General features: G+C 37.7%; 2 protein-coding genes across 6 annotated transcripts; one reads left to right on the top strand and one right to left on the bottom strand.

The window, feature by feature from the left end:
- The first annotated feature begins 1,316 nt into the window (after positions 1–1,316).
- Positions 1,317–62,069, top strand: LOC148644417 (serine/threonine-protein kinase Nek11-like). Of its 5 annotated transcripts, XM_088613752.1 has the most exons (18): positions 1,317–1,518; positions 1,752–1,806; positions 3,964–4,139; positions 13,565–13,730; positions 16,792–16,910; positions 17,722–17,786; positions 18,661–18,787; positions 27,160–27,309; positions 31,396–31,474; positions 34,937–35,025; positions 38,271–38,384; positions 41,768–41,840; positions 41,934–42,000; positions 44,120–44,220; positions 47,964–48,024; positions 50,905–50,989; positions 56,707–56,741; positions 61,034–62,069. In XM_088613752.1, exons 3-16 carry the CDS (start codon positions 3,994–3,996, stop codon positions 50,985–50,987), a joined length of 1,440 nt encoding a protein of 479 aa, XP_088469878.1. In that variant the 5' UTR covers positions 1,317–1,518; positions 1,752–1,806; positions 3,964–3,993; the 3' UTR covers positions 50,988–50,989; positions 56,707–56,741; positions 61,034–62,069. The 5 variants fall into 5 exon arrangements, with proteins under 5 accessions (XP_088469878.1, XP_088469875.1, XP_088469874.1 ...); XM_088613749.1 differs by lacking the exons at positions 50,905–50,989; positions 56,707–56,741; positions 61,034–62,069 and having other exon boundaries at positions 1,765–1,806; positions 47,964–48,081; XM_088613748.1 differs by lacking the exons at positions 1,752–1,806; positions 50,905–50,989; positions 56,707–56,741; positions 61,034–62,069 and having other exon boundaries at positions 47,964–48,081.
- Positions 62,070–65,255: 3,186 nt separating this feature from the next.
- On the bottom strand, positions 65,256–115,473 carry cpne7 (copine VII). Its single transcript, XM_088613680.1, has 16 exons — positions 115,271–115,473; positions 111,395–112,238; positions 101,022–101,204; positions 97,451–97,525; positions 93,247–93,321; positions 86,710–86,793; positions 85,723–85,812; positions 82,934–83,032; positions 82,697–82,783; positions 81,464–81,523; positions 79,576–79,709; positions 72,940–72,994; positions 71,921–71,972; positions 71,546–71,679; positions 70,613–70,849; positions 65,256–68,412 (listed from the first exon to the last, which is right to left on the bottom strand). Exons 2-16 carry the CDS (start codon positions 111,575–111,577, stop codon positions 68,275–68,277), a joined length of 1,686 nt encoding a protein of 561 aa, XP_088469806.1. The 5' UTR covers positions 111,578–112,238; positions 115,271–115,473; the 3' UTR covers positions 65,256–68,274.
- Between the last annotated feature and the right edge of the window lie 2,827 nt (positions 115,474–118,300).

The raw sequence follows: 118,300 nt of genomic DNA, 5'->3' as shown, positions 1-118,300 counted from the left end.
TAGCAGTCCTATGACATGCTGCCCAGTTTAACTGGCATGTCTAATTTGACACCCAAATGTGTGTGTGTCGTAGCCTCACCCAGCTGAGGCCCTGGGTTCAATTCTGGACCAGGGGTGCTGTCTGTGTGGAGTTTGTGTGTTCTGCCTGCATTCACGTGAGGTTCCTCTGAGTGCTCCGATTTCCTCCCGCAGTCCAAAAGACATACAGATAGGTTAACTGGTCCTGTTGGGAGTGTGTGTGTGTCTATGTCTGTCTGCCCTGTGATGGACTGATTTATTTAGTTATAATAATAACTATAACTATATAGTTATATTATTATATAATAACTATATAATAATCACATACATCCAGGCTGTGTCCTGCCATCCAGCTGTTGGGTCCTGAGATAGGCTCCAGTTCTTGTAACGCAACCTTGTATTGGATAAAACATTTCGATGAGTCCTTAGAATAAAGCTACAAGCAAGTGAAAAAAAAACTAAGTCAGAAACATTTTGTAACTCAGCATTAGTTTTAACCATTTAGATCATAAAATTGCTTTTAGTCTCCCACCCTATATTATCTCTTATTAACTGCAGAAAGTAAATAAGGCATTGTAGACCACTGTTTAGTACGTTACAGCTCCAGGGAAAACATAAGCACGTCATTACGAAGGTTTTACTGTTGATGATGTTCAACATGGTTAAGGTATTAAATAGCACAGACGTCCCAATCATTCTTCTAAATGAATATTGTGCACTATACTGTAGGTTTCTTCACTCAACCAGTTACTTTATTTTTGTGGTGTGCATGACTGGATTCTAAAAGTAAGGTAATTACCAAAAACATTTTAATAATGGGAATTATTATTGCAGGTCATTTATTTTGTTCAATTACAAGCACAGTATTCATTTTCCAGTCTGTGCCGGTAGCATAATTGAACATGTTCATGAATACAAACTATTTAAAACACTGTAGCCTCTTTTTTTCCAACAGGAATATTGTTAAACGAAGAGTATTTTTTCTGATTCTGAAAGCTACTATATTTACTGATATAGTTACTATTTACAGTAACTATATTTTCCTGATGTGTATTATCGCTTGGCTTAAGAGACACGTGGGATAATGATGGTGTGATTTCGCGCGGCCAGAGAGAACGTGAAACGCAAAAAGTACGAAAATGCCGAACAATTAATTCTGAAATGCACACAGCATGAACGTTTAGTGTGACAAAGGTGATCTGTATTGCGGCATAAATTATTCATGATATGCAAGGTGTAGTATATGGCACCTACGTTACCAAGGCAACCTCAACAAAACATTCTCTGGGATGCGAATAGAGAGCCTTCAGGGTTCTAGGTTCACATAGAGCATCACCTTAATCATATGCATAGGTCTGCGAAACTACCGGTACTCTAAAATAAAACAGCATTAATGATTAACCGTAAACTATCTACAAAGAACCATCCACGAAGAATATTGAAAATTAACGCTCCGGCAAGATTTTTATTTTTATTGTACTGACTACGCCGGTAGTCCAGGTAAAACATACGGGTTAATCTCTGCTCTTTTACCCTGCTGAAATACGATATTTTAATTATTTTGTCTCATATTCCAATTATATTTTATAATTGGAATCAGATTTAAACACATTCTAAATTATTGAACGTGTTTTGTTAGTTTAACTTTGTTTTGAAGATTTTTTTACATTTAAAATACTATATAGTGTTTTATATCTAATTTATATATTATATGGTCGCCAATTTATATTCAGAAGTGCACAACAGAGCTCAAAAGTATTTTTGCAAACTCCAGGAGTCTCGTTTTCGGTAAGTACAGTAATTTAAACTAAACCATTCAGTACAGGGTATGTGAACCTCCAGCGTCTCCGCCTTTTATTTAAACGGGTCATCATCAAGCCTCGAATATGACCGTTCCGCAATAAATAGTAACAGGTAGCCTACATGTACTGCGCACTTCATAATAAAAATAATAAACAAAACGTTAACGTGACGTGTAACTAACTACACCTCCTCTTTCGCTGACTCGCCCTTACTAGATGTGTACTTAGAGAAGCTACAGTACGTGTAGTACTGCACCTGAGTCGCAACACCTTTAGGCCAACACACTGTAACGGAAGAGCAAGCGAACTGAAGAGTGGATCTGAGCCAGACATTGAGGGTCAGCTGTCTTACTAAGGAAACATTCAAGTAATTATCACGTTTTACCCCAGATCATTTTGAGCTAATGGAATTCAGTAGCAGTCGTAGCATTGTCAGTAGCAGTGATAATACTTCCTTAAAAAAGTCATTTCACTTACAGTACATAGCTGTTTTAGACATTCCTCTCAAAGCACGTTTGTGGAAGAGAACACAATAATAATAATAATAATAATAATAATAATAATAATAATAATAATAATAATAATAATAATAATGCCCTTCACACACTGTATGGTATGTTGGAATTTGTGTTTGTGTAAAGAATAAGAAAGTTTCTGACCAAATAATTTTCTTCCGCCACCTCATTTTCTGCAGTAATTTTCTTCTTGTGCTCCCATTCTTTATCCGCCCCCTAAAACCATGTAGAGTTCTGATTTAAAAATAAAATGTCGTTTTATTTCACATTAAATGAAGTCAAGTTGTATATTGAGTTAACAGGTTTGTCTCTGGTCGTATTCTACATGAAGATAAAGCACGTTTCGTACAGCCTGTAATGCAGTCTAAGAAAATCCTAATTGAAAAATATTAATAAAACCACAGATGACATAAAAAAATACTGACTCGTTGTAATTTAATACAGAATCTGGGGATTTAGCAATATCGTCATGTAACGGATACTGGGCTCTGTAGATATACTGGCGGATTTTGTATGTAAATCATCTATGTTATATTGATTTTGTTACTGTTCTGTGCATGATCATCTGGCCCCATTGCAGTACGAGTCCTTTTGCCCCTGGGAAGTCTTGTATCCCCCAGAGTGCGCCTGTGAGTTTTCTGTTACGTTCTCTGTAAATAAAATTGTCTCACACTTCGTGAGCTTCCTGATTCAGGTCTGTGTCCCCAAAGCAATTTATCCTTAAAAAACCTAAACATCAGGCTTTGTTGCAATTCTATTATTGCACGAAGATTTCAGTTCAATAATTAAAACGTGCAGTTCATACGCAGCACATGTTAAATGAATATATTGTAACGCACTCGGCCGACATTACAGGTTGTGCGACGGCCGTATGCGTTACAATATTAATATGGTGACCAGACGTCGTCTTTTTCCCGGACTTGTCCTCTTATTGAGACCTAAAATATCGGTCCGGCCGGGATTTATAAAGTTCCAAAAACTGTCCGGGGTTTTGTTTTGCTCGTTTGCTCAGACTGTGAACAAACACAGGCTCGTTCCATGCATTACCGGTAGATGTTTTGAACTTGCGCGCAGCGTAGCTTGAAAGGGTTTTGTGTGTGTGTGTGGGTGTGTGTGTGTGTGTGGGGGGGGGCTGTTTTTATGGCCATGAGAAATAATGTTTAACTTGTTTCATTATATTTCAAAATGTTTCGTTAAAATCGATCATTTTTGCAACCAATGGGGACTTCTCCTAAGTTGCATGTCTTCATTTTTTCCTCAGATGTTGAGACTTTTGTTGTGTTAAAATGAAAAACAAAAGCTTTGTTTAAAATAGGGCTATATTTTTGCTTTTTCCTTGTTTGCCATTATGGAAGAGAAACAGCAAACCCTGCAACAGTTTAAAAGTTTACTAAGAAGTTTAATAAAAAACAAGAGAGTTTAAATTGATTTTTTAATTAGAAAAGGTAATGAAGATTCATTACTTTGGAGGCATGTGTTGAGTGTCGATTATCCACCCCAGTAGTCTTGTTTTGAAAACCAAAATATGGTCACCCTAATATATGACGAGTGTTTACGTTCTGTCAACATGATCAAAATGTTCGAATGGCTGTGTGTGACGTCCTTTGGTCTTGTTTTTTTGTGTGCAGCAACAGAGGCGAAACAGCTGCTTGTGAGACATGGAAGCAGACCTGCACACCTCAGACTTTTTCAGTCTAGGGATGATTGTGGCAGGGAGGTACACTCTTCAGAGGAAGCTGGGAAGTGGGAGCTTTGCCACGGTCTACCTGGTACTGGACTCCAAATCCAAGACTGAAGAGCAAAAGTAAGAATTGTTCTTCAGCTTTGTTTGAACCACACAATGCATTGGCAGACAGCTGCGGAGTGCTTTTCCCTTAAAAGTAATATTGGCTCAACGGTCAAAATGTTTAAAACCTGCCACTATCGATCATCAACACAAGTGAGATATGGAAACAGCCTTGCTAAAGCAAGTACAAGTTAAAAACGGTCACCTTCAACTGTGTCTGAAGCAAAGACCGTAACTTGACAGTGAATTAATTTGTTTTAGTACTCTTAACTGCTTTGCCATAAACAGAGTTGCTTTGTTTAATGTTTACAAATGTTAATGTTATTAATTGAAAATGTGATCAAATATGTGCAGATATCAGGGTGTGTATAGAGCATCTCCGTGTGTATGCACGTTTCTCTACTGAGTATAACATTTATTGTTAATAAGTGTTTATTGTTCTTCCTTTCTTCGGTGCTTCCTGCTAGTAAGACATGAAAAACAATGTATGGAAATGTTTACATATCTTTCAAAGCATTCTGCCTTTTACATGAAAGAAAAATCCAAATCAAAATTTACTATTGAAAAATAATGAGCATTGTCAAGCTTGTGGGTTTTTTGATCTGACTAAAAATACTCTTAAAATTTTAAGTGTCTGTCTCTTAGTTACTAATAGGTACTGTATCATTAAGCACAGAAACAGCACACTGTAGCTAGGCAGAGATTCCAGTAGGCTTTGTCTAGTGATTGTGAAATCTCTCCTACTGTGTGATTCACAAGCCCCTTCTGAACTGTTGGCATTTGTTCTGTCATGTTCTCCAAGCTTGTCATCAGGTAATTTGAGATTTGGAGGACGCTGAAGGATTTTTTCTAAGGCTAAGTGTCACTCTCAGAAAGCACCATAATGACAGGTAACAACTGTGAGAATGATGAATATATTGTCTATACCCAGAGGGTTGCTAGAAGGTTGTTTAGTTTAAATAGTGTAAATTAAAATTATTTCAATTGGGCTGGTGATGACTAAGAATTAAAAAAAATAACTTTAACTTGCAGCTCACAGAGTATTGCCACATACTGTATCACTCACTGGCACAACAGATTAATGATTCCAGATTTACCTTTGAACTTCAGTGCTAAACAAGTGCACATAACAAAGTCAGTATGATAATGGGTAGAAACAAGAACCCTTCTAATTTGTTGCAGAGGCCTGGCAGTGAGTGCTCCTTTAGTTTTTTATTGCTAGCTATGGTGTTCTCATTCACCAACAATATAAAATGGCATTTTCTCCTATTCTGAGATTTATTTGAAGCAGCAGAGTAGTAAAGCAGCATTAGATTCTTGTGGAAAAAAAGCAAATACTTAGTTTTCTGGGGCTGAGGGCCAGAGGTTTTCTGTCCTTATATAGCTTATAGAAAGCTTTTACTCTGTTATGTATCTGTGATTTTAGAAAAAGAAAGTATTTTGATATTATTTATTGATAAAATTGTCACCGTTTTGCTTAATCTGCTATTCATAACTGACCGTGATACAGTTGAGTACGCCCTTTGCGTAAGCAAGACTAAATCACCTCATTTGTAGGAGAGCTGATTTTCACAGGTGAATTGTGCATTGTGCAATGTTTAAGATGACTTAACCTGTTGAATGTTAAGACCAGTGAAAAACCAGGAAAGAAAAACATCGAATTTATTTCACACAATATTCCTTATCATTTAGCCTTTGCAAAAAACAACCAATGTGAAATTGAAATGTTGGAAACTGGAGTAAGTCAGTGCAGTCTCTTACAGTCTGGGGTGTTTGCAGTCAGCAGTTTTTAATCCCGTAAAACAGTGCACTTTCTATGAAAAGATTGCTGTTTTCCTGATAACAGCTGTGAATTTGTTGCAGTTCTAATTGATTCATTTCTTTTGATGCTCACTATATCATTGACAACTTAATGCCTGAGGAAAGGTAGCTAAACTGTGTCAAATAAGATATCTTAAGATGATGACAATTTAATGACCTTATAGATCATGACTGTTGAGGGCCAGAATTCGACGATCTTGATTTCAACCACTGCTACCTGGAAGTCTTTCAAATTTCTTCAGCCAGATATGTTACAACCTCATTTAACTGCAGTAGTATCCACTTAAAGTGGGGATTGGTACAGAATACGAGACTGTCTAGTAGTACCTGCCTTGAATGCTGATTTCTTTTAATCATGACAAAAACATGGTGAAATACAACTAAACAGTGATAACATTTTTGAAGGTGGAATCAAGAAAGACAACTGATTTTTCAGTGTTAAGGACATCCCCATTAATGCATGACAGATTATCCAATAGTGTCTCTATAATTCCAGTCCTGACATTGTGTTCTGGTTATTCATTAGAATTGTGAGAACTGCATGCATCAAACACGACATTCCAGCATGAACCTCATATTGAGCTACAGTGATTCCTCATTTTGACTGGCTGAGCCGTGCTGTGAGGTGTCTGAACAAATCGTTATAAACATACCCCTTCCTGCTGGGAAAATGACTTTAAGATAGAGCTTCACAGAAGGCTTAGTCTTGTTGATGCAGTGTTGACCACTGCACTGTCCATTTCTGAGTTCAGGAAATAGTGATTATAAACATTAAAAAACTATTTTAGGGACACAGACCAGGCAGGAATCAGCAGTTTCTTTATGGGAAGGGATAAATAATTGGAGTTTCTTAGATGATCTCTTCTTGTTTTCTTTTTTTTATTAATATCCATTATTATCTTTTTCATTTATCATTGCACTGCATTAGAAGGTTAATGAACAGTGAAAACCAGTTTAATGAATTATTGGAAAATTATTGAAGAAGCAAAACATACCATCTAAACACTAATAAAACTTTAAGACTGTAAATAGTGTAAAAGTAAGCAATCTATATTCTGTAATGACCAAGATTATTATGACCTATGACCAGCACAACAAGGGAGTTAAAAATTATATTAGGGCCTACTGACAGAATTAAATTACTCTCTTTTATATTTACATTATGAACTCATCATTTACTTTGTATGTATATATATCTACACTTCTACTAAGAAAACAGACAGTTCTGCCAATATTTAGAATTGGTAAACTAAAAGTAATGTGTTAATTTTTACCTTAGAACTGACAAATAGCTTTCTAATGTGTTAATGGAAGGGGTTGTTCTCTGCTGGGAAAGAGAGATTTATCATGTTGCTTGTTACACATATTAGGGCACAATCACACCCTAATCTATATATGAATACATATGTTATCTTTTTAACAGATTTACTAAGCTATTGTTTTCAGAGGGAAACACCTCCATACCTAATAATATCAACTGGCTGTATTTTATCAGCACAAAATAAGATTCACGATATATAAATATGAGATGATTTCATCTTTATTTTACAATTCCGGTGAAGCTGTATGTTTTAATCCATATGGAAAATGACTAACCTAAAATTGGTGATATCAACTAGAACTTAAAAGGCAGTTAAACACATATCAGGATAAGATAAAAAATGCAGCACATTTTAATGTGTTTTTTTAAAGATGAAATATCACCTTGAGTTTGTCTGATTTTTTATCTTATTTTATGATACATTACATTTATCTTTAAAATGAGAAAAAATTAAGAGCACATCTGAGTTGCCTCAGATTAATATTTCTTGGACAAAAAAAGGATACATCATTTGTGCCTGACGTGAGAATAAAGGAGATTATATTTGCTGGTGTTCTGTAATTATCACAAAACATACATTTTTTATTTTATGAGCCACATGAAAAAAAAAGCCCTGGCTTATCTCTTGTCCCCGCATGGTGATTTGCTGTGCTGTTGAACATGACCTCATTAATCCTAGAAACATTTTTTTAGACTCCATCTTGATCTCGACACCAAGGTACACAAATTACCTGAAGATTAGACTGTTCCTCTTTCTAATAATGTCAAAGACTCCAATCCTTGGCACAATGCAAGCAAGCAGCAGTACCCTGACCCTGGCAGTTGCCCATGCCAGTTCTTAGCGCAAGAGAGACGATGTTAACAACTCTTTGTAATGTTGTCGTACAACCTGCATTAGTTATTCATTTTAAAACACCCTGTGCTTCAAGGTGGTTACATTCTTATTGAAAATATTGTTGCCTTTCAGGATCCCATTCCTTTGTTTGGATTCTCTCGCACACACTTCTGATCCATAAATATGACTGTGGTTTTTAGGATCTTGGTCTGCTCATTGATTTTGAAGAGACAAAATCAACAAGCTTTTTTTCCTCACAATTAAAAACTATTAAATCCATTAGGTTGTTCATTTTTGATTTTCGTAATATCAGCAGTTTACTTTTTTTTCAGTTTACTTTTTTAGTGAACGTGAGTTGTAGAATGATAGAATGATAGAATCATGGCTGTGTTAATATGTGTTTTATTATCGATGATAAAGGTTGCCTGGGCCTGTTGATTGTAAAAGCTCAGTAGCTATTGATGTTCATAGAAAGGTTTCTCATTTCCTGGTCATTTATTTTCTGCGTTTCTTGTTTACCTCTTTCTTTCATGAGTGGATAGTGACTCACGCCTGATGTTAAGAACTGATGGTAGGCAGATGAAATTTCTGAAACTTGTGTGACTCATTGACACTTTTTTTTATCATGACGGTTTGTGTCATAACAATCAGCTATGTGTATTCAAACTGACAGGCACTCCACCTAATAACAAGAACCTGTCAGAATGGACAACACACAGATGACAGGTGCTTATATTATTGTGACCTGTGTATTTATAGTGGAGTACCCTCTTCATAGGAGAGGTGAGAAGAGGTGCCTTATTGTTCCACCTTTTTGTGCAATTACACAAATTGCTGTGTTTGTTTGTTAGATTTAGTGTGCTAGAGCAGAGTTGAAGTTTTAAGAGCCTTGCCCATATTACCACTTCCACTCTACAATACTTTGTCAGAAACAATGAAACTTTTCCACAGAGTTGGAACCCATGCAGAACTGTTGTTTATAATTGCCAGCTATGTATTTTCTGTTAACACCCTAACATCTTTGGTACCCATGGACTATGGGTGTGGGTGCATTTGAACAATACATTTAATGAGGAATTTTATTTGCATGCATTTTCACATATAAGAACAATTATATACGAGAGAAGGCCAGTTCATCCATCTATCCTGTTTGGTATTTAATTACTAATTGATGAAAGGATCTCATCCAGTCTTTTCTTGAAAGACAACATTCCTGAGTTGCTTGTTCCCTATTCCACTGCCACAATACCTTGGCAAAAGCGTCCCCTCTTCTCAGTTATAAACACAATTCTTTATAGTTCCCACTTGTCTCCTTTGGTTTGTTTTTCACTGTTCATCCTGGTTTCACTCTGTTGGTATCCTTGAGGATTTTGAATATCATGTTGCCTCGCACTTTTCTCTCTTCAAGACTAAAACTGTTCTTTTCCTCCAGACTGTCAGTGTGACATACCCTTTAGCCCTGGAAGGACCTTCACTCAAGCCCAAAAATACAGTATTTCAGGGATTTTGTTTTATTAACATCACACACCAACTGTCTTTTTTACTAGACAACCCTTGCATTCTGAAGTAAATTGCAAAAAGAAAGTTGTTTTTCTCCAAGACTATTGTCATGCTAAATGCAAAAGAGTATATGCCTAACAAAAAGTGTAAATTAATCCTTGGATCATTTCTTTCTCAAAGCCTTGATAAGAAAACCACAAAGCATTTATTTTCAGATATGATACGAGGGAATTTAGCAGTGACTTGACAACATGGGAGGGCTAAGACATTTTGTTTCCTTAAAAAGTAGTTTGTAATTCTATTTGCCATGTCTCCGGCATCAGTGAAGCATGTTGGAATTAATCTAACTTATGTCTATCAAAACTTCACCCCAAAATATATTAAACAGGATGATAACATGATACATCTTGACATCATTCTCGTTCAGTGGGCTGCTCATTCGGGAGAAATTGTTCGTGTGCTTATCCTGCATATTTTATATGAGTTCTGTAGATCTGCAAACATTTGCCATTAATATTGTTAAAAATACAATAACAGCACTGAATAGCCTGCAACAGCACAGTTCTTGGCCATGTAATTAAGAGACAAAGTACGATTAGATTCTGTGAACCTGTTCTGTTCTGCTAATGACCTGAACTAAAATAGCTTTTCAAAGACAGTGTTGATTTTTTCTAAACACCAGAACAGCATATTGTGCAGTGAATGTGAAGTATGGAAAAAAAACATTGAGCGCGCTATCTGCTTTGTCATGCAAATGAGATTTTAGAACATAAAATTGTGCAGAAAGCTGCAAATAACAAAAAGGAAAAAAGACAACTCGGGGACTTGAAACTATCATTCAATTATTCTGGTAAATGTCCTTCATTTTAATTGTCTGCATTAAAAAAGTTATTGAGCGATAGTGAGAGGAACTGGCCAGTCACAGAGATATTATTTTGAAATGGTGATATTGGGTTTTATTTAAAGTGGTGGTTCTTGCAGCAGTGCAGACTAATGGTTAGGGCTCTGGACTGCAGATGATGGGGTAACTGGCTCAGTTCCCAGCGAGAGACACTGCTGTGCTACAAGGTATTTCACTCAGATGTATTCTATAAACTCCACACTGAATTTATACCCACTCTTGTCCTTTTTGTACCTTATTACTGCCTTTGACAGTGCTCAATAAATTAAGAAGGTTATTGTTACTGAAAATGCTTTGTTGTGATTGAAACCTTGTTCAGAAAGGTCACTGTTCTCCTCTACAAAGCTGGATACATCTGGTGTCCCCAAGACTCTCACCTATTCTTTTCAGTATCTCTGTGTTACCATTGGGTCAGATTCTTCTCAGGTATGACATCAGCTTTCACTGCTATGCTGATGACACCCGAATGTATGCTTGCATAAAATCTGACTTTAATCAAGCACTTACAAGTCCTGTGATGTTAATTGGATCTCTTTATCAGTGCTGCCTATGTGTCAATCTTATAGTAGCTTGACTATTGCTGGTCCTGCAATCACTCTAAGTACTCAGGTGAGGAATATTGCAGTCAGTTTGGACTTGTTCTATTTCTGGCCTGATTGTTTTAATGCACTGATTACTGGTGTATCCCAACATGTTGTTAGTTTCTTAATTTGCTGCATATTCATAATTCAACTGTTCAATTTTTGACCAAAACAAAAAAACGCATGAGCATATATCACCTATTTTCTATTGTGTGCATTGCCTCCCTGTGGATTTCAGAATAAAATTGTAAGTGTTTGAATGGTTTGGCATGTGACTTCATCAGTGAACTGTTATTCTCTTGACTATAAAGGATTCTTTAAGAGTTTTTCTTTTCTGACTTGGACCGTACTTGATATTCATCATGTTACATCACCTGTGCCCAATCAGCTCTAAACTAAAGAGCTGATTTAGGTATGATGGAAAAGTTACAGTTTCTTGAGTGTGTCTTGAGTTATGAATGATCAGTTAACAAACATTGTTCTAAAAATATACAAGCGTGGACAATGGGATTCCCTTTCACTGCCACCAATGTGTAGCCCACACCTGGATGATGCGATGGCAGCCATAGTGCACCAGTTCTCTCCCCACACACCAGCTCTTAGTGGGGAGGAGAACAGAGTGATGAAGCCAGTTTAGAGATGAGAAATATGAGGAGGCCATGATTTGTAAAGGCCAGAGGAAAATGTGTTACAGTGTGTCATTGTTACTGTAGTAGTTCAAGTGCTCAAGAACATTAGCTACTGTATACATTGGGACTGAAATGGTGTAAAACGTTGATTCTTGATCAATGTGAATTTGTTTTCAGATTGCTAAGTAATTATAGAAATTCAGATCTTTTTGGAAGGAAAACACATCTTACAGAGATAGCACCAGATGTTTTTGCTATTAACACCTGCACAAATAATATTGTAACGCTTACGGCCGACAGGTACTGTGTAAGAGCCGGCGTACCAGAGCAGGTGACGTCACCACCCTTCCCAGTAATAGCAGGACCACAGCCCCTGGGCTGTGGAGAGATCTCTCTTTGGCTCACCGGGCTGGGTCCCTGCTGAGTGACGTGGGAGTCCCGGGTTCGAGCCCCCGACGGTGCGGGGCCGACCTAATGTGGCAAGGGCGCCCGCCTGAACCCCTGTTGCGTTACAATATATACTGTATTTTACTAAAATTTATATGATTAAATTACAAGAAAAATGTAATTAGATACAATATCTCTTGTTCTTGTAAGAATTTATTGTCTCCATTTTATCAGATAATCTTATAAATACAGGTACCTTGACCACAATATATTAACAATGTAATTACCTTTGAAATGTGTGGTATTTACACTTTGAAATAATGTATTTACACATAAACCACTTGACTTAAATTGCAATTATTACTTTAGCAGTGGGTAATACTTGAAATTTAGAGGTGTACTTACATTTTAAGTTAATTAGACTTTTAATGTTCTTTTCCATAGCCTGCCATGCTATTGTTGTAAGGTGTGAATCTTGTACTTATCTTATATTTGTATATCAGTATTTACATAATGCAGTTACAGTATTGGTCAAATTATTTAAAAGTAAATACAAGTGTGAATGTCACATAATAACAAAATAACTAATGTAATAATTAATATACCTGTGTATTATTTTGAAGTGTATTTGTTTTATCTTTTAATCAAAAAAGTAAAGAGGTTACAAAGTTGCTTTTTATAATGCATTTTAATTTTTGCATTGATTACTTAATTTGGGCATTAAGAGCTGCTAATGCGATTATTGTGTCCCCACAGAAAGTGGTTTGACAGGAGCAAAAGATCTTAATTTGCCAAAGCACTCGAGGTTGGTTTTTAGTCTGGTACACAACATTAATTTTCAAAGCACCACTCTGTGTGAAAGCCAGTAATGTAATGAGAGCCTTTCCATTGGAAAATCCATGCAGTTAATGAGAGGTTGTTGGTTTAATAACCTGTTTAAAGTAATCTGAATGCGGAAATAGGATAAACAAGTGCTTTTCAGTTCTGATTCATGAATGCTGAATGTTATTTGTACTTGTTGAGTCAATAAGACTTCTTGTGGATTTTTCTCTTAGGAAGATCAAATGTCAGAAAACCAGTGTGGTTCTATAGCCACCAAATAGCTGGAGACTGAATGATCACAGGAGTCTTTTTACTTTTATGTACGTTTACAATAGAAAATGTTTTGTCTATTATTACTTATATTATTTGTCATTTGGAAGGCTACCTTGAAAGCTGAAAGCACATTTCCTTTCTTTTTGCCCATCCTTAACCTCTGAGGTCCTAACCTTTGCCTGGTTCTCCTCTCTCTGCTTCTTGCTGATGCTTTTAAAAAAAATCCATTACAATTGACTAATTCAATCAGTAACTACGATTAAGGGAATCGGAGAATCTTTTGGAGAAGGAGAATCCTTTGCCTGGGTCCTCCAATGCAAACAGCTAATTTCAGTAAGCCTGTGCTCTCTTTCCCTTCTACGCCATCATCCAGGAAAGTCTTGAAGCAGATCTCAGTGGGGAACTTGAAGGGAGATGACACGGTATGGTCTGCTAAAGAAGCCCAGCTGCTGTCTTGTCTGGACCATCCAGCCATAGTCCATTTCTACTGCAGCTTTGTGGAGCTCCAGTCTTTCTGCATCATCACAGAGTACTGCGAGGTACAGTGAGCCTGCTTCCCTCCTACAACCAAAACTGCAAGCAAAGGTGTTTCAGATATGCCCACACATGCAAAGACACAGTCTCAGGTTTATCTTGCACAGAAATGCTCCAGGTATGGAACACCTACTGTACACTCTGGAAGCTTAACCCTGACCATAGTGTTGGCCCAAATGGCAAACCTATACTAATGCTTGCCCTGAAAGAGATTTAAGTTTCCACAGGCTTCAGAGGTTATATTCTGTTATTGCTGGAGAGCTGTGAAATGGATAGACTGGCTATCTGATGTCTCATGCACTGTAGGTTTGTTCATTGCTTAACTAATTGTGGGAGAGGGGTGTCTATGGGGAGGCCATCACTAGCTGCCTCATTCATACATCAATGACCCCTGTACAGCCTCAAAAACCTAATTTAAAAGGTCTGACATATTCTTTAGAGTGGCCTGACATTTCCTGGATTTAGTCTGAAGGATGATTGACTGACTCCTCTAGGGGTTCTAGTTCTACAAAGGTTAGAGGTAACTTTTATTTAGCAACAGATTAAAATGTACTTTACAGTATGTACTTTAGAATTGTCACATTTGTTAGAATGAAATGCAGTAGTTATCGTGTCTCTTGGCCTCTACTGTTCAGGCCTGGCTTATATGCTAAATATGTTGGGAAGATGTACAAACTCATGATGCATTTGAGCTATTGGTTGGTTTGGGTACACAGTAAAGTGTCCAGCTGAGTTTGTATATTAATTCCTCTAGTCATCCCTGTGAAAGGATTACAACACATTCAGGTTTCTTATACTATTTTGAAATCCTTTGCTTCACCCAGTGGTGAAAATTCACAAATAAAACCCAAGCGGATGACAGAGAACCTGCCCTGTTTTTCATCATCTGAAAGAATGACTGCTTTTTCTACCAGAATCAATACGCAACAACCCATTGGCACGTCACCTGTAGGCTAAACATTTTTATGATGGAGTTTGTAATGAAAGCTTGTCAGGTGAACCAATCCAAACTCCTGCCAGTCACTGGTTCTAGGATATAAATGCAGGCCTGTAGACCAAAATGTCTACCATTCCCAGTGCTACCATCAATGTAGAAACCACTTGCATTATTGTCTAACACTTCTTCATCTGTACAGGTGGTCATCCCTCAAGCCAATAGAGTTAAAGCCAAAATATCTATAAACTCTTTCCACGTCTGCAATATTGAGTTTTTCTGTGTCTCCCACAATGCTAGACATGATCTGAATTGATTCTCATCATTCATTTTGAACAGGCTGAAGAAAATGTTATTGCCTCAATCTTTCTGAGACGCTTGATCTTGTCAGAAACAGTGCATCACATACAGTATATGCATGCACTTACCCACACATGAAGACTTGCAGACTCATGACAGCTCATAAGACAATAAAAAACAGCCACTGATGCTAGCGTACAAGACATATTATTTCTTTTTTTAAAATATTAAGTGTGATTTAGTATATTTGCCTTCTTATTCTTATTGTTATTAAAGCCATAACCTTGCGGGCCTTTTTTATTCTTTTTTTTGGAGCCCACAAACTTGAGAATTCAAAGCCTGTGCTGTAAGGTAGTCAGCATGCTACAATCCAACACTTTCAGGGTGATTTATTTCTGGCTTTATTCATGTGTGGAAAAGACACATGGTGGGGTCAAGCTCACTGTCTAAACAGTCTCTGTACGGAGGAGGATGCCCCTGTGTAAATGCTTGTTGTTTTCTGTGCTGGTGTTTCAACTCTGTGTGCATGATCCTGCCTAATAAGAGGTGTTTTACCGTGCCTGTGAGACCTGTACAGTGATATTACTGCTACTTCATAACCATTCATTAAAAGAATTATATAGACTATAAACATTTTTAAGAGATAAATACTAAAAACAAGACACACTAGTAGGTTTTTTTTACCTCCTCATGCTATTAAACATGAATAATGCATTAACCTCTGCTTACTTGATAATATGGTGAAAGAAAATAAAACTCAGCTGAAGCCTCTAGCAAATGATCTTTGGTGGGCTGTGGAAATGGGAAGAGGTGATGGCCTTTGCACAGCGGCAATCACGAATAAACCGTAGTGACTCTGATCGTAATGCTAAGCTGATGCTGCAGGCAGTCAAGAGCTATAAATACAGTACGTGGAGCGATGAACATGTGCAAGGACACACACACACCCTCACTGTGCTTCACCAACGTGCTACATATACTTAAAATGAGGATACATTTGTGGAGCACAGCTAACCCTTGGTCTTTTCCTGTCAGATTCTCTCCATTATCACTGTACATCTTCATTATGGCTGTGCTCATGACATTGTCGGGTGATCAAAACCCAACCACCAGCTCCCCACCCCTAACCCCAAGCCAGGAATAAAGGTCTGCTGAAAAAAATCTCTCCCGCACCGGAGGATCAGAGCATGACTGTGATAAAGGGCACTGATAAAAACGTATCCTAATCCTTTAAAACAAGCAATGGGTGGAACTAATATGAACCATTTTTTTCCTGGTAGTACCTTAAATGAATTAGGCAATCAATATCCCTATACTGGGGAAACAAGTAAAGGTTGATTTCACACTAGAGTCCAAGGATAATCACATACTTTTTTTTACTATGTCCCATGTTGTAATTTTGAATGCTTTGCTTAAGCCCCCCTACTCCTTAACACTCCACTGATGACACATTTCTCAAAGACATATACAGTATAAGCAGGTTTTTTCAACATCTCAGAAATCCTGTAATCCATGAGGTCTTGTGACCATATTCAGCATCCAGATGTGTGAGAAGCAGAGAAAGGAAATAGGATATGTTCAGTATCAGGCAGCAAAAACCTAGCTTCTGCACAACCAAATGTTTATTCAAGGATCATCAGTCGTTTCTTTAGCAAATGTGAAAATGTGAAAGCTTGTGTTCAGTGAGAAATTCAGCTCATTTTATGAAACACCTACCAAACAGATAACAGTGCATTGACTCATAAAAGCCTGATCTTAAGTTCAGCTCGAACACATTTTTATCATTATTAGGTTGTAGAACTTCCCATCATGTCGTTTTTGCCTTTTATCAGTGTGGAGATCTGGACAGCAGAATTAAGAGCCGCTGGGAGACAGGGAGACTTTTTCCAGAGGGGCAGGTGCTGGAGTGGTTGATACAGACACTGATGGGAGTACAGTACCTACATGAAAGGTAATAGCAATCCTTCTGTTTCACTGGTCAACAGCACAGCCCAGTAACTACATACCATATAGCAGGTTTTATCTTTTTCATCTCAGGATCTTTATTTGTAATCCAGAGGAATTTTTCTGCATCTGAATTTTGGACTATCATTGTAATGGACCATTGTACACACGTGGGGGAGTGGGGGCAGCAGTCCTGGTTGAATGAGGGATCTTCAAGGAAGAGAAGAATAGAGAAAGCTAAAGAACGCAAACTGTCAGGCTGTAGTGGCGTGTGCTGAATAGAGCAGGTGGGCAGCGCAGGTGATCCAGGGGAGGCAGATGAAGCAGGGGAAGCCTGTAGCAGCACAGCTAAGCCAAGACTCATAATAAGAATAATTTCAAAATAAGCGCTGCAATGTTAGAGGAGAGTGAACACGTACCCTGGTGTTAATGAGGTGAGTGCTGTTTAGTTATGACTCGGTGGAATTGACAATCTGCCATACCGTGCTGAAATGCGGGCAGGCAGATTGGATGATTGATCTGCTGATTGACCACTGGCTGCAGCCGGATTGACCCGGGTACGAGCAATACAGTACCCCCCTCCTCAGAGGGCGAGCTCCAGGCACTGGATGGGGCTTGTCTGGGTAGTGGGCATGGAAGGATCGCAGAGGTTAGGGGCCCTGAGCATTCAGGCAGGCTCTGTCCCAAGCTCTGTCTCCCCACCATGGCCCCACCAGTGAATCAGATACTGCATAATACGGTATGAATCCATCATTACTGGCTCCTGATAAATGCATTTTCATTATTAATATTCCACATTTTTATTTCAAACCTTTCAGGCTCATCCTCCACAGAGATCTGAAAACTAAGAATATATTTTTAAAGAATTTTATGATCAAGATTGGTAAGTGGTGAAATACATGGGAGAATATGAATGCATGCACAGGTGTCTTTCGTAACGTTTACATAAAAGTTTAGCTGTCAAGTGCGATCATAAGCATTACAAGTAAGAATAGATTTTTTTGTATCCTTGCAAATGCTACTGAATATATACAGCATACTTTTCCCTCTGACAGCTTTATGTGTCCTGACACTTTAGTAAGACTACCTAGTACTGTATTAAGAACAATTTAAAGAAAAGTGTTGAAGCAATGTTGCAGCTAAAAGGAAGTACTCTGTGTGTGACACACTGAAATGAATGTTTTTAAGTTTAAGAAACAGCTGGATGAGATGCTCTAGTCAATGAAAATTGTAGAAACTAGTCAGCAGCCAAACAACCAACAGACTGAATTGACTCCTCTTGTTTGTAACTTTCACTAAATATTTGGCATTTTGTTTTGCATTCAAAGCCCTTATATACAATATATACTGTACAGTATGTACTCCAGACAAATCTGAGAATAGGGGTCAGTTAGAGAGCTGAATTCTGTACTGTTTCCTGCTCCACAAGCAAGTCGGGTCTGCAGTGGCCATTGTCAGACTTGAGGCCTGACTGAGAGTCACACCATTAATGCTTCTGAACAGCCTTGGAATTCATACTGTATGTGTGTTGAACTGTAGTGTCTACCATGCTTGTGTGATCTACAAATAACAGTGAGTTTTTAACTGAAGCCATGTTGACTTGCAATCATTTGTTACAGAGCTGGAAATGTGATAAAGATCTTTAAATTATGGGGTTTCTGTTATGATGAATGAATTACTAAAGTTGTTGTTATCACCTAGTTGCTAATGTAGATTCTGCAGTTCGCGTGTAAGTATATCCATTCCGCCTCCCCCAGGTGATTTCGGTGTGTCCCGTATTCTGTCTGGTTCACTGGACTGCGCCACCACCTTCACTGGCACGCCCCATTATATGAGTCCAGAGATCTTCACCTCCTCTGGCTATGATGCCAAGTCCGATATGTGGTGAGACACATTCTTTGTTTTTGTTCCTGCATTATTAAAAGAGTCCATGTGTATCATTTTTTAGAAGTGATCAGTCTAAGTCCTACGTAGTTTTATGCACACACCTGAAGAAGGCTCCACAGCTGAAACATTGTGTCTCTTTTCTTTTCAGCCTGGAATTAACTTACCTGTTCCATTGCAGCCTATGAATGCTGATGCAACTACCAACTGTAACTTCTTTATAGTTATATCTTAAGCAGGTTTTAGAGGTAGTCCTTAATTAGCATTATATACAAAGAGTTAGAACACATGTACTTCTTTTTACCAACTTAACTTGGATGACTTAACTTTTTCAGGACCAAAACTGACCACCTACAGTACACATTACTAAGTTTCTATGAACTTGTGCAGAAACAGAGAAGGAAACCCTGCCCATAAATTCAACAACACTGTGAAAAATCTGAAGTCTGAGTGAAAAAATAGTCCCAGACTAATGATACAACTTAAACGGGCCTCTTCTGTCAAACTCAAGAGTTTTTGTGTAACTTAATATGTTTTCTATTTTTTATTGGAAAGGTGTCTGCATAAATCCGGGTGTATTAAGTTATCTTGGTGTTAGCGTACAGTAGGTAAAAATAAAGTATAGAAAGATAATAAAATTAAGTGGAAATAAAAATATCTAAAAGCAGATTTTTTTCTGAGACATGATATACGAACACAGTCTCAGAAAGTCCTCTTTAGAAATGAAAATGATAATTAGATGGAAAAAATATTTACAAAAGTAAGCCTCAAGCCCCATCCTTGTATTAGAAACATGGTGCCAGAATGTAATTTCCTATGTGCGTGATAGTTGTATGAGGAGACATGAGATTAGAAAGTCATAAATTCAAATGAGGCTTAATTTCATTTATATTATGATTGTAATTTATTCAAGTCCAGCTCAGCTCATTAAAGTGACAAGGCAAGACGGAATGCCAGTGCTCTCTTGTTCTGGGTGAGAATACCGTGACTTGTGGTTCTAACACCATATCAATGCTACTAGAGGCAGAAGGGAAAATGGGCTCCGATGCATCAAGTCACATCATCAGTTTGTCTGCTAACACTACTGCTGCTTTATATGATAAAATTAAAATTCCATCTACACAAGCATATCTTTACAATACGTCTTTTTTTCCCATTGCAGTACAGCCTGGCTTTTACAAGATATTGAACCAATTTAATATGCATGAATGCACTACTTGATCAGCCATCTTTACAAGGCCACCTGTTCCCCTATCTGTGTTTCAGCTGTCAAGATATGCTTAAATGTAGCCATTTTAGACAGAAATATCTATGATCAGAAACCAGTGCAAACCAATATGTCATTTTCTTTCCAAGAAGGTAAGAAAGTAACCAATTTATGACATTTGATGGGTTTTTTAAGGTGAATATCTCCGCAGCCTCTCTCAGCTCTGATAGACAATTGATGGTAATTCTTTAATTCATGGTCATCTCAGGGAGTTAAAACTATGGGTGCAAAAAAAAAACATTTAGAAAGACATTTGAAGGAACTGGATGGGATTAATTAGGAAAACAATAAATATAAATTGTCAAGTTTTTTTTAATTTGGGAAATAAAGGGAATTCCCTGGGTCAAAAGTAAAAGGGGATATCATAAAGGAATTGGAACAAGTATTCAAATTGAAAGAATGCTTCTCACACAATCGTTTTTAATTCTAAACTTGAGCCTAAGATTGACTGATTAAATAATGTGTACTGTGTATGTAAAAGCGTTGTTTCTGTTTTTATTTGGGCTGCAGTGGGGTGAATTCCAATCACTTTGGTGACTTGGCAACAAAGTATTGAATCTGAAACATTCAACTCTCTGAAGTTTATTTAATCTAATGCGCAGGCACCCCATGTTGGTTTTCATTGTTCCATTGTATCATTTGAAACCTAATTTATTTGTGTCAGCTGTGTGAAATTTAACTAGACAGCAAATCTACAATGATAGGGTTGACCATTATTTTATTTTTTTAACAGATGCATGTTTAACATGAGAATTTAGGTATGGATAATTGAGTCCTGTATTGATACAAATTATTAGACACTCCCAAAATGTTCAATGCAGTTTAAAGCTTCATCAACTGAGATAAGCTAAATACTATTTTTTCCTTGTATTCCATAAGCAGTTCTTGCTTGTGGTCTCCCAAAACATGTAAAAACAAGACAATGTTATTGTGAATAACTGTTATAGAACATGTTTGTAAAGTCTTGAGGAAAGAGCCTGCAGATGGAAAGATTCTGCGTTTGAAGTATCAATTAGTTTTTTGTTACTGTACTACATTATAGGCTCTCTTTAAATTGCGAACAGACTTAATTGCTTAATTAAATGCTTATACACTGAATATAATTAGTTTTCACCGTATTGTTTCATGTCTTTGAGCAACAGAAAACCAAAAGGCTGAGGTTTGTGAACTGACACTTTTTAAAACATTAAACACAATGGTGTTGGACATACTATACCACTGTTGACTAACTCCCCATTCCCCGGTGAACTGCATAGATTATTAAATATCACAGATGGACGCCTCCTTAGTTCACTAAACTTTGTGATAGAAGAGAAACAGTTCTATTCTTTCTCGTGTCTTATCTGATGTTCAAGCAAAAGGCCGTGAAGCAAGATCAAAGCAGACAAGCATCAGCTTTCCAGCTTCTAGTTTTGATCAGCTGGACCGAGATTGCTGTGAGGGTGATAATGAGATATTAAATGTCGCCTATACCTATGGAGAATTGTGGAAATAAATGTTTCAGTGGCTTCACGAGCAACAGGAAATTATAGCTCAAAGGCAGTGGATGCAATCTTTGTGAAAGCTGTTATGTGTAATCCAGTGTTACAGCAAGCCTGTTTAATAATACACACTGAAAATAAACAATTTCACTTACACTTAAAAGTGTAAATAATAGGATTTTCTGCCTCTTTTAACTATTTGCTTTTGGACCCATTTTTTTTTTAATTGAGGTGCTTTGAATTGGTTATTTCAGTTTTGTAATAATTAGTGATAAATGGCTACATAATTAAAACTACATAACACAGAGAATTATGACATTTTAAAGCTTTTGTGTACTCACGTTATCTTTTGTCTGAGGCAGAAATAGATTGGAAGTAATTTGCAATGTTCCATACCCTAGGCATAATAACAAAATAACTCAATTATTACCACTGGCACAAATACCTTTGTGGCAAGGGATAGAAAGTAACAATAATCTCAAAGTAAACAGATCCACTAACATTTAAAGATAAAAAAGTGTTTTAGTGAAAAACATAAAAGTAACATTAAATATTTTATGAAAAGTAATTAAAGGCTACTCAAAATAAATGTTTAGTCAAGTTACAGAATGGCTGTCTTGGTAGGTTTAGCAGGTTTGGCTATTTTAGAATAAAAAAGGTATTCCCAGTTGCTTTTTTTTCCAACCTACAGTACTTCCAGTTACCCTCTCCATTTCCCTGTTGTGCCCAGTGTTGTCATGTGAATAATGGACGAGTCTGTGACTATGCTGATACTTTGCAGTGATAATTTGTAATACTACCTTATTAGAGGGGATTTTCATCAGCGGCTATAGATGTGTGGTCACAAATGGGCTGTTCTCAGAGGCAACCACATTTTAAGTACAGTAGCTATGCAGTCACCAGATCAGTTATTGTTACATCTCCTTGTTTTATTTCCTTAAAAGGCAAATGTGTTCTGCTGTTAGACGAACAGAGAATTGAGGAATGAAGTAGCCCAGTACTTGGAAAATTAAAAAAGAAACAGATTGAGGTGGCTACGGAGGTCAGGGAGAGAGTTATTCTTTTCAGAATAAATTCTAATTATATAACAAGTGGATTAAAAAAGCATGTACTGTATAAAGCGTGTCCTTCAATGTATGGTCTTTGTGTGTCTGTTTACTCAAGCCCACACTAAGTTCTTGTGATTGAATGTAGAGAAGTCGTTTTTTTTTATAAATAGTGTCAATAAAACAGAAATCTTATACCAGTATCTGTGGGTTTTCAATTAAATCTTTGTTTGATTCTAATCTGAAATATCTACAGCTGTTAACCTTTAGACTCAATGTTGCATTTGCAAAGCAATATACTTTTTTGCATGACATTATTGAATTTCAGTCTAATTTATTTTTATTTAGTGTCGTTCACAACAAATTATCACGGAGCACTGTTGCAATTACTTAGACTATACAAACGGTGATCAAAAGGGAAATCAAAAAGAAGTACCTTATCTTTGGAAACTACGTTTGTTCTGTAAAATACATATAAAAATGTGTTATTATATGCAGATATCATTGTCAGAGTGTTTCCATGCAGAATTACTATTTTCTTTCAAATGCCTTTTCAATTGTATTTATGTTTGTGAACTAGACTGTATCAATGTGCGTTTATGCATAGAGATAATACTTGAGAAACACGTACTGTATGTATAAATCATAAACAGTCCAAATCTCTCCTATGGATGGGAATGCATGCAATAAGACTGAGACACAGCTGTGTTGGAGTATGTTAGTACATGGACAATGGCAATAGGATCATTGTGCTGTATTTTTGTTAATTTGCTTTTCAGCACTCCATGTGGGTGTAGGAACTATTGAAATGCAGAGAGCTTTTCAAGTGGTGGCTCACGGTCTGTTTCATAATATCCTTTGATGTATTTGGACAGCAAACTTTTTCTGTACAAGGAGTAGAACACAATAATTAAACGCGCATTCTTTTGATGCATTTGCTGCATGCCAGAACACAGGCCACTTCCCGTTGAGTTGCAGAAACACCATGTGCTGATAGGAATAGCCCACATCCTTTCATTCTGATGATTCACTTTCTATGATTCCATGCCATCCACCAGAAAACTGATGTGTACTGGATCTTTAATGCACATCATTAATATGGGAGGCCTCACATGTTGCATATACAGTATTTCTCAGATTACAGTTGGAATCAACTGACAAAATGAAAAAAAAAAATTCAGCATATATTGCAATTGCATATAGTAATAATAATAATAATAATAATAATAATAATACAAATAATAATAATAATAATTGCTTACACTTATATAGTGCTTTTCTGGACACTCTGCTCAAAGCGCTTTACAGGTAATGGGGACTCCCCTCAACCACCACCACCAATGTGCACCAGAACGCTCCCCACACACCAGCTCTCAGTGGGGAGGAGAGCAGAGTAATGAAGCCAATTCATAGAGGGGGATTATTAGGAGGCCATGATTGGTAAGGGCCAATTGGAAATTTTGGCCAGGACGCCGGGGTTACACCCCTACTCTTTTCAAGAAACGCCCTGGGATTTTTAATGACCACAGAGAGTCAGGACCTCGGTTTTACATCCCATCCGAAGGACGGCGCCTGTTTACAGTATAGTGTCCCCGTCACTATACTGGGGCATTAGGACCCACATGGTCCGCAGGGTGAGCACCCCCTGCTGGCCCCACTAACACCTCTTCCAGCAGCAACCTTAGTTTTTCCCAGGAGGTCTCACATCCAGGTACTGACCAGGCTCACACCTGCTGAGCTTCAGTGGGTTGCCAGTTGTGAGTTGCAAGGTGATATGGCTGCTGGTAAGTGTTCTATTCTGTTCTATAGTGTTCTATTCTGAAAAATAGAACGTTAACTATTAATAACCGAGGCATGTCATTTTGTATAATTAGTTTTATTCCTCTAAACATTCAATATTTGTTTCTGATCAGGAGAATGAATACCTTACTTTTTGAGAATTAGTGGTAATCTGTATAATATATTCAATTTCATTTGATACTAACACAGTCTGGAGGTTTAATTTAGAAGTTCTGTAGAAGACTATAAATATCTATTCACACAGTTTCCCATTCTGTTACCTGAACTATAGCATATCAGCTTACTGCACTCATTATGGGATTTTCAAAGTCTGTTCAAAGGAATTTGGTGGTTCTTCTGCTTTTTATATAAACACAGATATTATTGTTATTATCTTGAAAAAATGTTTCTGCCAAAGCTTTTTTCTGTTGGATCCTTATACTGTTATTGTACATAATATTACCCCATAATCCACTTCTGTCTTGCGGCTTTGCTTTTTGTTTTGCTGGCAGTCTTTACAAGTGTGTGTATGTTCTACTATAGCAGTATCTCAAATTTAAGATGAATGGTGCAGTTAAACAGAATGTATATCTGTGTTTGTGTACATCAAATTATTGCTAAAGATGATGTCACAAAGAGGAACTTGGAGTCCTGAGAAGTTATTATTTTACAAATATTCATAGATAATTCAAGGAAGAGCCCAATCCAGGATGTAAGAACAAAGTCAGCTCTGGTTAAAACCAAAAATCTGCATAGATAAATCTAAGGAAAGTATATTATCTAGGCCAGGAATCAAGAAATTGTAACCATCCTCCTAGGAGGGGCTCACAACCGTACAAGGGAGACATGCCAAAGTGCCTTGTTAGCATGTGAAATTCACTGCAGTTCTGAGCACACATAACGGAGTGTGCATAAAAGATCTGCCACACGCAGAGCTGCATAGAATTAACTCAGCATTAAAGCAAAAGAGACAGCTAATTCTGTACTGTACCTGAAACAGTTCTAGGGATGTGACAACCAGAGAATTCAAAACTATGGTACAAACAGCAGCACTTCAAAATACATTTTCAACTCTTGGATGCCGCTGACTTTCAGAGACAGGGGCATCTCTGTTGCAGACACAGCAGGGAGAGCAGAAAGAAAGCACACTACAAACTACATGTTTTGGAATATATACATGCAATGCCAAGAAAGGCATCTTCACTTTTGAGTTAGTTTTGCAAAATCCTTCAAGATATGTAATACAACATTTTTTGTTGTTGTGTGAAGATGTGTGGTTGAGACTGTTGTTACAGAGATAGGGCTCTTATTCTCTTACCAGTCTGCAGAGTTTTCAAACATGTTATTTAATTTGTGTGCAGCATATGCATCTTGTGTTGTTTCTTGCAAACACTGGATTTCTAATCACATTTCGTACACTCTGGATGAACCTGCAAGAGAAAGGATATTCAGATTCTTTTTATGTTTTTCACTGAATTACATCACAGTGGAGATACTGTTTGGGCTTTGAATATCATGATGTGCCAGATGGAATATCTAGGACATCCTTTTGAAAAACAAAACTGCTGCATCAACAATTTGCATCTAAAGCTGCAGAAGAAGCAGCTTTAAAGCTGATAACTGGACTGAAATGCAGGTGAAATATCGAAGCCCAAGAAATGCAGTACTGTATGTGAATCATTAAAAATGTCTTCAAGTGTTCTTCTATGTGAATGATATATTGTAGTGAAAAATAATCAGAGCAAATGGGACAGAAAGGATAAGGGGAAAAGGTACAAGAGGGGTGTAATATTGTAAGACACAAGGTTTTCTTTCCCAAATGCGCAGCTGACAAGTTCAACACGTCATAACATCTCCAGGCTCAGGGGACAAGCGCTTCCTAAAAATACTGTTTTTAGGGGCTCTGGGAGTTGCGGGAGAGGAGCATTACTTATCAGCATGTCTCCTGTGAATAAGGTAATCTGGCTCTCGTATAACTGCAGTGTGAGAGTCACCTGTGTGGTACAGTTCCTGTGAAGGAGGAAACATGCTCTTGCCTTCAGCGTCTGCCTTTTGTTCATTGGATGGGAAGCAAAACGGATGTCACCTTCTTAATGTCCTTCCAGTCTGCAGGCTTCTTTAGACATTACTCAGGTTTCTCATGGTTACAAGAAGGTTGCATCCAAACCCAGAATCACCCTAGGGATTTGTAAAAACCACCCAAATCAAAACATCAGCTATACCTGTTTTTCCCACTAAGGAAATCAGAATTAAAGCAATTTACAATTAGGATTTCAACAAGTAATCAAGAAGAGTTAATACAATAAATCATCATGATTGTGAAATCTATCGTTGCTGTGATAAATGGCTTTGTGAATTTTCCTATTATGCATTCAACTCACTTTCTTACTCTTAGGGAAGATCACTTCCTAAGCCCCAACGCCTTACACTATATTCCATCATAATATATATGATTTAACACATTTAGCGGTAATACATACATAATAAATTATGGAAGAATCTTGTAGCCTCATTAATCATGAAGAGCGGCAGATAACTGATTAATATGAAGGAAAGTGTAACTGGATCAGACATTTAGCATGCCCATTGGCCTGGTGTGTGTATAGGTCCTAAAGTACAGTATGTGCTGTTTATTTTCACATTAACAAACTGCTTTTCAAGGTTATCGTTGACTGGGTTCATGGAGGACAATATCATCTTACTGTGCAATATGGGTGGATGTCAATATGCATTAACATAAGGACTTAAGGTTGCAAAAGCCAAAAGCTATTAAATAATGAGGCTGCTTCCCTGTTGCAGGTCTGTGGGCTGTGTGCTATATGAGATAGCCACTCTTACCAGAGCCTTTGAGGCCAACAACTGGATGAAGCTAGTTTACAAGATCTGTCAGGGTCCCTCTCCTGCGCTGCCTGACTGCTTTTCCACTGAACTGAATGATGTCCTGCAAAGGTAGGATGTGTAACATGTCATGCCCTTATGAAGTTAGAAGAATTAGTTGAGCTTTTGAATGTGTCAGATTTACAGATGAATGCTTATTGGGTGGCCTGTCAAAGTGCTGAAACTGAGGTTTGGTCAGATTTATTTTACAGACGTTTATAAACAGTTTCACTTTGTTACTTTCTTTTACAAATACATCCAATGGCTTCTGTGCTACATGTTGTATAACAAAGAAGAAAATGCAATAACATGAAGTGCTTTTAATCCCTTGCCTCTTTTATTTATGCAAATTCTTAAATCTTTACATGTTTCTAAACACTGGGTGAATATTTTGTGAAAGACTCAGAATTTATTTGTCTAGGTATAAGAATGTGACAAGACTTCAATTCTTTACACTGGCACCTGTTACTGTACAATATGGCTCACATATGATGCATTTAGCCAATGTGTGTTCATTGAATGAGTGCTTTAAATAAGATGCTGAGCAATACAAAATGATGTTGTATTGTACTGTATTAGACTAAACTATTCTAACAGCACAATTCTGTTAGAGAAATATAATTTAAGGGACCTCCATGTAATCCTTTTAGGCTTCAAAGTAAAAGGACTTCTCTGACATACTGTATGCTAGCTCTAACCCACCCTGTAGGTTAAACAGTTATAAAACAAGTATTATACACCTTACACAAGCACCTTTTTGTGTTGTTAAGAGAAGCCATTTTGCTATGACTGATGAAATTTAATCTACTGTATAAAATCATTCCCCCCTCTCCTGTGAGAGAGCAGTGTTACATTGATCAGTTGGGGCAGCCCTTGGCAGCCCTGTTTTCTTGAATTGGAGTCAATTCTAATCACGTTCTAGAAGGATGTCCCATTGTTAGCCCACAATTGCACTGAGGGAAAATATTGACCCACAGCGCACTTATCAGAAATAATGTTATAGACGGTGTAGACAGACAAATATAACCTCTTTGCAATAGCAGTTATTGTATAAAAGTGCAGTACATTGTACAATGCTGTAAAGAAATCATTTTAATCACCCCCAAAATTTGCAAAAGCTAAGAGTCCTAAGACATCTGAACGCTGTCTTGTCCATTTTCTTCAAGCTTGGTGTTTCCACCAGGTGATTTTTTAAATGGAAATTAATCTACTTGTTTTCAACTACTCTTGGTTTGGTGAACTGACAAGTTAGAGGAAAAGTCCATTAAGGGGAAATGAGTGGCATTCGTCCGCTTGCTGCTGTATTGCCACAGTATAATCTGTGTTGTTTTTTTTTCTGCCACAGGACAGATGGGTCAGGATGACCTCTCTAATTTGTTGAAAACCTGTTTCCCTTTCAGGATAGCAAGAGACATGTTAATGTAACCTTTTAGTGCCCCTGCATTTTGAAAAAGGTAGAATGCATTTGGATGCTGTCTCACAGTCACTTTCCTTGCTGCTGTGTTCTCTGCAGTTTGCAGTCTAAGGATCTGATTAAATGGACATTTTAACCAAAGGTTTTTGATTTTAAAGCAGACTGTTTCACACAGCAATAACTCAGCAAATGAAAATATGAACCAAATATAATTACTAGGACAATGAACATACATACGTTTGTAAGCATAACCTTCATAGCCATTGCTCTTAAATCCAAAAGTGTTTGGATGATAATCCTATCAACATGGCTCCCTGTTAGTAATATCATTCACACAGGAAAAGTGGACAGGTATTTTATTTTTAAACTTTCCTCTCCACTTTTTATATTAAACCACTGTAACATAACTGCACACACAACATATTAAAAAAGTGCACTGTCATGTTATTTGAACTTTCCACATTTCAAGTAATCTGTCATTTATTTATTTAATTGGTCTCCTTTTGGGACATCTGCACAGTCATCTTTGAATGTTTGGGTTTCACCCACTCAGATGTTTCCTTCCCTCCTTATCTTCGCTAATTATCATTCACCCATCTAATTTGACACTGGAGTATTGTTCCCCAATTTGCTCCATACCTCCTAATCACAATGCTCACTTTTTTTATTCCTTTGTTCTTACATCTTTTTATGCGCTTTTGAATATTAAAGTGGTAACTTCTTGATCCGTGTTGTTTAACTAGAAAGATGTTAATTTGTGAAAAGAGAAATTTAAATTAAGCTTAATTGTTATAAATGTAAAAAAAAGTCTGAACTCACTATTCATTAAATTCTTTGCTTTGTTGTTTTTGTTGTATTTTGTGTTTGTTTTTGCTTAATACTGTGCTTTTTTATACCTTAATTGTTAACTGATGTGTAACCTCATGTGCAAACCCTAATAAGGCAAGGGCTTTTGTTAGAGGGACCCAGCAGTTCTCAATGCTGTGAGTGTCTTTTGCAAACAAACCCAATTTTTCCAGACACTGTTCTTCCACTCCTGTGACACCATTATCTAACAGCGAACATCAGTCAGATAATCACTAATGATTTATAGGCCCCTAACAGACCCAGAATTTGAAGAAAGGAAAGGGTTTCTTCTGGTGCAATAATGACTGCTGTTTGTGGTAAAAGAAAATCATTACTGTGGATGGTGTTATCCTGGGGTCAGCTACAGACAAGCAACTGTGATGCCTAATTATGTTTCCCTGACTGAAGGCACTCATTCACCATGTCCTCACAACTATAATGATGGCTGTAACTGGCAATGATATATAATTCAGGTTCCACCTTAAACTTTGGGAGGACCTGCAGGACAGCCAGTGCTGCTTTATGATTGAGTTACTGTAGAATGGTGCTCAGTGTGGCATTGGATGTCCTTTTAGGCAGTAACCTTGTTCTCTGAGATATTGCTTCTATTTTAGTCTGCCAGGAACTAACCCCTAGGGAACTGACCATATTTTTCATGTTGGGACAAAATATTAGAAAAATAGTTTGTAGTTACAGCAGGTGTTGTAGAGGGATGGGACAGATATAGCCTGGACACTATGTATCCATTTTAAGATGTTCTTTTCTGTCAAACCGATGTACAAAACCTTCCGCTTTTGACTTGGAGAAATACAACCTATATATTTTGTGAATACATTCATTTTTATGTATTTCGACAAAGGCTCCTCTGCTTGCCCTTAAAAGTTTTTAAGGCAAAAGTGAAACAGCAGTTCTGTAAGCGGAACTGATGTTAATATACTGTAGTGCATCTTATGAACCATCAAAGAAACATACAGTACCTATGACCATATTATCTCATAAATGTCTCTTATAAGTACTACAAAACAGGCTCTGTCAAACTAATGATTGTGTCACTTGCCTTCTGATTAAACAGATGAATACATTCGGTATGGCTGAGAGAGACCAAATAAATGTCCCATTAACTTGGGACTATCTAAGGCTATCTCCTTTTCCTGGTTTGAGGAAAACCCATGTGGTTCCCCATTATCATTGCTTACAAGTGATACAAGTCAAACGAGCTGCACTGTCTTTGCAGTCATTCAGGATGCCTCTGTATTTTAGCATGGTTTTCTTTTTTGATTTTTCAATAAATGCAAACTTCTAAATCTAAATTCCATTTGCCAAACACTGGCCATTAAGCTTGGTAAACATAATTTTCATATTTCTGCCACATGATCTCTTGCGTTAAAAAAACACAATACATTTGAAATAATTTCCTTATATTTCCAAAAGGCAACAATAACAGAACATGTCTTTCTCAAAAGGCTTCCTTATACTTTAATTTACTATATTGCTCACATTTGTATTTGGCACTTCATTGTACGACAGAAACTGCTAGATCCTGAAGATCAGTGTCACTATATGTAACATGCGTCTTCAGTCTGGGATATTATTAAATAGCTAGCTTAATAAAATATGACTTTTTTGGATTACTGGGGGTTGTTGTTACATATTATGTGTTGGGGAGGGTGACAGGAGGGTGGGACTTTGATGAGTTGATTAGCTCTATGTAATTATTGAATTGAATGGGAATAAAGGCTGTTTTTTAAAATCTAAAAAATAAAGTAAGACTAAGCAGGTAACGTCCAGCAAGTGAACTATAGAGAACTGCTTTCAGCTCATCCAGATTTCCTCTGGCTTGAATGGACACCTCCTGCAGAGCAGCGAATAAGCAGGTTGTGCTCTTCCTTTATTTGCAGCTTGCTGGAGAAGAACCCCAAGAAGAGACCCAGTGCCACTGAAATACTCAGAATCCCATTTCTTGAGCAGCACGTGAAAGTAAGTGAGATAAGCATGCGGTACTGTACAGGCAGGCCGCAGATGGGCAAGAAGTACATTGAACAACAACCTGCACCTTTCCTAAATCCATGTTTTCTATCCCCTGCTATTTTATTGCCATACAGATGATCCCCAGTTTTGTTCTAATTGTTGTTTCCTTTACATCATGTGTAACAGGCATGCATTTTCCACCTGAACTACTACAGCATTTTCCACTAGTTATTTTTCTCGGCTTCTCGGTTCATGAATGACTACTGGTGATTTTTTTTTAAATTTGTTTCCTTAAGTTGTGTTTTTTTTTAAATCCTTCTGCATCTCTTTAGAAAAGCATCTCAGGGTATTTGGCATTTGGCCTCCACCGAATTGGCAATAACGAGAAATATTGCAGCTAATCTCAATTGTGAGAAATTCATTAAAAACATATTAATAATGCAGAAGCTTCCCATGCTAAATTATGTTTCTGAAAGAAAATGATTTACTGTTGTGTTCAGGCAGCACATCCCCCTCCATGCAGGATAACTCATTTCACATTGCCTTTTTGAACACATCTATTATTACAGTACAATACTTGTACAGTATGCTTGTAGGACTTTCCTGATTATGCTTGTACTGGGGGAACTAAAAACACAACAAATGAGTATTGGAACCAATAGTGTGGCTTTTTCAATAAGTCTAGAAACAAAGTTACAGGCTCTTCCTACAGTACTTTTCACCATTTGGTGATTTTGAAAGCAACATATACACTTACACTGCCAGTCTTCCTCAAAGCAATTAACATGATTTCTAACTGATTAGCTCTGTGACAACAGAATATTATTCGACTGGTACAGTATATACATCCCAAGCGACACCAACTAGCAGTTTACACTTTGAAATCCTTTCTTCTTCTACTCCCCTTTACTAAATTCGTTTTGAACCATTATTTGTTTTGTTTTTTTTCTGATGGAGATTCTGCTAGGACACATCCAAAGAAAACAGGAAAGTTACCAGCCCGTCTGCACTGGTTGTGACAGGCAGGTCTGCCTGTAGGCACTGTAGCAGACATGTTTCAGACTCTCAGTGGCACAAATGAGGGCTTCAGTGGTAGTGCCATTTTACGTTGTGCCTGAGGGAGAGATGAAGACTTTCCCAACTTGAATATAAAGAGCAAAATGTCATTGGAGATCTCAGTGAATTGAAATTAGCAGTCAGAACCTGCTCAAAACAATTATATCATGAGGCAGGGTAACAGAATCTCATTATAAGGGTGACCTTTATAAAAAAAAAAACACATTCATTTAGGTTTGCACTAGTTGTTTTTTATGGCAATTGATTAACCTTTATGCTGCAGTCAGTGTGTCTATACAGTGAAATAGTCATGGTGTTAACATCTTGAGCAGCCTGTTCTGCATTACCAAGAAGGCTGCTAGACAGTTCAAGGTTTTAGAGCAGAAATCTAATTGAGAACTTTTAAGTCATGTATTTTTCTTACTGATGGAATTTTCAAGGTTTTTCCATGTCACAAAATTAAAATGCCTGCAAAATATTCACAATGTGCCCTAAAATTATGATGAATAAAGTTAAATACATTTTCCACCCTCTTTAAAAATTTCTCTCTCTATATAAATATACTATTGTATTACAGAAAAATATTTCTTTCAGAAAATAAAATATCCACTAAAGCAAAAATCAGACCGTTTGTAAAGGATATATTTTAGATGAAGGCTCTCATTTTTATTTTGTTCATTGTCTATCTTTTATTTCTGAAAATAAAGTTTTGAAAAAGATAAATAGTATTATCTTAACAATTAGTGGAACGAGTAATTACAGTAAATTGGACAGTGACTCATTTCATTTCTACAGATTTGCGGTTTCCATTTCTTTGAAGGTAACCTCAACAAACCCGTGGTTTATCATTTGCCATTCATTAGTGGCTTTTTGCTATTGCAACAGCTGTTTTACAACAGTGTCATTATTCAGTTGGAAAGCAGGGTAGTTAGACTGTAACAGTTTTTTTCAGTATGAACTAATGAAATTAGGTATAATGATTTAGGATTACTATTCAGGTACATTGCTTATCTATAGTTTCAGTAATCATAGTCTGTGGAGAAACGAGGATAAACACCATTTTGAATTTTACAGTAACATATAACATACTGTATAGCAGTCCTGTAAGTTAATGAATCCATTCTAGAATGATACATGTAAAAAAAAATCCTAAATAATAATTTCACATTAGTATTCAATAAATATTTCCCATTCACAGACAACTGCGTGGAAGAGGTCTCATATACAGTATACAAGATTTAATATAGCACCATGTATTCTGGATTTTCTAGACTTTAAAATAAATAATACATCAATTTTTAAACTCTTATACCGCTAGAAATACAAAGAATAAACTGCGACATTATAGGAATACAGCACCTTACAAAAGTATCCAGAAACTTGTGCAGTCTTCACATTTAGTTGTGTTAAAGGTTACAGCCATGACAAACCACACCAAAGTACCTTAATGAGGTACTGTAGGCAATAATTTGAGGGACCTTTATGTGCAATAATGGTAATTCTCATTATTTCAAAAATAAAATTCACCCACTTCTGTGCAAGGAGCTTTCAAAACTACACAGGGAATAAGCTGTATTCTGTAAAGACAAAGATTTATAGTGTGCAGTGCAGTGGGTTCAATTCACTCTATCTGCACAGAATGTTCTCCTTGTGTTCGTGTGGGTGTCCTCTGGGTGCTCCTCTGGGTGCTCTCACGGTCCAAAGACATACTGGTAGGTAATTTTTTTTCTGTAAAAAAGCATCCCTGTGGGCATGTCTGTGACTGCCCTATGATGGACTATGATGGTGTGCTGTCCAGGGTGTATCCTGTCTCGTGTCTCTTGCTTTCACAGGTTAGGCTCTGGTCCCCTGTGACCTTGTGCTGGATAAGAGGATAAGAAAATGGATAGATGTGCAAAGTGATCCACACTGGTTGAAGGAACATACAACATACAGTACAATATCACAGGGGTGCTTCTGAGCTGCAAGACTCTTTATGCAAAAGTGTTCTGGATGTCTTCTGTGTTCTCATCAGGACTCTATGGGGCAGCGATATAAACAGAATGCTTAAGTATGTAGCAAAACGTTTGGACTTTAAAATGAGGGGTTGTAACAGTGATCTCTGATTGAGACAATTGTGTTCAGTTATGGCCATCATACCACATAAAAGGATATTAAAGCCTCAGAAAGAGTTAAAAGAGGAGCAACAAAATTATTCCTAGTCTGTTCTTTTACAGATAGTTTAAAGGAGCAAAACAAGTTCAATGTGTCAACCCAAGGGACAATTTCCTGAAAGAAGGACAGAGTGCCAGATTAATTCCCTGTGATCCTCCAAGAAATGGTTGCATGACCATACCAGCAAGGTGAACCAAATGACTTCATCTTACTTGCAACCTGACATTCACATGATTGTACTCTCTCTGCTTTGTTTCCCAGAGTCTGGCGGACATGCTGGGAGATGTTCTCCACAGGGAGACAGAGGAGTCCAGTGTTTCTTCGGAATCTGCCCGTATTGCAGCCGCACTGTGAGTGGGCAAAGGAGAAATAAGATAGACATGAGGAAACAAAAAGCTGCATCACAATTACTTAAAAAGCTTGTATTGGACCCTGCACATCCCCTGTGCTGAGTTCCTATTACACATGACTGTTCTAGCCTGGTTAGACCTCGATTAATGACTCCTGTGAGTTAGCTGTACTGTCTGTAAAAAGCCAAATCACACCTTGATGCTAATTCTCCTAAAGGCATTTTTATACTCCTCACAAGATTAAAATTGCCAAATTGCTGTGAAAAGTGCGTGTTTCAGAGAACTGTTCAATATCTCCTCTACTGCATGCTGATGCAAAGCAGTTACAATAAAATCAATTTGATTTAACAATGAAAGTGGAGGTGTATAGAAAATGGCGCCCAACAGATGTAAAAAATACAGAACTTCTCTTTATCAACTGCAGAGGTGATCTAACTTTGTCACTGACTTCGTTTTTATACTATAATTCTGTGCAAAAGTGATCAAAACGAGGAGATGTGGAGCATCCTTATTTAATTTTAATTTTCAAGTAAGCAGATCCCCACAGTACATGAATTCATATGTCATTCCTTTTGTGTGTGCACTGCTTAGGAGAAAACAATTATTATAACTGAGTAGATAGAAAATAAACGTGGTTGGTTAATGAGAACTTCCTAATGAGATGAACTGTATTTACACTGTGTGCACACATTACAAAACGGCTGATTTCCATATCTAATGTACCTAATTACCTACAAGAAGTGTAGGTGTACATGAATTACTATCAATGTACCATTGGTGGATTATTTGAGAAAATGAGCCCACAAACTCCTTACAGACATTGTGGCAACGTACCCATGATGTACTGTAAATGACTCTTTCTATGAACCCAGCACCTTTTTCTTTTAAATCTGAAAGTATCAAAAGATGTTTCAGATTCATTTTCACCTGTTTGTTTCCAGTGGAATAAAGAATACTTAATATAAATAGACTGAGAATTAATGGGCAGCATAGGAACTCGAGGATGAAGTGCTTGGCATTCCTAACATCTATTCAATAGAAATAGCTGTCACCCGTCTTAAATCAAAAGCAATTCAAGATCATTATGATTTTCTTTCTGAATTGCTATTACCATGCTAATAAGACTTTGGAAATTGCAGACTTGCACATTACATTATTTCAGTCATATTCCAAATGACTACAAATAAGCTAGTGATTTGGAGACCCCCTTGTCTAGCAAGAGCTATATCACCCTGCAACTCACAAGCAGGTGTGAGCCTGGCCAGTACCTGGATGGGAGACTCCTGGGAAAGCTAAAGTTGCTGCTGGAAGAGGTGTTAGTGGGGCCAGTAGGGGGCGCTCACCCTGGGGTCTGTGTGGGTCCTAATGCCCCAGCATAGTGATGGGGACACTATACTGTATAAAAGCATCAACCATCCTTTGGATGAGTAAAACCGAGGTCCTGACTCTCTGTGGTCATTAAAAATCCCAGGGCATTTCTCGAAAAGAGTAGGGGTGTTACCCTGGCATCTTGGCCAAATTTCTCATTGACCTTTAGCAATCATGGCTGCCTAATAACCCCATCTATGAACTGGCATCATCCCTCTGTTCTCCTCCCCAGTGATAGCACATTCGTGGTGGTTGAAGGGATTCCCATTACCTGTACAGCGCTTTGAGTGGAGTGTACAGAAAAGTGCTATATAAGTGTAAGCAATTATTATTATTAAGAGGTGATGGAGCCACATTGCACTCATGTTTTAAACTACTCTACAGTATGTACGTGTGTACAACAGATGGTTTATTAGGAAATTACCCAGGTCTTAGGCTGATTCCTTGATGACTCTTTATCCAAATACGTCTACCAAATGGACTGCCTTCCACAATCATTTGTGTTCTTGCTGGGCGTTTATGAGCTCATATATTGAGTATTATTTTTATTTTTTAGATGCAGCTTCAATAGATCAGTAATTTCAGCGTATGAAAAAAGGGACTGATGCTTATTGACGAGAACAAGATTTCCCATTTTTACAGGCTAAAGAGGATCTGCTAGGCATTGATTTTCCACTTAATGAAATCGCACTGACTCACATGGCCCATTTAACTGGCGACACAGATCCTCCCTCAAACACCTCCACTGGGAGACAACTGGGGAAAAACAGTTTAAAAAAAGAAAACACGAGGAAAGGGAGTGAGAGAGAGAAGCATAGTGATAGCCAATGCATATGCTTGATGAAACATGCTGAAAAAGGGCCAGTAATTCCACTTTGTACACTTGAGAAATGTGGAAGATAAAGTTCTAATTTTAGAAGTTTTCTGTTTATTCGTAAAATGAATTTTACATGTTCTATAGTAGCAGCACTGGCCATTATTTGTCCAGTAAATTATTCTAATTAATTCCTTAGCATTTTAATTTCCTAATAATTAACCAGACACACAAGCACCCCTTCTTACAGTCAGCCATGTCAAATTAGAAGGATGACTTTATGATAAGACTATTCCACTGCCATTGCAGAAATAACTCAAAAATCTTCCTTTGATCTTTAATTCATCTGTATTTGCTATTCATCCCTGACAGAACATGGGAGCATTTGTGCTTATCGAACATTTCTTATCATAATTGCAATGCCATGACTAGAAATGTTGTTTTGCCAATTATTTATTTGGAAAAAAAAGTGCTAGAAAAGCTTGACTTTTTCAAAGACAAATATTAAGCATATAGTTTGAGACTCTAATCCGTATTAAAACAATAAGTACCAGAAGCATAATCACTACATCACATTAGTATTTTTGATCTAATGAAAAGTGTGTACAAAAAGGATTGACCTCATTTGAAGTCAATGATTTAATTTTCTTTGGACTTGTTGTTTAACGTTAGATTCCTGCCAGATGTCCCAATTAAAGCAGAATATAGAAAGGTTACAGAAAATAATCTGCTACCTGTTGGATCCAAAATTTGATTGGAGTGGACCTACACTGCAGTGAGCCCAGTGGAGTCTCCACACCACCCTGTATCACGGTCGAGTTACAGTGCTGTGAGCCCAGTGGAGTCTCCACACCACCCTGTATCACGGTCGAGTTACAGTGCTGTGAGCCCAGCGGAGTCTCCACACCACCCTGTATCACGGTCTAGGTACAGTGCTGTGAGCCCAGTGGAGTCTCCACACCACCCTGTATCACGGTCTAGGTACAGTGCTGAAAAAAAACGGGCTGCTCTGAAGATAATATCACACTGTAGGTCCGGCAAACTGCGCTTGTGTGTGTTGTAGGGAGAAGAAGGTGCATTTGGACAGCCTGCAAGCTGTGGCCCAGGCACAGGGGCTGGATCCTCGCGAGAGGCGCAGGCTGCGGCAAGGAGGAGACCCTCACTTCAGCAAAGTGCAGTGAGTAGGCCTCCACAGCAGGTCGAGACCCTCTTCTCTCGTATCCCTTTCACAGCTGTTCCTTTTTCTTATTTCACCCATCCATCTTCTCACCGCTTCCTCCAATTCAGGGCTGCAGGGGAGCCAGAGCCTATCCTGGCAAGTAACGGGCACAGGGCAGGGTACACCCTGGGCAGGACGCCAGTCCATCACAGGGCAGACACACGCACACACACCCTCGCACCAGGGCCGATTTTCCCAGTAGCCACTTCACCTACCAGTATGTCTTTGGACTGTGGGAGGAAACCCCGGGTCTGGAATTGAACCCAGGCTGCATTTGGCATTTAAGGCAGCAAGTATGATTAAAAAGCAATTGCAATAAGTTACACAAAATGTATGTAAAAATTCAACAAGACTGATACAACTCAACTCTTTTGCATCACACTTTTGCATGGATGCTAGAACTGAAGTGTTTTTATAGTGCCTTTTAAAGCAATCTGTAAAGTCCATTTTTATATCTGTTTTATATCATGTCGAAGGCACCCAGATGTACAGGCATTTCCTCTAACGAGACCTGACTCTGCTGCTTGTTACAATGACTGACAGACTCAGTCCTAAATTGGAGTATTGGAGTACTGTCAGACTTCCTGTGTGTTAGAACTAAAATCCACTACCCTGGGTGTGAAGGACAGATTTTAGTGTATAATGACAGTTTTCTTATAGAAAGCTCTAGAGCTGAAGCAAAAACATTTTTAATGAAAAAATAAAAGAAATTAATCACCCTCCCTCGTCTATAAAAACTTGTGCATGGGAAATGATAAACTCCCCTGTATTAGCCCTAGAGATTATGAGATCACCATAATCAACAGTTCTTGATTGCCTGCAACTGGATCTGTACCATTATTACAGGCTTTAAACAAAAAACTTATTTTCTTATGTCAGATTATTTATTATTTATTTCAGTATTGTGCACACATTCATGCATTAGTTTCACATTCTTACATACTGTATATTGTAACATACTTTATTCAACCCGATATGCTTTCTATATCATTTAAGACTACTATGTGCGTTCTCCATTTTGTGTCCTATAATGCTTTAAGTTGTTAAAAGTTTTTTTTTTTCACTTAAAAAGTGAACATTTAAGGTGACATCCTGGCAGTGCCAGAATTAGGGTGTGTTTTTGTGGCAACAGGTGTCTAAGAAATTTCTTAGAAACTGTTTGTAAAGCACAATAAAGGCTTACTAAAATGATAGGAAACCACAACTCAGCTAATGTTGTCAATTGTTTTATAACAGCTAACATAATGTTTTAAAAGTTTATATCCCATTAAATACATTTCATATACTGTATCTCCATGTTCACATGGCCAAAAGCCTGCACTTAATCTTCCATTCATCTGAATCCCAGCTGACAGCAACAGTGCCAGCATCTGGTGGACAGAGCTGCCCCTGAGGTGCAGAAAACAAATTCCTTTTAAAATACTTTTAAAGCATAAAAGTATGTACTTCCACACAGAGTTTACAAGATTAGAAAAAAAGGCTATAGGCCATTTTCTTAAACAAAATATTGTATACATGTATGTTCCAGTTTGTTTGGTGTTGCTATTCCATCTGCTTACTGAATAACACATTCATAAATCTAAAAGATGGTTTCCATGTATAAAGGATTAATGCTGTCATTTTCTCTTACAAATACATCACATACAGTATGGTGCATGCATATGAATGAAGCAGATATAAAAGGATTTCTGCTTATAATGTTCTAAGCACTCCCATTTTGAATGATTGTACTTTCTGTGGACCATAGAGGTTCAGCCTACAGGTCAAGTCACAATAGGATATTTTACTGCATACAGTATATGTATGTACATCTTTGCTCCCTTCTATAATTTTGAGAAATAGGTTTGAGATACACAAGACATCTAATAACTAATTTAATCCATTACCTAGCCAGCAAACTCAACCGTAGCAGCAAGCATAGCCAGTTTTAAGATAGACAATTGTTTTTAAGCTGATTATCATCACAGCTTTCTACATTACTGGTTTTGCAACTGTACAAAATAGGCTTCTAATTGCTTTTATGCAAAGCACTCCTGCTGTAAACAATTAATGCAAACAATCTTTATTACATTAAAGGATAAAATGGTTTTGGGTTCCAGGAGAACAGCCATTGCAAGTGAAGTTCAATTAACCAGCGATCAGTAAGCCCACCTGGGTTGTGATGATAGCAAATACAAATCCTTCAGCACTGATAGCACTGTAATGTATAGAAGATTAATCTAGTTTCATTGGTATCACATGAATTCTGGACCAGAATTGTTCTGAAAGTACAGAAACTTCAGGCAAAGTCTTTTAGCTGGCTTGTTTTCCTTCTATAGCTGTCCTGTACAACTGCATTCCTTCTTACATCTGCCATTCCTTTATACTATTAGCAAACTAATCAAGATCAAAAAGCCTTGCTCTGTAATAATTAGACCTGTTGTTTGAATTGGTGTTTGTATTGAGTCTGCTTTTTAATTAAAAATCGAATTAAAAGATGAATATTTGATCATATAATTAATATACATTAACATTTTTTCATAGGAAAAAAATTACAAGAAAACAGTTTCAAATTTATTTCTAGTGCCCCATGAGATTTCCTCCCAGGTTTAGTTAATATGCTGCCAGTGATGGCATTAAATGGCAGTTCTTGTATAAGGGTTGAAACAGTAATTGAGCTGAGATGTGTATATGTACAGTACTTTGTACTGCAGTGCCATTGGGTGATTACACATGTGTTTTTCCTTTCCTTTGGCACGGCACTAAAGTAGGACCTGTTTCTTAGTTTCTTAGGTTATCTTGGTATTGTTGTCTGAGGCACAACCTCCTGCTTCTAAGGATTGTTCTTGACCCTGCAGCCACTCCAGTGGAAAAGGGCCAGGCACTTCAGGAGGAATTAAACACACTTATCCCTCTTTAATGACCGTTAAAGTCATTTTGATTTACAGTGGCATGGCTCACGTTAGACAGCACATCCTGCTGATCAGATCCCATTTCAGCAGCATTCCTAGGAAGTATTAAGCAGTGCCAGAATATTATTTTATTATTATAATCTTTCTGAATACTGAATCTGATACACACTCATAGCCTTGCACTATAATGCCTAGCGAAGAAAATGAAAGAAAGAGAGCTGTGCTCTAAAGCGAAAGTCGAATTGAGAACAAATGGATATTGGAGAGAGTTTAGAGAGGGTTGTGGCCCCTCAGAAACCTAAAACATCATGTGACAAGACTGACATGAGTAACATGAGATGAGGTTGCAGTCTTCATAGGGCTGCCATTGTCAGCAGAAGAGAAGGTTTTTAGGGAGAACTAAAGTCTTCACTCATGCTGTATGTACATTAACCCCTATATGCTTTGTAGGAAAGCCGTGAATCAGCTTTATAAACAGAACCAGAAGAGAGCTTTAAAATCAGGACCTGAACAGGACTCAGAAGTAAGAGACTTTTTAAATAAGTTTCAACAACTGTTCTGCATGTTCTGGACTCCCACATCTTAATTTTCTTACTACATTTTTTTCATGTGACAGGTCAGCCATAGAGAGACAGAAGATGGAACACGGGATGAAATAGATCAAGGAGGCCCAGAAAATTCAGGTAATTGTCATTTTTTCTCCTCTTTTACCAATAATATTGCAGCTCTGACAGAATCTCATTGTTAGGAACAGAGCTCTTTCAGACAGTCTCAGAAAACACTCAGTTTGCTCTCACATTGTCTAAAGACATGGCAAATCGTCAGACAAAAATAGCTGAGTTTTAGATTTGAATCTGAAATAAAAGCATCAAAATCACTCATTTTAACAAACAATTTCCTTTCACATAATCCCCGTCTCTAACCAGAAAACAAAGTTTAAAAGATTTAATGTTTTGAAATATCTTTTAAGCACCACATATAAGAGAGGGTTTTTGTATTGTGAAAGATCTCCACTTCAATGACCATTGCCTTTTTCTCCCCAAAAAACTTCATTGCAGACACAAACATTACTTTATCTAAAGGTCCAAACAAAACAAGGGAAAATATAACCTATACAGGACGGCAACATTTCTCACTTCAATACAAACAATTACAAACAGAGAGCGAGTGGAATCACAGGGTTAGTACAGGCAGGCTGCATAGTAGCTAATTCACAAGGCAGAACGGGATTGAAATGACCTTTATCCCATCCTAGAAAAAAGGTCAATGATCTGCTTCATAGCCTGAGATAATTACAATTAACACTTAATTGTCTGGCAAAGCTGGGCAGTGGCCGAAAGGACAAGATCACAGGTGCAATTGGCAGGAATGAGGATTCTTCACCAGGTTGTAGGCATCTAGTAGGAATGCCCCCCTAGGGCTCACACTGGAGCCATACAGGGCATGCCCTGGCAGACTTTTGGAAACCTAGGTTTACACAGGTCACATTGGAAGGACTATATCCTTTATTTGTGAAATGTTCCTGCTTCCCCTTAAAAGACAGTCAGGAGTCCGTCTCAGAAGTTAAAATAAGTTTTTATTTCATGCGTATGGGAGTAAAACACACAGAGATGCTCACTGTATTTTTCTCAAACTTATTAAATTAGAACAGTCCTTAAATATTTTTCTGTTATCTATCATGCTTCCCTGTGCTGACCAGATTGGCTTCCTCTTCCCTATTTGCCAAACATAATATCTTTTAACACAATTGGTGACTTAGTTTCGGAGCACGCGTTCCTATATGACATAGCATAGAATTAAATAGTAGTCCTTGTGTCCAGCATTCTTCCATTCCAGTTCACACCAGTTGAGGACTTGTCTTGCAGATACCTTTGTAGCTTTCCTAATATCTTGACAGAACAAAAATAAGTTATTCTCCCAAGTGTTCAGTGGAGAAGGTGGAGGAACTAAGGTGGGCAGATGTCAAAACTGACTGCCTAGGCCCAAGAGCTCTTACTCCTGCTCTGTACACTGCAGCTCACCTAATGGAAGAAATACAGTAAATTAAGGTTAAATGGGCCTTGAAAGCTACAGCTTGCCTTTCACAGGATGCATTGGCAGGTCACTTTGATTGCCAGAGCCTAGCTGTGTCAGGCATCCCTGTGGTGTATACATTAGTAACAAGCTGCTACTGCAAATAATCCCTTTCACATTTCATTTGTCTAATTCCAGCTGTTCAGGCAGTTCTTGATATTTCAGGACCAAAAATAAAAATCCTGATTGCACTGCCTTGTCTTGAATTTTCCATTACATGGTGCTGTGAACTGGATTCTGTTTAGTACTGGAAAATGCAAAAAGCAAGCAATTGTGAGAAGCAATTATTTTTGAAAGATTGCTTTGCTTTGCTTTTCCTCATGCCTTCGTGTTTTTGCACTGCTTTCTTTGAAACAATGAGCACAAGCCCTGATGACAGAGACTGCAACAGTATTCATCACAAACTCTTGTGTGATCAAATATAATGAAACAACTATATTCATCATAGGTGCATGTTTGTAGATGTGCACATACAATTGAATTAAAAGCAATATGAATATAATAAACCAGAGTTCCAGTTTACACTGCCAACAAAGTTTACTACAGAAGATTGTTGAATTAAAAGTAAACCTTACACTTACAAGCATTTGGTTTGGTCTAAACTCACTTGTGTAAGGTTTTTCATTCCTCTTGGAATACCAAAGCTACAGCTAAGGTAGGCATGCAGATTGCTATATACAACTGGGCTTGTTCTTATCAATGCTTTATACTGTTGTGTGTGAACTACAGCTGACAGAGGGGATTTGGAAGGAGGTGAGGAGGAGTTTATCATGGATGATGAGCTGGAGAAGACCCTGGTTGGTTCGCTCTCTGCACTCTCAGAGGAGCAGGTCAGAAAAGTCACATACATTAATACTGTGCAAGAGTTACAGTACCATTAAGATATATAATGTGCATTGTGCACCACATTCAGAAAAGGGCTTTTTTGTGTTTTGTAAAAGATCTCTTCTGCTGCTTCATCAATGAAAATGGTAAGACTTTCTTACTAAAATCAGAGAGCTAAAGAAGAAAGAAAGTGAATGAAAACAAAGGAAATTAAATCAAAATGTAATACTATGGAAGAGCATTAATGTAATGGAGAACAAAATAATAATTGTTTTTAAATCCAATGTTTCTTTTTTAAATGCAGTATTATCTTGTCTAAATTCAATCATCGTTTTCTCCTTTGCGCTAATGGGCTTTCTTTTGTATAATTCCACAGGTAACATGTCTTTTTTGCTTAATATCTCCAGCTCCCAACTCTATTACCCCTCTTTCTTTCTCCCTATTATCTTTGCAGTTCCTTACAGTCCCTGACTGTTGTTCTGGGAGTAGGAAATGATCCCTTTATTACACAGTACTTAGTTTTGCTGAAGGTTCCATGCTAATGGTTTGACTGTTTCTTTGTTTTTTTAGTTTGGTCTCAGGAGAGCAGCAGAATGCATTGTCAGTACAGCTGGGAAATAATTAGAATAAATACAATACTTCTACAACTATGGATGCATCACAGAAATAAAATATTAAAGATGTGATGGACAATTTACCTCCATGGATCTATTTGGTAGGAGGGGGAATCTAGTCTTGAAAATATAAAGAACATTAATCACTTGTAGTTAGAGCAAACTGGGAGAAAAACATACCCCGATTAGATTACAGAACTGATTTATACTCAATCCTCAGAGATCAAAAGGTTGATACCTAAAACATTGCAGTTTGCAGTTCATACAGTTCATTGCCTTTATTTATTTAAGTAAATGTATTGGCGCTTACTATGATGTAACACCGATTATTCATTTGTTGTCAGGAAGTAAAGATTTGTCTTTTCATCGAGATCTGTGCCATTAGTACCTTTCATATAGTTTTGTGCTCAAAGGAGCTGACAGGGGATTTCAATATCCTTATACCAAAAAGGTATGAATTTTAAAAGTTTGGAAAAAAGTGAAAATATCAGTCATAGCATTCCCTGGGCCATAAATGACAGCTTTCTGCTTGGACAGAAACACTAACCTCTCAATCACAATATCTGTGGAGTCATTACCATGCACGTAAAACTATAAAGACATGAATCAAACATGCCATTTCTCTAGATTCTTTAGGTAAAAAAAAATTCTGCTTATCCAGACAATGGTATTCATGGCTGAACTTAATCACTCTCTAAAGCCTTCCTATCTGTCATTTCTTTAATAACCCTCTTCCAAAGATGAGAGACTGAATAATTTTGGGGCCAGGGTTTGTCTGCTATATAGATATGACTAATTGCATTTCCTGGGAGTATCTTCAATTAAAACTAAAAACCTTGGACGTCAAAATTCAGAAAAAACTTATCCGCAATGACCCCTTCTGAAGTTGTTTAAATAATGTGCTATTAAATAATCAGCATTTATAGAGCTGAATTGCCTCTAACTACAGTGTAATTTCCTTTTTTAAATTGAATACATGCTGCTTTCTGGTTAAATTGGGAATGGAAGATTTGAATAGCTATTCACTTTTTTAAGGATGGAGTTTAAAACAGAAAGGATGCATGTGAGATAGGGGCCTGCAGAAAAATAATTGAGGAACAAAAGATAATAAGTGGATCCTATCTTTTTATGAGTTTTTTTTCCATGGGTTTTCAACTAAAATCTTGGGAAAAATCTAAGTCACCAGTAATAACCCAATCTACAGCATTTATGCCAACCCTATCAATTGAGACTGAAGGCTACCTTTAACCACATACTGATTTTTTCATATACAGTACATCCAAACTTTATCACCATTTATAAACAGCGGTATTAATTCTTGTATGACATTTTAGCTTTTACAATTATGTTATAAATGGGAGTTTCATGGCATAGCGGGTAAGCCTCTGGGCTCCAATGGGTGGGTCATGGGTTGAAGTCCCTACTGCTGCTGTCACGCCCTCTGCAGCCAGAGGGCGCTCCTTCTCAATCCTGTCTTTCATTTCCGGTTCTTTGCTGTCCTTCCGGTGTTGCTCTCTCCCTCTGGGACTATATATTTCCGGGTCTTGCACTCTGCCCTCGCTCAGCATTGACGTTCGGATGTCCTGAGACCCGCCTAGCACCAGGGCGCCCCACATCCGCTCCCTGAGGGCATAGGTTTCTATACGGCACTCCTGAACTCTTTGCACTAATGAGCCCGGGCCTTTTTCCCATTCCGCCGCTACGCATATGGGTCTTTTTCCGCTCTCCTGCCTCTCCATGGTTCGTCCCGTTTTTCAGACATCCGTGACAGCTGCACCTTTGAGCACAATACTTTACCCCACTTGCTCCAGTCCACCCAGCTGTATAAGTGGGCATCAGCATGGTTGGGGTTAAGCTCGGAGATGGACTGGCATGTGGAGTCACATGCTTACTAGTGCACTTAATGCTACTGAAATCAGAGTGAGCTGTATGGCTTTATGGGTAAGGGCCTTGCCCTTATCTCACACTGTTATAGCAGGGTCATTCTCCATGCCAGGACCCCTGGGATACAGAGGCTGGATCCAGGGAACAGTATGGGTTGAGATTTACACCAGATGGTGTGTCTCTGGTGGCTAGGAATCCTGATATCCATCTCCACCAGGAGACATCTTCCACATCATCTTTTGCCAACACCCACAGGATGGTTTTTAAATTGATGCTCTCCTTATGTGGGCTTCTCTTGCTGTAGTATTCATATCAGGGATATTCGTTATCATTGCACATCTGTTAGTGCTCAGTTTTCTCTCTCATTCAACACTGTGTCTCAAAATAGGGAAATGATGCCAGTTCTTTTGTGTTCTAAAACATCTTGAAAACCCACTGGAACAGACTTGTGTCTCATTATTATTTTTGTATAACTTTACATTGTATAAGTACATGGAGCAATCACACTGTTACAATTCATGATAGGGCAAACAGAACTTAAATCTATAAGACAACAATAAGGCTAGCAAAAACTGGAAAAGCTATACAAATGCTGTGTAAACATAATGAAATAATAAGTATCCAGATAGCAGAGAAACAGAGCAATAATGTAATGTAATGGATTCCACGTTTCTATAATTATATACTACAGTGCTTGGAAAATCAGAATGTATAAAAGCTCTAGGAGGTGAGAGCCCCAGAGCACACCAGGAAAGACTCATTTTCAAAAGCCACCCTCCCACACAGCTGCTCCACATTTCCTTTGTCCTACCTCTTATTCTTTTGCAACCACTGGCTTTTATGCTGCAGGTGCAATCACTCAGGGTTAGCTTAGGCTAATGTAATAGTTTGCATTTGTCCCTGAAATTTCATGCTTTTCCTAACTTGAAGAGAAGTCCATTAATGGGACAGTACAGTAGGTGGACATTATTAAGCGTGTGTGGTTATGCTTCAGATACTGTGCACCACACCAGGCCTGTAAAAAATCTGAACACATTTTTTCATTAATTTCATAAAATATTTTTACAGTATTTATGGGAGAGATCCCCAAATGGCTAAATTTGACATACTGCACACTAACAAAATGAATAGATTTAAAGAAGCACTGAGCAACAGGAAATCTTCTACCAGCAGCTAATGTTCCTGTGCAGGGATGCCCATCTCCTCTACAGCTGATAGCAGGTGAATGTTGTTTTTTTCTCTGATTGCAGAGCAGCACTCTCCGTGCCTATCAGAGCTGTTTAATAAAATTCCTGGAATGCAGCACCACAGGTCAGTCCTCAGGAGTCCACTGAGTTACACTTTAAGACTCTTATAAGGTAGGTACAGTGAAATGGGAAAATCTGCAAGAGTACAGCAAGCCATGGTCTTATTTATAACATCAGACATAGATGAAAATCTACAGGTCAGTTGACCTTCGGGCACAGTATTGCTTGGGTGGCCTGTATTTTTATTTATCTTCCCCAAACTGTTTCATCCAATATTTAATAAAAATCATACTGAAAATGCATCAGTACAGTACCTGTCACATAAGGGTCTAGAGTTCACTTAAATTCCATATATTACTTGGACCCTTTATTATTAAATGATCACCCATCTAGGTGATGTCTATTCACAGCAGAAGGGGATATTAAACTTCCATTTACTTGGAAGAAAAATATGAGAAATTGCATTAATTGTTGGTAATGATTAATGTTTGGAAATACTGGAAAACCTGCAAACCTTTTTCTTCCCTAGGCAAGTCCATGTTGATTTCTTCTGATAAATTCTTCATTATTGTGCTTCTCTCTGCTATAGTGCATAATGGTTTGATATAATTCATCATGCCAGATTATGTATGAATATACTGTTAACATGCTCCCCTTTGTTCTACTGTAGGATTCCTTCAACATGTCCCAGTTATGTTTTGTCATGGTTTGAAACTATGCTCTGTGAGGTTGCTAAATGTAAGGCTACCTATAAACTGATTGTTTATAACTGAGGTACATGAAAATAAAAGAAAAAAGGATCCAAACTAAGTTTATTTTCTACAGTGTCCAAGTAAGCATGTTTTTTTTTATGTCTGGCCTTTGTCTTCTCAAGAAAAAAAACAATTTCCATGGTTCAATCTACAGAAGCAAGCAGCAAGGAAAATATATGCAAATTCCAGGGTGATAAAAACACTTTCAACATACAAGTGGAAGTGGTTATCATGAAGTAAGAGGTGCTTTATGGGATCAGACCCAAAACGCTTGTGTTTTGAGATGAGAACACGAAACCTGCTGTGTGAAATACCATTATATAGGGCTTTATCCATGTTTCAATGTTATATTGGGCCACTTTGCAGTTTAAATGTAGGGCTGCAAAGGTAAAATGAGACATACTGTAGAGCAATTGGTACAGTAGCTCCGCTTTTCCAGCTTTTACCATAATATAAACTATGTTCACATATAAAGCCATTTACTAAAGCAGAAATCTATTATGGTGAAAGGAAGCAATGCAGACAGTGTGGCTTTTTGTTTCTCAGCACTTGCAATGCAGGCTCTATAGTTCAATCACTGAGATATGAGATTAGTTTTAGCAGCCCTTGGATGAGGGGGATGTCTGAGTAATAATACTGAGAAACATCTGGCTGTGTCTGTGTTTAAAAGCAAATCTTAATGTAATGTTCTCTTCTTTGAAAAAGAAATAACAGAGTACCTTTGAATTAGAAACGTATTAGAAGCAAATTGCTTGAGCCAGCCTAAATACAGTAATATGCTAGTCAGTTTGAGAACAAAAGAACAGGAGCTGAACTTGACAAAGCGATTTCAGCAGGGCAAAATTCTAGTAGGGCTAAGCAGGTGCAAATTTTTTATTTATTCCATTACAGCTGACCAAATCTCAAAAATGCATACTTAATATGCACTTCATTCACTGGGATGCTGCTCGAAGGAACTGCAATAATGTCTTCTACACTTTAGATAGCAATAGCTATGTACCAAACAGATATTACTTTTGACACGAGCATTACTCAGGGTTCACTGATTATTGCCCCAATGAAACACAATAGATAGCATTGCAGGCTCAGACCTTTACTCGTGAAAGGAATTACTCTAAAGAACCCACAGTTGGCTCTTTCTGAGTAGGATTCATTTATCTCACCTAATAGCCAATGTGCCACAATTCCCTGAAGAACACTACAGAAAGGATGCAATTAGTGCCCTCCTTTCCTCCCTCCTTTCACTCCCTGTGCCTGAATCAAGGGTGTACAGCTTGTTTCCTTTAAAACACTGAGGATTTGAGTCAAATGAAACACAAGATTGCTGATCCAAATACAATATAATTTTGTCCATCCATTGAGATTTCCTTTACAAAAGTCATAGAGTCTATCCCTTTGATACACAGGTGTCTCAGAAACGTACTACGCCCCGCTGTAATGCTGACACTAGAAAAGAACTGAGCCTCACATTCTCCCTCCTCAGTGTGTAAACTGGCCAAGAAGACTAATTCCAGTTTTTACCACTGCAGAACTCTTCCTTGTCAAGATCTGCCAGAAAAAAATCACATTCCCTCAGCTGTGTGTTCACATAATGTTAGCTGATATGTGCTTTGCAGCTAATTTCTCCCAAGACAGAAAATTAGCTCTGAGTAAATTCAAATGCAAAATAGATCTTTATTCTCAGAAGAAGGGAGAATTCCTCCTGGAAATGATGACGCTTATGATTCACCTCATTGCAGAGTTTAGGCAACACTTTTCTCATTTACTTCATTTCTTTTTCCTTCAGATTCAAAATAAAATGATCAGTGACTATGCAGATAAAAACAAAATCACCTCATCTGTGCTGCAATAAAAACAAAATAATTTAATATAATTTTTGTAATATTTTCTCCAGTCTAACACATCTACCACACTGGATAAAACTTGTAAACATTTACTGGTAATAAATATTTAAAAACTACCAAGCAGCAGTTTTAGTCCAATCTAATGTACTGTAATTGTTTTAATAAATCACAGAACAATGCCTTTGGGTGACAATAATTAGTGCATATTCTGCACTGTATTTGAATTAGATCTGTTCTTGCTATGTGACATTCATCCTTATGGAACCTGACCAAAATGCATAATACTGTGTTTATCCCTGCACAGCTCATTGAGTTCTCTCTCGAATCTGTCTGTATGTTTGAATGCAGATGATCAAGAAAATAGCCTCACAGAGACAAACTTGGACGAGACTATAAGCTCACTCATTGAATCCACAATCAAAGGCCCTTAACGGTGAGTACAAAGAATAATGGCACATTTAAGTGTTTTTTCCATTTGTTTTGGTGAGGATTTAGCCATGATTAGATTACATTTGTAGATAATAATGCTGAGAATTAAGTTTTAGTATGTAATACAATAATACAAAAGCTCTCCTGGAGATGTCACGTGCGTGTAGTAGAACTGTATGTTTCAGATATTGCAAGGGGTCTTCAATTATTCACTAGGTCCCTTTAGTGAAAACCCTTACAATATTTTTTGTGCTTCCCCATGCTCATTCATATCTCTTATTTTATACCACCATGTCATTTCATTTTGAGCCATCGCACCAGTTCAATTCAGGCATGTAGCGGAAGTGAGACTGAAATTAAAAATGAAATAAAAGACTGCATTCTTCTGGACCTGTTGTGCGAGCCAGAGAAGTAATCAATGCTTTTTTTCCCACAAGTAAAACTCCAGAAGTTCATTCCATTCAGGTGGTCTTCTGTATTTTTCCAACAAACCACTTTTCCTAGAGCTGCCAGTGTTGCTATAGGAACAGGAAAATCGTGCAATGTGCTTCCAGTCCTGATCATGTTATCTCTATGAACTCATTGGGGCGCCAAGAGCTAACACATACGTGAAAAATCTGAATACCACTTCCAACCAGCAAATGTTGCCAGATACTATGAGGAAACGTCAACACCAATCAAATGGAATTACACAAAGAATGGAAAGCATTCCACTTGACACTTTTCTTTTCTCCTTAACTCACATAGAACAGCTAGAGTCTAAAAGCTGTTCTAAGTAAAGCTTCTCAGTCATTGAAATGATTGTGTGGTAGTTTCCACCCTTCTGAAGGCAGCAGGATTTTGACAGCTAGTCAGTCAAACATCATCACTATGTAATACTCACAAAGATGTGCAAAGAGAATCAGCGAGTTCAGATTTTTTACACCTTTATTTTAAATTTGTCTCAAGCAGTAAGAATAAACCAATGTTGCTTTATGTTAAAAATCAAATGGCCATGGTACTTGCTGAATAACAGAAAATTCTAAAAGACCTCCTTTGTCAGGTGACCTCCAGAGAGATTTGCTCACTTTGCTGACCACGAAAAAGACATTGTGCAATGCACTTACTGTACAGTACTGTATGTATCGTTTCCCTTTATCAGCTATGGACCCATAACCATAAAAGGGTGTCAATTTTATTGTCTTTTAGGCACAGAGTCAAAAATGAGTCTCAGTGCAGTTTTGAGCCCGAGATTCACCAATTAACTATACCCTTAGCACTAAAAGGAGAAGTTAGGAAGTACTCAGCAAAAGGAAGATCTAAATGGAGTTTACAATAAAAAGTGTGGGAGGGATGACAACAGCCAAGTTCAATCTGACTCAGCTCTCAGCAATTCACAATCACTCCTGTCATTTCCTCACCTAAAACATTTACATTAATACATGTAATGCATTTCTTCATGTCACATATGTTTTTTTGCATCCCACCTCCACCCCATCTGCACCTCTGCAGCTGCCCTTTGGTCACTCCTCACTCATGGGGGTCCCAGCCTCTTCATCCTGTGTCCAGGGGGTCAGTCCTCAGCCAAGTGTGTTAAACCAGATTTTGACTAAAACCCTCCATAATTCTTTCAGTACACTTAACCCTTGGTTTCTGTTATTCGTAGTGAAACAATTACTATAATCATGGAAGCATATAATGAAAATCAGTCTACTTTAACAGTCATGATAAAACTGTAGAATAAATCTTTACCTGTCTGTGTGTCCCATTTTCTCCTCCTTATCACTAATTTTGAGACCACTCAGCATCCTGTATCATTTTCCTGAAGCACTGATCAATATTCAGAACAAACTGAAGAAAGAATTCTTTAGCCTCCTCTAAAACCATAACAGTTATTTTCACTCATGTATGCCCCTGATTTGATTCTGAAAATAATTTATGTAACTAATGTTGCACACCTGAGAAGATCCAGTTGGTTTGAAAAGTAGTGAAGCAGTAATTTTTGGGCTTTAGCCTAATGTGGAGACTGAATCAAGATTTTATTCATTTATAGGTAAGTTGGAGCATTTTTTTTGCAAAGGAAAAGAGTTTCAAACACTGTCCTGCAAATTGTGTTCCTAATGTACAAAAGACCAACAGGGTGGGAGTTTTGTATGTGCTATGTTTGTGTGATGTGGCTGTTTGCAGCACATCTTTACAAATTCTAAATCATTGAAAATAGATCAATACATTTAAGTATTCTATACAGTAGCTTGCAGAGCAGCTACCCAAGTAATTAGGGTCTAATTCTTTACTTCATGTCATACGCCATTGAAAAGTTAATATACTAGAGGTATGTACACCAGGACCATTTGTTTCAAACACTTTTTTAAATAAAAAAGTTTTTAAAAATGAAATATGTATAAATATATACAAATAAAATTATTTAATAGCTAAAAGTCTATTTTTAGATTTTCAGCCATTTTATCTGAATGTTGTCAAGTTATATCTTAATATCACTGTATAATCCTGAAGGGTTTACCCATTGGCCTAATTAGAGTACTGGAAAACCATTTTGATCTTTGAAATGGTTAAAAATTCATCTCAGACTTATTTTTGTATATTTTTGCTAGCTATATTCCTGTAGGGGGGTGGCACAGTGGTGCAGTGGTTTGCATTACTGCTTTGCAGCACTGAACCCCAGGGCTCAATTCTCCACGTGGGGTTTTATCTGTGTGGACTTTGTATGTTCTCCTGTGTTCGCATGAGTTTCCCCCAGATGCTCCGGTTTTCAAAAACACACTTGTAGGTTAAGTGGCTTCTGGAAAAATTGGCCCTGGATGTGAGTGTGCATTTCTGTGTTTGTCTGCCCGATAATGGACTGACGTCCCATCCATGGTGTACCCTGCCTCACACCCATTGCTTGCTGGGATGGGCTCCAGCTCCCCCATGACCCTAAATTGGAAGGTTAAAAAGTGGATGGATGTTTTCCGCATCATGTTGGCGCAGTGGTTAGCATGGCTGTTTCACAACGCTGGGGTCCCGAGTTCAATTCCTGGTGTGATTTCTGCATGGAAATTGTCTGTTTCCATCTTGTTTTTGTGGGTTTCCTCCAGGTGCTCTGGTTTCCTGCCAGAGTCCACAGACATAGCAGTAGGATAATTGGTTTCTGGGAAAATTGGTCCTATTGTGAGTGTATGCGTGTTTCTCTTTGTGTCTTGTGAATGACTCATAACCCATCTAGAGTATATCCTGCCTTCTGCCAATTGCTTGCTGGGATATGCTGTGGCTCCCCTGTGACCCTTTATTGGATAAAATGATCAGAAAATGGATGGATGTTCCTGTATCTGTTGTGTGCTGTAACTTGTCTCCTGAAATCTGTGTAGAATCTGTAATTTTGAAGGGCTGTGCTATTCGATTTCATTGCACCTTTGTCTGCCACCAGATAATCAGAGATCATCACTGAGCACATACCAAAAACAGTGATATGGTTTAAATAATAACAGTTTTCAGGCAATTTTAACTTCATCCATATTACTTTAGGAGATGTTTTATTAATTTACCCATCCCTAATGAATTCATTGGAAGATAGCAATTAGCAAGAAAAACCTAAAACTAGGATTCTGGTGTATACAAATCCACATTGAATTTTTCTGCCCTCTGGGGCTTGAAGGATCAACTGTTCTGACCTTATTACTTCTCCTCCGTAGTGTATTGTAAAAACAAGCTTAAAATTATTGACACTTCAGTGCGTCATAATACAATTTTTCCCTGAAGAACAAAGAGACATACATGAAGTATTGACTTCAGCTTTCATACACAGGAGAAACAAGTTATGCAAAGCTAAAGTCAAAATGCAAAACTGTTTTCTGTTGCCTAATATATTTATGTGGTTACAGAAGATACCCTTAGGAGATGTTTCTTAGCTGAGGTGATATTCAACCATATTTGTAGGAAGCTAAAAGGATCCAAACTCTTGTATATTTTTATTATTTATGCCAAAAACAATATCTAGATCTGGCTGTCTGGATCTTTGCCTAACAATAACAAAACAAATATAAAAATTCATTTTTTATAGTAGAAAGAGTTCCATGAATAATGAACTATATACAGTACATAGGTTTTAGGCAAGAGAAAGTACATATGAGCACATGCATAGTTGTGACAGAGTGCTTGTTATTTTTCTTTCTCTTACAATGTGAAATGCTCCAATATTTCCCTCTACCCTTCTGGTATGTTTGAGAGTGTGTATGTGATACGAATGAAGTGTGAATGATACTTACCCTTTTTGTTGTTCTCCATTGGAGTATTGTGTTGTGTTGGACAACATGGCCACCAGCCACAAGTCTTCTGTTTGTAGTTTGTAGTTTCCCACACTGCCACATCAGCAGTACTAAAAACACTGCTGATCTTAAAGGTTACTAGTAGGCCATCTATAAATAACTAATGTATGTTTATTTGTTTGGTTTAAATGTATAAAAGCTGTTGCATGACTTTGTTAAACTTTACAGGTTACTCTGGATTTGTATTAAGTACTTTATTTGTTTAAAAATTGTCCACCAGATATGAGCAAGTCCCTTTAAGAGAGAAGGGCCCTGGGATAGGAGGGGCTATAAAAGGGACTGGGAGGGCTCAGTAGGGAGGAGGGTGCCTTGGAGGAAAGGTGTGGAGAGTTCTCCTGTGAGGGGTTTTTTTTTTGTTATCCCTATTTTAATGGCAATAAATCCAGTTTTGTTTGCATTTGAAGACTGCTGCGTGGGAGTTTCTTTTCTTTTGAGCCAAACCTGGTCACTCGGCCAGTGACAATACCGTTATTTATATTTTAAATTCATTTATATTTATTTAAAAATAAATTATTTCTTTTTTAGTAATTCTATTTTAGTTATTTATATTTTAAATAATGACAACGTAGGTCTGTTAATTGTTTTAGTAGTATTGTCCCCTTGGATAACAAAATTCAGAGGTCATTTCATATAAACACTAGGTGCAAACTGGTATTTGTGTTGCCTTAAAACTACAAAAATGGTTTGATTAAGAAATTGTGTTGGAACGAATACGGCCAACACACAGGTTGTACGAGCCGGTTGCAGTGCAGTGACGACGAAGCCCTCCACTCCCCTGCGAGCTTGGCCACCCGGACTGAGGAAGGTCTTCTTAAGCTCAGCTGGCAATACCCCTTTTGAGCAACACCATTGACTGAGGCAGGAGCGGCAAGGGCACAAGCCCGAGAACCCGAATTCTCTATGGTATAAATACCCATTGAGAAATCGTCATTTTAATTAGTGCAAGAAGAGTAGAAGACATAACTGTGTCCCAAATAATAAAGACTACCTCTATCTATCCGCGTAATTGAAGGAGGCCTGCCTGTCGGAGACGTTGCAGAGAGAAGATACTCTGCGTCAGCAGTCAGCAGACTAATCCAGAGAGACTCTCTCTGTGAGGGACAAGCCTGTTCTGGGAGGTTGGAAGAAGGATGCCACACTGGCCCAACTGTTCATCAAATTGATCTGTCAGCAAAATTGTTTTCAGGCAGTAACGGTGAAATAACCTATACATTAACAGAATTCCTGTAGCTTTTTTGGGTGTAGGAAAATAATCTTGTCTGATGTTCATTGTCTGACCCAGGATAACATATTGTCAGCTATATACTGGCAAACATGTAATTGCCATCTTCTGTAAAGAAGATAAAGGACACTGCTGAGGTGGCAGCAGAAAGGGGTCAAATATTTAATTTACTGATAAATGCCGTTTCTTTCTTGACAGATCTGATGGAAGACAAAGAGTGTGGAGACGTCATGGTGAGCAAAATACTGGCTGTTGTGTTTTTCCAAGACAAACCAAGGTTTGTGGAAGGGTGACAATGTAGGAAGGAATCTCTAACATGTCCTTGGTGAAGATTAGTGGCGGCCATTGACATTTTCATTTTTAAAACTTCTTTTCAATTTGTTGCATTTATGAGTGATAGTTTCCTTTGATGCTTAGTATATATTTAAACTTTCATTTAATCAACCAGGCCTCAGTATTTGTTTTTTGTGATTTGTTTTTACTAATTGGCTCAGTTAACTACTGGCTCTTAGATGAGTTAAAATGAGAATACCCATATGCAGGGGAAAAGTAAAACGTACTAAATAACTTGAACGGTTCTCACATTCACCTACAGGATAGAACTCTTTGTGAAGTTCCTTACCTTCTATTTTGAACCCCATGTCTGTGGATTGATAAGGTAATACATGGCAGGATAGAAATTAGGGGAAATTATTTCAGTTTATTGACTTACTGTACATGGTAGACACAGTGACTATAAAGTGCCATAAACTGAGCAGTCTTTCAGTCTTATTGAAATGCGTAATTACTAAACAGACTTTGACATTTCATGCTGTATCAGGCAAGTTAGGTTAATTTAAAATCCTGGCTTTGGGGAAAGTGTAATTCATTCTTACTGAAATCTACAAACATGCACTCGGTGAGCCTCACATACACTGCTTGTAGAGATAGCTACGTGACGCAAATCATTGTATCAGCTCAAATTGAGTTTAAATTAAAACATCAAAGGGCATAGGTGAAACATACGTGACTAATGGTGTTTAATTTTATCTTAAAGTTTGCAGTCATCTTTAAGGCCTTTGAAATATTAATTCACAGTATTTGACCCCTAACTGCTTCACATTATCTCTAAGTTGCTTGTCATTAATATCCTGTAGATGCCGAGTGTTTTGATTTTACAGATGTGGATGTGTGACGTGCCTCTGCAAGTGATCTTTTCTGTGTTAGGTAGTCTTGTGGCCTATTGAATTATTCATGGAAAATCAAAGACCGTTAAAACTTATTTTTTACAGGTGCACATCTTGAGATTTTTCAAGGCCATTCTAAATTCTCAAAATGTTTTCAATTCCTTGTTTAATTGGAGTTACATAAACAACTCGGGTTTCTATGGATTTTTTTAGCACAAATTTGAACCATTATTTAATACAGCTCAACTCATCTTCATATAGTTTTGTGCTTGTTTTGTATTATCAATAATGAAAACTAATGTATATTTACAGCTTTCCAATTTTTATCTCAATTTGGTTGTTTGGTGCCAGTTCCCCATTATAATGAAACTAACAATATTATTGGGAAATTCTTCAATTTATAAAAATGATCCTGTCATAGTTATTTATACTAAGATCAATCCCAGACTACTAAAATTACATTATGCTTTAGGATATTTCCTTTGTCAAAGATGATACACACCAGAATACAGAAAATAATCATATGAACAGATTTTATTTGCTTTGTTAGTCTCAAATACATTCTTCCTCTCTTAACAAGCTCTAAATGAGGAGCGAAATAATCAAATATCTCCTCAAAGCTAAATAAAATTGAATTTAATGCCAAATACACAAGTGCTGTAAGTGCTCAACATATAGTGATCAACATATAATGTCTTTTTGAAATAATGTTTATATTTTTATAGTGTCTTCCAAACTAGTGTCTTCCAAAAGCATCAGAACTGCAAAATCAATAGAATATTCATTGTAATGTTGAGTTCCAATCGCATGCATGGATTTGATCATTTGATTACAACAAAATCATACACTAGAGTATAAGTTTAGTACATATTATATTGTAACTCTCATGGTTACACACAAATTTCTTGACCGTAAAACACTTTGCTGTCACAATACGTTTGGAGGACAATGTATTGCTTTTTAAATTCAGACCCTCCTCTTAGTTCTAACAGCTTATAGCAGATTTGTTTTATCTGTTCAGCCAGGAAGGTTGAAACAGTAGCCTGGTAATGTGGAGCACTCCTCTCTCCCAGTAACTATTGCACCTGACTCCTCTTCCACTGCTTTCACAAAAAAGTACCTTTTGTTCAAAAACAGGTTTTTGATCCCTACAACACAAAAGGTATCACAAAACCGAGTATGTGTTACTACAGTATATATAGATAAATAATGATACACTTTGTATTAAATCTAATGTAGCACAGTCTGGGAAATTTAACTTTTTTATAGACTATATACTATCTATATACAGGTAACTGTATATAGTTACAGATATTTTTCTATCTATATCCTTATTGAAAAAATCATGAATGAAAGAAATAAACTGGAGACAGGCATCTCTAATATATCACATCTAATGGATGTGTGATACTGTATATTGTAACTTCTACTAGAAAATTAGCACAGCTGAGCTGCATTCAGCTGCATTCATCTGCATAGTCCATAATGTTGAGAGGAGACCGTCGTGTTAAGCTAATTATGTTGACATCATATTTAAGTTACATTAAATAATTATATTAGATCTCACTTTTTCACAAGAGTCTGTGCATGTAGGGAGCATAAATAGGGATACTGCAGTCTGTGGTGAATAGAAGTCCAGGTTAAAATGGGAACAATATTCCAATAAAATGGTATCCCTCATTTGCCCAAAGTTGTCCACTCCCTCCCTTCAAAAACTATAAAAAATAATGTACATTTGGAAAATTACAACATAAAATGTAGGCCAAAAGAATTGCATTAAAGTTTAAAATATGAATGTTCAAAGAAATTAAGTTAAAGGTTTGCACCCCTCCTGCCTGAAAAATATTTACAAAACACAAATTTACTTTTTTTTTACTATTCCTATTTTCATGTATTGCCACCTAAACCATGCATGTCGAGTGGTATACATTTGTGCTATTGATTAAGAAAAGAAAAAAATGGTAGCAAGGGGCTTTGGTAAGCATGATACAGAAACAAAATGAGTTTTTGTTCTTTGATCACCTCATATATTTTGGAAAAATTCAATTCCACCTTCTTTATTTGCTGAAATATCAAATCAATGCTTCTGGGTTCCCTTACAAGACCCCATAAACTATAAATTGTCTTCCCAGATTCCATTGCTAATCATCTCCTCCTACTTAATCAACCCCCAGACTCTGGGCTCTAACTCCCTGTATAATATTATAATTATATATACTGTGTCCAATGTTGCAGTGTTATCCTGTTTCCCATTCAAATGAAAAATCCAACTCTTGTTAATTCATTCCCAAGCTCAGCTATTAACTTTGAGCATGTTGTTGAGTACAGCACCGACATGATGGAGTCACAGTCTGATACCAAAGTTCTTGGCCATCTGAGGTACAGTGACAAAGCAAGTGGCTGTTGGGGTTACTGTAAAAAAAAAACACCTAATGGTCAGGAGGTCACTAGTTCAAGTTAGAGTGGATAGGGCAAGGATATAGAAATCTCACAGTCAGTTAATATATGACTTGCACGTCACCTGCTTCTAAAGATTGGCAGCATCTGCAAGTTATTAGGCATGTAATATGACTTAATTAAGAGAGCCCTTTTAACAGTAACCAGAGACTGATCCTGCATAATCTCTAAATTATTTAATGTAACTAATAAATAAATAATAAATTAGATTCAAATTATTAGAAGGCTTTAGAAATTTGTAACGTGATAGTGTTGTAAAAAAGCCTGTTGGATTGGGGCTCTTTGGAAACAAGGCTGGAGACCCCTGTACTAGCGAAAGGGTGCATTATTGGAAACAGGCATTGTAAATGAAACCTTATTGGGCAATACTGAAGTGGTATACATAACATCATAACTAACATTTGATATATAATTGTAATATTATAATTTGGTCATGGTGCATGGAGCTATTTAAATTATGAAATAGTTTGTGTACTCATCCTCAAACAGAACTCATCAACAGCTGAATTACAAAGTGATAAAGAAAATCTGTTACAAAATCAAAATCCTTCATAGCTGTTGCATTGAGATTTTATGTAACAGACATACTGAAGCATGGGAAATTTTTTAGGCAAGTTAACTTGAGTGATCAACGTGGAGGGTTCCAATTTCTGAGGCATACTGATGGCACAAAGGTTCATTAATTTAACCATTTAACAGTTAATCACATTATCTGCACCTGACCGTCTCACTAATAAGGTAAACTAGTATGAATGCAACAGCCAAGTTCACTTGAGTGTCTTAATTAAGAATAAAAAATACACCTAAGACTTTCAATGACAGTGTCATCACAACCAACCAGCACTGCCAGTATCACTTTTGGGTTTGAGTCTGTGTTTGAGCGGTCTGTCCTTGTCTTGCAGGATCCTAGATCTAAAGGTGCTCATTTCTCAGGGAAGACTGCACAAGAATCCTCAAGTCAATGGCGCTTCAATAGGTGGTATTCACTCAAGTCACTGTAGTTTCTCTTCAGTAATGTCACAATCTTAAGTCAACAGGGCCAGGAGAATCCCACTCAGTTACTTCAGGTCTCCCATTTGCTTCATTCTCTTACCTGAGACTTTCACACAAGTTGTAGTGGGTGGGACATTCGCATTAAAAGCCCTACTCTGTCACTTCATTCTCACTAAGGACTACTAGCATCCAGTGCATTATCTCAACTTTAGCTCAACTGGCTGACCCTGTTTGGCCAGAGACAATACTCTTAAAAAGCTGAACCCCTGACAGCAGCAGCCAGTTTGCATTTTTCCCATTAATTACATAATCCATGACCACTAGCATGGCTGCTGATGTTAAAGCCAAGAAGTACTCAAGATTCAGCTAGCATTATCTGGACAAGGGGAGAGCACACTACTGCACTGCCCACTAGTGATACTCAACTCCAACAACTCCGGCTCAGGAAGCCACCCAATATTCTGCAGTACACCAAAATCCATTGAACCTGGCATACAAACTAACCAACCTCCTCCTGTCCAGCAGCTGAGAAGCACCTCAGGATTTAAGGTGTATTAGTACTCTGTACTCACCAAGTCTCACAGATCTGCAGCTCAGCTTAGTGTAGCCAATCAGTGCAGCTGTGACTCATTCCACAGCTTCTTTCAATGAGCAGTTAGCTTTCCTGACAAGCATCCTTTATTTTTTTTTAAAAACAAAGTGGTTTATTGTGATACTCATTCTATATAGTAGTTTTAATTGTTGAGCAGGTTTTCTATAATGTGAGTATGAATTATTTTCTTCTAGTTTAGTCATCAATGTCTGTCTGTGAATATGTTACAGAGGCTATCCTTTGACTAAATTGTTTTCTTACAATGAATCTATGTAGTCTTTCACTATATTAATGTTATGTCTGCAAGAAATTACATTATAGAAATAAAAAATAACTTCTGTGTACCAGAATGACACCTTCTCGTCTATCATTAAAGAAAATTACATTTTAATCAGTTCTGTCTTATCAAGGCAGCTTCACCACACAGTCATGAAAAAAGGGTGTTTTTTCATAATTGATTTTCATTCATTGAGATAGTGAATGGGTGTATCAGGTTATACATGCGAACTCATGTGTTATGTAGGAAGCACTGATGCAAAAATCAAAATCAAATGGCAATAAATACTAAATCTTTATTTAGTTTTTTTCTGTTAAAAACACAGAAAATATACAGAATTGTTTTTTTTTCTTTTTCACAGACAAATACAACAATGCAAACACTGTCATGCACTTGGTTTGTATAAACATTTTACCTAAATGCCAAGAAAGGAATGCATTAAAAGAGCAGGGCTTGTGCACAGCGGGCTCGTATCCTCAGCATATTATACTGAAAAAGAATGGACAACACATTTAAATCACAGATAAGTAAGCATGCAATAAAATTGTTTTCCATCTTCATTCCATTTAATTTTCATTTCAGAATTTCACTGCAAATACCCACGGCTAGACCTTTACCCTGAACATGGGAACACGTGACCCCAGCATTCATTTCTGTATCATTCAATTGCTAATGTGCCAAAACAGAGTTGATGAATACAAATAAGGGGACTGGAGGTATGCATTTAGTGATATTCATATCCTAACTACATTTGCATTCTTATACATTTTCAAATAAACCATCCATTTCAATGAGCAAGTAAGTCTTCACCTCAATTTTATCAGAAGGAGCGGGTTCTTCAGTTCTACAGTGCTCTCTGACTTATCTTAGCCGCACTGTACGTTAAAGCTTAGAATGTAAAGTATAAGAGCTTTCTACCACTATAGTTTCATCTATAAGAACTTCACTTTCCCTGAGGGGTGACCTGAATTCAACAAAGCACTAGTAAGGCAGTGCTGCTAAAAAAAAAAAACAAAGCACTATGAATCCCTAGTATTAACTTTCATGTTTAACCACAAATCTATCAGCTACGAATGATGTTACATACATGTACATGTACTTGCTAGTAAGGTTCTTTTTCATGCCTTTTCAATGCAATCAGAGAGAGCGATCCTTCATTCACTGCATGAAGCAGAGACATGTGATTTTGCACATAAAACGTACACACACCTTTACAGGTACGTTTTATTATTGGTAGTGGAGTAGAATGGGAACTGAGGTTCCCAAAAATGCTCATGCTAAAGATAACATTTCTGTGACCTGAATGGGTTTCATTTTTGTGTCGCAATACTACTTTGTGATATAAGCCTTGCAGCTCACTGGGGTGTTCTTGAACAGCGCCTTGCAAAAGTATTCAGACCCTTGCAAAGTTTTCACTTTTTTTTTTGCTTTAAAGCTTTTAGTCATGACACTTTGAAGTAGCAGTTAATATTTGTTAAATATACATACTAGTCCAGACATTCAAAGCAAAAAGCAGAAAGATGCAAATACATCATTTGAAATAAACATGGAAAAGTCATGATTGCATAAATTAAATGAATTGCTTAAATAAAATTAGGTGCAGAAAATTACATTAATAAACCTATGTCTGTGTACAGTACTAGTGGTTCACGTGATTTCAGAATGAATACAACCTGTCTCTTGTAATGCAGGTCATGCATTTCAAGCAAAACTCAACCATAAACACCAAGGAGCTTTCAAATCAACTTGGTGATATATTACATAAAGGCACAAATTGGGAGTAGAATATAAAAACATTTTGAAGTTTAATGCAGTATCTCATTAAGAAGTATAAGACACACAGAACCTGCCTAGAACCAGATGTCCCTCCAAACAGAAGGCAAGGAGGAAACTGTGAGAAGAGGGAAGTCACTGTGAGGCCTATGGAAATTTTGAAAGAGTTACAGAGTTCAGTGGCTAAGATGGGAGAAAATGTAAATGGGTCAACAAAACACTGGTATCTCTTCAAAGAAGTCTTGTGTGGAACTGAACAAGATCAATCTCAAATCCTGCAAAGCTCCTAAGTGATATTGTAAACACATGGTAAAAGGTTTTGTAGTCATACAAGATAAAACTGGAAATATTTTGGCCTAAATGCAAAACTGATGCAAATCCAACACAGTCCATCACTTAGTCATGATCATCCATACTGTCAACTATGACCGTGGCAGCATTATGGAATATTAATGTTTCTTATTACCATTGACAAAGCTTGTCAAGACTGACAGGAACATACAGTAGATAGGGCAAAGTACAGGCACATCTTAGAGGAAAACGGCAAAAAAAACATGATACCAAGTCGGTGTGAAAAGTTGGTAGAGCCTTACCCAAAAAGACATGCAGATGTAACTGCTGCCAAAGGAGATGCCACTAAATATTGAGATCACTCATATGAATGCTTATGCAACATGCACAATTTCAGTTTTTCTTTTCTGTTTTTGCTGACATTTATTGTAACTTATGTTGGCCTTAGATGTCTTCAGTTGGAGAACTCGGGTTTTAAATAAAATAGGTGTATGCATCATTTTGTAATTTCATAATTACAATGGGCCAACTTGGGAATGGCCTGAATAATTTTGCAAGATACTGTATATTCAACACTACGGATGCTACCAGCTCATTTAATTGCACAGTAGTGAGAATTATATTAAACTTCACCCATGTTGAATCAACTCTTACTTATATAAACAGTATAGATCGTATAGCTGAGAAAGACCACAGAAACCAGCAGCTGAGTGTATAGACATGTACCTTCGGTACAGAAGATACTGAGCACATTATCTTCTGAAACCCACCTTGCTGTCTACTTCATGTCTTTATATTATATATATATATTTCTAAAAATTAGAAAAAATTTATCCCTGAAGTTGTAAACTACTAACTACAGGGTATCCAGTTTAATCAGCAATTGTATATCCATCCATTTTTTTTCTAATTGCTTTATCCAATATAGGGCTGTGGGGGAACTGGAGCCTATCCTGCCAACTAAAAGGTGTAATGCATGACACATCCTAGATGGGATGCCAGGGTACAAACAGACAGAGACAGGCATGCACCCACATCAGGGCCCAATCATCTCCTGTCTGTGGACTATGGGAGTAAACCAGAGCACCCGGCAGAAATCAATGTGAAAACTCCAACATTATGAGAAGTAGCATCTTGAGATATCATAACATTCATGCCACAGACCTCACTCCTAACTTTCAAAATTCTTTGAAAGAGGCTTACTTGCAAGAGACGCTTGCAAGACACTACTTTCCTCATTTTATACATTTTAAATTGTAGTTTTTTATACATTTTGCACTGTATTTAGATTTTTATCATACCATGAAGAACAGCTTTTTGTTCTTCATGAACATTTACTTCCTGAAAATTCTTTCAACAGCAGACTTGCTGATACAAATTGTGCTATACATCATGTTGTCAAGCCATTCTACAGTGAAAAGAGCAAAGACAACAGAGCATAATCTGTGCTCTCCCTGGGCACCAGAAGAGATCATGAAAAGATAAGGCTTCAAATGATGAAAAACCACCCAAAGCTAAGTGGATCAGAAAATCTCTCTTGGGAAATGTAGCACTTTTGTATTAAAAATTGGAGGTCCCAACAGTCACAGATGCACAGAGTGAAGTCCAACTGTGGCAGCACTCACTGCCAGGGTCAAGGAGAGAGCCCACTGCTGAGGGTGCAGGGACAGGAGAGACTGAGTGACTCACAGCTGACTACTGCACTGGCTTCTTCAGGGTTCAGCTGGAAAGCTCCCACAAGCGCCCTACTTTGAAAGCATTGACGTCAACTAGCAGGAACTCATACGGCAATTACAGCTACCTCCTCTTACAAATGCAAAGAGAACAACACCAACAAAAAACCTGTCCACAGGCTTGTAAATCTTAATCTGTTTTTTTTTTTTCCCCCACTTTGTGCTAAAACAGGAATATAACACCAGCCTGCAGACTGCTGCTGAAGTGTTAATTACAAGTTTGGAGAAAAAATGTTAGCAACCTTCACATTCATGCGGACAGTGTTCTGTGCTCATGTTACATCTTACTACTGTCAAGGCTGATTATTTAAACACCTGGCTTTCACTGCAATGCTCTCCTCTAGTGCACAGACATTTCTGCAGTACTATTGTACATTGCTCCATATCATAGGAAATTCTGCACATTTTCTGTGTAAATCTGAGGAATGTAGACATAATAGACACTGAAATATACATGTCACAAATAATTATGGATAAATGCTACCTAAATGGTGTTTTTAACAAAGGTTCTTGAAGGGTAGTGGCAACTACGGTCTCCCTCTTCACTATGTCTTCAATAATCCTCCATGATATCACTTCCCGTAAAAGTAGAAACATGACAAGTAGGCCTCTTGCTCTTGTTGACATGCGTCTTTCTCTCCTACACCCCATCACCACCTTTGCAGCTACCCCTTGGTTAACGCCTCTCTCTGTAAGGGGGTCCTGACAGCTACCTCTTGGTTAATACCTGTCTATACTTAATTCAGTCTGTAAGGGGGTCCTGACTTCAGCCTGGTGTTTGGCCCTCGGACAAACTTTACCTCACACCTCAACAAACATTCCTAACTGCATTTTCTTACTAGGTGATGTCACTGTTATGTTAAATTTTAACAACATTGAAGAAATGATTTTTTTTGGAATTTACTGTATCCTAAATTAACACAAACCTTAATTTAAATTGTAGCAAATAACTCTATAAATCAGTCTACCTTTCTTTTTTTTCCCCCAAAACAACAGCAGCTTTTTCAGAAGCTTAACTGAGGTACTGTACAGGAAGAAAAAAGGGATTCTCTCCAGATTCTTTAAATTGTTTGCAAGGGAACCACTGACATGGATTTGTCTGCTTGGAAGCAAACAATAAATAATTAAATAATATATGATATCAACTTACTCTACTAAATGGCCATAAAGATGTGGTTTATCTTTTGAAAAGCAATCTAATATTTAATCAGAAGACTGAAAATGCAGTACCTATCTTTAAGAAATGTGAAAGAACTTATTTTCCCTACAGAGGGCAATGAAAACCTGCAATGTATTTAAAAAACCTGCAGCTACTGTATTAACCTCACTAGGATGCGGTCTAACAGTAATAATGCTGTCTTTACAATTATACCCTCCAACCACCGCTCAACTCTAAAGAAAGACCATAATTTCTATAATTACTTCTGTTCTGCTGCTGTTAATGACTCGTTGACTAAAAAGAACCAAGTACACAAAGTTCTGGGCTATGCAAGTGTATTCACACTGTATTCGCTTAAACCACTGTACAATGTACACTGTACTGTTTAAAGTACCAGACATATACTATAATAACAGTCAGCTATAATACACTCCTAAAAATAAAATAAAAATTTGATCCTGTACTTGCTTTAGCATGGCTATATAGATCACTCAAGAGTATTATGAATACCTGCTTAAAATTCACCACTATGTTTTCTTTTTTGGACATAAAAATATAATACTCATCTGCAAACAGTCTTGAAGGTTCACTGTTCTGTGTTCAAGCAATCTAATATACAGTGGTATATGGTTCTAAAGAGTACTGGAAACAAATGGTTCCTGGTGTGTCAGAAAACAATTTTAGTTAATGACAACTTTCAAAGTTCTATTTTATGCCGGAGATCTAGTTTTTAGGAGCTTTAATATATTTCATAAACACATTCAATTTATGAAGCCGACCCTTGCAGGAACATTTTAAGACTTTTACTTTGAAATGATATAGGGCAGAAGAATCAGTTTCCGTACAAGCTCAGTTCTGTCCTAGAGACTAAGTGCCATTACCTCCTTTAATGGGTTCTTCCAACTGGGCCAGTGATAAACCACAGAACTGAAAAGAAGCAGAGAAAGGCAGGGCAAGTGCAGCCTGTAGTCAGGAGCACTGCTGTGCAACAGATAAGAAGCACAACTGTAGCAATGCAGTTGTATGAAACCCCGGGCCTGGAACCACATCGTTCTGAATGTTTTCATTGTGCTTTCCCCAGCCAACATGAAGACAGCAGCAAAGAATCACAGTTTTTTCACACTGTACAGGGAGGCCAAGTCGTAGGAGATGATCTGACTCTAAATCCTAGTTTTAAAGCAGCAGACTTGAAGTATAATTTTTTTTTCCCCCATGATGTAAACAGTTCAAAACAGGTTTTTTTTTCCCCCTTTCTCATTCTTGTGCAATTCCCAGCCCAAACCTCAGCCATCCAAACAGAAGTTTCTTTTTACATCTTTGCTCTCCTATTCGGGGGTGTTGGCAATGGAGTTGGGTGAATCCACTATCGGGATCTTCGGCGCAAAGGCCTTGTAGCTGTAATACTCCACCACTTGCTTCGGAACCTCAGCCAAAACACACTTCGCCAAGGCAGCAGGAGAGGCCTGCGGAACACAACACACAGAGACCCAGAACAGGCCAGGTCACCACACATTAGGCCTATCTAAAACAACATTTACAGCCAGATACCATGTTAATCAGTGTCATCATTAAAGCGTTAAAGGGTTGAAGGAACAATGGAAAGCACTGTACCTTTGTCCCATTAAAGCATTGTTAATGTGACAAAAACTTTTTTTTTTAGTATTCCTACTTGAAGATAATTGAAAGCTAACTGTTAGGATGTTAGGAACTCGTAACTGTCAGAATGCTTAACATCCTGTTAGCCCTTTTTATTGCTTCTCTCTAGTGTCTAGATAGAAGATTAAAATGATTTGCTGAAGTCACATGTTCAAGCTCAGCATTTTAGACTTTATATTTTAATAGTTCAATCACAGTCTGATGACGATATAATGAGTCAATGAAGATAAAGGTATAGTGTATTTAATACTCTAGTGTTTAGTCTTCACTTGCCTCGCTGAGGACATTAAAGCAGGGCCCAAGCACCCTGCGCTTATGAGGAACGATCCAGAGAGCTGCTCAAGGGTGATGTGCCAGCAGGTGGGATCATACATTTTTTAACATTTGCTCTTCACATTGTATTGCACTGCCCAAGGCTTTATTCAGATAATGGTTGTCATTTGAGGTGTATGTCTAGTTGTATATGGGCAGAGAGACAGGTAAACAGATGACTGAAGGGGATTTTATGGTTTACTCTAGCTAATTCCTTGATAAATCATTAAAAGTTCCAAAACAGAAACAAAGCATAAGACCGAAAGAAACAGAAACCGAGAAGTAGGAAAACCATCACCCTCTAAGCTTGTGTCATGCAAAAGGATCTTGTTCTGATACGTCTTAGAGATCAGATTCTGGCTCATAATTTAAACTTTGTTACAGAAAGGTTGTTGTCCTGTTTATTTTAGGAAATTCTTATATCCTTTGTTGCAGAATCCTCAGGCTAAAGTCGTTCTCTCCCATTTTGGTGTTGTGTTTTTAGAATAGAGACAGATTTCTATATGAATCAGATTTAGTGCTCATTAATGTTTCTACTGCATGACCTTGCATGCAATAGATGACTTATAGGCCTATAATTATTTGGTTCAGTTTTCTCCATTTTAAGGATAGGTATTACCAATTTTACATCTGTCTCTAGAGACTGCTAGTAGATATTTCTTACAATATCATCAGACCCTAGAGATATGTTAACCCTGAGTTCTTCTAACAATTGATACATTTTATTTTGGTAGTTAGTCACAGAGCAGAAAGAAGGTACTGGGCTACATTTGGGTAAACAAAGACAAAAAAACATCTTAACCATTGTTAATTAATCACTTGTTAAGTGATTTGTTCTGTTGAAGCACCTCCATGCTGTTCATGAACTATGGCCTCTCAATTATCAGTAAAGCAGAGTTAATTGGTTTAACTCTGCTTAGAAAGAAATGCTTCCAAAGAAGTTATGTCTATTGTGTAGCCCTGCAGCTCCTGCTAATAAAACAGTCCTGCTAATAAAACATTTGTGTCTGTTGCCAGGCAGCTCCATCGGAGCCCAGCTTGGAAAATTTTCTGTCGGACATGGAATGTCACATTGCAAAAGGCAACGGCAATGGATATTAGAATTACGAAGCCGGGGAGGGGTGCCTTTTGAACTCTCTGATGTGTGCAATTTCAAATTATATTTATCCACTATGGCACAGGAAGATGTGGCCTGATTTAAATTAGTATGTACTTCAGAGCAGGACTATGAAGGCAATCATTTTTCCTATCCTGACGATATTTAAACCAATGCAATGTGTACCTGTCACCCAAAAATCCATTAAGAGTTTTATGAGTGGAAAAGTGTACTTTAGGGATATGACGATGTTCTACGTAACACAGAGATTTCTTCTAGTGATTTTAATATTGGTTGGTTTATGTTATTTCTAAAGTTATTCCTAAGTATTCATATTGTAGGATGAAATTAAAATTTCAACAGAGCATGACCACTCCCTGAGAGACTCATTTTTTCCTAGTTTTTTATTCATTTTAATATTACTTTAAACATTGAATCTAGAGTCACTTTTTTGGCACAAGTCACATTACAGCCATTATTTAGGCGTTGGCATGTTAAACCTGGAGTGTAATGAGATCATGTAGGGGGCTCAAATGACGAAATGAGCCATATTTGAAACAATCTGGTTTTGCTGAACTGGCATGTGTCCAGGAACTGACCGTTTTGAAGTCCCTGAAGGGCACAAACTGCACGATGTCCCTGAGGACTGGCTCTCCCTTCGGCGAGCGGAGGACCCCATCGTCCCCATCCAGGATCTGCATGTCGGTGAAGTCCGCATTGCCCACTCCCACGATGATGATGGACATGGGCTGGTAGGAGGCTCTGACGATGGCCTCGCGCGTGTCAGCCATGTCTGTGACCACTCCATCCGTGAGGATCAGCAGAATGTGATATTGCTGGAATCAGGAAGATTGCTCGACAGTCACGCACACCACATCAAGGGGGGTACTGCTTCTTGTTTTACAAGCTGAAAATTACCCTTTTTGTGCTATTAAAGCATCTTAAATTTCTACGAACATGGATGTTACAGTGGTTGCAACACATACTGTAAGTAAAACTTCATTTACAAATCATGGAGGTTTTAGATTTAATATCTAAGTCAAGTTTGATTTTTTTGTTACAAAAGTACTAGGAACAACATCAACTTTTTTTTCTACAGTCAGTCCACACTGGGAAATATTTTGAAGATCCCCTTTGTTTTTAAACCGTAATATAATATCGTCGATGAATTTACAATTGAATTATCCGTTTCCGCTTCGGTACATATCTTAATGTCTATTCTGACAACCAACACAAGCCTTTGAGACTGCACAAATATAGAAGTCTAATAATACATTAGGATCATTCAAAGGCTCATTGGGCTAATTTATCATTCTCATTTCTCTTTAACACATGGTAAGACCTTGTACATCAAGAAATAGCAAATGTGCTCCAAAATACTTTTATATACTCTAGGGGTTTTACTTTTTCCATCAGTCATCCTTCTCTCTGGGTGTAGATTAGTTGATTAAATCTACTTGGTCAATCTAGCTTGGTCAATATACTTTTCCACCAGTGGAAAGCCTATTTCTAGTATTGGGGGTGAGACTCACTGAAGCGTCTTTGGACTTTTCCTCCCCAGCAGCTAGCTTGGCCACCCTGGTGATGATAGGGGCCACATTCGTTGGGCCATACAGCTGGATTTTGGGAAGGCAGTTCTGGTAAGCCTCCACTACCCCCTGGATACCTTTACATGGGAAATAAGACCGAGATTAGAATCCTGCAAAGCTCAAATCCAAGCATAGTTTAAAAAAAGCACTTCTGAGTAAAGTCTAAGAATGTAATTCAGGGAACTAGAATTTAACACTGGTGATGTAAGGAGCTGGGGGATATTTGTCTTTTTTTCAAGCCAGAAGGTTCTTGCTCAAGCTGAATTACCCACCTCCCATCACCACCACCACCGAAAACAAAAAAAACAGTGCTCTTACCCTCACATTCATCATCGTCTGGGTTGAAATTAATGGCAAAGTCATGAGAAACCTGGATGAGAAGCAATCAAAAACAATTACAGGAAAACTGTAGGTCTCCCTGCCAGCAGACAAATGACTTCTGTCACACATGGAGACTCGTACAACTCTCGCATCTCTCTGCTTGCACATGCAGCTTCCCAACCATCCATCTACTTTCTAACCACTTCGTCCAATACCGGTTGAGCTACTCATGAGAAACTAATTCATCGACTGGAGACGGGGATTTTAGAGGACTTACTGCTTTCAGGTTTTAAGAATCTATACTAGTCCATGCCTGCTGCACCAGTACTTTAAGCAGCTGTAGTTCTTCGCTCCTAAACATTTTGGCTGTAGGAAATGGAGTGTCACCTTTTGCGAAAAGGTTTATTTTTAGCAAAAAGACTGATGTGCATACAATCATATCAGCTCATTTTCACAACATAGAAAGTAATACATTTATTTTGATATGAATAGAAAAAAAATATTTTTAGCTGCATTTACATATTTATATAGGAACTAAACAAAAACTTCTGCTCTCTATGTAAAAACCCTGTCTTGATCAATCACAAGGACCCATTCAAATAAATGGGACAAAGACTGAGGCCTCTTTGTGCTGGATTTACCCGAGTAAGGTCTGGACCTGCACTTATGGATCATGTTATAATACTCATACTTTCCGCCCAGGCCCTATTTGCTTAAACTTCACATGAAAACTCATTCTTCTGGTCAGGGTGGAATCAATTAAAAGAAAGAATATAAAATACTCAATTGAATGGGTTAGTGGTGGGCAAATAGAAAAGATAGTTTAAATAGCTCAAGGATCAAGAAAGATAGCTAGACTACCAACCTAAAAACTACAATAGAAAAGTCACAGAAAGCAACTGATGAAGAATAATAGACAAAAAAACATTGGGAAACTGTGAGAACCTTGAATTATTCCAAATGTAATCCTTCTGGAAGACACTTGGAAAAATAAAATAATGATCTATTTTGCTTACCTCATAATTTGGAGGAATCCGTGCACCAAAGCCCAAAGCAGAGAACCTTTTGTCACTAAAATGAGACAAATAAGGAATAATATTGAAACGAGTGGGGGAAAAAAGCTACTCCAGGAAGAACCAGAAAAGAAAACTTGAAAAGATTAAACAGACTAAGAAAGCTTAGCACATACACAACTTTCCGCTTTTGGTTTCAGTGTTCAAGAGTTTACAGAGCTTTTGTAAATTGAAGAGCTATTTTTTGTAATTTGACTACTAATATGGATTTCTCACATTTTCTTATTCTTTTCTTGAAGATTGCATAGAGTATCCTGCATTTACATACCATTACCACACAAAGCAAAATCTCTGAACATAACACTTTGTATTGCATTTATTTTTTACTGCATGGCACAATGAATGTAATAACCGTTACCCATTCCACTGCTGCAGATATATCCTTGCAACTCTGCATTGCAAGATAATCTCTAGGCAAGAGTCTAGGCAGCTTCAGAAACGCATTTGCTGTAGTTGGGGGCAACAGTTGGGCTGGGACCCCCAGAATTGTATTTTCTCCCTTTGGGAATGTGTTTTCCTCTCCACTGTATCTAGTGTTTAACTGTTGTGACATACCGTTATATTCTTAAATGCTATAGAAATCTCTTAACCACTCTTTGGCAAAATGCTGCAAAGGGCGCTATACCAAATAAAATGAAGTTGCACTGCAGCAAAAGTGTTGACCTTTCTAACTTCCCTAAAATCCCTATTTATTTGAATAAAGGTCATTCAGAATTTAATAAACAAAAGGAAGGCAAATCTTCCATGTTTAATATTCAATTTGACATTACAATCACGTTACAAGGAGCAATGCTGGACAAGAGGTCAGGACAAGTTTGTCTTCCTTTCCAACTCAAGTCAGGTTGATTCAGTTACCCTTCTTTAGCAGATTGTAATCTCTTCTGTAAACATTAACCATAGGCTGTAGTATCTATATGCCTAAAAATGAAAGTATATTCTTCTAAATCTGTATGTTCTTACTTGGACAAATTAAAACTAAATCCTGAGGCACAGGCACACAAAGACCAGCACTAGCAAAAAAACAACTTAGAGCAAGAAAAGTTTGTCAATGGGAAGCTGGGATTCCAGCAGGGACTTCATCTCTGAGTAGAGTGATGGAGGAGATACAGCATGAGAAGATAAAAAAAAATCGCACTCAAGGTAACTGACAGTACAGGAAAATTGTACCACTAATGGGATTTGAAAGAGCTCTGAGACGTGGGGAAAGAGCGGCTGAAACTACACGATGAACGGGTTATGTGTCCGTCCACTTGATAGCAGGACAGAAACTCAATTTTAAATTGATCTGAAATTAAGCAAATATGTAACCACATAAATAAGCTTTTAATAATGTTCATGGTGCTGATGAAGAAGCAGCAAAGCAGTAAATAATTAAAGAAGAACAGAGTGATTAGTACAGCCTTTTATTGGTCCTTTCATTCTCATACTGCTTTATCCAGTACAGGGTCACAGGGGAGCCAGAGCCTATCCCAGCAATCAACGGGCACAAGGCAGGATCCCCTATGGAAGGGATGTTAGTACATTGCAGGGCACAGACAGACACAGACACGCATGCATCCACACCAGGGACAGTTTTTCCAGAAGCCAAATGGACATTCCAGTATGTCTTTGGACTGTGGGGGGGAACCCAGAGCACCTGGAGGAAATCCATTCGAAAATGTAAACTCCCTGCAGATAGCATCCCAGGATTTTGAACCCAGGGCCCCAGCACTAAAAGGCAGCAATATTAACCACTACAGCACTGTGGCACCCAGCCTTTTTTTCTCTTTAGATTCATTGGTTTGGCTGTAAAAGAAGTGTGCCAGGATTGTCTCCATTTTCCGGACAGCAATGTATCTGTTGTAAAGTATCTACCATCATGACAAGTCTTACCTGGCACAGTAGCTGTTCTTTTCAGTCAGGAGCAGCTTTTGTTGATGACCATAGCACACCAACTGCACTGCCATAGAGATCTCAGTAAACTTCTTAACCACATCCCTGATATGTGACTTGTTGATTTTTCCAATCAGCTTTTATGATTTATGTGATCTAGCAGGTAGCATGCCACAGATTTATATCAGCAAGTGTTATTATACAGTATTTGCCATCTAAGAAAATTGCTATCTACAGTTAGCACAACACCATTAAATATTCCCATCGAAAATGCAACGTTCAATAGTAATAAACTCACAGATTCAAAAAAAAAGTATTTCCCCCAGAATTAAATGTGTGAAATGAAAATGAATAAAAATGTTTAATCTGTTTTTTAGTAGCCAAATTTGACAAATTCTACACCGTACAATCTTTTTGCAAACATACAGAGGGATAATAGAAATAGGTGGCACAGTTGTTAGCACTGATGCCTTCCCGGGCTGGGGCCATAGGTTCAGTTCCCAGGGTGCTATCTGTGTGGAGTTTGTACAGTATGTCCTCCCATGTTCATGTGGATTTGCTCCAGGTGTTCCAGTTTCCTCCAACAGTCCAAAAACATACTGGTATGTAAATTGACTTCTTAGGTGTGAATGTGTGTAGGTTTGTGTCTCTGTGTACCCTTGGTGCCTTCTGCTTGTCAGAATAGGCTCTGGTCATTTTCTAAACTCTTATATTCCGTATGGCAATTTCATACAGCACATAAATATAAACTGGCACATGTCATTTCACATTTGCTCTTTTTGAAAGGACCAAGGTTTACATCAGCCTCTTAATGTAGAAATCCAATGTGCTACTTTATATATATATATATTTTGTGAAACATAGACGTATTTTTTGCACGGAAGGGCTTATTATATCAATTTTAAGTTTAAAGAAAAAGGTGTGTTCAAATTGTAAATATAAAAACCCGTATCCAGAATGTAAAATAAAATAGTAATTATATATGTTCTTGTGATGTGGAATGTTCCATTTGAGAGTAAATGTAAAATGTATCAGAGGAAATCTAGTAAGAGACAGTGTTGAAGCAAAAATCAGAGCAAATTTTGCAAAAAGCTTTCTGTTTACAAGTCCAAGTCTGCAGGACACATAAAAAGGAAAATATCAAGATCAATAAGATCCACTGTTAACATTTACCATATTGTTGTTTTCTGCACTGGAAAGGATAAATATAGCAAACCAATTACTTGACACCAACAGAAAGAAACAGAATAAAAACAAGAATATACAGTACTAGAATATTTTTAAAGTCTTTATGGATATCTTGTAGTTTCATTAAATTTTTTACCTACATAAAACAAAGCTTGCATCTAGTTCTCTTAACCCTGTTTCAATTCCTAAACATATTAAAGGAGGGGTAGAGAAGTTTGTGTTCAATCGCAGAACATTAACTTCGACTCCCAAATTGCATGTGTGTATGAGTTGTATATTCATATGCTTAATACCATTCAACAGTGTTAATTGAAAGATTCTCATTCTCTTTTTGCATATTACTTAGCATTAGAAAAAACATTTAAGGAAGAAATATGCCATATATCTCTAATTATATGAGCTGAGTATATTATATTATCTCTCATATAAATATATCTACTTGTCATATTCATATTAAATAATTCTTTTAGTCACTATAAGGAAAGTGGATTATGAACTTAATTTTTTATCTGCTTCTAATACAAATCATGTACTTTCCTGCACTGCCCAGATGGAAATTAATCATCTCTTTATTTGGTTATTTTTCCTTCCTCAGAAGAGAGTCCTTTGTCACTCTTTTGGGTCTGCCAATTTATTTTTAGTCACAGACGTGCAAAAATGGGAAAACGCAAAAGTGTGAATTTCTGGATGCCCTCCCCAGCGATGTCAGTGTTCTTAGAATTGTTAATGCAGGAACAGTCAATGAAAGAGCCAAGACAGGCTTTGGAGACATTGGCAGCTTTCTGCTTCTCACTTCCTGCGACTGGGTGAACAGATGGTTCTGTTACTCCGAGCACCACAGGGGCTCCAAAATAACCCTGCAGCTTCATACATTCACATCAGCTGGGTCACTGCTTCTGGTAAATATCCTCCTAGGGACTGGGTCTGACTTCCCTTGGTTGGGTAAGTGACAACACCATGCCTAGCCAATGGGCTGGGACTTTCCAAGGTAGCCTTCAACTGGATGAACAATCATATCTTGCATGTCTAATTGTGCCAAAACTGTATTAAAATACATATGCTGCATACATAGAACTGCAAAAAATCAAATTTGATTAATCAAAGTGTTATTCTCTGTTTCTACAGTATTTTTTTCTCAAAAAATAAAATATTAATAAATGATTGTGAACTGTTATTAATCAGATTGACTAGAGGGTTGAGAATCTACAATTCCAAAATCATTATCTTGTCTCATGCATATTAGGCAAAATGCATTTGCTGTGTGTTTAACGGACAAAAGCCCATGTGACCAGACTGCATGTGGAAGCCCCCAACCTCATGTTGTACAAGAGCCAAGCAAGGTTGCCTTCAGAAAGGAGATTTCTTTAAAAATATTACATTAAAATAATTAGTCAGGAAATCACCACATCCATTCCTTTTGCCTGAAGTATCCCAAAAAACTAAATTCTAATACAGAACAATAATGGTTAAACTAAGAAAACTGTAATAAATACAAAAGAAAAAAGTCTACAAGTACAACACACTGCCTTTACACAGCTCAGTAAGACAGACGGCATGTAAACAGCCATCTAGCAATCTTCCTGAAAATCCAGAGTTCTTACAGTAAATGTGTAAAAATAAGGACACAACATACACACTCACTCAACACAAGAACACACAAGGAGTCTTGATATGACTGAGGTGATAGGGGGCAATAATGAGAAACTCCTGCATGGAGGAAGGTAAAGCAGCACTTGGGAAAGCAAAGGAATCTCAGTCATTCAACCAGCCGCTCTGTGGAAAAAGAAAATACACTGCAATCATAATTTTAAAAAATCGACTTCAGAGTTAGTTTCAACTCCTGGGTAAATGCAAGTTAAAAGCTGAAATGTAGTGCCAGTCTGGATGCAGCACTGAGCTGAATTTCCACCCAGTGCTATATTGGCACCACCGACAGAAGCCTTGCCAGATACAGGGATATCAGCTTGATGCTTTCTTTGCCAGGCTGAGAGGGGGGAGAATATAAAACAGGGTTGCTGCACGTGAGAAGAGAAGCAGATTCTTGCCAGGTATAGATACACAGGCTTCCTCAGTGTCTCATCTTTGGTCTTTCAGCCTATTACTGTAACAAGAACAGACTCTTGCTTCACAACAGTTGAGCTCATCCAGGCTCAAACCTTCTTGGTTCCACTGGACACTTCCTGCGGGCCTACTAATCACTTTCCACTCCATGTGCTAATATGACCATATTTGCTTTCAATGCAACAAGGCTTTAAATGTAACAAGGCAGAAACGGAAAGCATATGTGACTCCTGATAACATATTTGTAGCAGACTCACTTAAACTGTTCCACCCGAGTAAGTTCTTCCCAAAGCAGCAAAAACACCCAGCAGATGCTAAGGTCTCTATATCCATCTTCACACCAGGCTCAAATAAAAGCGGACAGCCAAGACCACACTCAATTGCATAGGGTAAGTGGTTTGCTTCAGAAGAACTTTGTTTTGCAAAATGCTTTTCTGGTACAGCATACTTGTGAAAATATTAGTGTTAATTATAGACATGATGGAGTTGTCATTTGCATTTTCCATATTTGTTCTATGTTATACCTCCCTTTTAAAGGCAAATAGCATATATTGCGTGTTCACCTGACTTCTGGATATAGGATGTTTTATTATTAACAAGATTTATGTTAGACATTATAAAGTAGTTATGATTCATGTACACTGCATACATATCCGTTCTATTGAAAGAGTACTTTTGGGATGTCTCATTTAGCAACTGGCAAAAATAAATGTGAAGCCATATGCATACTGTATATATATTAGTTGGTATGCTGCAGAACTGAAAGGTAACTGGGCTCTGGAATATGCATCACCTGTAAACCGTACTCGAGGGACTGAGAAAGCTAAACAGTCTTAGGGATATTACATTTAATGCAGCTCTGGTCTTTTTTTTGGTAAAGAGTGTGGTTTGACTGGAACAGACTTGGAAAAAATAATACAATTTTAAGGGAAGTCATAGGATAAAAAAGAACAAAATCCTGTAAAGTAAATATCCTGCCATCTACTGTACTGTACCCCCCGCAATGACACCCCATCTGGCTGTATTACAAATAATGTACACATTTAAACTGAATATTCTTAATCAAAACTGCCAGCAAAAACTTCAAAGACAATCCAGGAACCAAAATGTTGATTGCAAAAGCATTCATCACATTTTGGCAAAACTAAAGTAGTTCAGGAGCACAAAATTACTTTGACAAGTCACAAAACTAGTTGAAAGGCCTCCATACGAATGCAATAGTCGTTATTTCAGATGATTACAGAAAAAAGGCACCCGTCTCTGTAAGGTTAGGTAGTGAAACTCAATAAAACAGTCAACAAAGACCAGGGAGTTTTCAAAACAGCTCAGGAATAGAGTTGTAAAATGACAAAGAAGGTGAGAAGAATCTAAAAAAAATCAAAGACACTTAATATCCCTTCAAGCACAGCCAAGTGCATGATTAAGAAGCATACAGCATACTGTGAGAACAGTACATACCTGTCATAGTCCTGGCAGATCTCCCCCACAGCTATCAAGGCCTTTAGATACTCATTGGGCTGGTAGGGGTTGATATAGTGCAATGAGCAGCTGTTTCGGGGATCCCCATTGGAAGCAGTGAAGTCAATGGCTACCTGAAATACAGTGACAGTTTGACAGAGGTGCAAGGCTCTCAGTTTGCTATGTCACAGTCTGCCCTTCTCCCTGGGAGATGAAACTAGGAGAACACAATCTATTAGCTCATCTTGTCACAGAGCGCATGCAGTATGAGACCATGAGAGCTTTGAAAGAATCTGACTAATCCTCAGTCACAGAAAACACTTTCATGTTTCACAGAGAGTTGGAGGCATCCCTTTACCTTGTCAACCAGTTCTTCCAAAATATTTTTTTTTAATAAAAACAAAAAAGATATCTATATCTACAGTCCATATCTGTTTTTAAGGTATCCAAATTTGGGAGTTGCCAACTGCTAGTGAACTCACTGTAATAATACTTGCACCAGCACACTAGAGAAGAAGACAACATACGTGCATTCTCAGAAACATGTACTTTTAGACCACCCCCTGCTTTCCACAACCTGCATCCACAGTGATGGCAGCAGGACTAATGCACCTCTCAGTGATAATACACTAAGGTCTAATAGAAGATGGGAAAACGACTCCCTTTGAATCCATTCCAGTCATGGAAGAATTTGGTCAATTGTCCGATGTCCCAGTGATTTAGCCCAGTGCTAACATATACTCTAAGTGGACATAACTTCCTGTTGAACTCCACATTCAGACACTCCCCAAAGCTGCATTTTTAACTGATAATAAAGAGACAGTGTGCCTTGAAGATCACCTGTGTTGTGAGATTTAAATAATTGCTTTATCCCTACTTATTGATCCACCATGTCATGCCACAAGCTGCCTTCAAGGACTTGTTCTCAGATTTTTAACTTGTAAAGGGCAGAAATACATGATCTAATACATCACCCCTTATGATCAGCATACGGTATTGCTTCCGCAATTTAGTTAGGGAGTGAGGAATCCTCTAGGGTTTATCTAGTAAATTGTAGACTTTAAAATGAATTTAAATTGATTTAGAACTGTTGCTTCCGGCAAATCCATGATCTGCATTGCAATTGGGTTTGGCAGTGTACTGTATATCAGCAGCTGTGAAATAGCATGGACTAATAACATATTATACAATATTTTATTATATATTATAATAATGACTGTCATGGCCATCTCTTGCACAGTGAATCTGAGCTCCTTCCATCAGGTGCTGATTTAATTTAATGACCTAAATTGAAGTGCAACAGGACTAAGCTATCCTTGATATATTTATCATTCATGTATCTTATTTATGTATCTAATGCACTTTTGGTCTAAATTCATATTTGTCTTTTTAATTGCGAGAATTACTTGAAGCTGCTATTTTATTTTTCTCATCTTATGCATACGTTTCTTATGTGGTAATGGGTTTATGTTGTGTTAAATGTATCGTGTTATGTCTTTTACTTGCCTGCAAAACAAAGGGAGTATACATAAAGGAAAAAAATATTTTTCGTTAAACAAACAAGATATAGAGACCAGGACTACATTCATTGTTTTAACAAATGGGCAGTACAACCAAAGTCCATCTTATAACCATTATCCCTCCTTAAATACAACCTTTCTGATTTTCAACGCTACAGTTATCAGTTTAAATACATCTATACAGCTAGAAACACCCAAACATGCAAAGTAGTTCATCTTAAAGTGACAAATTAAACTAGGCCACCAAGAATGTACATTCCTGTATTCCATGTTTTATTCAGGAGTTAATCCTAATCCTAAAAAACAATGCAGTGCGGTCTGAGAGCTCTGTTGATAAGTGTGGTTGACATACTAAGTATTCAACTTACAGTAAAGTGTATCTGGCATCCTCCCATGATGTAGTCCAAGAAGGAATACACTCTGTGAAGCTGCAGGAGAAAGAACAGAAAACATAGCTGTTTATCCCACCTAGCAGAAAGCTACAAATTCAAAAAAGGTCAATGTGATTGTTAGTGATATGACCACCCGCTTCTTCCAATTCAGGGTCGTAGAAGAGCTGGAGTATATCCTGGCAAGCAACAAGCGCAAGGCAGGGTACACTGTGGACAGGACACCAGTCTGTCACTGGGCACACAGACACAAGCATAGACACATACAAACTCCACATAAACAGCACCCCAGGTCCAAAACTGAACCCCTAGCCCCAGTGCTGAGACAGCAGTGCTAACTACTGTGCCATAACGCCACCCAATACTATGATAATTGGGTTCTAATTCAGGACATCACTTAAGAGATAGACAGCTGATCTTAGAAGGGTTGGATGACGTGTACAAAAAGAACTAGGGCAATTTATTACAACAAGAACTAATCATGAAACACCATCAAGAAAATTCAACCTCACTGAACACTCATACTCAGACTATTCAAAATGTAGGGGTGGGGATATTAAAATAGCTTGAATACATTGCTCCTGTCTGGGAAAATTAATTGACACCCACCCACAGTAGTCATGAAGTAATAATCAGACTAGTTTCTCTGTTTTTTCAAAAAACATCTGAAAATACAGTTCTATAACATAATAAGGTGCTCAAGGAAACTTGGTTATCTCCACAGGTTCACCTGGCTCAAGATTCAATATTCCAGTGCTGTCACAGCTTTTACAAGATTCCTTGACAATTATGTTTAGCATCAGCACAGAGGAAATATCACAATGCCAAATTATTTCCATACTGTCATGGCTAAACCTTAATATTGCTCTTGGGAGCTCCTTAATGGTTTCCTAGATTCTTCTGGACTCTCTGACAGATGATATTTTTGGCTTTGCCTCAAAGTAAGCTTACATAAGAAGAATAAGAGAGAAGAAAGATCCTATTAAGTCTTGTCCATCTTCTCACAGGTCACCCTACAGATAACTTCCTGGATTTCATTGTTGCTTAAACTCACATATACCCTTTTTCATGCTGTGCTCCATGGGAAGCCGAATTTCATTCTTTAGCCCTGGGTCCAAGCTGTTGCAAACCGCATACATTATATATCTGAATGTGTAAATGAGTTCTATTTATTCACCTGATCTGTATGTAAATGCTGTTGTGCCACCTTACCTTGAGATCACTGAGAATGACGACACCAGAATTCTTGTAGTTCCTCTTCTTCATTTTGTATTTGGGATTTACACAATCCCAACTGACCTTCGAATACGAAAAGCAAACAGGACAAGTTCATGATCTTATCTATGCAAACACAGCATGGAGACTTTATTAAGGAATTTAAAAACAAAATAAGGAAAGGGTTTGACTCATTGAATCTAGTTACTTAAGAAGCGTTTAGATTTAACTCACCTTATTTCCTCCCATGACTTTTTGCATCTCTCCAAAGGTAGCATAAAACTCCCCGATAAAATCGTGTTTCCCCCTGGAGTCATAATCCCAGACCAGACACTGAGTGAAAAAGATGCACCCATTCATTTAATGAATTGATCACAATGATAATTTTATCTTTATATGGATTATCAAAAGAAATATCACTTTATTATACATGCAATTTATCATATTTCTTTTAAAATAAAAGTATATGTCTTCTGACTAATGATTAGAAGTTTTCACATCTGATTTTGACAACTGATTCTTCATAACTGACTAATGCACTCCAGGGATTATGACTGTTGCATAAGTAGTAATTAATCTCATTAGTGACATAGCGGACTGCACACCTAGGAATGAAATGATTTATCACTTTGAATGTCAAGACTGATCAAAATCAAGAAGGAAAAATACAAAATGCTGTTTTAATCAAGAGAACAGTGCCTTTTCCTGTATCAGAGGCTAAACTGTGCTGCTTTCTGTCTGTGGCATTAACAGCCAACAATTTCTTGCTTATATTTAATAAGCAAGGCAAGATGTTGCAATCAAACATGGTACATCCATGGTGCTTGCTAACCATGAGCCAGGATGCTTTGCCACCATTGATGAGGAGGTCCAAGTGTTATGGACTGAGAAGGTACTGTATGTCTAGTTGCTACAGACTCCAGATCTAGGGACTGATGTCAATCTGACTGAATGGCTCTACACTGCTCAAGTCCTGGGACCTCACTTGCAGCTCCTGTGGCAACACCCCAGCAATATCCTGCCACTGTAAAATGAGAATGTCGTAGCTATGTTATGTCATACTTCTACATTGGTAGGATGAGCTGGGGAGAATATTTGGCATCTATGGCTCAAAAGACCAGTGAACTGGAACGTGTTTGAATAGGCTCTATGAGAAAAGTGGGACAGCATTCCACTAGTCATCATGTGCAGCTGCTTCCAGAGGTGGCCACACACACACCACTAGCCTGTGACTTTCATGGTAGACTCCCTGCTCATCAACCCTGTAAGTGACAAATGTTAATCAGCATAATGAATGTATCTATCCCCTGTCTGTTCAACAAAATGTCAGTGCACCTACTACCAAAAAGTGCAAATTGTTCTCCCAACTCTTCGAGGTTTTGTGTTGAAAATTACATTTGTAAAAAAGGTGTTCTTCTAAATATTTTAACTTCATTTCTTACTTGAAATTCTGGCTCTTTTAACACTTTTCAAAATTTGTCAGTAAGAAGAATTAATCTGAAGAATTAACCTTAAAGAGGACTGTTAGGTGAAATGAGGTAACATTTGGCTTTATTCTAAGATCATGAGTATGAACTTGACATTAATAATACTTTGGTATTTAGCCAATTTTATTATTTATTTAGCTGGCAGCATTATTCAAAGTGATTTATGTAAAATAATAATCATACTTAAGTTCAATTTCACAGGGCACTGTAACAAAGTTACATAATGCAATAAGTAGAGTGATATCGTGGAGCACGTAATACACTATCTGTAGTACACTATTGATTTTTCACAGCTTCCTATTATGTTTTGTAGTTTTTCTTTTCTCAGTTAATGCATCAGTATTTGCTTTGTAGCAGCCATAGTAATTCCACACTGAAGTACATTTCTATCAGTATAACAGAAAACCAAAAGAAACTTCGTATGTTGATTAGGTAATCTTCTTCGTGCACAGTCATATCAGAATCATGAGCAATTCATTCAGCATTTCAGAGCAATATGCTAGTCAGCAAAGTGCAGACAGATGTCTCAGTTAGAAGAAGTGAAATTTCTTACTGAGGGTGGCTCCCTGGCAAGAGCATTAGAGTGCTCTGTTCTATCTGGACCATCCGCATTCCTGGGTCACTAAATTACTTCTTGTGTTAACACCAGCCCAGCTCTTAATGACTAAACTGCCAATACTGTTGTCTTAAATATTCAAGGTGAACATGATCTCTCACTATCACTGATGGCACCTACAAAACCTGTTAGGACTGATGTTATCCAGCATGAGGTAGATAGCCTTGGGCAACAATCCAAAATACTATGCATCAAGAATTCTTTTGCAATACATTTTTAATATAATTAAAAAAAAATGAATAGGGAATAATTCATCCCCTTCCAATGATGTTCCATTTGATTAATTACAAATGAAGATGAATACAAATTTCAATGAATGATTTTAATCAAAGCTTGAAAGCTCAAACTGAACACCTTCACGGGACAAATAGTCCCATAGAACTCATATCTGTTGACTGCATCAATATTCAACCCACGAGTCAATACTTTAATGATGAAACTTTAACAGCACTTACAGCAGGGAGTCATTTTGGATAGGTCTCTACCAACTATGTACACCAGACAGCAATTTTCAAGTCATGTCACAGATCTTCCATTGGTTTCAAGGTAGGACTTTGACTGGGCCACTCAAGGACATTCATTTTCTCACTTGTTAAGCCAAGGCACAATTTATAACCTATGCATACGTGCTGTATGTATACAGTACATATTACAAAATTAAAATATTGCAAAAGTAGAAACTGACATGTTGAAGACCTCTATATATGTTAGTATTGTGAGACCCTTGGTTTTATACCAATCAAACAGGTTCTCTTGTATCCTCAATGAGGGAAAGGCACATCTAGTAGTAGAGACGGAGGAATACTGGAAGAACAGACCGCTGGGAGAAATGCTTCCGATCTTCTTGGTGACTAATTCTGGAGTGTGAGGTTATGAATTCTGCTGTGAGCAGTCTGCAGCACCTGCTGCAGGCTTCCTACCTTCAGCTTCCTGCTCTCGTCGCAGCTGCACAAGGAGCTCAGCGAGACTTTGAAGGCCTCCCAGACAGGGTTCAGGTTGTTCTTGACAACCTGCAAATGGAAAGCAGCAACAAGGGAACTGAAGCACCTGACTGCTCGGCCCTTTCTGCCGCCTCTCCCTTCTTAATGAAGATCATACATGGTGGAAACCCAGGAGCTGGGTTATTCTTGATATCGCCGTTCGAGTGATTTCTGCATACATGCAAGTTTTAAGAATAAAGATGACAAGTGACAAAAAACAAGCAGAAAAAAGCACAATCAACATTAATATTAGAGACATGCTGTGTATGCCCTTTCTATAGCAGTGGGCAGGACTGGTAGGTTGTCAGTATCCCTACTAAATTCACATTCTCAGCATGTGTTCTAACCACTATTACAGTGCATTTCTCAGAAGAAAGCGAAGATTTAGTCTTGTTTGTTTTCTTTACTATCACATCCTTTCACATCCTCAAAGTTGAGCTGATACAGAAAGGCTGGTAAGTGTCACATCAGAAGCATCTGTCTTCCTGTGGTTTGCTGCAGTCTATGCCTACAAAGTATTTGAGAATCCTCTGGATGAACTACTCAAATGTTAATGCATTCATCCAGAATCATTCTGCTCTACTGGTGAGGGATTATTCTTTTGTACTGTATGACAAACAATCCCTGCAACACTCAATATTTCCCAAAAGAAGGGCCACAAGAAATTAGGCAGCACAAGAAATAAATAGGCACTAATTGTGATGAGTATTATTACATAATTACAATTTACTCTTTTGAATAAAGGCATTCCAAAACATACTTTACATTTACATTGGTGACAACAAGAAATGGCTCTATCTTTGAGTCCGTCATGATTCGGCAGACAGGAATGGTATGCTTATATTAACCCTACACTATCCAGATTCCTTCCTTGTGCCATAACATACAGTATAGCTCAAAAACATTACACACACACACACCCCTCACCTCAGTTCTATAAACAAGCTGCTCACTTTCGTCATCGTTGATTCTGTAGATCTCCAAAAAGGGATCCGATTTACTGAAGAGATCCTGTAAAAATATTTGAAGAAGTGACTGTATTAACATAACATGGTACTCAATTTAGATAAAAGTTTCACATTTAGAAGTTCTTAATATGTCCTGGATTTTTAAGCGCTGTAGAAAAACAATTGGATTTCTTTGTCCACTTGTTCAATGAGCATCTTCCATGTCCTCTTCAACTGATGAAACAAATCCATTGATCTGGGCTGAATGTTTGTACCCAGAGTCACTGCATCATCAGTACATTCTTGGCTTGCTTCAGCACCCTTCCGACCATGACACAACTTTAGATATCTGGGACATTAACAAGCAATGTGCCCTTCAACCTACAGTAACATCCCAATAGGAATCTCAGCAGATTTGTTATAAATGACACCAGGTTAACGTTTTGGATACTGAGGGTCATAGCTGCAATAGGCCTGCTTAACAAGTACCCTGTTAAGTCATGGAAATAATACATGGGACAAATACAAAGTCTTGACTCTTTAATGTGAATTGTATTTTAATAGCCTGGGCAGGGACTTTAAGATTGAACATGGTAATCAAGGTGTTTTAGGGGCTGTAAATTAAAGTCTTAATAAAATAGGCCAGAATATTCTGCAAAAGAACCCAATAAGAATATGGGAATCTAGAAATCCCTTATCTTAATAAAACAGACAAATTGGTCCGACCATCCACTGTAGTACCCCTTCCCAATAATATCACTATTTTGATTATTCTGCACACTGTGGTAAAGAAATAGACTCTCACCTCTGACGCAGTTTGCTCTCTAGCAATTACATGTTTGACATAACCAAAAATAAGAAGATGGTTCTTTGTAATTGCTCACATTGAATATCAACTTGGATATCCATCCCTGTTATTCAGTTACTCAAGGGCTAAACTAATTCTGCAGGGGATAGCAGAGGTTATTATAACCCCCCAGTCTCAGGGAAAAAAAACCTTTTAATGTCTACATTTCTCAGAGCATTAGTGTGATGCATCTCCACAGGGGCTCAGACGATGGAAGAGCAGGTAGTCCCTATCTTGTTGTCACGGCAACGACTTGCCAGTGACATCACAGCAGCCTGATTTAGATGTGCGATTGTCAGCACTTAATCTCTCCACCAGTGTCAAAGGGATTTTTTAAATTAATCATGTTGTTAAAGTCTCACATTGACTATGAGCGCAATTTTGCATATTTTTTAAAGATTTTATTTAGACAGTATTATATAGCAGTTTTTTCTAAAAGGAAATGTCTTTGCTAAAAGGAATTTCTTTGAAATTTTCATAGGAAGACTGCATGTTGAAAAATGTACTCATACGTTTAGTATGTATTAAAAATGAATAAAAACAAGTAGTTGTTAGTTAATAGTTGCTCCTTTTCTTTTCCCTTCTTGCTCCTAATGGTTAATTTTGTTCATCCCTGCTGGAACACTGGTCTGGCAGAGACCATCAGCATTAGCTCTCTCTACAAGCCAGGCCATTCTGCTGTCTACCTGGACAACTTTACACATTTCTTCAAATAAATAAGGACATTAAAACCAACACATCTACCCTATGGGAAACACCTAAGGCATATTTAAATTTCAGCTTTAGAAAAATTGTTGTTCAATATCAACAAAAACTATAATAACAAGAGGCAAAAAGAGTTCATAAGAGCAATTCTTTTTTTTCCCCAGAAACAAAACATTGTTTTCATTCATTGCTCAAAAACATATATTAAACTCAGCAGTTTACTGCTATTAAAGTTTTGTTGAGAAGACGGTGAATTAATCTTACACTTAGGTATTTACTAAGTTAGGGGAACCTATAAAAATGTGTTCTTTTTAAATCATCTGGACTAGATGGGTACATGATGGAGCTGGAGTTTTAATGAATCTGAAAATTAGCCTGACTCTTCCTTAGATATAGAGTATCTATTGCTCTGAGGAGAGCAGGAGTCAACTGAGCTCAATGTATAAAGCTAGGGCATCGCTCATTGAGAAGAATAACACAGACCCAGAGGACCTCATTATTACTGAATTTAGTTGTAAGAATCCTTGCAAAAATACTGGCTGACAGATATTATTCTACTTACTATTATCAAATCAGACCACACATGCTCACACATGTCAGAGATGATCCTGCAGATATCTGCTGCTTACTTAACATCACAGATTTCCACACATCACAATGCAATCCTTAGAAGCTGAAAGAACGTTTGCCCACAGTGTGCGTTTTTTTAATTGAATGTACTGTGGAGGCTTTTATAAGAGGTTTTAAATGGGTCATCCGTTAGCAGAATGGATTAGATTTTTCCCAAGTCACATTCCACATCTGTTGTAAACAATTTGTATTCTTCTTTCCTCTTTAAATTAGACAGGAGTAATAGGCATATTCCTTTTCACTCTTTTTATTTGACCTATTTTACTGAAGTCCTAGCAGCGGCTGTCAAGGCTAACAATGATGCAGCTTGTTTTCAAATCAATAACAAGGAACACAAAATGTCACTGTATGGAGACAGTATATCACTACTCATCGCAATTAAGAACCTTAAAAACAAATGCTACCCTAATTTGAAGTAGCAATTAGTGTTTGTTACATATACTGTACATCTATATATCTACTACACACAACACAAGCAAAAAAAAGAAAAACTGAAAAGCCCTGATTTCATACACATTCATACCCTTTAAGATGTACAAAATTTCCCTAAAGGGCCATAAAATAGGATGAAAATTCACCTTCCAGCAGAACAATAATCCAAAGCACTAGGCCTAACCTACACTAGAGCATCATAATAAGAATGTGAATGTTCTTGAGTGGCTCAGTCCTGACATGAATGCTATTGAGAATCTGTGGAAAGGCTCGAGAACTGACTTACCCAAAAAGATTTGTGGCTGCAATTACTGCCATAGTGCTTCCAACAAATATCGAGTTCAAAATCCTCCATACTTCTGTAATCTGAATAGGGTTTTTTCTCTCTCTAGGTTTCAATGACATTTATTCTAACCTATCTCATCCTTAGAAATCCTGAGTTTGAGCATTCATGTTTTGCCATAAAACAAAGTTTAAAAAATGTGCACGGTACAGTATGCCATTTTTTGTAATTTCACAAAAATGGGACGCCATAGGAACTATCTGTATATTTGTGCAAGGCACTGTAAACTGAAGGAAAGTTTTTCAAACAAAGTGGTTTCACACATTTCTCACCCCCTTTTATGGCTATGCAAGAATAACAAGCAGATGATGGACATGACTTGGGAAAATAAAGCTGGAGTGTTAACTTCATCATGGCCAAAGGGGTACAGCCCAAGATTGCTCACAAGTCACAGTGGGACACCCAGCTCAAAATAAGCGTGATCCCGAAATCTCCCCAGCTGCTGTATTAAATTTGGCACACATATCTTACAGTATGTGGGCATGCCCTAAAGTAATCTGATTCTGAGTCATGATTAGGAATGAAATCAAACATAATGGTACATAAGTACATCCCACTGAAATAACATTTGTGCCCTGTGACCAGTCTTGAGGTAGACTTTCCCCCTTTGTCAGACCCCAAAATGTCCGTTTATTCCCTATCCCACATTTGGAATATGGAGGTATCCATACACTGGCTTCATATACAGAAGATTTGGATCTTTTACCACTGGAGGGAATAACTTTGGCCTTTCACAAAAGTGTTTTCTTTCAGAACACATGGGAGCCTTTGCATGACTTACTTACATCCTAGTATAACTTATTTGTTACTGTAGCTCAAGGGAAGGCTCTTTCACGCTCACATACTAATACCTGGGTTTATGTCATAAAGCCAAACAGTAACTGCTAAAACTCTTTGGCCAGTTACAAAGTTGAGTACAATCTGACCTTCGAAGCATATGTGCACTGCATTTGAACTAATTTAAAGCACTTCTTTTTTTCATTGTTTTTCTTGATAGTTTGATTTTCCCCTGTTGAAAAAAAATAATGTTCATAGCTGATCTTCATGTGAGTTTGCATTATGCGGTACTAACAGAACTAAAAATGTTATTCATCGGTAGCTGAGACTCAACATGTTTTCACACACGCGGTATTATATTGCAAATATTAGGTGACTCGAACACTTTCAGCATTCAGTGGAATGGGACATATCCAGTGGCTGTTTATTAAAGTAACACCAACTTTCAAGGGAAAAGTACTTTATAAGACCAAGTTCAAATATTACAAAATTGTCATTGTGTCAAAGGGCAGGACCTTAATTAAGAACAATCAACAAGCTACAGGTATATCAACAGGATATTCTGTTTTTCATTATGCCTAGCTATTAGCAAGGACAAGTTCTCTTAAAATAATTTCAATAAAGGACATACTTTACATCATAAACTAGCACAAGTTAACATCATTAGCCAGGTACTTGGAATGTGATTAAGAATGTTCTTCCAGGAATGTTACCATTTCAGATGTATTTTCCTCTACTGCCCTATGCAAACTTTCCTTTTTCTCTAATAAGATTGGTCACACTTGACAGTAAAAGGCTGTTCACACCTGAATCTTGGGAAATACAGAAAGTCATGTGAATAGTGCATGAATGCTTTGTGATTTAAAGTGCATTTCATAAAGAGTGAAACATGCATCATATTTTATTTTGTAAATACATTTGTCTTAAAGTTAGTCATGTTACATATTCCAGCTACTTAATTTTGACCAGTTTATTATTGGCCAGGCACCATGAGTTTCAAGCGAAATGAATGTATTACAACATGACTGTTTCCGTCTTAATTCATAACTGGTCAAGATCTGAATAATGAATACATAACAAAGGCTGTTTTTAACAAGGGCAATAAATAGCTCCTAAGGGCAGTCTTACTATTGTAGCTACTATATGATTGCTATTACCAGTTACTGGGTTTTAAAAAAAAATGCACACTGTATATACATACAATTGTTAAAAGTGCCATTCCTGAGAGAATTAAGTGGTTTCTTTGAAATAATTGTGCATTAGTATAATTATTCATCTCTGCAAAGTAACAGAGTATCATTTTTATCGATTTTACTTGCTCTAGCTAGATTTTGAAGTGGCAGACGGGCATCTGTTTTGACACTGAACTAATGTGCACAAACCAGAGGCTAAGAGTTTTATGGTACAAGCCTAAGGGGTATCCTCTCTGTGTGTTCTTAACACAGTGTGCTTTTTATTGCCATGCTTACTGCAGCCTTCAGTGCATCCATTTTTCAGCAATCACTTTCAAGTATTACTGAAGTTCTGCATCTCAGCCATGGGGCCAAGGCTCAAGATGAGAGGTTAAAGTCTCATGCAAATTAAGTTAATTTCTTTCTGAAATGAACAATTAGAAACCCATAAACTCAGGGTTATTCTCAAATGCGTATACATATATATTTGGCAGATAACATAGCAGCAGAGGGTAATTTGCCAAGAGAACAAGGCAGAATTTTGTCAAAGGCAGAGTGGAAATGGAGCCTGATAACCTGCAAAGTGCAGCTCTCGGTGTGCCACTCATCCGCAGCGCGCTCAGGAAGGGAGTGTGGGTGGAGAGCTGTGTAGGTGTTTGTGTACAGTGCATCGGAGAGTGCTTGCAAGCTGGTGCACAAAACGGCAACTTGACGTGCTCTGGGGCAGTCGTACATTTCTCTGTCTCTTCGCTGTGCCCGCCTGTGTGGGAGGCCGTGTTTGTCTGTATGTATTGTGCAGGGAGAAGCTTGGTGTCCTTGTGTCATCACAAACAGCAGACAGATGGAACTCTGCTGCAGCAACAATGAAAACCGCTTGACAGGAAACAGCAGCATGATTGTTAACCCCTTAACTCCCACTAAAGCTGGCAGCTAAGCAAAACCTGCCATGGAGCTGTATTGGCTTTTTATACAGGGAAAAATACAATACAATTCTGGAATGTCAGCAGTTTCTTTTGTTTCCCTAATGTCTATTTTATGAGGAACATTTAAAGTAATGGATTTTTATTTGTATACGATCATGATTCTTGAAACAGTCACAATGTTAAAATTTATTGAGCAATTGATCTTGTAGGTTTCCCATAATACACTGCAGTTCAGTTCACTACTCAGACTACAAACGTTACATTTACTCCAAATGTTGAGGGCAAAGTGGTACAGAAATTGGGATATGTAAAAAATAAATTCAAAACATTTGCTTCAAATGTTTAGCAGTTAGTTGTAGAAGGACACTCAAGATATTGTAGGGGATAATACTGCAAGAAACATTAATCTGAAATTCAGATTGCACTAGAAAATATAGAATTGAAACCTAATGACCTTAAAACGTTAGTTTTATCATACTCACGGATAATCAATAATAATCTGGTTCAATAAACCCAAAAAATGGTTCTAAAGGGTAAAGTAACATTTGTCTTTTGGAAATAAGAAATGTTGAGAACCAGGCTTACAAAATAAACTCCCAAAATAATTCATTTGTTGTTGAGCAAACACTCATAACTTCCAAGTTTATTATTGTCTTCTTGCTTTCAAGAGAAAAATACAAAAACATACCTTATCATCCAATTTCTTGGCACAGAAGGAAAGTTCCACATAACCATTGTTTCCAGAAATCTCTTCAGCAATAACCTCAGAAGAATAATAAAACAAGTTATTTTATGACTTTTTCACTCATATTACGTTAGCAAGAAAAAAACTCTCGGATTCCCCTCAGGAATTTTTGAGTGCTCAGATAACTATTACCCAGCAGCATTCAGCAAGCTGCATCATTATATCTGATTATCTAGAAGCACAGTATCAGTGTTTTTTTGTGATGGTAATACTCCTTTTCCTTAAATATTTTGCACATTTATACCTGAGGAGATCATTTCTATTTACCGGTTCAGAAGGTGTGATTACTACAACAATGCTCCAGAGATTTTTTTTTCTTTAACAATTTGATATCATAGTTTTTCATATAAAGTCAGAGAAGAAATGTGAATGTTCACTGTTCATTTAGCATGACCATCACAAACGATAAATTCCAAGCCTGGCATTCAAACGTTGAATCCTTCTTACTGCTTGAAAGCATTTGTGATACTGCATGTATCAGCAGGTGACAAACTGGTATCCTTGCAGTGCTGACCAGACTTGATTCAGGTAGGGAATGCATATCATCCATTCCCCTTGAAGAAAGCTTTTGACAATCCGTTTGTTCTATTGTCTCTAATTTATAGAACCAGGAAAAATATTTTTGAAATTCAAACTTGTGGGACTATCTGTTTCTGTATCTAATTCAGAACAGCATTTTAGTTGTCATTTTAAAATCTGAAAGCGTCATTGGACTAGTTTAGATACTCTTTCTTTGTCCATTCTCTTCACCAATGTGAAAAACGTGAAGTGTGTTTTTTATTTATGGTCAGAGGGAGATGAAGGACAGTTTGGAATCCTTCATCCTCCTAATCGTTGTGCCAGCAGCAGAAATACTTCCAGTGCATTATTTATGACAGCGATTTCTCACACTGCTATTTTAGCGCTCACATTGTCTTCGCACTTCCCCTGATGTACATGAGAAGTACATGAGACTCTACTGACTTTGACGCAGCTGAAAAGACAACACTGGGCACGCACTGAGCTGATCTCTCCAACTGTGCCACTGTTCACTTCAGAAACTAACACCTGTACAGTACAACACACAAGGAGAGAAAGGACAGGGCTTCAGAGGGGATCCTCTATGGTTCGGCTTGGAAGATGCTAACTTGGAGTGCAAGATGAGCCTAGACTCGAACCTCGGTCATGTCACTAGACAACGGCAGTTTCTTTCGTTTCCTGGCTTTCACTGAAACAACAACAACTCCTGTAAAGTGTTGGGCACCTGCAAAGCTGCAGGGACACTCCAGTCTGTGCCAACTGTCCTGTAAGGCCCTGCAATGCTGGAAGTGTGTTCAGAAATGAATGGCTCTGATGGCTGATTAGATCAGCAGATCCTCACATGTCCTGTGTAGCAATGGAACTGGAGCTGACTTAAACAACCAGCAGCTCCAGATTGGGTGGATATATCATTGAAATATTTCCAGATTTTTACAAAGAAAGAAAAGGAAATTGTTTCCTTGCCCAAGAATAAATGATGTGGAAAATATATGCAGGACAGTCACTAGTCAGTGTAATTAATTGTATAAAATGAACACAGCATCACATAATTTAATTACTCTTCTACTTCTACCGTTCAATAATAAATGATGGCCAACACTTCACAACTGTATTTTCATAAAGCAAAAAAGGGAATTAATATACATTTGCAACCGTATAGAACATAATATTCTGGATTATAGCCAGCACACCAACTGGAAGGTTTTTAGAGTAAAACCACGATTGGAACCTCTCCTGGATTCAGCTCAGAAATGATTCCAGGGATCTTAACAGAATTTGGTCTTTTCACTACACAGAAAATTGGAGATCATGTCTGAGAAAGACAAGCCAAAACAAAGAATGTGGTTTACCATGATTGAATCTGGAATTTGTAGTGTTATTAATATACTGCGCATGAGACAGGAATCTGTTCTTGTCACAATATTTTGCACACACAACACTACTGGGCTTTAAGTATTGTTCTCTTCCAAATTAGCTTAAGCCTCCTTGAGCAACCTGCCAAATTCACAGAGTGGCTCATGTGCAGCTGCATACCAAATTGGATTCAGGCTCATTATTACCATATTAATAAAACAGACTTCAAGTATTTTCTCCCAGAAAGGTTATTACAAATCCCCTGGAAAATATTAGCATTGAACTATATGAGGATTCCAGCCAAGACGCTTTGCACACCCATCAAAACTCATTCTGACAAGCACCCAGTCACTACTGAGCCAGTGTCTCCAGCTTACTTCACCTCCTCCTTTCTCTGCTGTAGCCCCAGAAGCGAACTCCATCCCACCTGCCAAACCTAGGATTAGACTCCACCTTCTCTCAAAATACACCCTCCTCCATGCCAAAAACCCAAACCCACACTGCTTTTCTTGATCCTTCCTTTTTATGTCTTTTTAGGAGGACATAACACACATTTGGATGAAAGGCAGTAACTACCCCCTCTCACAGTGCAAAATCCAGAGAAAGATCTAACGATTCTGTATCTGTTAAATGTCGTTCTCCTACTGTCAACCTATTTATAATCATCCCATCACCCCTAATTGACACAGCAGTGTTGCCAAACACTAAAATAAAGAATTTAGAAGATGTCTTAATCATTCGAATTCCACAAGATCTCTCAAAAACACTACTCTAAAATCTAACAAACACATCTGACAAATAGTTCAATCTATCATGATTCCTTAAACTATTTTTATCTTCCGGAACTCTCATTCCATGAACTGTCTTTGATGCTAGCTTGTCATTTACAAAGTTTACTGCCCATTGCACACTGCCTAACAAAAATAAGGCAACTTCTTTAAAGACATCATCCAAGGGATTATATCATAATTCGAGGGAGAAATATCTGTGATATTTCAGTAACATCTTAGGTGACTTGACACTTAAAAGATTTAAATGTTTAAAGTTTTTCTTTACAAAAAAAAATATCTTGGAACATTAGTAGACTAATACTTCAACTGCAAAGTCTCATACATACTGTACATTAACCTAATGTTCACCCTCTTTACTAGCAATATGTGTATGGTAATGCTAATGGACTGCAAGTGCATGCTTTTTACATTGAATCCATTTCATTCAGCTCTTTAGAAGAATGCAAAATTCATGTTTCATAATCTGCAAAGGTTGCACAGTTGCTGACGAAATCCAAATCACTCTGAAGGCATGTGTCTGGAGTCTGAACCCTTACCACCAATACCTCATCATTACCACCAGGAATGTGCATGTCAGCAGCGAACGTCTGCTTTAGGTATCTTTGAAATGAACCATGTTCTAAGAAATTACTTGAACACGCTTTCTTTCAATCCTGCTCATGCATGTAGTCCATCTAGGGTCCATCCTGTTATAATCTCATTTGAGGCACAAGCCCCACTTAGACACAAGATAACTGCTCTCATCTGATCTCAGCCCCTCTTTGTTCAACTATTCCCATTTCACACTCCTTCCGGAGAGCAGTGAAATGCCAGTAATAGGCCTTGTACTTTCCTGACAATTACCCGGAGCAGTATAACTTCACTGTTGTGTTATATTTGAATCATAAAAGTCCAGAATGTTGTTCTGTATTTTTTTTGTCATTCTTTGAATTTTAATTCTATTGGTGTGTTAAACAAGACAGCACTGCTCTTAATTATCACAAAACACCAGTAGGATGTAGATGACTCATCTTTGCTGTAGGATGACAGACTGTTTTCAAGTGCCTCATTTTCATTGACTTTTCTGAAGTGGAGTACCTTACTTTTCTAAATTGTTCGCTTAAGTGACATTTACATACAAATTTAAAGAAATATTCACTTCATTTTAATGATACCAGTAATTTGTAGGTTTGAATGTAGTACATCTTTAGGTTTCTATCTCTAGACAAACTAATTTAAACATTATGCAATCTACGTATAATGTACTGTTATATATACTGTATATTCTAATTTCTTAGGTTTTAATTACAACCATTACACCATTTAACCATCATTACTCACACTTATGTCCAGCTATGTAGAATTTGATATCATGGTTTTCATTAAACTGATTTTCTATCCACTTTCAAAGAAACATCTGCAATTTGATAGCAAGAGCTTCTATACAATTCCTGCACTAGATGTATTATTTTTAACTTAATAAAAAATAAAATAATAAGACTTACTGTTATGGTGGACTTCCCAGCATATTTTCCATATTTCAAGAAGAGAGGCTTTGTCATTTTCTTCTGGGCCACAATCTGTTGGAAGCAGGAGACTCATCACAGTGATGGAAGTCTTTAATATCACTCATTAGTTTATAGAAGATAACACAACAAGGAGTGCAAAGACAGAAAGAAAGAAAGCACCAAACCTCAGCTGTTAGCTTCTGGATCTAGCAGATTCCTCTCCACCCTAGAGCTAAAGATAAAACCTAACTAAAGATACCTAACTGTGTAACACAGCAGTCAGTTCTCATCATCAGTCTGATCCTCTAGACTTGGCCTTTGATGTGTAGATTCTTAGAGAACACTTAAGAGTGTAGATATTTGTTTTGTACTGGTGTAAGATCAATAAATATCATTTCACCCACTTCACTTATGGAATATTATAGATATCTACCTTTTAAAATATGTCCTCTCCACCCCTTCATTAATCAGTTGCAATTTGAGAATGATTTCTACATGGTTATAGTTATGTGTTAAGTGTGCACTGCCCTGACAAAATGTCACAATCAAATTCAAGGTAAAAGACAAATTAAAATGTTCTTGAACTCTACTGTATATCATTTTCAACATTTCTCTCTCAAACCCTGGATTTAAAATCTCAAGACCTCATTTGTGCAGTGACATTTTGACCTGTCTCACACCAACCTTGAAATATCCTTTTAGTGATTGGTGTCAGAACACTCAAACATTTCGTATAATCAGCACTGAAAGAGCCACAGGTTATTCAGCATTTTTTGCAGCTGATTGGTTTATATCCTAATGTACCACTTTGTATTGCATGAAGATCTCAAACCTAATGGAATAATGCCCTGAAGAGCAATATCTTCAGATACAGTAGTGAACTACAGTTACCCAAACCCGCATTAGATCTGTAAAAACTAATGTTTGTTCTGTGAAGTCACTTTCAGATTTCATGTTATTTATTCTTTAATCCAATTTATCTTTTATTCTTTAATCCAACAGTGTTACATTGCAAGAGTTGTAACAGTGGTCTATGCTGATATACATGGGTACCAGTCTTTCACTAGATAAATGTTGCATACATAAGAAACCTGTTGTGCTGTTTATGAATTACCTTATTGTTAACGGAATACTTTAAAAAGAAGAAAAACTAGTGACCTAATTTTAAATATGTTCGAAGGCAGAAACAGAAGAAAATGTATCCTACTATACTTGACTGCGCCATGAGCTCTACACTGACTGAAAGCTGATGATCTTTAAACTTGTACCCTGCACATCCCTCCCTTCAAACACTCACATACACACTTTTAATTAAGGCTCTACACTGTTAGCTGGTCGTTCATACAGAGCTTCTGAAAGGTGACAGATTCCCACTATGATAGTAACTGTGCAGACGCATTCACATTTTGTGTCAGTTTTTGAATATCACGGTGTTCTGAATAAGATATTAATGACAAAACAGCATGAGTACTGCCTCTGTAGCCTGACGTTTTTTCTCACCTTTATCTTCAAGGCTCAATTAAAAGGCTTCTCTATGTGTGCTCTGATGACTCAGGTCCAGACTTCTGTCTTAATTATGATCAACTGACTTGCAGTCCCCAACAGAAACTAAAAGCATGTATGGAGAAAATCTGCATATTTCTGCAACAGAATTACTTCCCCATACACTTTTCCCCTTGCTCTCCCTAGTTTTATGCATGAATTTGATCCTTTTTTCTGCAGTCACTTTCAGTAACCAACACAAATGAATACTAACAGGCCAATGTCAACCTTAATGTAGTTATATTTCTAAATGAATAATCCCTACTGCCCTACAGTGTACTGAAGGAACAGCAAGAATGTGCTTGATGAGCATGTTGAGACATTTGATATTCTGGTAGTATACATTTAGATGTTTTTATCAGCTTTCTCCCTGGACAGCCAGCTACTGATCATTAAGTGATGACAAACCAGAAGGAATGCACTTCTTTCCACTGGTATAATACAAGCTGTTGCTGTTTCAATTCAAGAAGGCACAAACTTTCTTTTGTTTGTACTTGTGAATCCTTCTGAAGAGCAAAACCTGATCTTTTTCATTGTATTTTCCATTTGATATTGGCCTTCAGCAAAAACCTTACTTTTCTCAACGTGTGATATTTTATACATTTATCACAGACAATATAACCAAGCCGATGTGATAAAACTGCATCCACAAGTACCATTATTCAATCTGTTGTCCCACCCGCATTTATGGACAGTTTTGTATTCCAGCTGCACTACTGCTTTTAAGAATACATACTCCATCACTGTCACAAGTTAGGGTAGTGCTGGACAGCTCAGTCTTCTAGGTTTCACAGACATGCAGTAATGATTTAGTAGTGCATTGTCTTTTATTATCTCAAATTTTTTTGGGAATGGTGTGTAGTATAGAATATAGACAGAGTGATTTATGTTCTGAAAGTTCAGTCTGTTGTTATATACTGGTTACATTCAGAATAAAACCAATGAACTCGTATATATTTGATATGTCAAATCAAAGTTGTCCTTTATCCTTTAGCCATTCAACTGAAGCTCCTGATAGAATGTTATATCATATCTCAGAAACAACTTGCTTAAACTTTGGACTTCACTTCCATCAAATTCCCAACGCCTCCACACCATTTTTTAAAATTTCAGCTGCTAAAATAGTCCTTGTCTGAAACAAAGCTTTCATTACTGCTCTTGTGTTTTTAAGATGTGGGTACCCTGAAGTACCTCATTCTGAAAGATTGCTAAATTACCCTGAAGAATTCTGCTCAAATAAGATTCTCAAAGGGAAAAAGGAAAATCAATGGATTTTGTTAGCTCCAATAAGCACTTCAGACCACATGATGCACTTTAAGTACTGTAACAAAGCAGACACCTACTCATTTAAAAAAAAAAAAACTGAATTGAGTTTTTTTTGAAAGGTAAAGCACGAATTTCTAAAAACCTGGACTTTTCTGAGTCTTACAAAAGTGCCAATGAGAATACCTTCTACCAAAGACAAACTAGCATTACAGTGCCTATAGAAAAGCTACACACCTGTTCCACAGTAATATTTTGTTGCCTTAGTCTTAAATTTAAGACGCATTAAATCCATTTATTTTAGCTTTTTTTACACATTGTAACACACAACCTCCAAGTGAAAAACAAATGGTTAATAAACATTCTGAATAGTAATTACAAATAACCTACAAAAATGGGTTGCACAGGCACATACACCCCTCAGTAATAGCCAGTAACACCTGTGTTCACCTGCAGTGATGGATGATTTAAGAATAGAATCTGCTGATGATTCCAGAATAGAATCAGCTGGTCCTGTAGGTCTCCTGAGGCATCTATGCTGCGACATTCAATAATGCTCTACAACGCGTCACAGACTAGATGTCTCCAGCACTGGTCAGGTATGGACAGCACAGTGGGAACAAAAGTTTGACAATCATTTCACTTCATGACACACCACTATCAGAAACACCAGGAAGTATTAGAGGAGTGATTCAATTTAGGATCAACAGGGAATGGAAAGTCAGGTACTCCTGCTTGCCAGTGAAAGGCAGCACTGACCTACCTGCCCCAGGGTGCACTCGATGCCCCCAAGGAAGTCGTCATCGCGAGTTCCGATACTGCAGTGGCCATGGATGTCGTACACTTCGAAGCGCAGTTTCTGAACTTCCTCAAAGTAATAGTCCAGAGTGAAGACTTTAGAGAACACCGGGTTCAGATTACTCTTAATGACCTCGGTCCTGTCGATCTACAGCAAGGAAACAGAAACAGACCACGGTTTACACTGCAGGTACACATCCTCGAGGGGCGAAAGGTTTCTAAGGAAGACTTTGAGAAACAGAGGTGAAGAATTTCTGAGTATTGTGCCCAGTGTGGTTTACGTTGGCTGTTGCATATTATGAGGTTTTGCAATGGAAGATACAGATTTGGAAGCACATAACCTTTCATATATCACCATACCAAAAATAGCTTGCATATTCAGACTCTAACACATGGGATTTGGATTCACTGATGAACTAACCAAAAAGCAATCAGAACATTTTCTTATGAAAGATTATGCTTTCTGTATCTTCTGAAGATCAGATCCTATAGGACTGTAATGAGTATTTTATGATAAGTAACGCCACTGGCATTTAGCAAAATCCCAAATGCTCTTCCACAGTTTTACTTATTTGTTTGATCTCCCAGGAGAAGTTCTGAAAGATAAATTAAATAAAGATACATTAAATATCTGCAGCAGCTGGCCAGAAATGGCAGGTGCAATGGATGCAAGAATGCTCACGGCTGAACACACACACAGCTGTGGTACAGTACTTTCTCTGTCTGTGGTGATCATGCACCCCTCCAACCTTCAAAGTCATCTTCAATTTGTAAATAAAACAAGAACACAAGATAATAATAAAATGTAGACTGCTCTGCCCAACAGAAACATTTTCTTAAATGTATTATTTTAAATGCAGTCATTATTAAAAGTAAAATGGAAAGACAGGCTACAGCTGTAATTGTAGATACAATTTGTGGGAATGTACTGCATTTCTAATGCATTTCCTGGTCTAAAATGTAGAATAATTCACTCCTACTTCATTCAAGAGCTAGTTGACATTCAGAGCCTGACAATGAAGAACTGTGGCTGATGAAAAACTGTTAACTGTTACTTATTTTGGCCTGAGCTTCATTTCAAGACCCATACAGGACCATCTGCCTGAGGGTAAAGGCTAATGTTATGCTGGTGGAAAAAAAAAAACTATTGAAAACTGTCAGTTCTCACCATGTTTGATTTTCTCCTTGAATTGCTGAAAATGTCTCAATTTAGAACTGCCAAGAAGCATGACCTACAAACCATACACATGGAGTGGCCAGGGAAATCACCCAAATGAGATGGTGTCAGAGCCACTGATGGATGTCTTCATATTTATTAAGAAGAAGGTACCTCATTGATATGAGTCAAAAACCCCTATGTAAAAACAGGAACTTGACCGTTACTTGACACTGGCTGCTCATGCTTCTCTTAAAATAATTTCGTTCTCTTACAAGAATAATAATGTTTCTCCGTTTCACAGGAACTATATTGACTGTTTCAGGCACATACAATTATGTCCTGTAACCTGACCATTCTGGTCATTCCTCCTCTTGAACTTAGATGAAAGTGACCATGCACAGCCTAAAATGCAGATAAAGCGAAACTTGGTTTATGTACTGCATGGTTACAGGATGCACAACTAATCCTGCTCCACCTATGTTTAAGCACATTTCGTTGCTAGCTGCTGTACACTGATAACTTAAGAGAAAATCTATCCTACAAGATATCTGTAATCAGAAAGTCCACAAAAATGTAGTACTCATCTGGGCAAGGAGTTCAAAATGAGAAGCCAGACAGTGCTCACCATGCTGTTATAGGAGAAATTGTTTTACACTTCAGGTTTGTAAAGATATCCAGTGTAAAATATCTGACGATAAAAGGGATGGCATGATGGCACACTGGTTGTTATAGCTGTCTTGCAGTGCAGGGGGCCTGGGTTCAATTCCACACCAGGGATTCTTACCTTTTCTCCCCAGTCCAACATCTGGACTCAAGGACACTGTAAGCATTGCACCAGTTCCAAGGCTCCAAGGTTGTTTTCATGCTAGATTCCCGAGAAAATATACCCCCATCATCCGTAGTGATGGCTAAGTGCTGTGATTTCTATTCACTTTAATAATACAGCCATGTTCAATGCTGAACAGAGCAGCAACCAAGACAAAACGCACCAAAGTCAATGCATACATCAGAACACCCACTACTGCCTTTAAAGCAGGACTTGCAGAGAAGAAGACATTTGCAGAATTTTCAAAATGTTTCTCTTGAGGGTTTTATTGTTGCTGTATTTGTAGCTGCACTAGTCACCACAAAATGAAACAAAACCTCAGCCTCTCATAATCCTACTGTGCTTCCAGAACTCTTCTTTCCACTGCTAACCATAATTCTACCTCCACCCCTTAACCCCCTCCACTCATTGCTCTTAAAGCACAGGAAATATGATCTCTCTAAATATGAAATTGGGAAAAGAAGGATATTGCAATTAAGAGTCACAATATTGTAGACAATAATCTGGAAGACGAGCCAAGAATGGGCCCTGTTTCCAGAACGATGGATGATGGGTGAGTTATTATTTAGATGCAGATTTTGATTGGATGACTGACCCAAATCGACAGACGAACTTTCTTTGCTGTGTCCAACGCGACACATCTGTACCTAATGAAAACAGCAAAGGCACAACATAATTTAATTATCTTTGTGATCTGCCATCTGCTGTGCCAGTTGTGCAAACAGTCACTTGTTTATTTCAGTGATGAAAGCAGCTCAGTGTGAAAGCAAACTGAGCTGCGTCTCTGTTAATCTGAGGAGCATTCAAAAACTGTCAGAGGAATGACTCCTATTGAAAAAGAAGACTTCTAAAGTCCCTTCGGTGATGGTGTAGTGCAAAACAGTTCTTTAAGAGCTCTGCGGTTACACACTCATTCATGAGGTGTATCAGTTTGCTTTTTATAATGCAACCATTAACAAGGCACCCAAAATCTTTTTGTATTGAAGAACCATTATAAATGATCTATGAAATAAGACTGAGAAAATACTAGACTCAAGATTCGTAAAATAATCAAAGCCAAATGTTTTTTTTCCCCCGACTACTTAAGCAGGTGTATACAATATTAGTATCAGGCTCCAATATGACTCTGGCACAGATGTGTTTACTCAATGAAGCTAGTGTATCTTTTTGGCATAAATTCAGAATCAACAATTCTTTTTTTGATACCCACCCTATTTGGAACAGTCAGCCTTGCATTTTTCCACATCTTGGCTCACAGTGAGGAACCCCGAGACCACACACAGGGCAAAACGAGGAAGTGTGGGACAATTCCTCCCACCTGCCTACGTGCAAGCTACTTGTGTTTCAACACATCACAGACAACACAGCCCCCGTACTGCAGGTTCAGTGCCAACTGAGCATGTCCCCCACCAGCAGCATCGCAAACCCCACAAGCACCCCAGGGGCTGCAGGGTCACCACGTCTCCAAGAGACGAGAGAGTGCTAGCCTTGGAGGTGCTCAGCTGGGTATACACCAGCACCTGGGGAACCCTGGTCACAACTCAAACCCCTTATTATGGAACTCAACTTCTGCTCAGAAAAGCGGCTTCCTGGTTGCGTCAGCCCCAAACTGGAGTATCTTAATCCCTAGGGGAGATTTTTTGTTGTTGTTATTTTGAAACTATGACCCTTTTATCTTATTGGTGTAGGATGCTTTTCATCTAATCTAAAAAAAAATACTTTGAAAACGCAACTCAAACAAGCATCCCACAGCTAATTAAAAATGAAGAATTAAAAAGAAATGACAACTTTTAGATTAGATCTTCTACAGACTGTACATTATTATAGTCTCTAGGTTTTTGTCCAGGCTGTTTATCATTCGCATTCCCACTTGCCAATATAGTCGTCTGTAAACCAGCATAATACAAACTATTGTTGTCATAAAGGTTCATCAGGGAAATCGGTATTCAAGTAATTCATGTGTTTTCCATTGTCTTCCTTTTAATGAATATAAGCGAAATGTAGCTGATGGCTTTACCCACACCTGGCACTGTAACTCTTAAAAAAGGGACACGGCTATTAATGTGCGTTAATGTCTGCACAACAGACGCCACCGCCTTCCCATTTCTAAAGTACAACACTTCACTTGCTTGCCAGTGTAGGAAAAAATGCCTGAGGCCAAATGTCTCTGCAAGCATCTGTTTTTCAGTGTCAGTTCGTGCAGCAGTCCGAGAGCTGGAGCATCAACATGGGTTCCTCGCCCTTCCCTGACAGCATGCTTCATCGGAGAGTCAAGGCAGACCGGCGACAGCTATGTGGGATCTTCGCTCTGTGCCTCCTGAGCCCTGGTTAGGAAAGTGTTTTACATGACAATGTCACTTCCCATTGCGAAGCATTAAAGGACACAGGAGTGGCACTCCCACTGCCGACGCTGTGACAGAGAGATCTGCCTGCACAGCGCCACAGATCCAGCGCACAGCACCTTATCAGCAGACACAAGCTTTTTTCCAGGGCTCAGAGAGCCTCATATGGCACCCTGGGGGGAGTGAAGTGATGGAAAACTGAGAGCAAAAGACTCAAATAAATGTCTGCAGATCTGAGGGCACTTTGAAAACACATAGCATTGGTCATGTTGGTTTCAGGCCCTCGACAGCAGTCCCCAGTCCTGTTAGACGGCAACATTTAGCCTTTATATATTTATATAGCCCTTCTAATACAAGTGACCTGGCGACTGGGAGAGAAGATTCTAGCTTCCATCCCTTCTCATTTTCCTGTGACCTCCATACTCAGATGGACTAACATTGCCATCATTCACTTGCAAACTGATGTACTATATAACGATAACGTGTAAAAATGTTTTTGCAGCAATTTTCACAGTGAAGGCACATGATAAACAAGTTTTGGAAAAGGGTACAAAAAAATTGAGACGGCGGTATAGAAGGTGGTTACTAATTGAACTGACATTATTTGGAGGTCTACTCAATCTAAAATCCTGCGCCAAACACACGCTAAAGAAAAAATGGCCTAGGATTCACGGTAACGGTCTTGAAATCTATAATGTAATATATGGACTATAGTTCTAAAAAGTCAGTTAAGACAACATGGATCACATTATTTCATCATTTGTGGTCATTTAGAATGTGCTAGAAGTTATTGAATCATTTAATCAGACCATTTTTGTACCTCAACCTCAAAACTCATCACTTTACATGCCAATGGTTAGACCCTTGCTTTTATCTCCTGAGGTTTTTGTGTTGTACCCAACAGTGGTTAAGACACAACTCACACTTGAATAAAGGATTCACAGGAAATACAAAATCGAAAGGGGTGAGGTCAACTGGTGATTGATTTCACATGCTAGGACTCAAAAATAAAATTAAACACGGTGAAACACCTGTGAGACATCTATGCATCTATCATCTTTACATTTGTTTTAAGCCACATTGGTAACGGTTAACTGACCAGCTCCATTGTGCGATACTTGGTGATTTTGACACACTTTTCCCAACTGCTGTGTTTCCACTCAGAAAAGTTACCGGTATGTCAGATTTATAATAATGGTAATAATGGCAAGTTCTCCTGGATACAATGCCTTTCATGAGTGTCCCAGCTATCATCAGACTACTTGAACTGAAGCCGGTTTCCAAGCTATTGACTGACTAGCATGGTCACACAATCCGCAAGCTGGCCAGTAAAAAAGCAAGGCAGTCTGGCTTAACCAATGTGAAGACTGACAGGGATTCACCAACGTAAGTAACCAGGTAGAGGAACAAAAGAGATTTCTCATAACTCTTCCAATGTTGCCACCTTTAATGTATTATGGTAGCTCCAACTGATGCTTCTCATGTTTTGTATATCGCATTAGAAAAGATGTTTTTCCTTTTGCTGGGATGCAGGCATACCACAATCATTTATAACCCAATTGTTATTACATCGATTCATTTTAGCAATTTAAAGCCAAAAAAAGTGTGTTTTGATTTCATTTCATTTTCCAAATTTTATATAAGTATGTATGAACATATGATCTTTGAAGGCATCCTTGAATCAGCAAACAAAGCATAACAACATCAGAACCCCTACATCAGGACCCTGCAATGATACTGCTTACACTTCTTAGAATATATACAACCATCTAGCACAATGGAGTAAAAAACACAGGTAATCATTTTTAAATTTGCATAGATTTTCGCCCCATTACAATTCCACCAATTCAAAATGTGCAATACAGGTAGGCATTGTAACCACAGAAAAATTCCACTCTAATGTTTAAGACCTAAGGTATGCAACTGGGTTCATACTGAATTTCTGCTTTGATTGTTCTTTCTCAACTGTATCACAGGAGGACTGTAATCTTTTAAGCCTAACAAACAGAAGCCAGGACTTACTAGTGTTACCGTCGGCATTCTAGAAATGCTATCAGGTACAAAGCACTGATACAGACACTACAATGAGATAAAAATTATTTGAATGATGTTACAGCATCTCCATATCTGTTTGTAAGCGTTACACTCACCAGCACACTCGAGGAGACAAAGAACTGAAGCAGAAGAAAATTAAAGAACCAGTGACTTTATGAAGCAAGGCTGATTGTCACTGAGGTTTAATTAAAGCTGACAAAGCCACCTAACTCTGAGCACAACCGCAAACTCAGCATAGAGACCAGAGCAAACCTCAAATTCATATACGCTGATTCAGACCCCAGAGAAAAAAAAGGACAGAATAACTATCTCATCCTTTATGGCATAAATTGTCTGTCAAGACCTACCTGATAAGATTCTCACATTGAAAACTCACAGAAGTTTCACATTCACAATGGCCTCTTTCAGCTTTTATGTTGCCCTGTGTCCATTAAGCGACGTGTTAGGCTGACACCTCTTGCAAAAGCATGCATGGAGAGCCTGAAACTGAGAGGATGCCATTGGCAACTGAGGGCAGATAGAACCGCATTGCAGGAACATTTACAGGATCACTTTGGAGGAGCAATGAATCGAAATACGAATTGATATCAACAGATAAAGCTATTGCTGCTGCTATAATCAGTATTGCTCCTACTGTAACCATTAATCCTGTAATAACCATATAGCCTCTCCTTCTGTTTTGCTTAAAAAAGCAGCTGGATTAGATCCTCTGATCAACATGCTACTAGCAAGAAATTATCAAAATGGGACCAATGGTCTCTTTCAATTTGTGACCTTAATTACTGTATTTGATTATATACTACTAATTGTACAAATACTACTGCTGGTATTACTACTACTGCTGCTAATTCACAGTATACACTCTCTCTCACTGCACATGTGAGGTTAGTTACCACAGCATACAATTTCAAAAATGCAGAGTGAGGAAAATGTTTTAACTGAAAGACACTATTGCTCTTCTTGGGATGGGAAATGAAATGATCATAGGCCTAATCCATCCAAGAGGTACAGTATACGTTTCTATGCCATATACTGTATAGGATGTTTTGGATAGATTTCACTAAATCACTTTAGACCATGTAAATGGAAGCTCAGAGAGAAAAGGGTCAAGTGTGTATTAGAAAGAGTGTTCCTCTTTCTGGGAAGCAAAAGCAAATAAACAATTCAATTTCATTTTGGCGTGTTTGAGGGGGCATTCAAACTGTGAAGTGTTTGGCTGTAAAAGGTTTTAATCAATAAAACTTGGACACAAATTATAAAAACGCACAATTATTCCCTTAAGCCAAATGCTGTTTATGCCAAAGTAGGGCTTTATAAGCAAGGACAGAGAGGGGCAACCTGTCAAACCGTAAAATTCAAGCAGACTAGCACTTTCACATCAACAATGACAGCTAAAAACACAATCTTATTATTCCTCAGTGTGACAGCTTTACAGAAACAAGGAGTCAATTGCTGACCTGGAAAGTTTGTCACGATCCCTCCTTCCATTCACAATCTGACATAACCATTAGCCAAGCCAATGGCAGCTCTCCTCATTCTGACAAAGCGGTGCAAATACTATTTCAGGGCTTGAGGCTTTGGTCTCTCTCAAAGATGCCACTTTCAGATTTTTTCAGAGTTCCAGCTGGAATACAGAGCTGCTGTGTCAAACTCATGGACCTTATTTTAAAAGATTTTCAAAGCTTTAACACCGGATGAGAGAAGGGTAAACTCGACAATTTCATCCTCTTTACTACCTCACCCTTTAAAAAGTAATTCACTTTACACTGAAGAGAAAAAAAGTTAAAAAAAAACAACCTTTGGCACACATTCTTGGACTGACTGTCCTACACTCTGTGAAGATATTTAACGCTTAATTTCTTGTAGATTGTACCGTTGAAACTCTTTTCACAAAACATTGCACCAGCAGAATATTTTACCAACAAGGGATACAGTTATTCTCACCCACAGTGTTTAGAAACTGATTTTCTTGAGGAAAAAGAAATACCCATGTTTTCACTATGAAGTATGCAATTAAAAAGATACAATTTGAATATGCTCACTCAACTAGTCTCCTACAGGAGAAATAACCATTTCATTACATTTTTCACCCTTTACAAAGACCAGAAGAGAAGCTACAATAGAGCATTAAATAAATGTAATTTAGTTCTAAGGCTATATACTACACCTCAGCTGTTTACCATCAAGTTATGCTCCAATGATCCCCCCAAACAAAAACAAAATTGTAAAGGGTCACATAAATATTTCAAAGTGCTTATTTGTAGATCCCCTACAGGCAGCTTGAATGTGTCTTTTTCAATTTTATAGCCTTCATTTGCACACTTAATAGAGAACACCAAAGAGAAGGAATGAATGTTTTAAGGAAAAGAGAAGTCACCCAAGATGAGGCAATTTGATCTGCCACAGATCTGTATTTGAATTTGAGCAAATTATACTGCTGAAGCCAAAAAGAGGAAAATACTGTATATTACTTTAATCCCTTAAACTTCCAACAGGCAGTACCTGGCGCTGTCCTGCATGACAGCATGTAGCTCACAAAACATGAAATGGATCCAACTGCTGAGAGTCTGATTTAATTCTGTGGTGCCGCATCCACTTCTCTCTCTAGAAAACAAGCCAGGTTATTTTTGACTGTATTGACCAGGAATAGTATGAAGTTCCCATGGCCTGAAAACAAACCACAGCACTACTGTAGCTGAACCATTTATCACTTCAATATCATACTCATTAAAACAAACTGCTCTTTAGCTTTAGTAACATACCTGGGCTTCATTCTTAACTGAAAGCAGGCAATTAAACACAACAAACAAATGCTTCTTATTCTAAATAAATGTTATCAGCAATATTTATATAGCATTCAAAGTCTGATATACTCTATACTGTGTTTTTAATCCAATGAGACATAGCATATTTCTAGCCAAATGGCACTGACTTAGTTCATATACGACAAAAACAAGCAAATATACTTGTTCTATACTACACTAGTTTTTAGTGGAGAAAAGCAACAAAAAATAAAAATTCAAGCATCATTTGAGACACTCTGAAGAATTCCAACACAGATTTGACCAGAATCTACAGCTTATGTTTCAGCTTCTCTCTCCAACAGTGTCCTAGATCTGTTGCAATGCCCATTAATGGTTTTTGCACCTACATGGACTTTTGGACAAATCAATTGGAATGTAATACTGCTAACAATGTCCACGCATTGCAATCCCTGCCTGTCTAAGGAAGCCTTGAATTTAAACGAACAGGACAAAGGGAGTATAAAGTGAAATTTCGGAATTTTCTGGAACACTGCCCTTCAAGCAGTCTTCGGAAGTTAATGAACCGTACAGTTAATAAAATCTCTATATACCTACGTTTCCTACCAGCGGCTACAGTTAATTAATATACGGTATATGGACAGAAGAATAACAATACAAAACTATGAACGTAACATAGCATCTTAAATGCCTTTCCTATTATTAAATTAATTTCATATTTTGGGGTTCAATATTTTAAGACCGTAAAATACAGTACTTAACATGATGGGTTACGAGTCTGGTCTTAAAAACCACAACATAAAAACAGCTACAAAAAAAAATCAAATTGTGTGGCAAATTTTTTCATTCTGCGAGATCTAAAACTAGGCGTCTTTTTTTTCTTCCCTTCTCATCTTCAGCACGGCACAGCTGTTCGGATAATGAAGGCAGGATTAAAATTTCATCCTTCAATCTGACGTTTTAACACAAAACGGCTCACTTGCTAAATCTCAGCCCCGTCTCAAAGCCACCACTGTGGTTCAAGATAGTTCTTCGAAAAAATACAATTCTGTTTAATACGAGAAAGGAGGAAGGTATCCTTCTTGATCTTATTGGGTATTACTCCAGCTCACCTACTGTACAATGAATTTTTGAGCACACGGTTATTATTGAGAGTGAGCAAGAACTCCTATTACTTTTGATGGGAATACTCACCTCAGTCCATTGCCCCTGTGCTTGCACCATTAGGATGACACTAGGGTCAGACTTATTCAAGGTATCCCGGTCTAGAAGAGACTTGCATGACACCCGTAGCTCTACTTTAGAGACACAGGCCGTGGGTACCACGCTAAGAGCTGCTGCCGGCGAAGACAGCTCCTGGATCTCATTCATCATCATGGTCTTCAGTGTGAGCAGGCTAGGTTACCACTGATGGCAAAACCTGCCGATGAGGTCCAGAGTGTCAGGGGACGATCGGTATGCTTGCTGCACCTGGACTCTGCTGTACTCGCTGGCCCTGGAACGTCTTCAGTTTGGATCATAAGAAAACAAAGCTGATGCTTTCTCTGAATGGAATGCTCAGTTTCTCAAATTAGTATTAGAACAAGCTCCTTTGAAAAAGGAAACCGGCTTCAGAATCCAGATTCTGAAAAGAACATCAGTGATGTACGGCAGTTTTTCCTTGGCCTAAAATATAGGTGTTTTGCCCAAAAGAGTGACAGTACAGAGCTTACAGGTCATTTCAAATAGTAAAGACCAAATCATCTCACTGACTGGTTTACATAGAGGAGAAAAGAAAAATATCACCATTCAGTGACCAGCTCTAATGAAGACAATTGAGAGAAAAATGTCCAGATTCAGGAAATAGTTAAAAGGGTGGTCAAGATATTATGTTGTGCTCATCAGTAAAACAGGGAGCCTTAGTGATGTTCCAGGCTTTTGTGAAGTACAATCCGTGCCAAGAAAAATGTTGCTCCTGAATATGAAGAAACTTAAAAAGGGAACGTGTCCAAGACAGGATTTAAAGATGACTTCTTCCTGAGCTGCACATGAAAAGAACCTGAACCAGGAAAAAAAGAACAATAAAGATTGACACATCCTGGTCATGTTTAAAAGACATTCCTGAACAATTATAGATGCGTCTTCTATTCACTAATGTAAATCTTTGGATATACTGTACACCTTACTTGCATGTGAATATTCATAAGAAGGGGCTGTTCAATATAAATATAATCAAACAAGAGACAAAGCCTTACTCATTCACATTCACTGTTCCCACACATCATACACTCAGGCATGAAGCATTTCAACAACATGCAGGGAAATGAGCTTTGCTCACCGTATTAAACCATTTCATTATCCTGTATTTTTCCAATTTACGCTTTTTTTAATTCAAGTGAGGGATCAGCTCTCAAGATCCACAGCTGGTGAAATCTTTTTAGATTCCAAAAACTGACAACTGGTATGAAATGATTTGGAAGGAGTTACAATATTATTTAGGCCCATCATTGGAGAGAGACTAAGGTTTAAACTAGTACGACAGCAAAAATAAAACATGTGAGTTTCCATATTTGTGGTAGGTGTTAAACAGTTAGTATTTTTGTATTTGCCTATGTCATTTGTTTATTAAAGCCTTTTTTGGAATAACTGGCATGCACATTAAAGCAAAGGAGGCACATTTTTAGATTATGGTGAAACAGTATATACCATATGGTTTCGAGTGCAAATAAGCATAATGAACACAAAGATATATCGCAGTACCAGAGGGAGAAGGAGAGCAGACTGAAACAGCAAAAGCTCAGCCACACAAATTATGAAAATATATTAAGCCACATGAACCCCAATTGGATCTTTTTTGTTCCAGATGTTTATACCTTTGTGCTGAGCTTTACATAGATCACTTAGTATTAAAAGAATTAACCGAAGCTAGAACAGAAATCCCCAAGGTAAAGGCTTGGTTAATGTGATCATGTATACATATATGTTTGTGCATTCTGAGATCTCCATCTGTTGTTACCAGTATTTCATTTTGTTTTACAGTAGAAAGGCCAATTCCATCATATAATAATCCATGGATGGTATTACCATGCTTGCTATCTATGAAAATAGAAGTATTATATTCCAGCTGGAGACATGATTATTATTCTCCCTGATGCAATATTTACAAAACCTGTTTTGTAATTGTAATTGTTCGGTGTGGACCCAAATATTTGCCAATATTTTAGTACTCTGTCAAACCTCAGAGTTTTGGCTTATCACTGGACACTTTATATTTAACAAGTTGAATAATTAATAATCTGGCTGTTGTCAACTATTTAAATAGCATAAAACTTAAATATTATGATGTCCATTTTCTGATTGTTTTCCACGACTAAAGGGCAAGCCATTGTACATGTGTAAAACAGTAGATAGACGGATCTAAATGTAGCTATATTTTAATCTACATAGGTTAAAGTCTAAAAATAGCCATTTCTCGATTAAACTCAGATTGAACGAGAATACCTTTCTTTATAAGAAAAGTGATTTGGTATACAGTATGTTAATGTTGCAAAGCGTCCATGCAGAATTTAATTTCAGCACCAAGCACTTTAAGGACAGCTCTCGATAGTGCTGTAAACCCAGGATAGAAAAATATCTGTAATTTATTTTTTTCTCTTTATATAGAACTCATAAATATTTCCAACTTTGATAGTACCATTCGCATCTGAATTTCCGCCGCGAAAATTCTGCGGGTACACTAAGGAGTTTGGGGAATCATGTAAATATGCCAGAGACTAAACAGCCACGTGAACGTACTATCGGTTAAATTCACAATTCTAATTAATCAATCAATAAAAACAGGTTGATGATTAAGCTTATAAGTAAAGTATCAAATTCACTTTCATGCTTCAGATGATCGACGTTTTTTGTTTCGATATTATGCAGATCTTGCTTCTTCTGGTTTTGAAGTTCCTACCTTGTCTGGGGATGTTTCATACACACAATCTCTTTACTTCATGGCCTTTTAATTAAGTCCTTGGGGTTGGTTTTGCGAATTTTCCATGTCTATTGATAGAGCGAGCCAGAGTGAAGCGATATGAAAGTTCAGCGTTTCTTTAGTATAAGAACTTCAAATGCTATTTAGTACGCCTTATGACACATAATACCTAAAACGGTTTTCTATCGCCCTGAAATACAAGTCTATCGCCAACAACAGCCCATTTCACCTAATATGAACATTAAAGGCACAGGAGCGCACGAACACCATTAGAGTGCTAGTAACAAAAACTGAAACATTTAATTATAACAAACAACAACAAGCCTGGGAGTGCCATACTGTATGTTGCTTTCAATACGTCACGCAATCAACATTAAAACGACATTACTAACTAAAGTAAAATTGTGACTACAACGACAAATACGCACGACGGCGTGACATGGATGTTTGTAACGTTGTAAAACCCGTAAAAGTGAACAGTTTAAACTAAATTGGAACTTTGGTGCGATATTCATTAGCTAACACGGTCAAAACAGCAGCAGGAGCTCTGTTTAAAAGTATGGTTAAGGTGAAGTTGATAGTCTTTTTTATGCTAGACATTCTCCAATGACCCTAGTTCTCACGAAGAATGTACGAAGTGTAAACGGGCATGACTGGTACAATGAGATGAGCTAATCAAGCTACACATTCCAATTTAGCTGGAAATGAAACTTTAATCAGAGTCAATTAAGACTCAATATGCAAAACCAAATCACGCGCCAGTACAAACGCAATACAGCTGGCATGAACTGCCAATAAACTCAAATTTGGGATTCCACACAATTAAATTAATGCAAATCACTTAACATCTTTTCGCACATATGATGATAAAACAATACCCTTTATCTATTTGACTAGGCATGAAAATAATCCCTCTAACAATATAGCCATGATTAATATGTACTCCCGATATTTTACAATGAAGGATATAATAACGAAGTGGCAACATATTTTGTACTACTGAACAAAGCGAAAACTGACTAATATTAGACTAAATTCTGACTAGAAATAGCATCCATTCTCCCTGTTTTCCTATTTCACTGTTCTGGTCTTTCATTGTTCAAAGCGGTCCTTACCTGCTGCATTCCCCAGAACTCGCACTTGTTGTATAAACCCGTCCTTCCGCCACCTCCTAGTTTTCAGAAACTCAGGACAGAAGACTGGGAGGGAGAGAGCCGAAGAGCCGGGGGGAGGGAGATGGAGAGAGAGAGGAGAGGAGAGTAAGGAGCAGCTTGCCGATTTGCTATCCCATTAGCGGCCTCTTGAGGGAGACACAACTACGTTACTCCCAGCTGCCGGGAGATTCTGCAAGGCGCAGGCAGCGGTCGGGGAACTGTCAGGCTCGGTAGACACAACCGCTTTATGAAGACCCCGACGGCCCTGAACTGCAGGGAAAAAAGGAAACATATCTGTTTAACTGCAAATGCTAATAGCATGTGATTGCAGTCAAAGACAGAACACATGCCCAGCGTACACAATGCGCAATAAAAAATAAAAAGTGTAATTAACTAATTAGGTCTAATGGATATATAAACAGAAAGCAATCAGTGATGCAGAGCAATAATTTAAATAAACACAAACTATCGGGCTGTTTTCGATTAATAGTTTATTTAAACTGCCTTCTAATTGCTTTAAGAATTGGGTAAAAAACTATAAATTAATGCAAAACGCACAGAGAATGCCCAAGGTATAGAGAGACAGATAATGTATAAATGTTTATGTACAAGATGGCAAAAACATTTAGTACTCCCTGACGTACAGTGTGTTGAATTATTGAAGGCAATAAGTAAAAACCAAGGTTGAAAAAATGTGCACAAATGTATCACTTTCTTCATAACATACTATGGTCTGATGAGTCACAAATTGCACTGCTTCCAACGTTAGAACTAACGACAATAATGTGAGAAAGAATAGATATACAAAGATCACATAAGAAAGGTTATAAAGAAGGGAAAGCTCATTCAATAATAAGAATGAACCTTCTTTAACTCTTACAGATGACTATGTTATACTGTAGGTAGCTCTTTATCAATTGGAAATCTATCTGCAATTGAAGGAAATATTAACAGAGGAAAATGGCAAAGATATGACTGTGATTAAAAGCATATCTAGTGACCTTAGATCTCTCTAACACAGTGAAACATTTCAGCACAACATAGCAACCAAATGAACAACAGACCTTTTATCAGAAAGGGATCAGATGGTAGCAATCTCCTGTCCTAAATTCAGCATGAAAATGTTTGATAGGATCTAATAGATTCCACGTGAGCCAAAAAGATGACCAATCTCAATGTCCCAGGTGCAGTTGTGGAACAACAAAAATTAAAGAACAAATGCCAGACTGTATAAAAAGACAAAGGCAGAAGTGCTAACTTAGAGTGTGTGAATATTTGTTCATTGCATAATGTCCATTATTGTTTTGTAGTATATTGTATAAGTATAGACACAATAAAAATGTAATAATATATAAACCAAAAGGAGGTTCAACAGTCAAAACGTTTTCTTTCTACCTTTCAGCATCAAACTAACCCCAACCTGTTTGTTAATAATGAATTGTTTTTACATTTCACTTTTCATCCTAAAGCACTTAGCACACAGGATTGGGCCCAGTTTATCCACAACTAAAATATAGCCTCCACCTGCAAAATGCACAGCAGCACTTGTGTACCAGCAAGCCAACTCCACAACACATCAGATGGTTAAGTGAGACATTGACTCGCCACTCAGATTAAGAGGGAAGTTTAGAGAGTACAGATTGTGCAATTTAGCTAGGAAACCAAGGTTAACACCCTTACTTTTACAAACAACGCCATAAACTTTTCAATGACCAAGTCACATCCTTAGAACAGCAACCTCCCATCCCAGTCCTGACCAGGTCCAGTTTTGCTTAGCTCATGAGATCTGACAACATCAGACAAGAAGGTGGGATCAATGCAGTTTTAGAAATAATTATGGAAAAAATAATGGGTATAGCATATAAATACACTATACATTCAGAGCTTTACGTAAAAACAAAATACATTAGCACCTTTTCAAGGTGGAGCAGAAGACTGTTTTGAAAAACATCAGTTTACCACTGCCAAACCATCCTCAGCAGGGACCACGCTGTTTCAAGCACCCAAAACACCACCAAAACTGGCAGAGCCCTTTCTCATCCATCTGGGAAAGCAGTTGCCATAACAACCAGGTCAGGACAGAAGTCAGTGCCACCTGTGCATAATTAAATCTTACTTACTCACTTACTGGACCTGTTACCATCACAGTATTTAATACCCATCCAGTCAGTCTTAGTGTTTGTCAGGAGTTTCAGTGTCCTGTTTCCTTGGTTTTTTCTCTGACTTTGTCCTCAGATTACCACTTTTCTTGGTTACGATCACCTGCATTTCAAACCCTGCCTGCTTCCTTACTTAGTCTTACTTACTTAGTCTCTGGATTTCCTTATGGTGCCTCAGCAACCAAATGTTGGCACTTCTCACCTTGAGCCTTGTTTTTGTTGCGAATATGGGTTTGGGTGGTGCTTTGCTGCAAAACCCTGCTTGACTGCTTTCTACCCACAGATCTCCACCTGTGTCGGGATTCCCTCCACTGCACTCCATCTGGGAAAAGCGTGTTGCTTACTGGAGGACTTCCTTCCCAGGAGTCACGGTGTTTATCACATATTTCAGTTTCTACAATAATGTCAGTGACTGTACATATGTAGGGCTTGAGGTGGTGTGGCAATTTCTGAGGGGCTGCCCAATGGCAGCTGTAGCAGTAACTGTAATAATGTAGTATTATACTATATACAGGCAATATTTAAGTTTGATGCAAAAGGTATTAATCAAACACAGAACTCTCATCATATTTCCACTTTTTTCATGTATTTTCCATTAAAGTATATTCCTCAATGTGTTTGTATCTATACACATGAACTTCACTTCCAAATAATGTCATGCATGATGGGTAATACACCTGTTCCATGCAGAAGCCTTTCATTGATTTACTCTTTTCTTGCATTAACACAATCCCATGGAGATCTTCTACTAAAAGCTTAGCCACCGTTTTAAACTAAATGTTAATCCTCAGAGAGTAAAGAATATAAGATACAAACAAGAGGTGGGCATTCA

This window comes from Lepisosteus platostomus, chromosome 20, assembly GCF_059453375.1.
Source record: "Lepisosteus platostomus isolate fLepPlt1 chromosome 20, fLepPlt1.hap1, whole genome shotgun sequence".
Lineage (NCBI taxonomy): Eukaryota > Metazoa > Chordata > Actinopteri > Semionotiformes > Lepisosteidae > Lepisosteus > Lepisosteus platostomus.
This window is presented reverse-complemented; position numbering and strand designations above follow the sequence as displayed.

Coding starts and splice junctions, on each gene's coding strand:
- LOC148644417 (XM_088613752.1), top strand. CDS start 3,994: ATGGAAGCAGACCTGCACACCTCAGACTTTTTCAGTCTAGGGATGATT. Junction 4,140..13,564: donor TCCAAGACTGAAGAGCAAAA/GTAAGAATTGTT, acceptor GCCATCATCCAG/GAAAGTCTTGAAGCAGATCT. Junction 27,310..31,395: donor CTGAATGATGTCCTGCAAAG/GTAGGATGTGTA, acceptor CTTTATTTGCAG/CTTGCTGGAGAAGAACCCCA.
- cpne7 (XM_088613680.1), bottom strand. CDS start 111,577: ATGATGATGAATGAGATCCAGGAGCTGTCTTCGCCGGCAGCAGCTCTT. Junction 93,322..97,450: donor CTGGGAAGTCCACCATAACA/GTAAGTCTTATT, acceptor TATTCTTCTGAG/GTTATTGCTGAAGAGATTTC. Junction 70,850..71,545: donor AAAAGTCCAAAGACGCTTCA/GTGAGTCTCACC, acceptor TCCTGATTCCAG/CAATATCACATTCTGCTGAT.